The following is a 144,179-nucleotide window of genomic DNA, read 5'->3' on the forward strand; positions in this document are numbered from 1 at the left end:
TCCCTCCCTTCCATTTCCTGATTTACAGCTATTTCCTGTATGTTAATTGTTTCCTCTTTAGTGAAGATGGAAGCAAAATTCCTGTTTAATTCACCTGCCATTTCCTTACTTTTCATTAACAATTCCCCAGAAGCACTCTCCATAGGACCAACGCTCACTTTGTTAACTCTTTTCTTATTTAAATATCTATAGAAACTCTTACTATCCATCTTTATATTATTAGCTAGCTTTCTCTCAAACTCTAATTGTTCCTTGTTAATTTTTTTTGTCATTCTTTGCTGTTCTTTACGTTCTTTCCAACCTTCTGGTCTGCTACCCGTCTTTGTGTAATTATATGCATTTTCTATAAGTCTGATACGGTCTGTAACTTTTTTAGTTAAACACAGGTGGGCCCTCTCCTTGGAATTTTTGTTTCTCATTGGAATGTATCTATTCTGTGTATTCTGAAATATCCATTTAAATTTTAGCCACTGAACCTCGATTGACCTATCGCTTAACCTCATCTGCCAGTTCACTTTAGCTAGCTCTAGTTTCATGCACTTATAATTGCCCTTATTTAAAATTAAAATACTAGCCTCAGATGCAATCGTTTCTTCCTCAAAATGAATGTAGAATTCAATTATATTATGATCGTTGCTACCTAGGGGTGCCTTCACTATGAGGTTATCAATTCTCCTATCATGTTGCTCAATACCAGGTCTAGTATAGCCTGCTCTCTGGTTGGCTCCAGAATGTGCCATTCTAAGAAACTATCCCAAAAACATTCTATGAACACCTCATCTACACTACCTTTGCCCATCTGATTTTTCCAGTCTATATGTAGGTTAAAATGCGCTGTGATTATTGCTGTACCTTTCTGGCAAGCTCCCATTATCTCTTCTTTTATACTCTGTCCTACAGTTAGGGGGCCTGCACACCAATCCTACAAGTGACTTCTTGCCTTTATCATTCCTCATCTCAAACCAAACTGCCTCTGCATCCTGGTTTCCTGAACTTAACTCTCTAATGTGTCTCTGTAATTGCTATCAGATCGTACTCATTTATTTCTATCTGCACTATCGGTTCGTCTGTTTTGCTTTGAATGCTACAGACGTTAAGATACAAAGCCTTTAACCTTGTCCTTTTATTATTTTTGTAGCATCTGCTGATTTTCTCTTAGATTTGTACTCTCTGTTCATTCCTGTCATGGTCTGTTTATCATATTTATTAATACCTTCCTCTCTGCCTTGTCTCTACTCTTTGGTTCACCACATCTTCCCAAATTTGATCCCTTGCCCCCACTATTCCATTTAAAACCCTCTCTAGTTCCCTTGTTATGCAGCTCGCGAAGACACTAGCACAATTAAGGTGTAGACTGTCCCGACAGCACAAATCTCACTTTCCCCAATACTGGTACCAGTGCCCCATGAACCAGAACCCACTTCTCCCACACCAGTCTTTGAGCCACACATTCATCTCTCTAATCTTATTTGCCCTATATGCCAATTTGCATGTGGCTCATGTAATAACCCAGGCATTATTACTTTTGAGGTTCTGGTCGTAATTTGTTGCCTAGCTCATCATACTGACTATGGAGGGTCTCCTTCCTCATCTTGCCTATGTCATTGGTACCTACATGGCCCATGAATTCTGGATCCTCCCACTGCAGGTTCATCCACTGCTCTGAGCAAATGTCCCAAACCATGGCACCGAGCAGACAATATAGCCATTTGGACCTTTGCTCCTTGCTACAGAGAACAATGTCAATTCCCCTCACTATAGTATCATTACATTCCTTTGTGCTCCCCCACTTGAATGGTTTCCTGTACCACGGTGCCATGGGCAGTCAGCACATTCACCCTGCAGCCCCCACTGTCATCCAAACAAGCTGAGAGAACCTCAAACCTGTTGGACAACTGCAGAGGCTCTCATACCTGCCCTCTGTGTCCCCTTACCTGCCTCAGCTACTGTCACACCCTCCTGTCCCTGAACTACCTTCACATCAGAAGATCCTATCCTAACAGATGTCACTGCCACCTGGTACAAAGTGTCCAGGTAACTTTCTCCCTCCCTGATGTGTCGCAGAGTCTTCAGCTCAGCCTCCAGCTCAATTACTCTGAGCCAAAGCTCCTCAAGCCATTGGCACTTACTGCAGATGTGCCTGCCCTGGATAACATTGGTAACCAGGAGCTCCCACATGCTGCAGCTGTGACATATCACCTGTGCTGTCATACTTATGTGCTTTAATCTGAATTATTTTATTCAATTATTTATTTTCTTTTATATATTTATTAGTCTTATCACAAATTTCTGTACTATTTTAAACCTTAGGAATAGAATAGACCTTGACCATTTACCAGACACTTACCAAACAGCTAGCTTCGTCTCTTGTTGTAGAGGAAGAACCATTTCTTACAGGGGAAAGGGTTAGAAAAAACAAAGGGAGCACCTCCCTCCGCTCCTCTCCGAATTCCTTCAGCTCACCAAACTCCCACACTCAGTTGAGGCAGCACACTCATTGCTGGAGGTACTGAGAATGCCTGAATTTATATGTTCTAAGAAAGGAGTCTCTGTGTCTCCAGGTCTTCTTTCCACTTGCTCTTCTAGGTAGTGGTTATTGTCTTTGGGTCCTCTCACTCTTCTAGGTGATGATTACTGTCTCTGGATCCTCTCTTCACATACTCTTCTAGGTGATGATTACTGTCTCTGGGTCCTCTCTTCACATACTCTTCTAGGTGGTGGTTACTGTCTTTGGGTCCTCTCACTCTTCCACATTGTGGTTACTGTCTCTGGGTCCTCTTTTCACCTGCTCTCAAATTTAACTATTCCAAAGGGCACCTTACCTTCCCAAAAAGGTACCTGACCCACACCAAAGGACACATTACCTGCCATAAAGGTGTCTCAGGACCATATCCAAAGAGGTACGAGGTACTCTGGCTATCCAAATAAACCCACAAAGCTTAGACCTGCTCTAACCTGCACACTCCGAGTTTCACACTCCTGGCCTACCAAAATCCCACTTCAGTGGAGGCAATGGATGATTTAAGTGGCCTGCTGCCTCCGCAAAACACACAAGCACAAAATGTGCAAAAACTATTCCCATCCCCACCCCTGCGAAAATGGGAGGTGCCATGTTGGAGATGGGACTTGTGATCTTCGGGCAGTTCCGCCATTTTATCTTTGATGGAGAGGCTCGCTGTTGTGGCAAAAATCTGGGCCTGCATGTTTCCCATGCCTGCCGATTGAAAATCTGAAACTGGCCTGGTGAGGCCTTTTAATTAGTTCCACAATTAGTTTAACAGGCAGTTAACAGGAGGCATGGAGGGTTCAAAACACACCCCCCTCCGCCCACCCTCCCAGTGAAAGTTGCACTGTGTTCTAGAGGTGACGAAATCCAGTGCTGCCCTCCAGGAGCAGAATTATCAAATCACAACTGCACCAGCTTCTGCCCCACCAGCGATTGAAAATCCAGCCCGAAGTTCAAAAATACAGATACACTACTCCCTTCACAGAGAAGCAACTAATACATTTAGTGATCCATCGAACATTCAAAATTAGTTTATGAAAATACATATTTCTCTGAGTCTTCAGTTGTATTTATTCTGAATTTTATTCAATTTCAACTCCATCTGCTTCCCCATTTATTGATTGTTTTGACCACTGCTTCAGTTATATCTTTTAAAAGTGTTTTTAAATTGCTTTGTTATGACTTATAACCAATCCATCATTGTAATTTCTTGGTGGACGCTTTTCTTAAATATTTACAAGAAACTGTACTTTAAGTAATATGCTGTAATTGTATTTCTCGCTATATTTGTAAGTCTGACATACTGGGCATTCTGACACACATCAAGGTGTCACAAATGCAAGGGGCGGAATCATCCCAGATTTGCATTAAGTGCGGTAGCGGGCAGGAAAAAGAATGTTTTACCCACCAGCCGCAGTGGTGGGTTTTCATGCATTATCATCCCAAGCCAGCCTCATTAAGCACGCATTCCCGGGAAACACACCGTTTTGACAGTGGGCAGGCTCTCATTCACTCACCACTCCATCAACTCGCCGCTTTATCACCATATTTAAAGTGCAGCCATGCACACACCTCTTAGTGCTTCCAGCCCAGGATTGCTGCACGGTGCAGCAACATCACCAATCCAGCTTGGGAGACGGTGGCAGTGGTGGTCAGTGCCAACACCCTGCAAAAGAGGGCAGCCACCCAATGCAGCAAGGGGATGAATGATCTCCTTCATTCTGACAGGCTAAGCAACTCTTCTCATCAGTTGCAACTCACACACTGAACAAACCCATCACACATCCACAGGGTTCTCACTCACTGCCAGTTCAAGAACATCGCCATTCACTCTCTTTCACACACACCTTCATTGTCCTCATCTTGCCCATGGGACCAGTCACCATCCACACATGCCAGGAACACTTATCATCTGGCCTGACAGGTGTCCTGTTTACACTCTCCCCATCACAAGCTGGCACACAAAAAGAGGGAGAGGTTGTAGACTGATGGAGGAGTTCCTGAAATCAAGGTCCTCATGGACTTTGAAAACAGAGCCAATCAGCTGGCTGGTGATGTTCTGGACCATTCCTGCACTGATGGTGAGATTGGTGGTGCTCAACCAAGTGAGGATCCAGCAGTGCAACATCCATCAGACAACCATGCTATGAGTCATTGCCCTTGTTCCGTAATCCCCTGCCATGCACTAATTATCTCTCCTTGCTTTCGCAGGCACACCTGGGAAACAGCCAATGGAGTCCATGATCCAGGGCCTCCAATCAAGCCCCGAAGAAACCTCTGAAGTGGAATCAAAAGGCACTTTCATTGAAGTCCCACCACAGTGCTCACCCATGTCCTCCACTAGCCTAGAGACACACACCTCAGTGGGACCCAACTGTACAGTAGCCTTGGGATCACACTCTGGTGAGCACATAGCACTGTCTGATCCCCAGCAGGCGGTGGCAGGGACTTCCCAGGCCTCCAGCCCTCGGAGGACGTCTGGAGGCCAGAAATCTCCTGAGTCTGAGTCAGATGACAAGCCTCTGGACTCGGTAATATGACAGTTGCTGGAGCTGCAAAGGCAAGCTCGGGAACATCAGGAAGGGATGTCCGCTGCACTCCTCAGATTGCAAGGCACAATGGAGGAGTCCGTCCACCTTTAGGCTGAGGTGATAGCACTGACATACCAATGCACCATGGTCAACACTGATAGGATGGCGGCTGCCATGGAGACCTTGGTCCAGGACATCAGTCCTGCACTGCTGTGCGGGGCGAACTCCATTGTCGACATCATAGATAGCCTCAAACAATGTGTATAGGGTGCAGAGCAGCTCGATCTCACTCCAGCTTCCCCTCCTCCGCAAGAAGTCAGCCAGGGGCTTTCGGACACCCACAGGGAGGAGGACCAACAGCTTGACACCCCAGGACCATCCACCCAGGTGGTGTCCAGCCCATCTGAATTCCCCCTTCCTGTGACCCCCGCAGCTCCAGCTCTCAGATCGAGGAGGGTGCCACTGCCACACAGCAGGGCCCTGAAAGGAAGCCGGGGCCCTCCACAACTCGGCCCTCCAGAGGACACCCACTAAAGTCATCAGAGACTGGGCATACCATTCAGCAGGCTGCCTCCACCTCTGCTGTGGATGTCGGGGGAGCACCAAGATGTAGCAGCAGGGTTAGGAAGGTTAAGAAGATGTCGTTGCCCAGCGTGGGCACGGGTGTTAATCACTTGTACATAATGTTCACTATTTGTAAATAAACTCCCAAGAATGTCTCCCTGCCTATGATTCCTTGTTCTGAAGAGCAGTGTTCTTGTCACTCAGATGTGAACTCTTGGTTTCTGCACAAGATAAAGGCAGGTGTCTTATTCCAGGGCCTCTTCCCTGTGCTCTGTGCAGCCTTAAGACCAAAGTGATGGTCCGGCCTCACACTCACAGGACACATTACTGATGCCTGCACCTCGATGGTGCTCATCATTGCCAGAATGTAGTGGGCAGGCATCACAGAGTTCCGTCATTCTCTGTGTGTGCTCTCAGCACCTTTATGGTGGGGCTGGCCCCCCCTTGTCAGCATCTGTGTCCTTGATGCTGTGTCCCTGAAGGGGTTAGGCGCTGAAAGCTGAAAAAGGATCAGGTGCATTTAAAGTTTCACGACTGTATTTCCGCGATATGACCTTGATCACAAAGCGCAATGAGCTGCCCTCAGTCCGACAGAATTCAGACATTCTCAGAGGCTATGTGAAAATCTATGGAGTGTCCTCACTGCATGTTGTCATCATTCTCCTGGAATTGACCGACTATTAGAGCCTCCGCTGCGTCTCCATAACAGGAGCCTTATCATAGAACGTATGTGCGCTGCTGTCAGCCAGACTGGAGTCAAACATTCACAGATGCAATGAGAGGGTCTATGGTGTCTCCTCACTACATGTCACCATCATCCTCCCCAAATCTAGCAGCTATGAGGGCCTCCCGAGCCCACCTGCCTCGTCTGGCAAGTGCAATGGCCTCATCACCTTCATTGCCGCCCTCGAGGACCCCCTCACCCCCATCCCCATTGATAACCTCCTCATCGGAGGAGACGTGCAGCTCCACCATCCCCTCCTCAGTCAGCTCCTCTCCCCATTGCAGCACCAGGTTGTAATGGGCGCAGCAGGTGATGATGCATGGCACCCTCTGTGGACTATATTGCAAGGCTCCACCAGACCGATACAGGCACTGGAACCTCATTTTCAGCATCATGATGGTCTGCTCCACTAAGTTGCGAGTTGCAGAATAAGCCTCATTAAACCTTTGCTCAGCTGCACGGGTGTCATCAGCTATAGCCTCTGTGGGTAGCCCTTGTCCCCGAGGTGCCAATCCTGCAGCCTCTGTGGATCCTGGAAGACATCAGGATCTGTGACCTGCTAAGGGTGTAGAAGTCATGGACAATCCCTGGGAACTGTGCACACACCTGCAGGATGCATTGTGCTGGCTGTACAGCAGCTAGTAGAAGCCCATGAGGTTGACATAGTTGATTGCTTATTGCCCCGAAGACCTGAGCACCATGCGAGTGCAGTCAAAGGCACCCTGCACCTGTGGGAAACCTGAGATCTGGGCAAATCCCAGCGCTCTTGCATCCTGGCTCTCCTAGTCCTGCACGAAATGCACAAAGTTGTGTGCCTTCGCAAAGATAGCATCCGTGACCTCGGATGCATTTGTGAGTGGAAGCTTGTGATATCCCACAGAGGTCACCTGTGGAGCCCTAAAGGAGTCACTGGTGTAAAAATTGAGCGCCACTGTCACTTTCATGGTCACGGGCAATGGATGCCCTCCACGACCCTTTATTTTTAAACAGTGACCCCTAGTTCTAGACTCTCCCAAAAGAGGTATCATACTCTCCACATCCACCCTGTCAAGTCCTCTCAGGACCTCATATGTTTCAATCGAGTCACCTCTTACTCTTCTAAACTCCAATGGATACAAGCCCAGCCTGTCCAATCTTTACTCATAAGACAACCTGCCCATTCGAGGCATTAGACTGATAAACCTTCTCTGAACTGCTTCCAATGCATTTATATCCCTCCTTAAATAGGGTGGCCAGTACTGTACACAGTACTCCAGATGTGGTCTTACTAGTGCCTTCTATAACTGAAGTATAACTTTCCCTACTTTTGTATTCAAGTCCCCTCACAAATGATGACATTCTATGAGTTTTCCTGATTACTTACTGTACCTGCATACTAGCCTTTTGGAATTCATGCATTAAGACACCTAGATCTATCTGCATCTCAGAGATTTGCAATCTCTCACCATTTAGATAATATGCATCTCTACCCCATCCACTGCTTCATCCAAGTCATTTATATGAAGTCCTGGCACTGATCCCTGTGGCACAACATTCACTACACCTTACCAACCTGAAAAAGACCCATTTAGGCATACTCTCTGCTTCCTGTTAGCCACCCAATCTTCTATCCATGCCAATATGTTATAAGGAGGGAAAAATTATAGTATGAGAGAAAGCTTGCCAGAAATCTAAAAACAGATAGTAAGAGTTTCTATAAATATTTTAAAAAGAAATTAGTTAACAAAGCGACGTTGGTTCTATAGAAAGTAAGCCTGGAGAATTGATAATAGAAAACAAGGAAATGGCAGATGAATTGAACAGGTATTTTGCATCAGCCTTCACTATAGAATAGTGAATATCTATAGAATAGATAGAAGTAACATCTCAGAAGCAGTTATAAATCAGTAAATGGAAGAGAGGGAGGAACTCAGGAAGATTACAATCACCAGAGGAGTGGTACTGAGTAAAGTTTTGGAGCTGTGGGCTGACAAGTTGCCTGGGCCCTGATGGACTTCATCCTAGGGTCCTAAAGAAGTGTGTAGTGAGATAGTTGATGCAATGGTTTTAACTTCCCGAAACTCCCTTGATCTGGGGAAGGTCCTATTAGATTGGAAAATAGCAAATGTAACTTCATTAATCAAAAAAGGAGGGAGACAGAAAGTGGAAAACTACAGGCTAATTAGCTTAATATCTGTCATTGGGAAAATGTTGGAAGCTATTATTAAAGAAGCTATAGCAGGACACTCGGATAAGTTCAAGGCAACCGGGCAGAGTCAGCATGGTTTTGTGAAAGGAAAATCATGTTTAACCAACTTATTGGAGTTATTTGAAGAAGTAACATGTGCTGTGGATAAAGGGATGCACTCTACTTAGATTTCCAGGAGGCATTTGATAAAGTGCCACATCAAAGGTCACTGCGGAAAATAGAAGATCATGATATAAGTGATAACATATTGCAGAGCTCTGTTCCTTTGCTGTTCTGTCCAATCTCCTGACCATCTATCTAGCTTTGCATAATTTTCTTTAAAAACACCTTTTCTTTAAGTTTGATACTATCTTTAACTTTTCTAGTTAACCACAGATGGTGTGTCCGTCCCTTGGACTTTTTCTTACTAGTTGCAATATTCTGAAATATTTCCTTAAATGTTTGCCAATGCACCTATATTGACCTACCCCTTAACCTAATTTGCCAATTCACTTTAGCCAGCTGGGTTTTCATGCCCTCACAATTGCCCTTATTTAAGTTTAAAAACATAGTCTCAGACCCAGTCTTCTCTCCCTCAAACTGAATGTAAAATTTAAGCATATTATGGTCACTGCTACCTAGGGGTGCCTTCACTATGAGATCATTAATTAATCCCATCTCATTGCGCAATACCAGATTTAGTATAGCCTGCTCTCTGGCTGGCTCCAGAACATGCTGCTCTAAGAAACTATCCCAGAAACATCCTATGAACTCCTCATCTAGCCTACCTTTGCCCATCTAACTTTTCCTTACTATATGTTGATTAAAATCTCCCTGATTGTTGCTGTGCTTTTCTGACAAGCTCCCTTTATTTCTTCCTTTATGCTCCATTCTACCACTATTAGTGGGCCTGGACACGACTCCCACAAGTGACTTCATGCTCTTACCATTTCTCATCCCTACCAAAACTGTTTCCACATCATGGTTTCCTGAACTTAGGTCCTCCCTCTCCATTGTTCTAATACCATCATTAACTAATAGAGCCAACCCTCCACCTTTTACTTGCTTCCTGCCCTTCCTGAATATCGTATACCCTTTAATATTTAGGTCTCGATCCAGGTCTTCCTGCAGCCATGTCTCTGTAATGGCTATAAAATTGTATTTATTTATTTCTATGTGCGCTCTCAGTTTAATCTGTTTTGTTTTGAATGCTTCATGTATTCAGATACAGAGCCTTTAGGTTTACCCTTTTATTCTTTTTAAAATCTCTAGTCTCATCTGTTGATTTACTGTTAGATTTGTACCCTCTATTCCTTCCTGAGGACTCTGGGTCTATACTCGATGGAGTTTAGAAGAATAAGGGGGGATCTGATTGAAACTTACAGAATACTGAAAGGCCTGGATAGAGTAGATGTGGGGAAGATGTTTTCATTAGTAGGAAAGACTAGGACTCGAGGGCACAGCCTCAGAATAAAGGGAAGACATTTTAGAACAGAGATGAGGAGAAACTTCTTTAGCCAGAGAGTGGTGAATCTATGGAATTCATTGCTACAGAAGGCTGTGGAGCCCAGGTTATTGAATGTATTTAAGACCGAGATAGATAGGTTCTTGATTGGTAAGGGGATCAAAGGTTACGGGGAGAAGGCGGGAGAATGGGGTTGAGAAACTTATCAGCTACGATTGAATGGCGGAGCAGACTCGATGGGTAGAATGGCCTAATTTCTGCTCCTATGTCTTATGGTCTGTCACTGTCTTTTCCCATATTAGCACCTTCCTCTTTTGCTTTGTCTCTGCTCTTTAATTTACCGCATCTTCCCAAGTTTGTACCTTGCCCCCATTACTTAGTTTTAAACCCTCTCTACTTCTTTAGCTATGCAGCTTGCAAGAACACTGGTCCCAGCACAGTTCAGGTGCAGACCATCCCAACAGTATAGATCCCACTTTCCCCAATACTGGTGCTAGTGCCTTACGAGCTGGAACCCACTTCTCCCACACCAGTCTTTGAGCCACACATTCATCTCCCTAATCTGATTTGTCCTTTGCAAATTTGCACATGGCTCAGCTAATAATCCAGACACTATGACCTTTGAGGTTCTACTTCTTAATTTAGTGCCAAGCTCCTCATACTGACTCTGCAGAACCTCCTCCTTTGTCCTGCCTATGTTGTTGGTACCTACATGGCCCATGATAACTGGGTCCTCCCTCTCCCACTGTAAGCCCCAAGCAGATGTCCCAAACATTGTGGATGCAGAAGATTATGCCAGGAGTACCTGAAAATGAGTCACCAACCTGATGAAGCTAACACAGAACTATATGCATGGTAAATGGCATGAAGGAACTGAGATGTTTTTCCAAGTTAGGATGATGTGTGATTTGGAAAGAATCATGGAACCTGTGGTGACACCAGGCACGAGGCTACTTGTCCTTCTAGGTCATAGAGATCGGAGGTTTGGCAGGTGATGTTGAAGACGTCTTGGGAAGCTGCTAAAATGCATCTTGTAGATGGTACACACTATAGCCTCAGTCGGCTGGTGGTGGGGAAGAGGTGAACATTTAAGATGGTGGATGGGGTGCCAATAAAATGGGCTGCTTTGTCCAAGATGGAGTCGAGCATCATGTGTGTTGTTGGAGCTGCACTCATCCAGGTAAGTGGAGAATTTTCCATCACACTCCTCACTTGTGCCTTGTATATGATGGACAGAGTCAGGATGGGAATCACTTGCCACAAAATATCCTACTTCTGAAAGGCTCTAATAGACACAGTATTTATGCGGGTGGTCCAGTTAAGTTTCTGGTCAATGGTGACCCCCGGGATGTGGACGGTTGGGGACTGAGGATCATAATGCCATTGAATGTCAAGGGGAAGTAGTTAGACTCTATCTTCTTGGAAGTTTTCTGCACAGCTGGAGGTCATCTGCCCCCTGTGCCTCAGTTTGGCCATGCCAAGGTTTCTCTGCATGTGCTTGTATCTTCCACTGCTTCAAATATTTAAACAATTTTCACTGAATTGTAATTGCGATTTTCATCATCTCAGGCACTCTCTGTGACATAGCACTCAAAACTCCAAAACCCTTTGTATAAACAGATTCCTCCGAATCTTCTCATTTTATGTATGGCAATTAGAAATCGATGACCCTTCATTTCTGACCAAGTCAAAGCCTCCATTATTTTCTCCTCTGAGTCCTCTTCACTCCAGTAGGAGTAGCCCCAGTATCTTAAGTTGCTTTTCATAACTAGAATATTTTTCAAATATCTACACCATTGCTAAGGTCACTGATTTCCACCTCCATAACTACCCAACCCCATCCTGACTCAGCTCATCTGCTGCTGAAACCCTCATCCATGCTTTTGTTATCTCTAGGCTTGACTAATCTAACATATTCCTGGCCAACCTCCCACATGCTACCCTCTGAAAACTTGAGATCATCCAAAATTCTGCTGTGTGTCCTTACTTGCACTTAATCCCATTCACCCATGTGTACGTTGACCTATTATTAGCTCCCAGTTAAGCAACAGCTCAATTTTAAAATTCTCAGTTTTATTTTCAGATTGTTCCAAGGCCTTGCCCTCCCTATCTCTACAATCTCCTCCAGACCCACAAGCCTCCAAGATACCTGCACTCATATAATTCTGGCTTCATAAGCATCCCCAATTTGAATTTCTTCACCATTGGTGTATGATCCTTCAAATGCCAAGGTTTAAAGTCTGGAATCCCCTCCCTACGCCTCTCCTTTACCTGGCTTTAAGACACACATGAAAACCTAGCTCTGACCAAACTTTTGGACATTTGCCCTTATAACGTCTCATGCAACTTAGTGTCACATTTCGCTACATAACCTTGGTGCATTAAAGGCACTATGTAAATGCAGGTTATTGTTATTGACCCTCCTCATGTTAATGGCATTTACCCACCTGCAACCAGAGACTATTACCATTCTTAGCTAGAGGAAAGCGGGTGGTAAGTGACCAAAAAGAATGAATGTTTAGTTTGTTTTGCATGTATTATATGCCTATTTTAGCATAATGAGTGTTTGTATATTGTATTATCAAAAATGATCAATTATCAACTTCCTATATGAGCCTGTGTGATTAAATTCACCAACTCCAATGTACAGGCAAAACTATTACATTTTTGAAAATCATGCTACTTTTAGTTTACAAATAATCTAAAATCTTCCAAGCTCTGTATAAGTGAGTAAACCTAGATGTTCGTTGGTGATTTGCAGATAATCCCATCTTAAGGTTTAGCTTCATTCTTCTTGTTTATAAGAAGCCTTTAATATGATCATTCCACTAAATAATACATCAGGGTTTAATAGGTATAAAACAAATGCTTACTAAACAGCAAACAATTTGACAAGCACGCAGTTTTATTTATGATTTATCTACATGCGCCAACTCACAGAAAACATTACAAAGAGATTTTTTTTGTTCTTTCACGGATATGAGCATCACTGGCTAAGCCAACATTTATTGCTCATCCCTAATTATCCCAGAGAAGTTGGTGGTGAGCTGCCTTCTTGAACCGTTGCAGTCCATGTGGTGAAAGTCCATGTACTATTAGGGAGGGAGTTCCAGAATTTTGACCCAGTGACAGTGCAGGAATGGCGATATATTTCCAAGTCACAATAGTGAGTGGCTTCCAGATGGTGGTGTTCCCATAGGCCTGCTGACCTTATCTTTCTAGATGGTGGTGGTCGTGGGTGTGGAAAGTGCTGTCTAAGGAGACTTGGTGAGTTCCTGCAGTGCATCTTGTAGATGGTACACACTGCTGCCAGAGTCCATCAATGGTGGAGGGAGTGAATGTTTATGGATGGGGAGACAATCAAGCAGGCTACTTTGTCTCGGACTGTGTCAAGTTACTTGAGTGTTGTGGGAGCTGTACTCACTCAGGCAAGTGGGGAGTATTCCATCACACTCCTGACTTGTGCCTTGTAGATGGTGGACAGGCTTTGGAGAGTCAGGAGGTGAGATACTCGCCGCAGGATTCCTAGCCTCTAACCTGCTCTTGTAGCCATAACATTTACATGGCTAGCACAGTTCAGTTTCTGGTCAATGGTTGCCCCAGGATGTTGATAGTGGGGGTTTCAGTGATGGTAATGCCATCGAATGTCAAGGGCGCTATGGTTAGATTCTCTTTTGTTGGAGATGGTCATTGCCCGGCACTTGTGTGGCGCGAATGTTACTTGCCACTTGTTAGCCCAAGCCTGGATATTTGTCGGGTCTTGCTGCATTTGGATATAGACCGCTTCAGTATCTGAGGAGTCATTGATGAAGCAGCTGAAGACGGTTAGGCCAAGGACACTACCCTGAGGAACTCCTGCAGTGATGTCCTGGAGCTGAGATGACTGACCTCCAACAACCACAAACATCTTCCTTTGTGCTAGGTATGACCCCAACCAACGGAGAGTTTTCCCCCTGATTCCCATTGACTCCAGTTTTGCTAGGGCTCCTTGATGCCACACTTGGTCAAATGCTGCCTTTATGTCAAGGGCAGTCGCTCTCACCTCACCTCAGGTGTTAAGCCCCTTCGTTTATGTTTGACCTAAGGCTGTAATGAGGCAGCAGCTGAGGCACCCTGGCAGAACCCAAAGTGAGCATCAGCGAGCAGGTTATTTCTAAGCAAGTGTCGCTTGTTGGCTCTGTTGATGATCCCTTCCATCATTTTACTGATGGTTGAGAGTAGACTGATGGCATGGTAATTGGTCGGGTTGGATTTGTCCTGCTTTTTGTAAAAAGGGCATATCTGGGCAATTTTCCACATTTCTGGGTAGATGCCAGTGTTCTAGCTGTGCTGGAACAGCTTGGCTAGGAGCGCGGCAAGTTCTGGAGCACAAGTCTTTAGTATTATTGCCGGAATATTGTCAGGGCCCATAGACTTTGCACTGTCCAATGCCTTCAGCCATTTCATGATATCACATGGAGTGAATTGAATTGGCCGAAGACTGGCATCTGTGTTGCTGGGGATCTCCAGAGAAGGCCAAGATGGCTCATCCACTCGGCACTTCTGGCTGAAGATTTTTGTGAATGCTTCAGCCTTAACCATTGCACTGATGCGCTGGGCTTCCCCATCATTGAGGTTTGGGAAACTTGTGGAACCTCCTCCTCCAGTGAGTTGTTTAATTGTCCACCACCATTAATGGATGGATGTGGCAGAACTGTGGAGCTAAGATCTGATCCATTGATCATGGAATCACTTCACTATCACTCGCTACTTTTGCTGTTTGGTATGCAAGTAGTCCTGTGTTATAGCTTCACCAGGTTAACACCTCATTTTTAGGTAGGCTTGGTGCTGCTCCTGGCTTGCTCTCCTGCACTCTTCATTGAACCAGTGCTGATCCCCTGGCTTGGTGATAATGGTAGAGGGGGGAATATGCCAGACCATGAGGTTACAGATTGCAGATGAGTGCAATTTTGCTGCTGCTGGTGGCCCACAGCGCCTCATGGTTGCCCAGTCTTGAGCTGCTAGATCTTTTCGAACACTATCCCATTTAGCACGGTAGCCATGCCACACAATGCGATGGACGGTATCCTCAATGTGAAGACGGGACTTTGTCTCCACAAGGACTGTGTGGTGGTCACTGCTACCGATATTGTCATGGACAGATGCATCTGCGGCAGCAGGTTGGTGAGGATGAGGCCAAGTATGCTTTTCCCTTTTGTTGCGTCTCTCACCACTTGACGGAGACCTAGTCTAGTAATCATGTCATTTAGGACTCAGCCAGCTCGGTCAGTAGTGGTGCCATCAGGCCACCTTTGGTGATGGACATTAAAGTCCCCCACCCAGAGTACATTCTGTGCCCTTCCCACCCTCAGTGATGTTCAACATGGAGAATTACTGATTCATCAGCCGAGTTGGGGTGGGCAATATATGATAACCAGCAGAAGGATTCCTTGCCCATGTTTGAACTGATGCCGTGAGACTTCATGGGGTCCAGAGTCAATATTGAGTACTCAAAGGGCAACTCCCTCCCAACTGTACACCTCTGAGCTGCCACTTCTGCTGCGTCTGTTGGGCCAGTGGGACAGGACATTTCTAGAGATGGTGATGATGGTGTCTGGGACATTGCCTGTAAGATATGATTCCATGAGGATGACTATATCAGCAACAGCTTGACTAGCAACTGTGAGACAGCTCCCCCAATTTTGACACCACCACCCAAATTTTAGTGAGGAGGACTTTGCAGGATCAACAGGGCTGAATTTTCTGTTGTCGTTTCCAGTGCCTAGGTCAAAGCCAGGTGCTCCATCCGATTCCATTCCTTTTAGGCTTTTTAGTGGATGTATACAACTGGCCATTTCAGAGGGCAGTTCAGAGTCAGCCACATTGTTGTGGGCCTGGAGTCACATGTAGGCCAGACCAGGTAAGGATGGCAGATTTCCTTCCCTAAAGGGCATTAATGCACCAGAAGGGTCTCTACAACAATTGACAATAGTTTCTTGGCCATCATTAGATATTTAATTCCAAAATTTTATTGAATTCAAATTTCACCATCTGCATTACCCTGGGTCTCTGAATTACTAGTCCAGTGTGAATACCACTGCGCCACCACCTCTCCCTCTAGAACTGTAGAGTACATCAGCACGTTCCATTCCATTTAGCAGTAACAATGGTATTACTGAAACATGGTTAAAGGCAACAAAGAGTCATATTGCATCAATTCTCTAAGATAGTGAATGTAGGAACTGGTTTTATAGCTTCAATTTCTCACATCTTTAGCCTGTCTCCAGTGGATGGAAAATGGAAAAGCTCAGGTGGTGTGTAGCTTCAAGGTGTTCTCATGCACCTCCAACAGCTTCTCAAGATTGGCATGACAGGCAGCTCACACAAATTTGCCAAACCTGTTCCTCAGTCAATAGTATAATTTTTCAAGCATAACAAGTATTTTAGTTATGGTAAAAACTATTAGGTCTAACTGGCAGGTCCCTTTCTATAGATCACTGCACCATTGGAGGTCACTTCGACCCATCTCTATCCCAATTTTTTATAGATACTACCATATTCACAACTGCTCAGAACTCCCCTTTCTTGTTCTTTTGAATTTCCAATCTGTGCTCTTTCTCTCCCTTATATCCCCAAGTTGAAATCAAGATTTATCATACCTTCTCCAAATCTAACACATTCTCTAGCAGGATCTCAAAAACTGCAGAATCTTCACCAGGCCTCGCTGTCTCTTGCAATTCACCAGCTTTTAAAACTTAAGCTTAACTTCACCGAATCACTACTTCTTGATTTAAGAGGAGACAATGGCGTAGTGGTAATTTCACTGGACTAGTTACCTAGAGACCCAGACTGATGCTTTGGGAACAGGAGTGATTGCCGTAAAAACCCATCTGGTTAACTAATGTCCTTTAGGGAAGGAAGTCTGCCATCCTTGCCCATTCTGGCCTGCATGTAACACCAGATCCATAGCAATGTGATTGACTCTTAACTGCCCTCTGAAATGGCCTAGCAAGCCACTCAATTCAAGGATAAGTAGGAATGGACAACAAATGCTGGCTTTGCCAGCGACACCCACATTCCATGAAAGAATAAATTAAAAAATTACCTCAACTTCTGTTATTCTCCATCTTGATAATTTTCTGCACAATAGACCTTAATCCTTCACCTAGCTTCTCAATATATATGAAATTGCATGTTCCGTGATGCTTCCAGTCCACAAACTGCACTACCTGTTGTTATAATTTTTGTTCATGATTTTCTGTTATCATTTACCAACAAAGCAGCTGACTGGCAGACCGGCATGAACTGGATGGGCCAAATGGCCACCTTCTGTACAATAATGATTTTGAATCTATGAATACGACCATTGTAATTTGGTATGTGATGTTATGATGTGGTAGATGATGTGTGCCAGGCGGACCAAATCCATAAGGGAAACTTGGCCATGCTATTACAACAGTTTTGCAATTTGTATTAATTACGAGAAGATGTGTGCACTGAATTCAGAAGTAACGAATCCACCAAGACCTTAGAGATTTTAAAAATCAAATTAAAATATTTATTAACAAAAAAAATTTCAAGCACATACATAACACTACAATTATTTACTGCTGTAACAAATCCTAAAATTCCTAATTAACCAGTTACACACCCCCTTTAAGGCAACAATCCAAAATAGATTTTAAATTTATTTTAAAAAACCCAGCAAGTTAACACAGTACCCACTTGACAGTGGAATTCCAAGTGGCTTTGTCCAACTTTAGTTATTGGGCACAACAGACTTATGCACAAATGGCTGGAGGATTATTCAAGGCTGTTTCACGCACTCCTGTTAGATCTTACATGGCCCTCAACATAGCCTTTCATTCTCCTTTATATATGTTTCTCTCTCTTTAGTATGTAAATTCCATTGTTCCATATGTCTTTGGAACTATACCTTTCCCACAATATATAAAAACTTTCATGTTGCCAATATTGTCAGTAACCTTTAAGAAATATAAACACACTCCTTAACCTTGCTTATCTGTCTAGTTGTAAACAGATTAATATCCCTTTGAAGTATAAACAATCCCTTCACTTATCTAAAAATGCAAATTCCCTTCACACCCTACATGCTAAGACAGTGCCCATGTTTACTCATTAGCATTTCAAGTACATTTCAACACCTATCTTCTTTCAATAATTTCAAGCTTGCAGTTTACCTAACTCCAAATGTAGTTAAATCACAATGACAGAAATATCTATGCTCACACTCATAAACCTACTTTACAATAAACCAGAAAAATAGTATGAAAATTATTATACTTTCGCAACAGTCAGCATTTCCCGTTACCTTTTGCAGTGTCCTGTCACAGTGCAATTGCAAGTTCTGGTCATTAGATGGCCCTGCTTACAAAATCTCCTTCCTAAATTCATTAATTTCTTCAACGTACCTTGGAGAACTCGATGGAAATTTTATGAGCTATAAAAAACTATATCAAATCAAAATGAATTTTTAAGCAAGTAATTTTCAGGGTGTGTAGCTAATTGTCTTTTATTTCAGGTTGTTAATGTATGTAGGATTTAGAATATTTTTTCCTTATTTGGCTGTTCTAAGACCCTTATTAAACATTGATCAAAAAATTATATTCCATCAAATCTCCAAGCATCAACATTTCTTTAATGTATAGGGGGTCAATTAATATGTAAAAATGTGATAGAATTTAACATCTAGATTTTATTATGGTTTATTAATCATCAAATCCCTCAAATGCAAAGATATTATGTGGGTTAAATTCAACTTCAGTGGAAGCACAAAATTGGTCAGTGGATCACCTGCCCATTATTCACTCCATTCAATTTTTCTTGCCTTCTTTTAGAGCCACGGTTTTCCTTCCCATTGACTTCAATGAAAAGTAAAACTGAGTGAGATGTATAATGGGCAACCAATCTGCTACTATAATAATAATAATAATAATATAAAAACAAAAAAACTGCGGATGCTGGAAATCCAAAACAAAAACAGAATTACCTGGAAAAACTCAGCAGGTCTGGCAGCATCAGTGGAGAAGAAAAGAGTTGACGTTTCAAGTCCTCATGACCCTTCGACCGAACTGCTACTGCCCATTTTGTGCCCACACTGATGTTGAATTTAACCCTATGTGCCCATACAGTGAGATAGCATGACTGCCTCAAATGCCCAGTGACTGATAAGTTAATCTTGCTTAAATATCCAATTGATTAAGTGAAAACCTAAGGTAAAGCAGTTCTAAAGTCATTAAATGTCACATCTGATTCTTGAATTTGTCCCTCAAAGGGATAATACCTTATAACACAACAGAAGGATACTAATATAGGAAAGATTTATCTCACAATGATAGCTGCTCAGATATTAGCATAGCCACTATAACACTGAAAATGATAAACTCCAGTTTTGCAGTACACGACTCTTGACTCAAATCAAAAGTGGATCTTAATTCCCTTTACTAGTCTCCCAACAAGGGCTGGGCTGAGACAGGGGTACTGCGTACATTTGTTACTTGCACTCGAAGATTTTCACTATTTGCGTGTGCATAGAATTCAAAAGAATTTGGGGAATTGTTCGACAAATTTAGGAAAATTACAATTGTCAGAAAGAAATTCTGCATTCAATTGGCAAATGCTGACAAGGCTCGGAAAATCCCAACACTGTTGATGTGACTGTATGTAAGATTTTCATTGTGCTGTATCTTATATCTCTTTCAGTTTCTCTTTATGGCTGTCACCATGTTCATTTCTACATTAGGTGCAGGTGAGAGTGACTGCCTTTGACATCAAGGCAGCATTTGACAAGAATGTGGCATCAAGGAGACCTAGCAAAACTGGAGTTAATGGGAACAGGGGCAAAACTCCCCACTGGCTGGAGTCATACCTAGCTCAAAGGAAGATGCTTGCGGTTGTCAGAGGTCAGTAATCTCAGTTCCAGGGCATCACTGCCAGCATTCCTCAGGGTAGTGCCCTAGGCCCAACCATCTTCAGCTGCTTCATCAATGACCTCCCTTCCATCATAAGGTCAGGAGTGGGGATGTCTGCTAACAATTGCACAATGTTCAGTACCATTCGCAACTCTTCAGGTACTGAAGCAAGCCATGTCCAAATGCAGCAAGACCTGAACAATATCCACCTTTGGGCTAACAAGTGGCAAGTAACATTCGTGCCATGCAAGTGCCAGGCATTGACCATTTCCAACAAGAGAAAATCTAACCATCGCTTGCTTGACATTCAATGGCATTACCATTGCTGAATCCCCCACTATCAACATCCTTGGGGGTTACCATTGACCAGAAATTGAACTGGACTAGCCATATAAATACTGTGGCTACAAGAGCAGGTCAGAGGCTAGGAATCCCTCAGCGATTATCATACCTCCTGACTCCCCAAAGCCTGTCCACCATCTACAAGGAACAAGTCAAGAGTGTCAAGAGTCCACCGATGCTGCCAGACCCGCTGAGTTTTTCCAGGTAATTCTGTTTTTGTTTTGGATTTCCAGCATCCGCAGTTTTTTTGTTTTTAAGTCAAGAGTGTGATGGAATACCCTCCACTTGCCTGGATGAGTGCAGCTCCAACAACATTCAAGAAGCTTGACACCATTGATAACAAAGCAGCCTGCTTGATTGGCACCCCATCTACAAACATTCACCCCCTCTACCACCAACGCACAGTAACATCGGTGTGTACCATCTACAAGGTGCAATGCAGGAATTCACCAAAGCTCCTTAGATAGTACCTTCCAAACCACAACTGCTACCATCTAGAAGGACGAGGACAACAGATAGATGGGATCACCACCACCTGGAAGTTCCCCCCCAAGTCACTCACCATCCTGACTTGGAAATATATCACCGTTCCTTCACTGTCGCTGGGTCAGAATCCTGGAACTCCCTCCCCAACAGCATTGTGGGTGTACCTATACCACATGGACTGCAGCAGTTCAAGAAGGTGGCTCACCACAAACTACTCAAGGGCAATTAGGGGTAAGTAATAAATGCTGGCCCAGCCAGCAATGCCCAGATCCCTTGAATGAATTTTTAAAAAACTACATATGAGAAAGTAGTGGCTCAGTGGCTATAAATGATTGGCAATGCCATGAACTGGTGAAGGGCGCTATATAAAAGCAAATTCTTTAAATATTTTAACCTCCTTTTGTCATTTATTCATGGGACATGAGCATTGCTAGCAAGGTCAGCATTTGTTGCCCATCACTGCCCTTGATAAGATAATGGTTAATTGTCTTCTTGAATCACTGGAGTCCACGTGGTGCAGGTGTTCTCATAGTGCTATTATGGAGGATGTTCCAGATTTTAGATGCAGAGACAGTGAAGGAGCAGCAATATAATTCCAAATCAGGATAGTGTGTGGCTTGAATAGATACTTACAACTGATGGTGTTCCAAGGCGCCTACTCTTCTTGTTCTTCTAGGCAGTGGAAGTCGCCAGTTTGGAAGATGATATCAAGGGACACTTGGTGTCTTGCTGTAGTCCATCTCATGGATGATATACACTGCTGCCACTGAGTGTGGTGTTGGAGCAAGTGAATGTTTAAGGTGGTGGATGGAGTGCTGATCAAGCCGGTTGCTTTGTCCTGGGTGACGTTGAGCTACTCCAGGTAAGTAGGAGTTTTCCATCACCTTCCTGACTTGTGCCTTGTCAATAGTGGACAGGTTTTGGTGAGCTCTTTAGCCTTATCTTTTTGGACCTACATGCTGGATTCCCCCATCATTGAGGATGGTGATGTTTGTGGAGATTCCTCCTCCAGGTAGTTGTTTAATTATCCACCACCATTCACATGTGGATGTGGCAAAGATCTAATTTGATTTGATTTGATCTGTTGGTTGTGGGATCATGTAGCTCTGTTCAGCATGTAATCTTACATTGTCAGTACACCAGCATGAACATATTGGAGGTGTGAACTGTGGTTCAGGGAGAATCAGTCCCTCTGAGGGATGTTGGGGTAGATTATCCCTTAGCTGGTGTGCCAGCTGGAAGAAGCTGGATCCGGAGAAGCTCTGCGCTTGGGACCAGGGAGAAGTTCCCAATGCACCAGGAGCTTTGGCCTCTTACCCTCTCTTGATATTTTCATTGAGAACTGCTGGTGTGAAATGACCATCTCAATTTCTCTGCTCCTCCCTCTCACTATAATCTAACTTCCTCTGAACTTGCAGCATTCCGTTCTCTCGAACAACTTTAACAGTTTCCAGTGTCTCGACCCACACAGAGTCCTTCCCACCGTGGACGTCTGATACCTCCAGCCCCCACCAGGACAGTCAGAGACTTCTCCACTTCTTCCTTATTCTATGTGATGTTGTAATCATAGTGTGCAACTGTAAGGAAAATAGGTACCTTATAAACAAGACTTTGGTGGTTATCAAGAGCATGGAATGATAGTACTGGAGCAATATTGGGGAAGTTAGATTTTTCATGGTGTAATATACACTGATTCAGCCAGTGCTGTTTCAGCCTGAACTTATAGTTTAGCATGTGTGACTCCAAATTACAGTCTCTGAAAGTTATGGAAACAAAAAAGTAAGAGCATCTTATGCAAAAGGCTCTTTAAATAATTTTTATATCCAGGGTCCCATTAAAAAAACAGGCTGAATTCATATATTGCTTTTTAGTAAAAAACTTGAATTTTGTTGAAAAGAGAGACATGTTGCCGAAACATTTTGTCTTGCACTCGTCAGGACAAATGCAAGAATGGCAATTTTCAAAAAATCACAACAATTTATGCTATAGGAGAAAAGGTTCGTTGGTTGGCAAGTCAAACTCTGATTTGCCACGACATTACCGCAGACAATAAAATGGGAAAGAACAGATTCCCCACGCTTCTAGGTAATTCAAAAATGTGCAGGGCTTTTTTTAAATTCATTCATGGGATGTGGGCATTGCTAGCTAGGCCAGCATTTATTGCCCATCCCTAACTGCCCTTGAGAAGGTGGTGGTGAGCTGCCTTCTTGAACTGCTGCAGTCCATGTGATGTAGTACACCCAGAGTGTTGTTAGGGAGTTCCAAGATTTTGACCCAGTGACTGTGAAGGAATGATGATATATTTCCAAGTCAGGATTGTAAGTGGCTTGGATGGGAAATACAAGTTGGTGGGATCCCATGTATCTGCTGCCCTTGTTCTTCTAGGTGGTAGCAGTCATGGATTTGGAAGGTACCATCTAAGTAGCCTTGGTGAGTTTCTGCAGTGCATCTTGTAGATGGTACACACTGCTGCCACTGTTTGTTAGTGGTGGAGGGAGTGAATGTTTGTGGATGTGGTGCCAATCAAGTGGGCTGCTTTGTCCTGAATGGTGTCAAGCTTCTTGAGTGTTGTTGGAGCTACACTCATCCAGGCAAGTGGAGAGCATTCCATCACACTCCTACTTGTGCCTTGTAGATGGTGGACAGGCTTTGGGGAGTCAGGAGATGGGTTACTTGCCACAGGATTCCTAGCCTCTGACCTGCTCTTGTAGCCGCAGAATTTACGTGGCTAGTCCAGTTTATTTTCTGGTCAATGGTAATCCCCACGATGTTGATAGTGGGGGATTCAGCGATGGTAATGACATTGAATTTCAAGGGGCGATGATTGCATTCCCTATTGTTGGAGATGGTCATTGCCTGGTACTCATGTGGCGCAAATGTTGCCTGCCAATTGTCAGCCCAAGTGTGGATATTGTCAGGGTCTTGCTGCATTTGGACATGGACTGCTTCAGTAACTGAGGTGTTGCAAATGGTGCTGCACATTGTGCAATCATCAGTGAACATCCCCACTTCTGACCTTATGATGGAAGGAAGGTCATGGATGAAGTAGCTGAAGATGTTAGGACCTAGGACACTGCCCTGAGGATCTCATTGAACATATTCCTTTTCCTTGCAGAAAGTAATTCCCTATGGATGAATGTATGTCATTCTTAGAAAGCATATATGAGCTATGTTACAAGCTCGACTGATTATCTTGAATTGGTTGTTAGCAACTATTAATGCACTCATTATTGCTCAGCAATTGCGGGCCAATCATGGAATCACATTTAATATTCCCCTGGCCGTTCATAGTAGGCAGAGTACAGACCATAATCAACCAGCCCATGCTTGCAAAATCCAAAGCAAAATGGCTAGCTATTCCACACCTCAGCTAATCAGAGTCAACTTGCCAACCAATCAGCAACCTTTCATTCTGTAGTATAAACTGTTATGATCGTTTGAAATTTGGCATTCTTGCATTTATCCTGATGAGTGCAAGACATAAAAACTTCAGCAACACGTCTCTCTTTTCAACGAAATTCAAGTTCAGTACTACCAAGTGACATATTGTGCAGGATTTTCCAGCCCTGCCACTGGAGGGCATCATCACAGTTGGGACGGGAAAATTTGGAGAGCCATTAAATGGCTCTCCAAATTTTCCCATCCCATCTGCAACATATAAAATTCTGATGTGGCTGGATAGACTGGATGCAGGAATGATGTTTCCTCTGGCTGGGATGGTGTTGGGGGGTGACTAGAACAAAGGGGTCACAGTCTAAAGATACTGGGTAGACGATTTAGGACTAAGATGAGGAGAAACTTCTTCACTCGGAGGGTGGTGAACCTATGGAATTCCCTACCACAGAAGGCTGTGGAGACCAAGTCACTGAATATAATTAAGAAGGAAATAGATTTCTAGGCTCGAAAGGCATCAAGGAGTATGGGGAGAAAGTCGGAATATGGCATTGCGATAGAGGATCAGCTATTGAATGGCAGAGCAGACTCGAAGTGTCACATGACCTAAACCTGCTCCTATTTTCTATATTTGTAATTCTCTGTGCCCAACAGTTTCAGGGCTGCAAATCCCGGCCATTGTCTTATATTGAAAACTTGTTTTCAAAATATGATGAACATTGACAAAGTTGACTTTTATTCCCCATCCTTAATTAGCCTGAGAAGAAGCTTTCTCCTGGAAACATAATAGTCCCTTTGACAGTCCCACAATGATGTTAGGTAGGGAGTCAGTTCGTCTGCCCTTTGTAATAATAGTAACAGAGCTAACATTTTGTGCCTAATTTTGCTAACCACGTATTCCTGCATTCCCAGTAGATCCGGCTATATAGCTTTAGTTATTTCCTATGCTTACATCTTCATGACTGTCCCTTTTTATTTTATGAATGCGCTAATTAGATACTGCACATGTTTTATGTTCTAAATTAGAACAATCACTTGAAATGAAGACATTTTCATATTCAATCTTTCATTTGACTACTGCAATAATATTTGCACCACTTTGTTTTTTACCATATCCCTTTTTTAATGGAACTGGTGTAGATCAATTGTTTGTTTTCTCTTTTTCAACTTGTTTTTTCCTCAAGGACCATTTCTTTATTGATTTGGCCTGGTTAAGATGGTTTTGAAAGCAGTATTGCTGTTAAATATAGTTGTTTCATTCTGTATATTTTTGTGACATGTTAATATTAAAGGTATTTATGGTTTTTGTTACCCCTTTTATCACAGAGAGAGAGACATAAACAAGTGAGAACACAATATTGTCAAAAATGTTTTATGTGCAGAAGGGAATGCCGCAGGACAGGCTGAAGAGGCTGGGGCTCTTTGGAAGAGAGAAGGTTGAGGAGTGACAGGACAGAAGTTTTCAGTATAAAATCATTAAATCATAGAATGGCTACAGCACAGAAGTGGCATACTGTCAGTAGGAAGCGGCGCTGGGAATCCTCAACATTGGGCAGAATTTTGCCCTCAGATGGCGTGCGGGCCCCACTGGTTTGGCAGCAGGCGGACAGCCGAACCCCGCGACCGAAAGGGGCCCACCGCCATTTTGAGTGGGAGGGCCAATTAAGGCCCACCCAGTGGCCTGCCCGACAGGAAGTGCACTGCTCCCTGAGGCAAAGTCCTGTCTCAGGGAGATTAGTGACAGGTAAGTAAAGTCTAAAAATAGACAAATATTAAAATTATTAACATGTCCCCCTCATGTGACAATGTCACATGAGATGGGACATGTTAATAATAAATACTTAAAATTTATTACCTTTTTAAAAAACCGACATAAAACTTCAGCCCTCCAGTGGCCTGCCTTAAGCTTGGACGGACAGGTCTTTAATTATCTTAATTAGCCTGTCAATGGCCAATTGAGGCCATTGACAGGTCAGCGGGCAGACAGATGATTTTGCTGTCTGCCCACCTTCCTGAAAATTTAAATGGCCTGGGATGACATCAGGGATTCCTCCCGACGTCATCCAGCGTCATTTTCCCCTCGGCAAGCAGGGCCCGCCCCCAAATCACCGAGGGGAAAATCCTGGGCATTGTCTCTGCACCTCATGAAGTCGCAAGGCATCAAGCCATAACCTGCTCACTGATATAAAAGCAAATCTTTTCACAGATGCTGTCAGACCTGTTGAGTTTTTCCAGAATTTTTTGCTTTTATTACCTGCTCACTGATGCTCAGTTTGGGTTCTACCAGTGTCACCCAGCTTCTGACCTCTTTACAGCCTTGGTTCAAACATGGACAAAAGAGCTGAACTCCAGAGGTGAGGTGAGAGTGACTGCCGTTGACATCAAGGCTGCATTTGGCCAAATGTGGCATTAAGGAGCTCTTGCAAAACTGGGGTCAATGGAATTCAGGGGGAAAACACTCTACTGGTTGGAGTCATACCGACCACAAGGGAAGATGGTTGTGGTTGCTGGAGGTTAGTCATCTGAGCTCCAGGACCTCACTGCAGGAGTTCCTCAGGGTGGTGTCCTAGGCCCAACCATCTTCAGCTGCTTCATCAATGACCTTCCTTCCATCATAAGGTAAGAAGTGGGGGTGTTCACTGAAGATTGCACAATGTTCAGCACCATGCGCAACTCCCCAGATACTGAAGCAGTCCATGTCCAAATGCAAAAAGACCTGGACAATATCCAAGCTTGGGCTGACAAGTGGTACCTAACATTTGCACCACACAAGCACCAGGCAATGACCATCACCAACAAGAGAGAATCAAACCACCGCCCCCTTTACATTCAATGACGTTACGATCACTGAATCCCCTACTATCAATATCTTGAAGGTTACCATTGACCAGAAGCTGAACTGAACTAGTCATATAAATACTGTGGCTACAAGAGCAGCTTAGAGGCTAGGAATCCTGCAATCAGTAACTCACCTCCTGACTCCCCAAATCTGTCCACAATCTACAAGGCACAAGGCAGGAGCGTGATGGTATACTCTCCTCTTGCCTGGATGAGTACAGCTCCCACAACACTCAAGAAGCTTGACACTATCCAGGTCAAAGCAGCTCACTTGATTGACACCACATCCACAAGCATTCAATCCCTCCACTGTTGATGCACACGAGCAGCAGTGTGTACCTTCTACAAGATGGTAGAAACACACCCAGGCTCCTTAGACAGCACCTTCCAATCCTGCCACTACCATCTAGATGGAAAAGGCCAACATATATATGGGAACATCACCACCTGGAATTTCCCCTCCAAGCCACTCACCTTCCTGACTTGGAAATATATCACAGTTCCTTCACTGTCGCTGGGTCAAAATTCTAGAACTCCCATCCCTAACAGCACTGTGGATTTACCTACACCACAGGGACAGCAGAAGTTCAAGAAGGCAGCTCACCATCACCTTCTCATGGGCAATTAGGGATAAATGCTGCCCTAGCCTGCGAAGCCCACATCTTTTGAATGAGTAAAAAAATAAATAAAATGGGCAAGGAAGCCTCCTGCTGATTACCACTAAGTGCCCTCCTTCAACTGATGAGTCAGTACTTGTCCATGTTGAACACCGCTTAGAAGAAGTGCTGAGGATATCAAGGCCATAGAATGGGGACTGCATTGCCTTCAATGGCTAAGCAGCATCGCTACTGACTGAGCTGGTCGAATCCTGAAGGCCAATAGCTGCCATACTGGACCTGCAGCAGGTGGTGAGAGAAACAATATGAGGGAAAAGCCTACTTTCACCAATCTACTTGTGGCAGATGCACTGTAGATCAGTATCAGTAGGAGTGACGACTGGGCAGTCTTTATGGAAACAAAGTCCTATCTTTACACTAAGGAAATCCTCCATCATGTTATGCTGCACTACCAACGTACTAAGTGGCATATATTCAGAACAGACCTAGCAGCTCAAAGCTGGGCATCCATAAGATACAGTAGGCCATCAGCAATAGCAGAATTGTATACAATACAACTATAACCTCGTAGTTTAGCATATCCCACACTCTACCATTAAAATCAAGCCAGGGGAACACCAGGGTTCAGGGGGAAGTGTATGAGAGCATGCCAGGAGGAGCATCAGGCAAAGCTAAAATGAACTGCCAACCCAGTGAAGCAATGACACAGGACCAAAAACGTGCCAAACACTGGAGGCACAATGCAAAGTGATCCCACAGCCAAGAAATATTCTTTATTCTTTCAATAACACACATTTCCAAATGTAGACCTTTCACTGCCACTGGCCTCCCCACCACCATCCCCTGAACTCACCCATCCAACTAGGTGCCACAGCTAGTGAATAAGTTTTAAGAACTAATGCAAAGTTCTGGTTACAACAGGTGGTGTCCTTAATGGTTTGACAGCTACCATTTTGTAATCTCACGAGAAAGAACAGGGATTCCTTTTACTAATGCAATGAGATGCTAGCCTCCAAATAGCATCAATCGTTATAATCCAAAGTACAAAAGGGCCTGCCAGAAGACAAACTAAAAAAGTAAAGCTATACACAAGAATTCCTAGTAAAAGCCAGCCAGCTTGTTGCCTGAAGGGGTTCAGCTTGCCTCCATTCTCAGTTTCTTTCTGGCCTGGGGTTCTTCTGTTTCTGACTCTGAAATTTTTGAGTTCAAAGCTTTGCAGTCCTACCACAACCAGTGAATGGTCAATGACAATTGAACAAATAACCAGAGGAGGAGGAGCCTCCATGAACATTCCCGTTCTCAGTGATGTGGAGCCAGCACTTAAATGCGCAAGACAAGGCTGATTCATTGCAACCATCTCAGCCTCCTTCCGACGTCCCCAGCATTTCAGATGCCAGTCTTCAGCCAATTTGATTCACTCCACATGATATCATGTAACAGCTGATGGCACTGGATACAGCAAGGGCTTTGGGCCTCAATAATATCCTGGCTGTAATGTTGAAGGTTAATGCTCTAACACTAGTTACGCCCCTTGCCTAGCTGTTCCAGAACAGCTACAACACTGGCATTTACCCTAAAGAGTGGAAAACTGCCCAGGTATGTCCTGTCCACAAAAAGGAGGACAAATCCAATCCAGCCGATCACCTCCCCATCAGTCAACTCTCGGTCATCAGCAGGGTGATGGAAGGCGTTGCCAACAATGCTATCAAGCTGCATTTACTCAGCAATAACCTGCTTACCAATGCTCAGTTTGGGTTCCACCAGGACTAATTGACTCCCAGGGCAGGAATTTTCGTTTGGCAGGCGGGCCGTCTGCCGAGAGTGACAACGAAAATGCGCAGTTGTGCGATAGTTCGGTAGGCGGGCAGGCAAAAGGCCAAGCGGTCTTTGCATTTTTCTGGAGACCTCATCCACGAGCAGGATGAGATTTCCAAAAGCAAATAAAAATAAAAACTTAAATTTTTCATTAATAACATATCCCTGCTAATGTGACAGAGTCACATGAGGGGACATGTTTCATTACCTTTTTAAAATTATTTTTTATATATCTCTTCATCTCCATGAGACAGCTCTGTGCCTCAGAGAGATTATACTGTGCTCACTCGTACGCATGTGCAAAGTTCACTCTCAGCCTGCACACTCTCCTCCCCCCACCCCCACCAACCACACAGGGAGCCCTAATTGGCCCACCAGCATGAAGTCGCGGTCCGGTGCAGGCACAGCAGTCGGCTTCCCGACCTCCCCTCCTCCCCACCACTGCTGTCTGCCACCGCCAAGCACCCCTGCCAAGGGCAAAATTCTACTCTTAATTTCATTAAAGAACATTCATGTGAACATACGAACATATGAATTAGGAGCAGTAATAGGCTATTTGGCCCCTTGAGCCTGCTCCGCCATTTGAAAAGTTCATCAAATGACCTGATTGTGGCCTCAACCCCCGTTTCCTGCCTACCCTGAAACCCTTTGACTCCCTTGTTAGTCAAGAACCTATCTACTTCTGCCTTAAAAATATTCATTGACCCCGCCTCCAATGCTCTCTACAGAAGAGAGTTTCACAGACTCATTAACCTCTGAGAGAAAAAAAATTATTCTCATCTCAGTCTTAAATGGGAGACCCCTTATTTTTAAAGTGTGCCCCTGTTTCTAGTCTCTCTCACAAGGGGAAACATCCTTTCAGCATCCACACTGTCAAGTCCCCACAGGCTCTTCTCATCCTTCTCAATTCCAATGGCCAAAGAGCCAACCTGTCCAACTTTTCCTCATTTGGGTGAGCCTTCTCTGAACTTCTTCTAATGCAATTGGAGCTTCTCAGTGTAATGTCCTAGGCCCAAACATCATCAGCTGCTTCATCAAATATCTTCCTTCCATCATAAGGTCAGAAGTAGGGTTGTGCACTGCTGATTGAACAATATTCAGTTCAGTTCCAGCCACAACACCTTAGATACTGAAGCAGTCTGTGTTTAATGTGCAGCAAAACCTGGACAACATTCAGGCTTGGGACGATAAATGAATAGCAAATAATATTTGTGCCACACTAGTACCAGACAATAAACATCTTCAACAAGAGAGAAACTAACTGTCTCACCTTGACATTCAATAGCAGCACCGTTGCTGAACCCCCCATCATCAACATTCTGGGGTCATCGTTGACCAGAAACTTAACTGTGCCAGCCACAAATCTACTGTAACTACAAGTACAAGTTAGCGATTGGGAGACTCAACACTCAAGAAGCTCAACACCATCAAGACAAAGCAGTTGGCTTGATAGACATCCGAGTTCACGTCCAAAAGCAGCAAATCCAGGCTTGAGCTGACGAGTGGCACACAGGTGCCAGGCAATGACCATCTCCAGCAAGAGAGAATCTAACCATCGTTCCTTGACATCCAATGCCATTACCATCGCTGAATCCCCCACTATCAACATCCTGGGTTACTATTGACCAGAAACTGAACTGGACTACCCATAGAAATACTATGGCTACAATAGCAGGTCAGAGGCTAGGCATCCTGTGATGAGTAACTCACTTCCTGACTCCCCAAAGCCTGTTCACCATCTACAAGGCAGAAGTCAGGAGTGCGATGGAATACTCTCCATTTGCCTTGATGAGTGCAGCTCTAACAGTCAAGAAGCTTGACACCATCCAGGACAAAGCAGCCCACTAGATTGGTGTCCTTTCCACAAACATTCACTCCATCCACCACCGATGTACAGTAGCCACAGTGTGTACCATCTACAAGATGCACTGCAAGAACTCACCAAGGTTCTTTAAACAGCACCTTCCAAACCCACATTTGCTACCATCTAGAAGGACAAGGGCAGCAGATACATTGGAACACCACTTTGAAGTCCCCCTCCAAGCCACTCACCATCCTGACTTGGAAATATATCGCCATTCCTTCACTGTCGCTAGATCAAAATCCTGGAACTCCATCCTTAATAGCAGCTGCAGCAGTTCAAGAAGGCAGCTCACCACCATCTTCTCAAGGGCAATTAGGAATGGGCAATAAATGTTGGCTTAACCAGTGATGCTCACATCCCATGAATGAATTTTTAAAAAATCAACAACTTTAATCATTCACTCCCTCCACCACTTTTGCACCATGGCTGCAGTGTGTACCATCTACAAGATGCAGTGCAGCAACTCGCCCAGGCCTCTTTGAGATGACTTTCCAGACCAACGACCTCTGCCAGCTAGAAGGACAAGGGCATCAGATGCATTTGAACACCACCATTTGCAAGTTCCCCTCCAAGCCATACACCATCCTGACTTGAAATATATTGCCATTGCTTCACCTTTGCTGGATCAAAATCCTGGAACTCCCTCCTTAACAGCCCTCTACATATGGCACATGGACTACAGTGGTTCAAGAAGGTGGCTCATTATCACCTTCTCAAAGGCAATTAGGGATGGACAATAACAAATGCGATGCTTGCCAATGACACTCACATGCAATGAATGATTTAAAAAATAATGGTCACTAAGTAATCCAGTGGGAATTCAGGCACAAAGTCTTTATCCAAAGTGCAATAAGAATGTGGATCTCACTACTCCAAGGAGTAGTTGAGGTGAGCAGCATCTACTTTTTAAGAGCTGGTTTCCTAAGCATGAGGGAGAAGTATGCTAATAGGGATGGAGGAAGTAGAAAGGGAGGAGGCACATGTGTAGCATAAACACTGTTATGGACCAGTTGGGCTGAATGGACTGTTTCTGTGCCACAGATGCAAGTACAAAAGCAGCAGCTCATCACTGAGTGCATTGTGTGAACTTGGGAATTTGGTGAGTGAGGGAATTTGGCATATTGAAAGAGGAGGGAAACAGGTAAGTGATTGGTTGGTGAGTATTTTGCTCATTTATCTTTCAGAACTCATGCAATTTATTAGGCATTGTAAGGTTTCATTAGTAGTAGTAAGGTTAATTGCAGCGGTAAAGCTCACTGGGAGTTCTAGGGTTTATTAATTATAAACTAATTCAGAAAAAAACGATGAATTAGTTATCATGTAATAAAGATGGCTGGGCAGGTGATGTGTTGCAACTGTAGAATGCGAGTCCTTCTGGACTCCAGTGTGACCCAGGGCAAACACGTCTGTTAGGAAGTGTCAGAGGCTTGGAGGAGCTGTGGCTCAGAATCATTGAGCTGGAGGCTCAGCTGCAGACACTGGGATGCATCAGGGGGTGGAAAGGTTACCTGGGCACTTTATTCCAGAAGTCAGTCACACTCCTTAAGTTAGGGTTTTCTGATTTGGATAATGTTCAGGGACAGAAGGGTGTGACTGCAAGTGAGGCAGGTAAGGGGATTGAGAACTATAAGTGGAGGAACCTCAGCCCTTGCAATTCTCCAAAAAGGCTCAAGGTTCTTGCAGCTTGTGGGATGAAAGCAGTGGCTGCAGGGTGGATGAGCAAACTGCTATGGCACCGTGTTACAGGATGTCATTCAAATGGGGGGAGTTAATAGGGATGAAGTGTTAGCAGGTGACTATATAGCCAGGGGAATTGTCACAGTCCTTTGCAGTCAAGAATGTGAGTCTAGGCATCTGCATTGCTTGCCTGATGCCAGGGTTTGGGACATCTGCTTGGAGCTGGAGAGGAACTTGCAGTGGTGGGGCGGAGGATCCAGTTATTGTGGTCCACATTGGTGACAACAACATAGATAGAACTAGGAAAGAGGTTCTGATTAAGGATTACAAGCTACTTGGGGTTAAATGAAAAAAGCAGAACCTCAAAGGTAATAACCTCTGGATTTTTAACTGAGCCATGAGCAAATTAGCAAGGGGTAAATAAGTTTGGAGAGATGAATGCGTGGCCGAAAGTCTGGTGTGGAAGAAATGGGTTTTGATTCTTGGGGCACTGGCACAAATACTGGGGAAAGTCGGAGCTATACCACTGGGACGAGCTTCATCTAAACCATGCTGGGACCAGTGTTCTCGCTCATTGCATAACTAGCATGGTAGACAGGCTTTAAACTAAATTGTGAGTGGAAAGGATTGTGTGAAAAGAGATGTAGTAAATCAAAGGGTAACAATGAGGTACTACAGCAGGGTAGTGATTTGGGTGAAGACAACCAGAATGTGGAAGGAAAGGACAGAGAGTACAGCATATAAGGCCAGAGATTGTAAAAATGATAAAAAAGACAGAGTTAAAGGCTCTCTATCTGAATGCATGCAGCATTTGTAATGAAATGAATGAATGGTTAATACAGATAGAAATAAATATTTGTGACCTGATAACCATCATGGAGATGTGGTTGCAGAGTGACCAAGGCTGGGACCTAAATATTGATGGATAATTGACATTTTGAAAAGACAGGAAGCTAGGAACAGGTGGTGGGGTAGCTCTGTTCATTAAGGATATAATTAATTTAGTAGTGAGAGATGACCTTAGCTCAAAAGAGCAAGATGTAGAATCTGTTTGGGTGGAGATGAGAAATAGGAAAGGTAAGGGGTCACTTGTGGGAGTAGTTATAGGCCCTCCAACAGTAGTTATACTGTAGGGCAGAGTACGCAGCAAAAAATAAATGGGATGTGTAAAAAAGGTACCACGATAATCATGGATGACTTTAATTTACTTGTAGATTGGATGAATCTGATTGGCAAAGATAGCCTGGAAAATGAGTTCATAGAGTGTATTAAGGACAATTTCTCAGAGCAGTACATTCTAGATCCAACCAGGCAACAGGCTATTCTAGACCTTGTAATGAGCAATGACATAGGATTAATCAACAACCTCCTGGCAAAGGAGCCTTTAGGTGACAGTGTTCATAACATGATAGAATTTCATTTTCAGTTTGGAGGGGTAAAGTGTGGGTCTGAAGGTAATTATAAGGATATGGAGGAGATGGTGGCATAGTAGACTAATACTCCAGACCCAGGGTAATGCTCTAGGGAGCCAAGTTTGAATCCCACCATGCCAGATAGTGAAATTTGAATCCAAAAAAAATCTAGAATTAAAAGACTATGACGACCATGTAACCATTGCTGATTGTTGTAAAAACCCATCTCGCCCAACAATGCCCCTTCACCTTCCCTTTAGGGAAGCGAATCTGCCGTCCTTGCCTGGTCTGACCTAAGTTTGCCTCCAGACCCACAGCAATGTGGTTGACTCTTAAATGCCCTCTGAATTGGTTTGGTAAGCCACTCAGTTGTACCAAACTACTAAAAATTAAAAGAAATAAAATGAATGAATCACCCAGCACCGGAAATGACAACAGCAAACTCAGCCCTGTTGACCTTGTAAAGTCCTCCTCACTAACATCTGGGGGCTAATGCCAAAATTGGGAGAGCTGTCTCACAGGCTAGTCAAGCAACAGCCTGACATAGTCATCCTCATGGAATCAGACCTTATAGACAAATGTTCCAGACGCACCATGCCTGGGTATGTCCTGTCCCACCGGCAGAACAGATACAGCAGAGGTATGGCACCACAGTGGTATACTGTTGGGAGGGAGTTGCCCTGGGAGTCCTCAATATTGCCTCTGGACCCCATGAAGTCTCATGGAATCAGGTCAAGCATGGGCAAGGAAACCTGCTGATTACCACACACAGCAGCACCCCCACCACCCCTCACCACCACCACCCCTTCCCCTACAGCTGATGAATCACTACCCCTCAGTGTTGAACATCACCTGGAGGAAGCACTGAGGATACTAAGGGTGCAGAGTGTACTCTGGGTGGGAGCCTTCAATGTCCATCATCAAGAGTGGCTCGTTAGCAGCAATACAGACCAAGCTTGCCGAGACCTAAAGGACATAGATTGTAAAAAACAACAGATCGCAAGAGTTTCTACAAGCACTTAAATAGAAAAAGAGTGACTAAAGCTGGTGTTGATCCTCTAGAGAGTGATAATGGCAGAGCATTGAACAAATATTTTTGTGTCTGCCTTCACTGTGAAAGACTTAGAAAACTTCCCAAAGATACTAGAAAATCTAAAGGTGAACGGGAGGGAGGAACTCAAAACAAGCACCATCACTTGGAAACAATACTGGAAAAACTATTAGACCCAAAGGCTGACAAGTCCCAGGACCAGATGACCTACATCCTAGCATCTTAAAAAAAGTGGCTGCAGAGATACTAGATGCATTGGTTCTAACCTTCCAAATATCTTAGATTCTGCAATGATACCAGTAGCTTAGAAAATGGCAAAAGTAACACCTTTATTCAAAAAAGGAAGGAGACAGAAAGCAAGAAACTGCAGGCCAGTTAGCATAACATCTGTCATAGGGAAATAGCTAGAATCCATTATTAAGGAGATTATAACAGGATACTTAGAAAATCATAATGGGATCAGGCAGAGTCAATATGGCTTTGTGAAAGTGAAAGTGAAATCATGTTTAACTAATTTATTAAGGTTTTTTGAGGAGGGAGACATGAGAGATGTAGAATAAGTGGGAGGCCTCGGCCGCCAGTGAAATACCACTTCTCTTATCATTTTTTCACTTACCCAGTGAGACGGGGAGGCTGGTTGGAAGCACCCGGGAAAAAAAAACGCTAAATTTAAAAAAAAGAAAAAAAAATTTTTAAAAATAATTCACCAGGATGTTGCATGGGATGAATCATTTAGGTTATGAAGAGAGCTTGGATAGACTTGAGTTGTTTTCGTTGGAGCAGAGAAGACTGAGGGGCGACCTGATTGAGGTACACAAGATTATGAGGGGCATGGACAGGGTGGATAGGGAGCAGCTGTTCCCCTTAGTTGAAGGGTCAGTCACGAGGGGACATAAGTTCAAGGTGAGGGGCAGGAGGTTTAGGGGGGATGTGAGGAAAACCTTTTACCCAGAGGGTGTTGACGGTCTGGAATGCACTGCCTGGGAGGGTGGTGGAAGCGGGTTGCCTCACATCTTTTAAAAAGTACCTGGATGAGCAGTTGGCATGTCATAACATTCAAGGCTATGGACCAAATGCTGGTAAATGGGATTAGGTAGGTAGGTCAGGTGTTTCTCACGTGTCAGTGCAGACTCGAGGGGCCGAAGGGCCTCTTCTGCACTGTGATTCTGTGATTCTGTGAGGGGAACCTGTAGGTGTGGCATATTTGGATTTTCAAAAGGTATTTGATAAGATGCCACATCAAAGGCACACAAGATAAGTGTATGGGGTACCATATTAGTATGGGTAAAGGATTTGTTAGCTAACAGGAAGTACAGCTTAGGAATAGATGGGTCTTTTTTCAGTTGCCATAACTAGTGGAGTGCCACAGGGATCAGTGCTGGGGCCTCAACTATTTCCAATCTGTATCAATGATTTGGATGAAGGGACCGAATGTATGGTAGCTAAATTTGCTGATGACACCAAGAAAGGTAGAAAAGCAATTTGTCAAGAGGAGGTAGAGAGTCTGTAAAAGGAAATAAACAGGTTAAACGAGCGGGCAAAAATTGGCAGATGAGATGAAATTTTTTCTCTGAGATGGTCATTAGTCTGTGGAATTCTCTTCTCCAGAAACCAATGGAGGCTGGGTCATTGAGTTCATTCAAGGCAGAGTTAGATAGATTTGACAAAGGATTCGAGGGTTACGGAGGGCAGGCAGGAAAGTGGAACTGAGGCCACAACCAGATCAGGCAAGATCTTATTGAATGGCAGAACAGGCTCAAAGGGTCAAATGGTCTACTTCGCTCCTGAGTCCTATGTTCCTACGTTCCTATGTAGATTCAAATTAACTTGTTGTCGGATGTTAACATCCTAGTCAGAATTTGCTGCAGGCATGAAAATCAATGGTATTTCCTTTGGAGTGATTCATTTATAAATATATATCCTCATTACAAGGCAAACTAACATACAGGAAAATGCAAAACAAACAGTGAATGGTCTCATAATAGATGCCTTTATAAATGAGATTTGCTGTATCTAGTTCAGGGTTTTCTTATAAATTTGGCATCTGTTTCTACTTAGCTGAAATTCTTACTGAACATTATTTTTCTCTGTGCCAGTAGATGTCAAGTGATCATTGCCAACAGATGCCAAAGAGAATTCACAGAAATTGCAACAGAATCTTTGGGCTGGATTTGTACGTGCCCCTGCTGGGTGTGTTTCTGGCAGAGGGGCACGTAAAATAGGGAGGGTGCCCAGCCCACCAGCTTCCGGCCTGCCTGAGCTCACCCCCATAACATGGTAGGTGGACGGGCACTGAAATCAGAAGCCCACTCGCCATATCTAAATAAATAATTAAGGATCAATTGAGCTTGTTTTAACAAGCCAATTGGCCCCAGTAATACGCTGCCTGTGCCATAATGCAGTTGGCATGGGCAGTCGGGTGGGGCTGTGCAGGCTGTTATGTAAAAAGGTTTGTAAAACAGAGGAAAGGAGAGGGTTTTCGATCTTTTGAGAGTGCCCTTTGTACATCGACGGCCAACATTCTTAAGATAGTGCCCCCTACTTTCTTCCTTCCCACCTGTTTTCCAAAACCCACCTCCCACACTCCCCCGCCACCCTGTCCCTCCCCCCCACTAAGCTGGCCAAACACTCCCTGCCCAATACCCCGGACTTATCAGCTCACTCCAGGAAACATTGGGCCTTCTCGGGACTGGCTGTGGTCCCAGCAGAGCCCACTACTGAGCTCTTGGTGGGCAGCTCCTGAGAATGGGACTTCCGCCCACTGTTAGCCAATTTAGACACCCCCACACCTGACACCCCCCCCACCCCCACCCCCTGCAACCCCCAGGGGCAAGGTGGCCTGGAGCGAGTCAGCTTCAAGTCGACTTTCCTTCTGGGTGATGGGGTGTGGGGTGTGGGGGGTAGCATGAGCAGTCCACCCCCCATAATATGCAACCCTATGTATCAGGTGAGAACTGCATTACTACCTTCTGCAACATAAATGTCATTTGATGGAATAAAAAATTTCCTCAAAGTGACATTTTCAGCATGCATATACAGTTATATAGCATCAGAAGCAATGATTTGGTCTCGTCTCAATCACTGAGACCTTTGATAATGATTATTTAGGCTTAGATTGGCTGTCTGGCAGGAGGCAGAGAGTGGGGATAAGGATGGCGGCCGGTGACTAGTGGAGCTCCGCATGGGTCAGTGTTGGGACCACAACTTTTCACTTTATACATTAATGATCTAGATGAAGGAACTGAGGGCATCTTGGCTAAGCCTGCAGATGATACAAAGATAGATGGAGGGACAGGTAGTATTGAGGAGGCGGGGAGGCTGCAGAAGGATTTGGACAGGTTAGGAGAATGGGCAAAGATGTGATAGATGGAATACAATGTGGGCAAATGTGAGGTCATGCGCTTTGGTAGGAAGAATAGAGGCATAGACTATTTTCAAAATGGGGAGAGAATTCAGAAATCTGGAGTGCAAAGGGACTTGGGGGTTCTAGTCCAGGATTCTCTTAAGGTTAACTTGCAGGTTGAGTTGGTAGTTAGGAAGGCAAATGCAATGTTGGCATTTATTTCGAGAGGACTAGAATATAAAAGCAGGGATGTGCTGCTGAGGCTTTATAAAGCTCTGGTCAGACCACATTTAGAATATTGTGAGCAATTTTGGGCCCCGTATCTCAGGAAGGATGTGCTGGCCCTGGAGAGGGTCCAGAGGAGGTTCACGAGAATGATCCCTGGAATGAAAGACTTAACATATGAGGAACGTTTGAGGACTCTGGGTCTATACTCGATGGAGTTTAGAAGGATGAGGGGGGATCTGATTGAAACTTACAGAATACTGAAAGGCCTGGATGGAGTGGACGTGGGGAAGATGTTTCCATTAGTAGGAGAGACTAGGACCTGAGGGCACAGCCTGAAAGTAAAGGGAAGACCTATTAGTACAGAGTTGAGGAGAAGCTTCTTTAGCCAGAGAGTGGTGAATCTATGTAATTCATTGCCACAGAAGGCTGTGGAGGCCAGGTCATTGAGTGTATTTAAGACGGAGATAGATAGGTTCTTGATTAGTAAGTGGATCAAAGGTTACAGGGAGAAGGCGAGAGAATGGGGTTGAGAAACTTATCAGCCATGAGTGAATGGCGGAGCAGACGCGATGGACCAAATGGCCTAATTTCTGCTCCTATGTCTTATGGTCTTATGATCTTAGGGCAATCCTAAGGCAGCTGGTGGAATTCAACTAATAAATCTGAAATTAAAAGCTTGAACCCCATCTGGTTCACTAACGCCTTTTAGGGGAGAAAATTGCCATCCTTACCTGGTCTGACCCACCAGAGGAGGTGAGGCAGTTTCCCAGCGAGTCTGCAACACCGACTCTGGACCCCACAAAGTCTCATGGCATCAGGCTAAACATAGGCAAACTGGTTACCACCTACTATTCCACCTTAGCTGATGAATTCATCCTCCATGTTGTGTTCAAGCATGGAGGGTGGCAAGGGTACTCTAGATGGGGGACTTCAATGTACCCAAGAGTGGCTTGGCAGTACCATTGCTGACTGAGCTGGCCAAGTCCTAAAGGACATAATTGCTAGGCTGAATCTTCAGCAGGTGGTGAGGGAAAAGTCTACTTAACCTTGTCATCAACTATCTACCTGTTGCAGATGTATCTGCCCAAGATAGTATTCTTAGGAGTGACCACTGCACAGTCCTTGTGGAGAAGAAGCCTCACATTCACATTGAGGATACCCTCCATTGTGTTGTTTGGCACTACCACTGTGCTAAATGGGATAGATTTCGAACAGATCTAGCAACTCAAAACTGGGCATCCATGAGGCACTCTGGGCCAGCAGCAGCAGATGAATTGTACTCAGCCACTGTCTGTAATCTCATGGCCCGGCATATGCCCCGCTCTACCATTACCATCAAGCTAGGACATCAGCCCTAGTTCAATGAAGAGTGCAGGAGGGCATGCCAGGAGCAGCATCAGGCATACCTAAAAATGAAGTGGCAACCTGGTGAAGCTACAACACAAGACTACTTGCATGCCAAAGAGCATAAGCAGTAAGCAATAGACAGAGCCAAGTGATCCCACAAACAATGGATCAGAATTGTGGTGGGCAATAAGACAACTAACAGGAGGAAGAGACTCCACAAATATCATCATATTCAATAATTTGGGAGCCCTGCACATCAATGCTAAAGATAAGGCTGAAGCATTTGCAGCCACCTTCAGCTAGAAGTGCCAACTGGATGATCTATCAAGCCTCCTCCTGAGGCCCCCAGCATCACAGAATCCTGTCTTCAGCCAATTTGATTCACTCCACATGATATCAAGAAACAGCTGAAGGCACTAGATACTGCAAAGGCTATGGGCCTTGACAATATTCCGGCAATAGTGCTCAAGACTTGTGCTTCAAAACTAGCTGCACCCCTGGGCAAGTAGTTCGACTTCAGCTACAACACTGGTATCTACCCAGCAATGTAGAATCTTGTCCTGACATAGTTCTGTCAACATAAAACAGGATAAATCCAACCCAGCCAATAACTGCCCTATTAGTCTACTCTCTGTCATCAGCAAAATGATGGGCAGTGTTGTCAACAGTGCTATCAAGCAGTGCTTACTCGGCAATAACCTGCTCACTGATGCTCAGTTTGGGTTCCGCCAGGGCTACTCAGCATGTGACTTCATTACAGCCTTGGTCCAAAAAAGTAAATTCAAGAGTGACTGCCCTTGACATCAAGGCAGTATTTGACCGAGTGTGACATCAAGGAGCTCTAGCAAAACTGGAGTCGATGGGAATTAGGTGGAAAACTCTCCATTGGTTTTTGGAGTCATACCTAGCACAAAGGAAGATGGTTATGCTTATTGGAGGTCAATCATCTCAATCCAGGGCATCACTGCAGCAGTTCCTCAGGGTAGTATCCTAGGCCCGACCATCTTCAGCTGCTTCATCAATGACCATCCTTCCACCACAAGGTCAGAAGTAGTCGATGTTCGTAGATGATTGCACAATGTTCAACATTTGCGACTCCTCAGATACTGAAGCAGTTCATGTCTAGGCAAGACCTGGATAATATTCAGATTGGCTGATACATGCCAATAAGAGAGAATTTAACCATCTCCCATTGACATTCAATGGCATTACCATCGCCAAATCCCCCACTATCAACATCCTGGGGGTTACCATTGATCAGAAACTGAACTGGACTAGCCATAGCAATACTGTGGCTACAACAGCAGGTCAGGGACTAGGAATCCTGTGAAGGGTAAGTCACCTCCTGACTCTCCAAAGCCTGTCCACCATCTACAAGGTACAAGTCAGGAGTGTGATGGAGTACTCCCCACTGGCCTGGATGAGTGCAGCTCCATCAACACTCAAGAAGCTTGACACCTTCCAGGACAGTCCAGCCCGCTTGATTGGCACCATATCCACAAACATTCACTCCCTCCACCACCGACGCACAGTGACAGCATCTACAAGATGCACTGCAGGAATTCACCAAGCTCCTTAGACAGCACCTTCCAAACCTGTGAACACCACCATCTAGAAGGACAAGGGCTGCAGTTAGATGGGAACACCACCACCTGGAAGTTCCTCTCCAAGCCACTCACCATCCTGACTTGTAAATATATCACCATTCCATCACTGTTGCTGCGTCAAAATCCTGGAACTCCCTTCCTAACAGCACTCTGGATATACCTACACCACATGGACTGCAGCAGTTCAAGAAGGCAGCTCACCACTACCTCCTCAAGGGCAACTAGGGATGGGCAATAAATGCTGGCCTAGCCCCGATGCACACATCCCATGAACAATTATAAAAAAAAAAATTTCCCATTCCTAATTTCCCTTAAGAAGGTAGTGGTAGGCCACTTTCTAGAACTAAACTCAGTACTGAACACTGTAATCATCAGCGAATATCCCCACTTCTGACCCTATGATGGAGAATAAGTTATTGATGATGCAGATTAAGATGGTTGGGTCTAAGGTATTACCTTGAGGAACTCCTGCAATTATGCTCTAGGGCTGTTTGATTGCCATCTGACAACCACAGCCATCTTTTTGTATACTAGCTACAAGATCAACCAGTAGAGAGCTTTCGCTCTGATTCCCATTGACTTCAATTTTTCTAGGGCTCCTTCCTTGCCACACTTGGTCAAATGCTGCCTTATGTCAAGGGCACTGTTACCTCACCTCTTAAGATCAGCTCTTTGGACCAAGGCCGTAATGAAGTCTGGAGCTGAGTGGCCCTGGCGGAACCCAAACTGAGCATTGGTGAACAAGTTATTGCTGAGTAATACATAGAAACATAGAAAATAGGAGCAGGAGTAGGCCATTTGGCCCTTTGAGTCTGCTCCACCATTCATTATAATCATGGCTGATCATCCAACTCAATAGCCTGCTCCTGCTTTCTCCCCATATCATTTGATCCCTTTTGCCCCAAGAGCTATATAGAAACATAGAAAATAGGAGCAGGAGTAGGCCATTCGGCCCTTCGAGCCTGCTCTGCCATTCATTATGATCATGGCTGATCAACTAACTCAATAGCCTGCTCCCACTTTCTCCTCATACCTTTTGACCTCTTTAGCCCCAAGAGCTATATCTAACTCATTCTTGAAAACATACAATGTTTTGGTCACAACTACTTTCTGTGGTAATGAATTCCACAGGCTCACCACTATCTGGGTGAAGAAATTTCTCCTCATCCTAAATGGTCTACCCCGTATCCCCAGACAGTGACCCCGGCTCTGGACTCCCCCATCACCAGGAACATCCTTCCTGCATCTACCTTGTCTAATCCTGTTGGAATTTTATAGGTTTCTATGAGATCCCCCCTCATTCTTCTGAATATAATTGAATATAATCCTAACCAACTCAATGTCTCCTCATATGACAGTCCCACCATCCCAGGAATCAGTCTGGTAAACCTTCGCCACACTCCCTCTTTAGTAAGAACATCCTTCCTCAGGTAAGGAGATCAAAACTGCACACAATATTCCAAGGGTGGCCTCACCAAGGCCCTGTGTAATTGCAGCAAGACATTCCTGCTCCTGTTCTCAAATCCTCTCGCTATGAAGGCCAACATTCCATTTTGATAGCACTGTCAAAGACAACTTCTATGACTTTTCTGATGATTGAGAGTAGATTGATGGGTTGGAAATTGGCCAGATTGGATTTGTCTCGCTTCTTATAGACCAGACATACCTGTCAATTTTCCACAATATCGGCTGGATGCTAGTATCAAAGCTGTACTACTTGTTCTGGAGGACAAGTCTTCTGTACTGGGGCTGAGATGTTTTCAGGGCCCATAACATTTACTATGCTACATTCCTTCAACCATTCCCTAATATCACATTGAGTGAATCAAATTGACTGAAGACTGGCATCTAAGATGCTTTGGGCCTCAGGATGAGGCCAAGATGGATTACCCACTCAGCACTTCTGGCTGAAGATGCTTGCAGCAGCTCCAGCTTTGTCTTTTTGATGTGTTGAGCTCTCTCATCATTGAGGATGGGAATATTTGGGCAGCCTTCTCCTCCTGCTAGTTGTTAACTGTCCACTATCATTCACGACTGTTTGTGGCAGAACTGCAAAGATTTAATCTGATACATTGGCTTTGGGATCACTTTCCTCTGTCCATAAATTGCTCCAGCTGTTTAGCATGTACGTAGTCCTTTGTTGTAGCTTCATCAAGTTGGCACCTTGTTTTTAGGTATACCTGTTGCTCCTAAGTCCATGTAGGTGGCCAATTTAGGACTGCCATCCAATTAAGGATGGCAGTCCGCTTTCCCAAGCTGCTGGCCCAAACAGAGGACCAACAGTTTGGCAGCCTCACAGCACTACTGATGGATGTTCTGATGGTGCAGGGAGAAGAAGAAGGTGCTTTCATGTTGAGATACTCTCAAAGGGCCAGTAACAATTTTTTAAATTTGGCAGGGCCAGGCAGGCAGGTCCTGGAGACTGGGTGTCATAAGCATCATGAATGTGGTCATTGCTGGCAAGAGGCTTGTTCATGGCCCCCTTCCAGAAACCCACTGGGAGGCTACCTCAATATATATGATGATCTCCACATGCAGCAGGATCTTGTCCCAGTGCTGGTAAAGGTGAAATTCAATCATGTACTAAAGGTCCTACCTGGCTTTCTGTAGTCATGTGACTTCTGTCATGAGGCACATGCTGGGGACAACCATGTTACATTCAGCTCTAATAAAGACATTGTACTAGAAGCAATGTATTCTTTGAGCACGTAACAATAGTCATTGCTGTTATTGTTGTGTAGATTTCTTTGGACATTGCGGTCAAGGACAAATATTGTCTAGGGAATCAGGGGAATCCCTGCTGTTCTTTAACTGGTCTCATGTGTCTATTGTGTCACTGAAGCATACAAATGAAGCCTTGGTTTCATGTCCCATCTGAAGTATGACAGTGTTCCCTCAGTGATGCCCTGAAGTGTCACCATGTGCTGTAAAGCTCTGCATGGCGCTTCAACCCACAGCTTTCAAACACAGATTCAAAAGCACTGTCAATTCAGCCAAGCTTTCACTATCCAGTTGGGTCTACCGGACATTAATCCAGAGTAACAACTCTGGATGATTCAAGTCCATGACGAAGTAGATAAGTGTGACTCATGGAGAACATGGCACAAGGTAAGCAACCTTCCAAATGCATACCCTGAAGAAGGTTAAAAAGTATAAAGTACAGGATACAGGGTCAATTTACAATACTGTCATAAAACATTCAAAGCTGTTTTGTTCCAAATAACAGCCTAGTTTCTGCATTAAACAAAAACGTCTGAGCACAAACTGATATATAAAAAAATGCTTTTAACATTTTATTAAAAATAGTCTCCTTAGTTTTACATGTTATAGCAGTAGGCCTGCCAGCATTGAAGAAAGTAGGTAACATGAATGACAAAGATGTGGCAGCTAGATCAAAGAATCACAAGCTTCAGGTAACTGGAGATACTTGTCCTTTTAAGGGAGATATGGAGCAAGATGAATGTTCTGTTTAGGACTGAGAACTAGAGATCCATTAAGAGTAGGCATTGTTTCCCTGATCCTTCACTGTAATCTTTTCATATGTCTTTTAAGGCTTTCATTCAGTATTTCCCTGCCTGTAGGGTGTGTTTACCTTCAGGTTGGCACAAAACTGGATCACAATATCAATAATAATTAGGTGAAAACATCAAACTTTAATACAATCACAAAATCGAACCTTACAATCAGCAGTACAAAATGGCAACGCCCAAAGCGCAAGAGGGTGATAACATATAATGGCGTAACTTCTTTCTTTTTTCTAATTCCTGTACATCAAATTTCTTCTTGCGTTCACTAACAAGCCTCAAAAAAACTAAACTGAATATATGCAAGCAGCTTCTTCACATCAAAATGAAATCTCAAGTGAACATAGGTGCCCAAAGAATGCAATATCATAAACATAAGAAACAAAAATGTCTTTGCAAAAGGCAATATAAACATATGCAAAACTGATCAAGTCGAAAAATGAAATAAATTTGCGCACCCCGATCCAAGGACATGGCGTAAATTAGCAACCCTACTATCAATCTGTTCAAACTCATAGGTGTGCAAATTTCTTTCATTTTTCGATTTGATCTGTTTGTGCCACTATATTGCTTCAATAGGTGACCAATGCTATAAACTGTTATCCCCTTTACAACTGGTATTCTTGCGAATCTGTCCTAATTCCTAAAGATTAAAAGCTTTGACAGCATGTCTCTTTTCTCGACAATATATATTACAGTAAATTTTACATGATGTGGAACAATAGCATTGGTTTTGAGTAACAAAGGAACAGAAAAATCACTTTCTTGATGTCCAAGTTTCTACATAAAAGTTGCACTTTTATTTACCAGTGTTTTCCAGAAAGGGAGATTTCAATTGCTTATGAAATAAGTTTTCATGCAACAAGCTTTAACAAAAATTATCATCTAACCATACTCATAATTAAAATTTAACCTTGAATATTGTTTAGTATTACATTACCAGTGCATGTGGCATACTCCTCAAAAAGAATGCTTGTAGGATAATAAGACTAGGACAGCTCAAATATAGACTGAGGTATGAATCTTGCACTGAATGGATTTTGTTTACCACATTTTCTGAAACAGTCTCTAAGAGTACAGAGGCGTAATAATCCTCTTTGCTAACGCCATCAAAGAATGAGATGCCATTTGAACCAGCAGGCCATATTCTTGGAGCGTAAAGAGTCAATTCAGTTTATTATATTCATGAAGAAGAAATCAAAATGTTGGATCCTCAAGGGAGGATATATTGAAGGTTTTATTTGAGCTCTTCTGGAATTAGATCATAAGAATTATTTCCTTAACGTTTGAATAGGAATTTCAATGAGTATGCATAGAGCAAATCCAAGAATGTGTGCCAAAACTGTATGACCTATGAAGAGGTAAAACTAGGAAAAGGAAAGAAGAGAAAATTAGTATCGTTCATCAAGTTGAAATAATTAAACACATCTTATGAAAAAAACTACTTTGAAATAGTTAAGCTCATCTTTTGAAGAAAAGAGACTTTCCCAGGACATTGGTGATTGTGTAATGTATCTCGCACGTAAGCTGGAAATTTCCTCAGGGCTGCTCAAATTCTGCCATTGTAATTTTACCAGGGGAGCAGTGGAAATCCCATATGCAAACATAATGGCAATGAAGGAGGAGCAGCTCTGAGGATATTCATGGTATATAAGGAATGAGGAAAATTGTACTGAAAGGCATAGAACTATATTTCATCCAGTCATTACAATGTATTATAACACCGAAGATCATAGATCTAGGATGCTTCTTCTCATATTTTCAAGTTTCCGGTAATACACAATTCAAAAAAAATCCAGGGCCTGCAGGCCAAGATTCATGTGGATCCGGAAGCAACCTCTCGGTTCATGAAGGCAAGACCAGTGCCATATGCCCAATGAGAAAAAGTCAGCATTGAACTCAACAGACTAGAGAAACTGAATGTTATACAACTTGTTCAGTTCTCAGAATGGGCAGCACCCATAGTCCCCGTCCTTAAGCTCGACCAAAGTGTCCAAATTTGTGGAGACTCCAAACTGATGGCTAATAAAGTAACTAAGCTAGACAGGCACGCCTTCCAAATATCAAAGACCTGTATGCCAAGCTGGCAGGATAGACAACCTACACAAAGCTTGACATAAATCATGCCAATCAATGACTAGAGTTGGATAATGCCTCCCGGGAATTTGTCACAAGTAATACCCACAAAGGGTTGTACCAATATACATGATTGCCTTTCGGTGTCTCCTCCATTTGTGCCATCTTTCAGAGAGCAATGGAAAGCTTATTGCAGGGACTGCCCCAGGTTGTAGTCTATTTAGATGATGCATTGGTGACAGGATTCACTGAAAAAGAGCATTTTGCAAACTTAGAAGAAGCCTTAAAATGTTTTTTGCAAGCTAGAGTGCATTTAAAAACATAAAAATGCACAATCCAAGTGAGGGAGGTAATATATTTGGGTCATTGGGTAGATTCACAGGGCCTCCATCCAGTTGAGGAGAAAATGAGACCCATAAGGGAGGCACTTACACCAACGGACAGCTTAGGGCTCAAATCATTCCTAGGAATGATCAACTATTATGGGTGTTTCTTACTCAATTTGTCTACAGTGCTGGCTCCCCTGTATTCTCTACTCAAAAAGAACCAAAGTTGGTCTTGGGAGGCGCCCCAGAAAGAAGCTTTTGCACTTGTCCAATCTATTAGTGAATTACGACCAGATGAAAGAATTGGTGCTGACATGTGACACATCTCCATATGGAGTGGGAGCAGTGCTCCCTCATCAGAAGGGTGACGGCATGGAACAACCAATAGGTTACGTATCAAGAACGCTTACCGCAGCGGAAAAGGGATACTCGCAGATAGAAAAAGAAGACCTGTCCATCAACTTTGGTGTCAAGAAATCTCACCTGTGCGTACACAGCCACCATTTTACAATTGTTTCAGACCATAAACCACTGTTAGGATTGTTTAGTGAGGACAAAGCTATACCACTGATAGCCTCAGCAAGATTACAACAATTGGCTTTAATTTTGGCAGCAAATAAATACACTTTCATACATAGGCCAGTCAATCAAATCACAAATGCCGATGCCCTTCATCATTTGCCTTAGCAAGAAAATGATGAGCACGCCCCAGTTCCACAGGAACATGTTTTACGGTTAAATGTCTTAGATTCCTCGCCATTATGTGTTCAACAGATCAGAGGCTGGACAAGTCGGGACCCAGTCCTATCTCAAGTACAAGAACAAGTGCTACATGGTGGATCAAAGGAGTCCGTATCTGATGAAATGAAGCCATACTTCTAGAGAAGACTTTAAATAACCAGCCAGGATGGCATCTTATTGTGGGGAGCATGAGTGATAGTTCCTCCAAAGGGAAGGGAGCCTCTTTTAATTGAACAGTGCCCACCCAGGAATTTCCCGAATGAAGATCATAGCATGCAATCATCTATGGTGGCCTGGGATGTATGATGAAATAGAGAGTTTAGTAAAGCACTGTGTGCTATGTCAGCAACTGCAAAAGTTGCCAGTGACAGCTCCGTTACACCCATGGGAGTGGCCAGGTCGACCCTGGGTGCAGATACACATTGATTAAGTTGGATCTTTCCTGGGAACAATGTTTCTGCTTATTGTTGATGCCCATTCAAAATGGTTGGACGTATATGAGATGAAGTCACCAATGTCGGCCGCTGCAATTGAGAAACTACATCAGAGTTTTGCGATTCACGGCCTACCAGAAGTAATCGTTTCCGATAATGGCACAGCATTTGCGAGTGCTGAGTTTCAATGGTTTATCAACCTCAAAGGTATCACTCATGTGAAAACTGCACTGCACCACCCTTCCTCAAATCGACTGGCTGAAAGGGCTGTTCAAACGTTTAAGGCAGGCACGAGAAAGCTAACTGATGATTCCTTGGCAACTAAGCTAGCATGCTTTCTTTTTCATTACAAGACTACCCCTCACAAAACAACAGGTGTCGCATCTGTGGAGTTAGTGTTGAAACGCCGTCTCAGGATGAGATTGAACTTCATAATGCCGAACTTAGAAGGGAGGGTGGAAAGGAAGGCAATAAACTGAACACGACTGGCATAGTCGTGAGAAGAAATTTACCGTGGGAGAGCCGATATATGTGAAAAATTTCGGGAAAGGACCAAAGTGGTTACCAGGTGAAATAAGTGCTCTGGCTGGACTTCTATCTTACCACATGGAGGTGGAAGGCTGGATCATCCGTAAACATGTGGACCGTGTTAGGAAGAGAGAGACAAATCATCAAGATTTGCTTCTACCAGTGACCATGACCGGGTCTGCGATTCCTGATGAGGACACTCAACCCAGGACTGATGTTCCTATAAGAGTTGAGGATACAGAACTCCAAGTGCCCACTGAAGCACCTGATGTTCATGCAACTCTGGAATAAGAGGTTCCTTACAAAGTACCTGAAGTTGCGGAGCTGCGATGTTTCACACGTACCAGGAAACCACCTGAAAGACGGAACTTGTAAATTCTTTCCCAGTGTAAATATTATGTTGTTTTGAAAAATATGTACATATATATATGTATATATAGCCAAGTTAAAGTGGAAGGAATGTAGTAATTATGGTTTTATTTAGTGTCTAATGTACCTTTAAGAAAAATACTTGTTAAGGAAGATCACATGATCTGTAGTAACCAATAGGAGAGCAGCACATGCTACCTCAGCAGTCAGTGTAGAGATGGGGCAGCATTTTCCCTCGGCGAGTAGGGGCGTGGGGCCCGCTCACCGACACGTAAAATGACATGCGATGACATCAGGCCGGTGTCCCGATGTCACCATCTGTCAGTCATATATTCAGTTCGGTGGGCGGGCAGCTGACTCAGCTGTGTGCCTGCCAAATTGTCAAAGGACTGTTAAAAAGTAATAAGTAATTAACTGAACTGCCCGTCCAACCTTAAGGTTGGCGGGCAGGCGAAGAGCCCAGGCAGCCTTCATATTTTTCATGAAACCTCATCCACAGGCGGGATGAGGTTTCATGAAGGGTTTATTATTTAAATTTAAAATTTTGAAATGAATAATGGACATGTCCCAGCTCATGTGACAGTTTCACATGAGGGGACATGCCCTTAAATATTTTCCCCACTTTAATTCAAATTTCCATAACTTAAACAAATCTCCATGAGGCACCTATAAAACTATTTCCTATTTAGATTGGGGTACTACAGTTTCTTCATATCTTTTTTAAAAAAATCATTCAAAACTTTCAAAAGATACCCATTATTGTCCTTGTGCCTAAATGTTCCAGCTTTAATTTTTGCAGACTCCTTGAAGGCTTGCAAATGAGCACAGTTAGCAAAAATTCTCAATGGTGATTAATTCACCTAGGGGCACGGCCAGTTTTGTGGATGTGGCCTGGTCCTAGCACAAGGATTTTAAAACTAGTGAAAAGGATCATGGAAAGGGAAGTTGCACTGAACAAAATTCACATTGAAAAATTCCATGATCCCCTGTGCCAGTTATGCCGACATTCAGGGGAATTGTATCAAAAAACTAACAATTCCAGGCCAAAAAGACCCAGATTTATCAAAAATGTAATATGTACTCTGATTTGCTTTTCTTTAATTCCTTAGAAATAAATATTTTTAAAAATCAAAAGGATGACATTTGATCTAATTGATATTATTGTGGGACAAGACTTGGTAAGTGTTAGGCTATTTTACATTGAGTGGATCACAGGTAATCCATTGTCACCCAATGTCCACAGACTAACAACTTGCAATTGGGATTATTGGATAGACAGAAAGAACTTGCATTTATGCAGCACACTTCACAACAATAAATGCTTCCAGCCACTGAAGCACTTTTGAAATATAGTGAATGCAATAACTGCAACATCTAATTTATGCACAAGGGCCCACAAACAGCAATAAGATATATCCATTTTTAGTTACATTGGTCGAGTGATAATTGTTGGCCAGGACACCAAAAATCTCCCCTGTTGTTCTTCAAATAGTTCTTTGGGATCTTTGAAATCTAATGGAGCCTTAGTTTAATGAAGGCAGCACCTCTATCAAAGTGTCAGCTAAAGTGTCAGTATAGATTATGCGCTCAAGTCTCTGGAATGGAGCTTGAACCCAAAACCTTCTGATTCCGTGGCAAAAGTGCTCCCACTAAGTCTGGACTGACAAATTAGGATTGGGATCAAGAACATGAACCTTGATTCATATTCTCCTTTGCAACCCAGAGTCACTGAGGCTAGTTGAAGCAGCCACACAATTAGGTGAGATTGATTAACTTTGAATACTCTAGGTGAATAAAACTTGGAAGCTTCTTGTTTTTTTTTATGGCTCATTGTGCAGTAATTGTATGTGATCATTGGATGAAAACTTGAGCATTGTCAGCAGTGATACCACCAATACTCATTGTTTAGGCTTGCAATTTGATGAGAAATTAAAGAACAGTTAGTTCTCATAACATTATACCCTTGCACGGGTCAGTGCTTTGGGAAGAGAAGAAAAGAGAAATCAAATGAAAAGGAGTGTTCCTGATGCCACTGATGTTTCCTCAGCCCTTGGAAATCCTGATGCTGCCCCTATCTCACCTCCAATGCTGCCCCTCGGTGACATCTGAAATCACAACATCAGGTTCTATATTTACTCTGGGGAGGTGATGGTGTTGCTGATTATATTGTGGCTGGCCAAGTAATCCAGGGACCCAGGGTAATGCTCTGGGGACCCGGGTTCAAATCTCACCACAGCAGATGGTCAAATTTGAATCCTATAAAAACCTGGAATTAAAAGTTTGATGATGACCATGAAACCATTGTCAACTGTTGTAAAAACCCATCTGCTTCAGTAATGTCCTCTAGAGAAGGAAATCTGTTGTCGTTACCTGGCCTACATGTGACCCAGACCCACAGCAATGTGGTTGACTCTTAAAAGCCCTCTGAACAAGGGTAATTAGGAAAAGACAATAAATGCTGCCCTAGCCAGCGATGCCACATCCACGAACAAATGAGAAAAATCATTCAGCTCTATCTCGTCACCAGATCTCTCAGCCCCTCCACTGCCTCTAAATTGTTAGACTCCTTGTCTGACATCCAGTACTGGATGAGCAGAAATTTCCCCCAACAAATTTTGCGAAGAGCAAAGTCATTGTCTCCAGTCATTGCAACAAACTACGTTTCCTAGCCACCAACTCCATCCCTCTAACTGGCAACCATTTGAGGCTGAATCAGACTGTTCTCAATCTTGGCAATGTATTTGAGCCCAGGATGAGCTTCTGACCAATATCTGCATTATAACTAAGACAGCTTCCACCTCTGTAAGAGCATCCAATGCTTCAGCTCTTCAGTTGCTGAAACCTTCATCCATGCCTTTGTTACCTCTAGACTTGACTGTTCCAACACATTCGTAGATGGTCTCTCATCTTCTACCCCACCTAAACTTGAGCTCATCCAAAACTCTGCTTGCGCCAAGTTCCATTTACTCTTGTACTCACTGATCTACACGATACCCCATTCTCTTAAATCTTGTGTTGAAATCTTTCCATCGTCTGTCCTTCTCTCTCTCTCTCTCTCTGGTGTAAATTCCTCAAGCATTACAACCCTTCGAAATCCTCTGTCCTCCTCAAATTCTGGCATTCCCTATTTTAATTGCTCCAGTTTCAGCTACCTCGATCCTAACATCTGAAATTTCCCCCCAAACCACTGTTTCTTCCTCCTCCTCTATGACACTCCTTAAGCCTACCTCATTGACCAAGCTTTTGATCATCTGCTTTGATATCTCCTATTGTTGCTCAGTATCAAATTTTGTTTGATAGCACTCCTGTGAAACAGCTTGGGATGTTTTACTATGCTAACGGGGCTCCATAAATGCAAGTTGTTGTTACTGTTGTTGAAAATGCTTAAATATTCCCAGAATTAAATCAAGGGAAATTTTGGGATAACTCACCATGTTGATGTCTGTATAATGAAAGAGTGTCTCCTGTAGCCCATTATACACACCTATTACAGCAGGATGTATTAGAAAACAAGCGTAGCTGAGGTTGGCTGGTGGGATCCATAACCTGCTGGATAGTAAACCTCTAACAAAACCTAAGAGGAAAATTAATCGAAAATGAAATGAGAAAGCAGTTTAGAATTTAGCCCAGGGTTTCAGTGGATATTAGATTAATAAATATACATACTAAAAACAAAGATAAACCTGATTTACATCCCTTATTGAAATACTGATACACTGTCTTCCCAAATTCAAGGTAGACTGAATGATTGAAGATGAGATCCAAATTAAACCTTTCAGAATATTTGATGAGATATCCCTATCCCAAGGCTTTATTCCACCTTAAATTTTCTCCCCTCCTCTTCTGTTACATTGATTCCTGTTGGGATCCAATTTTCCAATGCTAGCTCACCCAAATAGCCAGGACAATGATTGCTGTCCTATTATTCCGCATGGTGATGTCTATAGATATACTATATTTTCCAGGTGATGTCATTGGATGGCAGTCAGAAGCAGAAACCCTTGTTGATATTGTTTCCCTTTGCATGGTGAGGCTGTGGTTTTTTCGGCTGATTTTTTCTCTTAACATCTTGTCTTTGTCAGCACCAGGGATCCCAGCAAGATAGAATGAGAGGGCCTAGAACCGACCATCTTTCCCTTGGGAATGGTTCTAAATATCCAGTTTTTTATTCCTTCATCTCGATTGACTATCTAAAAGTCACTTCTGTTCTTCTTTAGGGATTTTCTACTCCTTTCAATTTGACAGAGCCTCCTTTAATAATGCAGCTACAGACCTGCTTTGAGAAAGACATGTGCCCTCTTTGTGGCAGAAATCCACACAGGAACCCAACATGTCCCAGCAGTACTCTCGTGAGATAAGTAAGAATTTTCTGATTCTTCCTGCTGTTATAGGTGGGCTACAGGAGACACTCTTTCACTATATAGACATCAACATGGTGAGTTATCCCAAAATTCTCCAGGTAGATGATGCTGCTTTTGGGAATTTTGTGCCCCAAATTTATTTTTTAGAGATTTTACCTCAGGGTCTAGATATCTTCTCCAAGGCCTGAATTTTTTGCATATTGGGGGTGTTTGAAGCAGAAGCACAAAAGCAGCCGCAATTTGCACTTGCGGCCGCGATTGGATCCCAATTAAGGGTCGGCCGGCATGAAACACACCCAGACGTTGCTGATGCGCTGGCAACAGGGGCAGGAGCATGGAAGGCACCAGATCCAAAGGGGACGCAGCGGGGCAGGGCATTTAAAAACAGCAGAGGCAGCTCCCTGAATGTTGCTAGGAGATTTTTGAGGAGCCTCAGGGAGCTCTCTTGGAGAGACTTTTGAAATTTGCTGGGGCAGGAGGTCAAAGCCCCCCGGTTCTCGGACGAGTGCCTGTGCCCTCTAGTGGAGGCAGTGAGTGCCAGGCAGGACATTCTAATGCTGTGGGATGGCAAGATGAGGCCACCACACCAAACAAAGAAGGCCTGATCATAGGTGGCAGCCCAGTCAGTGGACATGATATAGTGCGTCACTCATGGATCCAGTGCTGCAAATGGTTTAATGATCTTCTGCACTTGGCAAGGGTGAGTACTGTGTGGTGATGTCATGAAGGGTGACTGTCCTTTGTGGCACTTTGTGGGTGTAAGAATCAGAGTGACAAAAGGTACATATACCTGTGCCAGCCAAAGCTGGAAGATGTGGCCCCTAGCCTTGGCAGCATAGAAGGGCGGGACATGCAAATCTGATGGATTCCTCAACGTGGTCCTCCGGGGACAGGGTGGGTAGGGAGTGGGGTGGTGTTGAAGATAGAGGGTTGACTTGTGAATACACTATGTTCTGAACAGGGAAAGAGAAGCCATAATGCTGTGGAGTGCAGATGAACGTGTGGTGAGGTGGCCAACCTGCTCATATTGACCAAATTTGAGATGGACACCCTCGAGCTGGAATGCCAGTGAGGAGCAAGGTCCTCAGGCTGCGGAGAGACAGGGGTCCAGTGGTCAAATGAGAGACTGAAGGAGAGTGCAAACAATGTAGTGCCATCTCATCTAGCAAATGAGGACTTCCAGGCAAGAGTCCCCGGTGATCCAACAATCACAATGCACCGTGATGCAGTTGTCCATAGTCTCACCTGCTCGCCTAGCATACACATTGACAACGTGATGATTGATAATACTGACATATTGTTTTCCTCCCACAGATGAGCCATCCTCCAGAGGCTGCTAGGACCTCGAGGACCCTCCCTTGACACCTGAGAAGGGGCCACAGACAAATCCACCAGCATCATAACCTCTCTCTCTACCAGGCACCAGCATGCACGTTGGTGGGCATTAGTTTGCTGGCTCAGGTGGTAGTGGCCAGTGGGGAGGGCACAGCACAGTCACTTGAAGAGCTCGCAGAGGCAGAAGTGCCCAGGGCACCAGCTGTTGGAGGATTACTGGACACCAGGATGATGCTGAGTCCGAGGCAGATGATGAGCCTTTGGAGTTGTCCATCATGCAGTGGATATTGGATGTCCAGCAAGATGCACAGGCAATTCTGGTAGAGATTCCCAAGGGTCTGCGTACTATGGTCTCTGTCATGGAGAGGTTAATGAGGAGCATGCGCAATGTGTTGAGCCTCAGCACCGAGCGCACAGCCTCCTCTCATGGAGAGGCAGCTCCAGGGACAGAATCAGGAGTTCCTGGGGTCGCGCTTGGACCTGTATTCCCCCCCACCAGCAGTGACCTCAGGAGGTAACTGCCACTGTGAAGGATGGATGAGGCACCTAGTCTCTCTACTAGGTGCTGTCCATCAATGGTGAGCAGGGAGGCCCAGTCACACCTCACACTGGCGGGTGAGGTGCCTGTCGTCTCTCCCTGGGCTCCTTTTACAGTTGTCTGGACAAGGGCAGCAGCTCCTTCAACCCTCTGCCAGTGACCGTGGCATCTTCTGGGGCCATGGGCACTGAGGAGTGCCTGCCATGTCACTGGTCACACTCTCCCAGATGGAGCCTGCTCAGCCTTCGCCCAGAGGACAACCGCCAAGTTCACCAGGGCCAACACAACAGCAGAGTCAGAAATCTGCCTTCAATGCCACCGCCAGCGGGGATGGGATGGGAAGGGATGCGCCAAGAAATAGCACTCGCAAGCATAAGTTTAAGGCACCATGAGTAAAGGATGAGGTTATCACAAGTGACATTCTTTCATTTCATCGGTGCTATGTATTGTTTTTGTGTGACAGTAGCATCCATATTATTTTATGTTCCTATTCCTTTTTGCAATTCTGATAAAGATACAAATCTAGATTTTGTTTCAATGCCCTGAGTGTCCTTCATGTTTTCCATAGGTGTAGGGTTCATCAATGCTTATGATAGACGGCAGGGGCACCAAACTTTATTATGGAGATGGGGGGCGGTATTGGGGTAATGGCATTGCCTCCTCAGAAATGTGTGTGACGTAGGTGACGCCCTTGCACTGAGATGTAAGCCAAAGCTGGGCAGCCCAGTTGAAGGAACATTGAATCAAGGCCTCCCTGGTGACCCTGCCTCCCTGAAGTTTCCTTAAGTCTGCCTCCCCATCCTCACCCTGTGCCTGCCTGGGCTCCTCATCAGATCCATCAGCAGAGTCTTCCTCTGAGGCCTGTGGAGCTGCCTCGCCATCTTCATCCTCCAGTGGGACCCCCTTGTCAGTGCCAGATGGTGCAGAGTGCAGCAGATCATGACGAAAGTGACATGCACTCTGGAGGATGTTGCAGGGAACCCCTGGTCCAGCCAGTGGAACCTCATCTTCAGTAGCCAGGTTGTCTTCTCAACCACAACCCTTGCGGTGGCATGACTCCGATTGTATGTCTCTTCTGCCTCTGTCCTAGGATGCCAGAGTGGCATCATTAGCCACCTTTTCAAAGGATACCCTTTGTCACTCAGCAGCCAACCATCCAGCCGAACAGCTTTGGCATCTGGAGTGTCACAGTATGTATACATCATGGGAGCTGCCAGGATATATTGCACAGACTTGCAGAATCTATGTCTTGTGGTCACATACTACCTCCACATTCATGGAGTGGAACCCCTTTCTGTTCACAAAAGCACCTGGCTGACCTGCTGGCCCCTGGATGACCACATGTGTGCAATCTATGGCACCCTGGGACCCAACAATTGTTGAGAAGCCTCTGGCTCACTCAGCCTCATTTACTTCATCTGTCTGGTAATGAATAAATGTCATGACCCATCTGAAGAGGTGCACATGCGCAAAAGAGCGCACTCTCGATTTTAGGCTTTGCCCCCCCGCCCGCACAGGGAGCACATAGCGCTTCCCTGCGGGAATTAATTGGCCTGCCCACGTAAAATAGCGCCGTGCCTCCGATCAGGGGTGCCAATCGGAAGCGTGCCCGCACCGCCTACCCATCAACTCTCCCCCCCCCGCCCCGATGAGGGGAAAATTCTGCCCATTGTTTCTAAACAACCTTCACTCCAACTAAAATATCAAATCAATAAAGAAGACAACAGGCCAGCATCGATATAAAGATTGGGCTATAAATTCCATTTTTATAATTCTGGCTTTAACTCGATCTGTATATAATTTTTGTGTGAGTGAGACGAGTGATTGAGACATTACATTCAAACATGCTGGGCAAGTGCCTGATAATAAATAAACTTCTTTACATTTAAAAATCACCAGAAACCTGCTGCTGGAGTTGATTTTAAATGAAGAAGAATCACTCTGAAGGTAAGAAAATACATGCACCTTACACACAAACATCTTGATCAGAGTCTGGAAGGGACCTCACAGATTTTGCCCATACCACTCTCTACAGAACTGAAGTCTGTCCAAAGTTTGAAAACTGCTCTTGTATCTGGGGAGACTTTTGATGCACCTCTCTTTGACAAGGTACAAAAAAAATTGCCATTTGATAAACACTCTTTCTCTCACCTCCCTCTCTCTCATGTGAATCTCTATTTATACTACAATAGCTATTGCTCATCTAACTTTTCCTTCCCTTTTGTACCCAAATTTCAAATGTGCCAGCCTACGCACTCTTCTTCCTCCTTCTATCCTTACCGAAGACATTGACTTAATTTATTTGCAGGATTTCAGAGCGGTTCAACTTTCTTCCTTCAGCCTCCTCCTTCCTTAACAAGTTACAGGCTTTTAAAACTTTGGCATCCTTATTTCTCAGTTTGCTGCATTTTCCCTCCTCATCTCCTCAGCTTTGTTGTTGTCCCATGCTCGGGGCCTTGGCTGTTCACCTTGATTTCTCAATTTTAAAAAATAGTTACAATAGTTTGATGTAAAATAAGTGGCTTGCTTTTTTTTTAGTTAGAGGTACAATTAAATAATAGTGTTCATAATTTAGGTAAAAAATTAAGGGGTTGCAGAATATAACTGTTTCTGCAGTACTCATGTTCCTGCAGATGACCAACTACTGGAATTTCCCACCCACAGTATGTAAATCCTAATGTGTGCACATCCTGGTGAAGTAAAAATGTGACTAAATGTTCCCTGCTCAGTGATGAACTCACCAGCCATTTTCTTTTAGCCTTTGTATTGTACAGCTGGTTTTTTGAGTGCACCCAATTTCCTTTCTTTAACATCACAAAAGGCTCTAAACAGAATTTGACCATAATAGCTATGAATATGCTGCAGGCATTCCATAGTTGTTCATATATACATGGAGTTCTTCAGGTATTGCCTAGATTCCAGGAGTAATCTGATCATGATGGGTACCACATCGGTACTCATAGTTCAGCGTCCATTTAAACAATGTAAAATAGTTTGTCTTTAAAGGTCAGCTGACAGGAACATTTCTTACTGCTACAGATTTTTCTTTACAATGTGTTAAAATTGTATTTTCTAAGAAAACTATGAATATGACAGCTTTAAATAAAATAAATTTGCTTGAAAACTATTCTGTAACCTTTCGCTGACCTGTTGATTGATGTCAGTGCATAGAACATTACTGATGGTCAGAGCTTCACTACAGTGAAGAATAACATAGCTGCAACAGTTCCAACCTCTATCTGGTGATAGTAGATTGATTTCAGATTCTGGTGTAAACTGTGCAACCTGACAGGCTTTTTGAAATATCATGTTAACACATTTCAATGCCTTCTTTAATTCTATTTGATACAAAATTTAAGACAAAATAAAACAGACACTACTGGTTCAGTTACTAAATGTTCCACCTAGCATGAAGACAATCCACATAGCCCAGATTGGCAGATCTAGGTCAAGAATTAAAGACAGCAAGGTCGATAAGATTGACCTCAGCACATCTGAACTAGGGAAGTGTGAGGTCTCAAGGTTCTCACTCTTGAATACTATCCAGTAATTCCTGGAAAGTGCATATAAATGTGCCACAACCTATGAATGAATAATGCCTTGACATTGTTGAGGATCAAGTGGGTAGCCACAATTGTCAACCAAAACCCATGGAAATGGCTACAACTTAAATGGTTTTGATCTTTCCAGTTGTTAGGTGGAGGAAATTGTGGCTCATCCAAGATTGAATGTTGGACAAGCAACTTTGTTTTTAACTCCCTTCATGGTGTTGCCCTTCCTTAGGTCTGTAACTTCTTCCCAAACCCACCACCAACTCCCTGAACTTTTTGCTCCTATGACACTAGTTCTATGCTCTGAAATTTCTTCCCCAATCCCCTTGTGTTTTTACAACTCACGCTTTAAAACCTGATTGTTTCACCAATTTTTTAATCACTTCTTCTAATGTATCCTTTTTGGCATTGCATTTGTTTCTTGTGGCATTTTTCTAGACTAGCACTATATAAATACAAACTGGAATATGCCAATTTGGAACATTCTCTATCCTGAATCACTCTTCCCTATTCTGCCAACCCTGCTCTTGAAGTACCTGTCAGGAAGTGCACCAGAGTAGAGCAGATTAACTAGCTCTTGCTCCTCTGGAGTTAAAACCCCTTCTAGATGTCCTGGCTGAGAATCACAGCTTGCTGTCAGTGAATCATAAGAGAAAGCCTGAATGCATCAGTGAAAAATCTAGTTTAAAGTTTAACAAGTGAAAATTTCCAAGGGCTGTCTATATTTCACAATAATAGTATTGTACCTGCATATCCTTCTTCACATGCAAGTATGATCCAGCCAACTGCAGCAGCCCATACAGTTCTATGCAATGCTTGATACAGCACAGGAAGGACAGAGTAGGACTCAACTGAGTCGTCTAGTGCATATCCCAATGCTATCACGGCAGCCATGGTGCTCAGAGAACACAGCCAACCAGTAAGAGCCTGAGTCTAGAAAGTAAAACATTTTGGTGCTGTTAACCCGCAGCAACAACAATTTCCATTTAACTTTTTTTTAATTCATTCGTGGGAAGTGGCGCCACTGGCTAGGCTAGCATTTATTGCCATACCTAAAACAATGTTCACTGGAACTTTGAGAACAGGAAAGGGAACTGAACATTTATGAGAATAATAGGACAGGTGGCTGACGGCTTGGTCAGAAGGAAGGTCTAAAAGAAATTGCAGACGCAGAGAGAGTCAAGGCCATAGGATGATTTATAGATGAGTCATTCCACAAATGAGGGCTTTAAATTCAATACATTATGAGACAGAGTCATCGCAGGTCAGAAGGGAGTGGGTAATTGTTAAATTGGGCAATGTGTTAAAGTATATGGAATTATGAATGGTGACAATCGGGATTCTAAATGGGTCCTGCTATCAGCATAAGTTGCAAATGTTCATTCAGTGAAGTGAGTGGGTGGAAAACTATGGTCTAGCATGTGCAGAAACTGAATATCAATACCTAAATGTTTGCCAGCAACTAACACTAAATTCCCTGGTATAGAGTTATCTACCTATCCTTTTCTCCCTTCTTGAGAAGAGATGTTGGGTGAAATTTTCCAGCCCCCGCCCCATGGTGGGTTTCCCCATGGCAGGGCCGACGAGCCATTGAAATCCCCATTCACATCGATGGGACCAGAAGATCCCACCAGCGTGAAGGGATGGGAGAATTCCACCTGTTATGTTGGCTATTCCCTAGCACTATTTGTATACCTAAGGAGGGTTGAACATTATTATGACCAAGGCCTCTGCTATCTCCTCTCAGACTTGCATTAGTAGCTGGGGTGCATGTCATCTTGCCCATTGACTTACCCACTTTGATTTCTGTTACTTTATTTTTTAAGAAAACAGGTAGGTGCGTAACCATGAAATGACAGTCTCACAGAAGTGGACAATAGAGGGAAGGTGAATGACTGTTGAGCACAGACGGAAAGTTGAGGAGATAAGCAAGGACTGACTTCCAAGTTTATGGTCACAGAGGATATTGTTGGTGAATTTAGCAATCTTGATGCTGTGACCAGTGGAAACTAAATGGATTTATATGGGGCTGAGTAATACATGGGCCGGGGTGGCGAAACAGTCAGTACACCAAACATTTTATGGCATGGCCAGTGTATTATCAGGGTCAACTTGCTTGATAACAAACCTAATTGATCCTTAATTGTTCATTTAAATATGGCTGGCATGCTGTCAATTTTGGTAAGTATTATGGGGCTGAGTTTGTGGTTGGGTAGGAAGGTAATGGGATGGGAGCCCACCCCATTTTACAGGCCACCCCGCCCCCCCCTCACCATTTTATGTGCCCCACCCTGCTGGAAACATGTCCGCCAGGGGCACGTAAAATTCAGCCCATGGAGTGGGGGAAGAACATGTAATATTTGGAGCTAAATCAAGTTCAAAGAAGCAATGACCAGAGTATTTATAAAATAACGACTGTGGGCAAGATTGAAGAGCTGAGTCTATCCAATGACAAGAACTAGTGATTTGACGTTCATTGACTACATGACTTTTTATGCAAAATTGTGATATTCAGGCAGCAAACTTACTGCTTGCAGTAAGTGTCAAAATTTAGGGATTTTTCACAGGATGTCATGGTGCATCCAGTTATTGTCAAGTAAAGGGCTAACTCTAATGATAGCTACCGAGCATGTACATAAGCAGCTGTGTCATGGTGATATCACTCACTGAGGGAAGATGAGTGAAAAACACCTCAGAGAGGGGCTGCAGCTGTGTCCTCATGCTCTATAAACTTGTAAATAGTGATGTGGATAAAAATGTTTTGAAAGAAAGACCATTACCTCCAGAAAGATCCCTTTTAGAGTGAATCCTGAAACAAACCCACAATAACAGTAATATGGTAAATTGTGGGAAGGGTGTTGGGGACTCTAATATAGGTCAACATTAAGTAATCTGCATACAAAGAATGTCCATAATTCTTTACAGATAGACTTATGACAAGTTTTTACCGCTGCACAAACACAATATAAATGTCTATTGTTGATTTATTCCACCTCATTCTTTGTCTTGTAGTAAGTACCTTGGTTGTCAGCAAAGATGTTTTTCTTTAATGCATTAAAATGCCCAGCATAATTCCAACCAAAAATGGACCATAACGGCAATAAGGCTTTGTATAGTATTGTATATTGTACACCTCATGTGTAAGCAGTCTGAAGACAAATGTAACATGTTTAATGACAGAAAATGAATGAATATTAAAAGATGTTATCTAATAAATTCATAGTGGGAATGTCCAGACTCACATTGTTCAAAAACTCTAACATTTTCATATATGTGTGACTTCATAATCAATCCTGAGTTCTCTTGTTTTCAAGATTTACCAATTCCATAACATTTTGTTTCTTATTTACCCTATGAAGTCATCTCTCAGCATCTCCTTTCAAGACTAAACAGCCCAAGTTTTTTCTAGCCATTCTTCATATCTCAGGCTTATGACACAAGATCTTCTCATCGATCTTCTCTGAATCACATCCAAGGCTTAACTCAGGATGACAACTTTGGTAATTCAAGGCCTTATAGTTTAAGCATGACTTCCACTGACTTGTACTCTGTTTTTTTGGCTATAATATTTATTTACATTGCCAATTCCTGTTCTGCAAAATATTTGTGCATTGAGCTTTGATTCTACTAAACCACTAGGTATTGTTCAAGTTCATCTTTAGCTATCTTTCATTCACCAAGTACTTATGTAGCCCATGGGCAGGAAATTTTGGATGGTGGGGTTTCCTGATGTTGGCTGCCCAGCAACCATTTAACGCTTGGTGGAGAGGAAGAAGTCCCACCTTAGAGTTACAGAAGCGCCACCAGGAGCAAAGGCCATTGCTGGGACTACAAACAGCCTCCATATTTTAAGTGCTGGGAGCCCAGGACAAAAGTAAGCACGGTACAGAAGGGGAGGGAAAACTTGGGAGGGGGAGGGGGCGAGTGGTGTGGGTGTGTCCCCATCAGAAAAAGGAGCCAGTGATGGGAGGGCCCTCCTTCCCACCCAAGGGCCCCACCCCTCCTTCCCACCCAAGGACCCCACCCCTCCTTCCCACCCAAGGACCCCACCCCTCCTTCCCACCCAAGGGCCCCACTCTTCCTTCCCAATCAAGGCCCAATCAGCCTAAGCTGCTCCTGATCTCTTCCCGCCAGCCTTAAAATTCCGACCAACTGCAAGCAAATGACCAATGACCACTTCAGGACCTCAACTAGGGCAAGAACAGGCGAGCTGACCTAGGCCTCACCCCCACAACCCCCTGGGCCCCTCCCATAAAATTTCTGACAGGTCAAGGGCGGGTGGCCAGGCAGCAAGAAAGAATCCGGTGAAATTTACAGGCCCCCCACCACCTGCAAATCTGTCATTGGGGAGCAGTAAAATTATGTTTCTCCTTTGTAAAGTGCTTTGTACTTCATATTAAATTTGGTCTAATTCTTTTTGTAGTTCCCAAACTGCCTTCTCGTGTCTCCCTGTGTCCCTCTTATTTATCTTTCATTTGCAAATTTGACCAGTTTACATTGAGCTTCTCAATCGCAATTATTCATATAAAATAAATTAAAAACAATGGTGGTTGCAACATCATTCACTGGGGGGTCCACTCAGCGTATTACCCTCACCTCAACATAACTCCTTTCCTGTAAATATAACTCAAACGAATCTTCAAAGCATAAAGATATATTCTGTAAGAAATGGGATAGGACTTTTCTGTGGGCTTCAGCACCCTGACTCCAGTCTCAAATGGGTGTCAGAAGCCCGCACTGTGTAGGGAACAATCACTCACTTGCTATTTTCACTGAATTGGCTAATTAAAGGCCAGAGGACAGGCTCCCCATCCAATTAAGGATGGCAGGTGGACTCTTGAAGTTGTAAGACCAGGAAGCGGTCCCCCAGCTTGAAAGCAACAGCAGGATGCCATGGCAGGTAAGTGAAAGAGAGGGTGCCCCAAGATGGAGGCGCCTTCTCTCTGATTTTTAAAATTGTAAATTAAGAAGGAACTCAGCACTCTGATCACTACTGTAGGACTGCACCCTCCAGCTGCAGCTGAAGCCAGTCAGGCAGGGATGGCCTCTCAGACTGCCTTGAGCCCTGGTCCCCCGGTCTGCTGCAGGGGACCACCTCCAGGGGCTGCCCTCTTCCCCACGTTAAGTGGTCATTAGGTGCCTGATTTGGCAACCCACTGTAGTCCTGAAAATGGCCCGGTGCAGGATGGTGCGGGGAACCAACCAGCCAATGGCACTAAATGTGCACACCTGTGCACATCCATGCCCACCCCCATAGGGGCTTAAAAATTCAGCCCATGGTTTACTTAAACTATACAATAAAAATCTATGGCTTAAATCATATTTTACAACTCCTCATTATGTTTACCCCTGCCTCATGTTGACTATGACCAGAAATTATCACCTGGAAATTACTGTTGCTGATATCAGTGGGTGAATATTTCATGTACTTGTATGACATTCAACTGTCCATTACTTTGTTGGAGACATTAGCCAGGAATTTTCTCAGACTCACTCCTAATTCCCTGGAGGAGCAGCGGGAACCCCATTTATGTACGTAAACATCGTATCTGCAGCATTTCCAATGAAGTTCAAACAGCGGAGCAGTTCTAAGGAATTTTTGAATCAGTTTAAGAAAGAAATGGGCTGACTCTCCTGTTAAAATAGCAAATGGGGGAATGTCGTGTAAAGGCATCAAGTATTTATCTGTTAATACCTTGACAGTAATTTCTAGGTGTATACATATCCAGAGTTAACTCCAAAGACCTGTAGCCACGTACCAAATCCAACACTTACCTGGAATCAAAGTGAAGTCCTACTGGTAGTTTGAAGAACCAGGAGATCAAAGCAGTGACAATGAAACAAGCCAACAGCAGAAATCCTGCCAGGACAATCATTAACAATCTATTCCTGAACACAGATAGAAAGGTTAGTATGTCTGCTCTTTAATATAAAAGGATGTCTGCTCATCCTGATGGCTGATGGCAAAGGCATTCATTTCCATCTCCAGTCAAAGGCAGTCACTCTCACCTCTTAATTGACAAGAGTGTCAAAGGTTATCATGAGTAGACAGGAAAATATAGAGTTGAGATCACAATTAGATCAGCCATGATCTTATCAAATGACAGAAAAGGCTGAAGGGGCTGAATGGTCTAATCCAGCTCCTGATTCATATGTTCGTATGAGCAACTCTGTAAGGGCTGCTTCTGCTTGTACTTTCTGCCTCCCGCTGAGAAGTTACCCATGTAGGCTTGACATGAGCATGGAGGCCGCCAACATTAAGTAAAAGAAGTGAACCACTGTAAAGATTAACACTCCAGTATTTGAGTGGCTGAGTATTTGAATGCACCAATTTACCAATGCCAGACCAGAGACTCAATTAGAAAATCAGAGAATGCCAGTGTAACAACTACTGAACAACTGGGCATCCAATAATCACTTTTTAATACAGAAACAACTTGGTACTACTAAATAGTGAAGCTTACCTGTGCAGCAGAAAGATGAAAAGAGGTGTTGTGAAGTAAAACTGGAAGTCATTTGCAAGATACCATGTCCAACCCATGCACTGCAAACAAATTTTTTTTTTTGGTAAGCTATTTCATAATAAATGTACCGCAGTCTGTTTCTTTCAGCTCTTAGAATATCCTAGTGAAGAAATCCTGCTCCCTTTTGGAGTGGAATTTGAGCACAACTGATCAAGGCAGAGGGACCAGAATTAGGGATGGGGATTGACTCCTCCAAGTTGGCAACCCATCACAACTGACACCCAAATTCCCCCAGAGGGGAGGGCATGCACTTCTTCTGCCCCTCTCCACATCTTATAGCAGCTTGAGGTAGTCGCACTAGGGGTTCCCAGGCAATGCTGGAAATCCTGTCAGTTAGGCCTTCTTAGGCCCAATACCATGTCTGCAACAGGCACCATCAGGGGTGTTATTCAATTTCAATGTAGACCAAAGAAAGTTGAGCAGCACTAAAATCTACCAATGTGGGAAGCTCTTGGAAATAGTTTGCAACTCTTCAGGTCTTTAGCCTGACCATACTATGGATGATCCCCTTGGGGTGGTAGAATACTATTTCATGATTTCTCTGGTCATGCTAGGTAAACACCCTGCTGCACCATAAGAGGTGAAGATATGCCCCCAGCCCTTCCTGACAGGGTTCTGACGGGACCAATGAACCAGACAGAAATTCTGCTGCATAAACCCAACAGAGCCCCTGGGAAAAGAAGCCAAGGTTGGATTGAAGGAAGTCTTTATTTTAGTGTCTGCGAAAACTTTGTGGGCAACTTTCTTGAGGTGAAGAGTGAGTGACGTTCCTTCGTTATTGGCTGTAAAATTGGGACATTATTACACTACCTAGGCAGCCTGGTGGCAGGGGGGAAGCTGGAGACTGGTGCATGAGGTGTGCTAGGGTGGGGGGGTGCAGTGGTTGGTCTCCTCAATCACGGCGGGGGAAGGGGAGAGAAGCTGTGATCAGCTGGGCGGTGGGGGCGGGGGGTGGGGGGGTGCATGCTAAAGGCTTCCTTGAGTAGCCAGTGGGTAGCACATCTGCTCCTCCTGACCCACAAGGGATGCTATAAAACCTGCTGCAGTTGGCAGATGCCAGCTCCCTTTTGCTGCCAGATTTCCTGAGCCCTAGGAAACCTGCATGGTAATTGTTGATTTAAATCAGTGCCTCAGTTGAAATATGGAAGCTTAATTTAAAGATGTTAATGAAATGTCCCACATTTCCATGGAAAACTCACAACATCATGAAACCAGCTGCTCTGAAAACAGCAGCATTTGCGTACGTGATTGCTTAAGGTTGCATACCCTATTTTTTAATTTTAACCACCCCACAGTCTGCTGCCCAGTGCAGGGACATAAACTGAGGCCATTATTTTTTCCTAAAACCACAGCTGTGGTTCTGTTTACCGTCACACAATCAATAACAATGGTCACCTAGCCTTTATAATAGTGGAAATCCAAAAGCACCAGTTATACACATCTTAAGTACCATAAATGATCTGTAAGTAATGAACTGTCATGACTTTCTATTAAAAAGAAACCTACACGTTGGTCAATCATTATAAAGTTATTAAGAAACAACAGATTTGTCCACCAGGACCTCTTGCAATTATCCAAACGGTACTTTGCATTTTCTCCCAAGGACCTCCAGGGAATAAGCGAATACATCCCAATAAATAAGCACATTGTGTATATATAAAGTGGAAGAATTCTGAAAATAAAGGAAAAGAATGCTTAACCATTTAGTTTCATTGTGTTTCAGATAGACAGACAAATAGATTCTATAAAATATCCATGATTATTCATTCAATATAACAGTAAAACTACAGAAAGTAGATGGAGCAGATAATTAGATCCATCTCTTATGGTGTGTCATTGCAAATATAAGAAATGGTGTATAAACTTCTACAAAGAAATTTCTATTTTGCAGTTGGGTAATCAGATACCTAAATGTCAAAACAGAGAATTCAGCTCCCAGGACAGAGGCAGAATACAAATGACAGATTAATGACAAATTTTACATGGCGTCACATATTTCACAATTTTATCTGACAAATTTTTCCCATCTCACAGCTTACAAACAAGCAAATGATCCCTTCACAGCTTTGAAAAAAGTAATTTTACCAGTACTACTAGTAACCATTCTGACAAAATAGCACACTGCAGAGAAACCCTAGCCCTGTGGCAACAGTTTATACTTCAGACCTGACATTGCGTTCACTCCAATTATAAAATCTTCAGTAAGACAACCACAAACGCAATAGCTCCATGAGGCATATTGATTAAGGCTGACAGTTGTACTTACTCCTGTCATTGCTTGTTGTTATAATGTATCATTATTATAATTTTTTTAATTAATAGCACTAATTTTAGGTTACATTGCTTTTCTTTTTCTGACTCACTTAGGGGCACATTTTCGATTATTCGCTAATTTTAGCAAAAACATAGATATGAGTAGCAACCAGTGCTTCTTGTTTTGTATTCGCTGCTACTTTTTCCACAGAACTTAGCAAATGAAAGGAAATATAAACTTTAGATGTTAAAGGAAAATCAGAAATAAAGGTATTTAACATCTGTTAGGTTTTTTTTGAAAGCTCTGGAATGGATGTGAAAATTACATTTTCTCTCCAAAGTCTGGTGGGATGATGATAACCAAGTTTGAAAAGTGTGAAAAAGAAGACAAAGTAAATCAGTTCTGCTTAGATATGGGAGAGGACTGGAAGATAGCAAAACAAAGTGGAAACAGAATGAAACCCGGTAACTGCAGGCCCATCAGCCTAATGTTGGTGGCAAGGGAAACCTTCAATGACAATAATCTGGGACAAGACTTATTGTCTCTTGGGAAAATATGTTAATAAATGACAGCCAGGATTTGTTAAAAACAAATTGTGTTTGACTAACTTGATTGAGTTCTTTGATGAAGTAATAGAAAAGGATGGTTAAGTACTATTAATGTGTGTATGGATGGCCAAACAGCATTTGATAAAGTACCAAATAAATAGACTATTGGCGAAATTGAAGCCCATGGAACGAAAGGGGCAGAAACTGGTTATGAAATTGGCTGAGGGACAGAAAGCAGAGAGGACTGGTGAAAGGTTGTAATGCAGATTGGAGGAAGTGCTGTCCCCCAAGGGTCAGTGTTAGGGCCACTGCTCACTTTGATATATATTAACGACCTGAATTTGAGTAGGAGGTCATAATTTCAAAGTTTGCAGATAACACAGAACTCATAAATATAGCACACAGTGAGGAGGATAGTAACAGCCTTCAGGAATACATTGACTGGTGAAATGGGCAGGCAAATGTGGTTGAATTTACGCCATGGAGGCAAGAAACAGGAGCCAGGACTGTTTCCAGGGGTAGAATTTTCCCCCATCGGAGTGGGGTGGGGTGGGGGGTAGGTGTATGCAGGGGCAGAGGCGGGTGGGTGTGGACCCGACTGGTACCCCCGATTGGGGCCGTGCCGCGACCTTACATGGGAAAGCCAATTAAGGCCTGCCCAGCGTGACGTGCGCCTGGAAACACTGGGTGCTCCCTGTGCGGGCAGGGGGGGTGTTCCCTGACTTGGGGCCTGAGCTCTTTCACGCACATGCAGGCGAAAGAGTGCAGAAATCTTCCTGAGGCAGCTCTGTGCCTCAGGGAGATTAGTTTAAGTTTCAAATGAGCTGGGACATGTCAATGAACAGTTAGTGAAAAAATTTATTTAATTTATAAGCCCTTCCTGAAATCTCATCCCGCCCATGGATGAGGTTCCATGAAAAATGCAAAGGCCGCCTGGGCTCTTCGCTGTGTGCCTGCCGAACTGAAAATCTAAATGCCGCACAGTGATGTTGGGACACACGCCCAACATCACCCCATTTTACGCGTCGGCAAGCGGGTCCCGCCCCCACTCGCCGAGCCGAAGATTCAGCCCCAGGTCAAGAATCTGCTTCTGGGGAAACTGATTAAAGTTCAGATTTTTGCAGGGGTGAGCCTTTAATTGATATGGAGATGGGTTTCCTGTCCACTTAGAGGCAATGGGGATGGGAATGGAGGTGGGTCAGATGAAGGATGGAATGATCCCAGGTTTGCAAAAGTGCGGTAGTGGGTGGGAAAAAATGATGTTTTACCTGCCAGACGCAATGGCGGCTTTTCCATGTCGTCCCAATCCCACCTCATTAATTATGCATTCCTAGGAAACAGGCCATTTTGATGTAGGGTGAGCTCTCATTCACCCACCACACCATCACCTTGCTGCTCCCTTGAGGTTGACATAGTTGACCGTGGGAAAAAGCGACTTGATGTGCTCTCAACTGAATGCATGGCATCTCAACTTTGAAGTCCAACAGTAATGCGCAACAATGCTGTGCACTCACTTTCGAGGTCCCCACGAAGTGCAGCCCACCAAGTGCATGCCTTATGTACGTTGTTGTGAAACATGCCAGCAAGCAAACACGCCAACATGTTTGGATAATCCAGCGGGGGAGGGGGGCGGGTGCTGATTCCAGCTGGCTGAGCTTGTAATGATATGCAATTGTATTACAATGAAGTTCCCGAAGTCCAACAGTGGGAAACGCGGCCCACTATTGATGGGCATTGTGGACGATTGCAAACTGGTTTCACAACGTTGTGAAACCAATTTTTGGCCTTCTCGCCAGATTGCCCGCTTACACTGCCAAATACACCCGATGCCAGCGGGCACAGAAAATTCTATCCAAAGTGCTGGACTGATTTAGACTCCCAGGTTAGTCATCACTGAGGCTGCTGAAAGATCTGTAGGTTGTGCCAAAGCCTTCCATTGCACAAGAGGAAAGCAAGATGTCACAGGGGAGCCAGGGGCCTGGTACCCAGGGCAGACCCTTGTTTCATCAATGCCAACCTCTATCAAATGCTCAAAGAGAGAGGAGGGATGTTTTCTTCCTGGAGGGTGGCAGGAGGAAGCAAGCTTGCCACGCATCAGGGACACTCTCCCTGTATAGCATCATCTCGTTCTACCTTATCTTCCTTCCCCTCTCTCAACTCCACTCCTCCCTGATGAACTGTCTCTTTCCAGGCTTTACAGTCCTCCAAATCCACACTTCCCTGGAAAGCCATGTTATGGATAACACAGCAAACCATCACAATGAATGAGACCCTTGCAGAAGGGTACTTGAGGGCATCAACCAATCGGTCCAGGCAACGGTATCACATCTTTATAAGCCTGATGCCCAGTTCAATGATTTTCCTGCTGGTTGGGTGGCAATGGTATGTTGGCTCTGTACTTCTATCTACGCTCCTGTGAAGGGGTCAGTAGCCATCTCTTCAATAGATTTTCCTTGTCCTCTAGGAACTATCCACACTCTTTGGAGGGTGGAGTGCAGTTCTGAGGCAACCTGGGCTGATAGAGGATGAAGAAGTCATGGCAGCTGGCAGAAAAGGGAGCGCACATGTGGGGAAATCATTTTTTGTGATGGTAGGCCAGTCGGTTTTGAGGGAGTGTAAGCCCTCCCTGTTGATGAATGCCACTATCTGGTCACTAGATGCCTGGATGGCCAAATGACTGCCAATTGATGATGCCACTGGGCAGAATCTAGTGATGGAGGCAAAACCCAATGCCCACTGGCCCTGTGAGGGCACCTCTGCCATTAAATAAATGTCATCTTACAGCTCTGGCAAAGAGGGTATCAGTGACCTGTGAGATGCACTGGTGTGCAGCTGGTTTTGAATTGCCACTGAGGTCTGCAACTGTTTCTTGGAAGGAGCCAGTAGCGAAGAAGTTCAAGGCCACGGTGATTTTGACAGCTACTGCCAGGGCATAGAGCATCAATGCTGTGAGGTGCAAAGTCTTTGGTGATGAGGACACAGATGCCTGTGGCCATCTTCCTGGAGAATCACAGTCTCTTGCGGCACTGGGTCTCGGTCATCTCCAGGTAGCTCCGTCCTGGGGTTTGGCCTCCGTTGTCTTCATGTCCTTCTTTGCTCTCATATGCCCTTCTGATGCTTGGGGTTCTTCCCTTCCTGCTGAGGTTGTCGTAATATGCCTTTAAGGGATAGCAGCATGCCATCATGAGAAGGGAAGTGTGTCATGGGATCCAGTCTCTGTTTCTCTTTGGCAGCACACAAAGCTCTGCTGTTGATGTCAAGTTTTCTACCTTTATATAAATGTTCTTATGTGCCTAGTCTAAATAAATGAACCCACAATGTTTTTACCCATCCTTTATGAGTGATTGGTGCTCACATCATTATAAAAACATGACATGGTGTTCAGCAATGATCAGACAGTGAGGCAACAAGACTAAGTACAGGTATGACATGGTGAACAGCCTTAGGTTGTGCTACATGGCATTAGATGACCCTTGACATTCTGGTCAGACTGTAATGAGTTTGCAGCATCTGAAAGCGTTGAAATCACAGCATGGTGAGTGCTCAAAAAAGCTTTGAAGACACAGGCTGGATTGTGCTCAAATAAAGAGATGGGAAACAGACAGGTCACTTCACAGTGAGTAGGTCAGTGTGTCGAGAAGACCAGCCGCGGGTTAGCTCAGTTGGGCAAGGTGAGTAACCAGGCTGTGGACCAATTGATAACGAGCAAAGGGAGAGTAAAAAAAAGAACAAAAGCATCATAAAAATCAGGCCAGAGAAGTTTGTGATTATAATGGGCAGTGCTTTCAAAAAGCATGTGAAAACGGCTACAGCAACACTCATCCCAAGTGCAATCACTATTAGGGAAGGAAGGTCAAAGGGGTATTGTCAAAACGTCCACAAAATTTCCCAGTTTGAATTGGCATACAGCTGATTTACTATCCAAATTGGGAGTGTTTAAACAGCATACAGATCCCTTGATTCAGGTGTGTCTGAACCAGACAAAATAAGCCATAAAAATTCACCTAGCCATTGGGAATGAAAGTGTACACAGGCTGAATATGTCAGGATTAACAGAAGGAGAGCTAAAGGATCCGCAAAAGTTATAGGCTACATTGGAAGGCAGGTTCAAAGTCAGGTTAAACTTTAGTTTTCATTGACTAGAGCTCATGTCATTTCAACAACAGCCCAAAGAATCTATCGGCCACTTTGTCATCAGATGCAGAGAAAAGGATATGCACTGTGACCTTTCAAATGCAGAGCTAGCAGACAGAATTGTTGAATTGGTGATCAACTCCATTCCCATGAAAGCATTCCAAAATGATCTGCTAGACAAGTCCAAAACGTATAGCATCGATGAGCTACACAAAGATGGATGTAAGTGAGAAGCTATCCTCTCATGTTGACAAAGCTTACAGGTCCTAAACACAACCCTGATTGTTGATCACTAGAACACCCAAACCTAGCAAGACACCTGGAAAATGAGGTTTTCTGTATGCACCAAGGTAATGCCCAGCTTTCCAGCAATTCTGTAAAGCACGTGGCAAAAAGGGCCATTGGGAGTGGCAGTGCACTAGAGCAAAGGCTGGTGTAGCTACAAAGAGCCATACACTAATTCAAACAGACCATGCACAAGAGGTACATTCAAGCAATAAGAATGAGCATCTGGTATCCTGTCAAAAACATATATATGAGGTGACTAACAAACCAGAAAATGACGATAATGTGCACAACAAGATGAAGAGCAGTGAACACATGTTTCACACCGTCAATGTCTTGGAAAACATATATGCTTGTCAATCCAGTCAAAGTGTTGGCCAAGATTCAAATTTTCTGCCCTAAGAAAGTTGGTAACTACTTGTTATTGGCCAAGATTGAAACAGGGGCAAATGCCAACATACTACCCCTGCGAATTCTCCGTTGTCCAAGAACTGAGGCCAAGGAGAGATACAACAGGAGTCATGCCTCCACTAAGGCGGTGGTGGAGAGGATCATCGGGCTGCTGAAGATATGCTTCAGCTTCCTGGACCAGTCGGGGGAGCATTGCAGTATCTTCCAAACCGTGTCTCCCTCATAGTCGTCACATGCTGCGCCCTGCACAACCTGGCAAGGGGGGACCTACTAAAGGCTGAGGAAAGCGAGGCAACTCCATAGGCCACAGAGGATGACTCATGTGATGGCTCAGAGGAAGAGCCTGGGGGAGAGCAGGGTGAGAACCTTGAGGCATAGGACAGGAACCCTCATGGAGGCAGGGACACCAGGAATGCATTGATGCAGTAAATCTTCTGCTAGGCATCCAAGGCATTGACGCCTCGTCAAGCAAATGGCACTGTCTCCTTTGCTAACAATCAATAAATGAGAACTCAACCCAGTACGCCAGCACCACACAATGCCATTCTTTTACAAGCCTGTGCTGCATCTGGCACCTATTCAAGCCATCCAGCCAACTCAGCCCCTTTAAGTCAAATAAATGTTTATATTAATTCACATGAACAAACAAAGTGTCCATCACTAACCCAAGAGTCAAAATAATTAGCAGAAATAATGTCACCCATGACATGCCCCTGCTATGCTCAAGGTACATTCAACTTACATCTGCAGGTCCGCCACCCCCTTGCTGACAGTGGCGTTGGCAGCAGCCTGCTGGCTCTGCTGTCCTGGTTGCCATGATTACCTTGGTCATCCTCTGGCTGCTAGAGCCTGAGCAGGCTCCGGCTGGGAGGGTGCATCCAGCCCCAGAGCTGGGCACTCCTCAGTCATCACGGCACCATCAGATGCAGCGGCCACTGGCAGAGGGGCAGAGAAGTTCATTCCGTCATACAGAGCACCCTGGTCAGTAAATCTCCCAGAGACATCCCAAGAGGTTACTACATTTCGTACCCCATTTGGATGATACTCTTTTCAACAACTAGGATCTCTTTCAAGCTCACATGCACTGGATTACATTCACTATGCCAGAATGCATCTGTACCACAGATGACATAGCTGTTGTGGGGCGAAGAAAGCAAGAACATGACCATGATATGCTTTTGTTGATGCAAGTGGCACATAATGAAGGGTTGGTGTTCAATAGTCTGAAATGTGCCATCAACATGTGGTAGATCAATTTATTCGGTTCCATTTATTCCACTGCTGGCATATGTCCCGATCCAAGTAAAATAGAGGATATTAAAACCTTGCCAACTCCTCAAGATCAAGGCAATCTTTGAAGATGTCTAGATCTCTTTAATTTCTGCTTCCATACATTCCCCAATTTCACTCAAAAATCCTTATCGCTAAGAGAATTATTGAGAAAGCTTGTGCCTTCCCTGTGGCATGAAGACTACCAATACATCTTTGAAGCATTTAGTAGATACCTATCTATTTAGCAAAATATTTGTGGTAGAAGGCAACCACGAGCCACTGGAGATAATTTGGCAAAAACCATTGACCAGTGCACCACCAAGATTGCAACATCTCTTGATAAAGATTCAAGGCTACGAATGTGAGATTAGTTACGAGTCAGGTAACTTGATGGTCACATCGGATACACTGACCACATTGCCTAATCTAGCAAAAACAGAAGATATACGCCTAAATCTACAAGTTGACTTCATTGAGATCGAACTTGAAGATGTTCTCCAAATTGATCCGTTACATTTGTGCAATACAAATGCCAGCAGTTACAAGAAGAAACAGCAAAAGATGCGAAGCTGTGGAAAACCATCACTGAAGGATGGCTTGATTCCACGAACATGAGACACCATTTTGGCCATATTGGGATGACCTAGGCACCTTCCGGGGAGCCACTTTTAAAGGCAGGCAGGTCATCATAATGGAATCTTGGTCACCTGATATTCTTCAACAGCTTCATGACTCACACATGGTCATAGATCAGACAAGAGGACTCACAAGAAAGACAATGTATTGGCTGGATATGAACAAAGATATTGAAGTTGTCATCAAGGTGTGTGAGCCATGTCAAGAGCATATGCCAAGTCAGCACAAAGAACCACTGATTTCATATGAAGTTCCTACCCATCCTCAGTCCAAAATTTCATCCGATATGTCTGAGAAGTGGAATATCGATCACCTTATTTGTTTTCCTCATTACGCTAGATCTAACGGCCTAACTGAATGAATGATTCAAATGGTGAAATCCCTCATTCTCAAATGTATACAAACCAAGCAAGATCTACACGTTGCATAATTACAGCTGAGAGTGACACCTTTATGTGAGACTATTCCATCACTGACAGAGCTCATGTTTGACAGACCAGTGCATACCAATTTACATACCCGTACCCATTCTACTCTCTCAGAAACTAGACACCATTTTTTAAAACTGCAAGAGAAGATGACCAACATGCATGTTAAAAATGCAGGTATAGAATTGCCAAGTTTACAGTTGGGGTGACAAGTTCACATCCAGGATTCCACAGAAGGTAGGTGGCAACCAACCAAAGTGACAAGGATTTATTCAGTACCAAGGTCCTATGAAGTCATTACACATAAATTCCTAACCGAGGACAAATCAGATCCATGCCAGCTCTTCAACCACCATATAGTCCTATTGCATCTTGGACAAGTTCCCGAATGAAACCAGGAACAACATCCAAGAATAACAATCCCGCAAATCACTGTGAGCAATTAAAGGAACTTCCAGAGAAGGTTACCATTACAAGACCTGGCATATCAGCAGATTACCTCTATACTTTGGAGGCTCATAAATTCATCAGTCCAATATATTTATGTGATGGTACCTAAACATGAACATGTATAAGACCATAAGACCATAAGACATGGGAGCAGAAATTAGGCCATTCAGCCCATCGAGTCTGCTCAGCCATTCAATCATGGCTGATAGGTTTCTCAACCCTATTCTCCCGCCTTCTCCCCATAACCTTTGATCCCCTTACCAATCAAGAACCTATCTATCTCAGTCTTAAATACACTCAATGACCTGGCCTCCACAGCCTTCTGTGGCAATGAATTCCTTAGATTTACCACTCTCTGGCTAAAGAAGTTTCTCCTCATCTCTGTTCTAAAAGGTCTTCCCTTTACTCTGAGGCTGTGCCCTCGGGTCCTAGTCTCTCCTACTAATGGAAACATCTTCCCCATGTCCACTCCATCCAGGCCTTTCAGTATTCTGTAAGTTTCAATCAAATTCCACCCTCATCCTGCTAAACTCTATCGAGTATGGACCCAGAGTCCTCAAAGGCTCCTCATATGTTAAGCCTTTCATTCCTGGAATCATTCTCGTGAATCTCCTCTGGAAATCATAAATAGTTCTACTTCTTTGGAAGGGGGAAGCATCTTTAAAAAGAAAGGGTGTTGTAATGTGCCTTTAAGGGATAACAGTGTGCCATCACTAGAAAGGAAGTGTGTCATGTGATCTGATCTCTGTTACACTTTGGCCTGTGAGCAGAACACAGCACACACAGCTCTGCTGCTGATGTGTCTTCAAGCTTTTTACCTTTATATAAATGTTATGTGCCAAGCCTAAATAACTGAACTCACATTGTGTTTACACAATCCCTTATAAGTGGTTGGTGCTATTATATCATTATAAAAACACAGACAAAGGTGTTTCCCTCTATCACCATGGGGCCCATAATCTGATATTCATGCCCCCATTACCAGCTGGAGACTTCCTTCTGGGCAGTTGGCAGTCCAATTGCCTTTGGAAGTTCTGCCTCCTGCTCTTCTGCCCCTGCAATGCTGGGGGATGCTGACACCATTCAAAGCCTGGGCCCACTGTCCCTGCCACCTGTGCAGTGTCAAGAGATTGCCCCTTACCAAGCGTTCAGTCCTCCTTTGACCCTCTGACCCTCTTAAGGGGCTGGATTGATGCCCTGGTGCAACCATGGTTTTCTCCTCACTCTTTAGAGACAGTCTGCTTTGGGCCTGTCAGCTTCTGAAGGTGTGGGTAAATTGTCTGGCACTTTAAAAATTGGAACATTGGCCCCTGACAAGCACTAAATGAGATTTTTAACACATTAATTTTCCTTGATGAGGATGAGAGCAGGTTCCCTGTCCTGCCTGCCCATTGCACTGGTGACCATTATCAGCTCCTGGATCAGTGCTTTGAAATTGACATACTTTTTTCTGAAGTTCTACTGTTAATGTTTAAATTATCAGGAAAGCTATTGACATGTACTTTAATATCAAGCAGGTATGTGCTGTGCACACTCTAACTTTTTAAATTAAATAAAACTATCTTATCATCTTTATGAGACCATTAAGAACAAATTATTTGTAGACAGCTTATCTAATTGCCAGAGAGATTTCCAAGGCAAATATAGTTTCAGGATATTCTCCTATCCAGTCAGTCTCCAGCTGAGATAAGCTCTAGGATGTAACATTCCTCCTTGCAACAGGAGCACATAGATTTAATCTTGGCATCTGTGTGTCATCTAATAATTTACACTTATTGTGACAGCTGATCATCCTAATTAAGATGGACAAGTTTTGCATTGATATTGAAGAGATTCATAAGATATAGGATTTACCTTTGTAAACAAGTTTGAACAAAAATATCTTATTGCCTGTGGCCTTCTTAACGTACTGATCAGCTAATACATGAGCAGATATCAGATACTGCAGATAAAAGACAAAATATGGATATGCTGGAAATCTGAAGTAAAAATAAAATTCTGGGAATAGGTAGCAAGTTAATCAAAATTTATTAAGTGGGGAGACTGCCTGTGGACCCTTTATCAGAATTGAAAATTGGTAGATGTAAAGTCCCTTTGAAGGATTGAGGGAAAAGAGAGTTAGGAAGAATCAATGGGTACTCTAATCACAGAAAGGAAGACAATGGATTAAGTACCCTGTAAACTGCTTAATAGAAAATAAAGAAGATGCTAGATGATGTCAAAGAGGGCATTTAAAAGTCCTGTGGGTCTGAAGTCACATGTAGGCCAGACCAGGTAAGGATAGCAGACTTCCTTCTCTTAAGGATATTGGTGAACCAGGTGGGTTTTTACAATGACCTGCAATGGTTTCATGGTCACCATCACACTTTTAATTCCAGATTTTTCTTGAATTCAAATTTCATCATCTGCCTTGATGGGATTCAAACCCAGGTCCCCAGAGCATTACCCTGGGTCTCTGGAATAATAGTCCAATGACAATACCTCTGTGCCACCACCACTTCCCCAGGAAAACTGAAGGATATACAGAAAAACAAACTTACTAATGAAGCAGTTTGAAATGGAAAAAGAAAATTCTTGAAACACACAGCTGGTTCACAGTCATGTACAGAGAAGAGGTCAAACATAGATCCTTTCCCAATATTGGAAAATTGTTCTGATGAAGGCTCTAACCTGAAATTATCAATGCATTTTTCATCACAACCATCTCATGCAGTAAGGAAAAAGGGAGATACAGCTAAGATCTAAAGTTGCGAAAGCCAATGTTCAGACTACAGGCTACCAAGTGCCTAGGAGGAGGATATGATATGAGCGTAGATTTCTTGATTCACAACACCTGATTTTGAGGCATTTAGTGGCATTCCCATGCCAAAACTTGAGATCTGTGATGCCATTTTTCTCTATTTTAATCCATCAATTGTGTTTTCAAACGGTAAAGGCAGCATTCATTTCTTCCCAGGTAGTGGCATACAAATTAATGCTTGATGACATCCTGCACTCACCCACATAACGTTCTGTAACTTGTTTATCCATGGTCATTCAGGATTACTTAATGCTGTGCTGAGAATAGAAATCTGTTCAAAGATACCAGTGGTGGCACTGCCAGAGAGTCAGTCTTTTAATTAAAATAGAGTTATTACAGAATGCAACAATATAAGTGCCTGCCTCCTCACTAAACAACACCCAGTGTCCCAGAAACCTGTCTTTATACATCTTTTTGCCACCAATAACCTATTAAATGCTCCATATGTAAGGAGCACTATTAACGAAAACAAATAAAAACTTAAAGGAAACTTCAAATTAAATGTGGTTTTCAATTTCAGTGAAGCACTCCTGCCTCCCCCTGTGCCCACTGGTCATGGAAGCTCTCAAGCATAACAGTGGACAATGCATGCTCCCCCTCCAGGGACACCTGGGGGTCAGGGATGGGTGGGGCTAATGTGACTATGCAAGAGAGGCAGCCAGTTAGGCTGAAAGCCCTTCTCAACTGCCCGCTGCCTGGACCTGATAACGGCCACCTTAGTCAGGAATCAAGGAGGAGGTCCTCTGATCCGCACCACACCCCTCTCCCATCCTTAGTGAGTGGCCAAAGATCAGGACGTGAGACTGAAGGGCAACCAAAAATTGAGAAGCAGCCCCTCAGGTAATGGAAGAGAGGCTGCAACTTCTCGCACTGTGCATAGATGTGAGACACTGGCTCCTCGAGGCTGCAGAAATTATAGGTCTGTCATTGATAAGAAATTCCATCCAAACAGGTCAGGAGTGCTTTACACGCTTGACTTTGATCTGCCTCAACACCACAAGTACAGTCTGGGCCAAGCACCGCATTTTCAAGGTTCTCAATTGCTATGGCCACAAGCTGTACATTATAAGTTTCACTTTATACTCATTTAAAGAATTGTGGGAAAGGTCTCTCTTTATGTGTGCTCAATCAACACCTTCTACCTGTACGTCCTTAAACTTAATAATACACTTAACCTATCTTAACAACATGAACCTCTACACCATGCTTGTTGACTTGACCAAGACCTTTGACACTGTCAGCCATGAGGGCTTTTGGAAGGTTATCAAGAAATGCAGCTGCCCTGAGAAATTCATCACAGCGGTTTGACAGTACCATGACATCGTGCTCATGCGTGTCCTGGATGATGGTGAGTCTTCTCACCCATTCCCAGTCACTAATGGAGTTAAACAGTTCTGCATTTTAGCACCAACCCTCTTCAATGTGTTATTCTCTGCCATGCTCTCCAATGTTTTCCATGATGGTCATCCTGGCATCAAAATCATTTACTACAGTGGAAGGCTGCTCAGTCTGAGACAACTCCAGGCAAAGACCAAGGTTTCCAAGGATATACTTTGCAATTCCATATTTGCCATTGTCTGTGCACTGGCTGCCGGTTGAGAGATGAATGTTCAATATATAGTGGACTTGTTCTCCAATGCATGAGACAACCTCCCTGCCTTATAATCAGTATGGAGAAAACTGAAGTAATGTATCAGCCTGCTCCAGGAAAGCTCTATCTCAAGCCCAAGGTTTCAGTCCATGTTCAGACATATCAGCAGTGCATAAGTTCACTTATCTCAACAGTATGCTCTTTCAAGCTTTCTATATCAATGACAAGGCACGTGCAATTTTTCCCAGAGCAAGTACAGCCTTCAGCAGACTTTGAAGTCTGGGAATGAAGGGGAATAAATCTGCCTATCAAACCTTAGGTCTATAGAGGATTGGTCCTGCCCACTCAGCTCTACACATGTGAGACTTTGACTATGTACCAGAGTCATGCCAAGAAGCTCAACCACTTTCACTTGAGCTGCCTTTGGAAGCTTCTGAAGATCAGATGGCAGGACAAAATACCTGACACTGAGGTACTCAATTGAGCTGTGGCATGCCAAGATTCCACAACACATTGAGGCAGTCACAATTGAGTTTGGCTGATCATGTAGCCAGAATGACACTCATTTACCAAAGCAACTCTTCAATAGAGAACTTGAATCTGTGGTGCAAGTTCATGGCGGTCAAAGGAAGCACTACAAAGGCACTCTGAAGGCTTCACTTCAGAATTTTGATATCAACTTTGTGTCCTGGGAGAAGAGTGCCCAGGATCACTGCAGCTGAGACAACCAAATAAAAAACAGTGCAGCCTCCTTTGAAAGCAAGAGCATATCAGAGGCAAAGGAAAAACGCATGGAGAGGAAATCCCAAGCCAGCAACTCATCCAAAACCAAATTGTCTGTGGTATCCTGTCCTGTTTGCAACAGAGCCTTCAGGCTGCTGCCACCTATGTACCCACCGGAACCCTACCAAACACCCCAGAAGATTAATGTGGTCATCTTGAAAAGAACAAGACTGTAATTTTCAAGCCCACGTTGATTTTGGTCCAGTTGCAATTCTTTATTTCTTTGGTTAATGAAGAGGAGGATTCCTAGTAGGTCAGACAGCACCTACCCACCAGTACCCCTACCGGAGATTATACAACACAAGATCCATACAACTTCACTTCTCTGAAGAGTACCTACAAATTTGCTAGGGGTGGCATCACAGAGTTATGCCACCACAGAGTTATGTCATTACAAAGCTATGCTATGTGCTGTGAGGAGATTTGCAGTGGCTGTTGAAGTAGCAACTGCTCATAACTTTTATGCTTCTGAGTGATTTTAAATTGCTACTGGAGATATTGTGAACATCTATCAATTAGCTGTCCATAATTGTGCAAAGCAGAAGTTAGGAAAGAATGTGCATTTACATTGCACTTTCTATGTTATTATGAACTCCAATAGTGCTCCACAGCCAATTAATTACTTTTGAAGTGTAATCACTGTTCTTTTATAGGGGAATGCAGCAGCCAATTTGCACATAGCAAGGTTCCACAAATAACAATAAGATAAATAACCAGTTAATCTGTTTTAGTGCTGTTGTTTGAATGGTAAGTATTGGCTGGGACATTAGGAAAACTACCCTGACCTTTGTTGAGTAATGACACTGCATCTTTTACATTTACCTTTGTGGATAACGCCTCACTTTACTGTCTCACCTGAAAGATGGCACTTCCAACAGTGCATCACTCCCACACTACTGAACTGAAGTGTCAGCCTAGATTTTGTGTTTGGGGTTTGAACACATAACCTGTTGCTCAGATGCAAGCTGACTTACTGCACTGAACTGACACTCAATACTATAGCTCTTAAGGTAAAAGCAAAATACTATACTACCGATGCTGGAAATCTGAAATAAAAACAGAAAATGCTGGAAAAACTCAATAAGCCTGACAGCATCTGTGGACAGAGAAACAGAGTCAACTTTTCAAGTCCATATGATTGAAAGATGCTCTGAAGAAGATTCATATGGACTCAAAACGCTAACTCTGTTTCTCTGTCCACAGATGTTGTCAGGCCTGCTGAGTTTACCGGCATTTTTTATATTTATCTCAATAATCTAAGTGGTGAAACAAAGCCAAAAATACAGAGAAACTGGCAAGTTTAATGAAACAGTGGAGCAGGAAAGAAGTAAGTGTTGTAAGGGTCACCGAGTTGCTACGATTAATAGATCTGAAGACACTTTTTGGGTGGGAACATTAAGTTTATTTGCAATGTGCTCAGCAGTTACTACACGTGTGCCTTCAACTCCAATTCTAACTCTACATTGACTGCTGAGGTAGCCCACACTAATCTCTTCTTTTCAAAATTCATTTGTGAGATGTGGGCTTCGCTAGGCCAGCATTTATTGTCTAATTGCCCTTGCACAGAGGGCATTTTTAAAGAGTTAACCATGGAGTCATATAAGGACAGCTGATTTCCTTTCCTAAAGAACATTAGTGAGTCAGGTTCAATGATTTCATGGTCATCATTAGACTTTTAATTCCAGATATTTATTGAATTCAAATTCCACCATGGTGGGATTTGAACTTGGGCCCCCAGAGAATTACCCTGGGTCTCTAGATTACCAGTCCAGTGACAATACTACTATGCCACCACTTCCCTTTGGCTACTAAAGATCTTCCTTAACATGTAATCTTGCCTGAACATCAAGCGCTTCAGTGGGCACTTGCAGTCCAGTATCCTCAACACTTACAGGAACATCAGGCATGTCAGTCCTGGGTTGATTATCTTCAACAGGAATCGCAGAACTGGTCATGATCACTGGTGGAACCAAATCTTGGTGATTTGTCTCTTCCTTAAATGGTCTGGATGTTTATGGATGATCCAGCCTTCCCCCTCCATGTGGTAAGGTAAAGGTCCAGTCACAGCACTTACTTCACCCAGTAACCACTTTGGTACTTTTCCGAAGATCTTCACGTATACCGGCCCTCCCACAGTAAACTTCCTCTCACGTCTATGCCAGCCATGTCTAGTTTTCTGACTTCCCTGACTCCTTTCCACCTTCCCCTCTAAATTCGGCATTATTAAGCTCAATCTTGTCCTGACTTGGCATTTCAACAATAACTCTTCAGGTGGGATACCTGTTGTTGTGTGAAGAGTAATTCTGTAACGAAAAAGAAAGCGTGCTAGCTTGGTTGCCAAGGATTCACCAGTTAGCTTTTTTATGCCTGCCTTGAACGTTTGAACCACCCTTTTAGACAGTCCATTTGAGGAAGGGTGGTACGATGAAGTTTTTACATGAGCAATAACATTGAGGCTAATAAATCGTTGAAACTCAGCACTCGCAAATGTCGTGCCGTTATCGGAAACGACTACTTCTGCTAGTCCGTGAATGGAAAAACTTTAACATAGTTTCTCAATTGTAGTGGCCGACATTGGTGACTTCACCTCATATACGTCCAACCATTTTGAATGGGTATCAACAATGAGCAGAAACATTGTTCCCAGGAAAAGTCCAACGTAGTCAATGTGTAACCACACCCAGGGCCTACCTGGCCACTCCCATGGGTGTAACGGAGCTGTCACTGGCAAGTTTTGCAGTTGCTGACATTGCACACAGTGCTTTACTAAAATCTCTATTCCACCATCCATCCCAGGCCACCATAGATAGCTGCATGCTATAGTTTTCATTTGGAAAATTCCTTGATGGGCAATGTGTAGTTCAATTAAAAGTGGCTCCATTCCCTTTGGAGGAACTACCACTCATGCTCCCCACAATAAGATGCCATCCCGGCTGGTTATTTCATGTCTTCTGTTGAAGTACGGTTTCATTTCATCAAATACGGGCTCCTGTGACCAAACATGTAGCACTTGTTCTCATACTTGAGATAGGACTGGGTCCCAACTTGTCCAGTCTCTGATCTGTCGAGCACATACCGGTGAGGAACCTAAGAAATTTAACAGTAAAAGAAGTTCCTGTGGAACAGGGATGTGCTCATCATTCTCTTGTAAAGGAAAACAACTAAGGACACCAGCATTTGTGATTTGATTGCCAGGCCGATGTACAAAAGTGTATTCATATGCTGCCAGAATTAAAGCCCATTGTTGTATTCTTGCTGAGGCTAAGGGTGGTATCGCCTTGTCCTCACTGAACAATCCTAACAGTGGTTTGTGGTCTGAAACGACTGTAAAATGGCATCCGTGAGATTTTTTGACACCAAAGATGATGGACAGGTCTTCTTTTTCTATCTGTGAATATCCCTTTTCTGCTGTGGTGAGCGTTCTTGATACGTAATCTATTGGCCGCTCAGTGCCATCGTCCATCCGATGATATAGCACTGCTCCCACTCCTTAGGGAGATGCGTTCATGTCAGCACCAAATCTTTCGTCTGGTCGTAATGCACTAATAGATTGGGCGAGTGCATCAATTGTCTCACCTTTATGAAAGCTTCTTTCTGGAGCACCTCCCAAGACCAACGTTGGTCCTTTTTGAATAGAGAATGCAGGGGGTCCAGCACTGTCGACAAATTGGGTGAGAACCACCCATAATAGTTGATCATTCCTAGGAATGATTTGATCTCTGGGGCATTCTTTGGTGCAGGTGCCTCTCTTATGGCTCTCACTTTCTCCTTAGCCAGCTGGAAGTCCTGTGAATCTACCCAATGACCCACATAGATTACCTCCCTCGCTTGGACCGTGCACTTTTCTTTTTTTTAGACGCACTCCAGTTTGCAAGAAACATTTTAAGACTTCCTCTAAGTTTGCCAAATGCTCCTTTTCAGTGAATCCTGGCACCAATACATCATCTAAATAGATTATGACCTGAAGCAATCCCTGCAGTAAGCTTTCCATTGTTCACTGAAAGATGACACAAGTTGAGGAGACACCGAAAGGCAATCGTGTATATTTGTACAATCCTTTGTGGGTATTAATTGTGACAAACTCACGGGAGGCATTATCCAATTCTAGTTGTTGATAAGCATTACTCATGTCAAGCTTTATGTACATTGTCCCTCCTGCCAGCTTGGCATACAGGTCTTCGATTTTTGGAATGGGGTGCCTGTCCAGCTTAGCTACCTTATTAACCATCAGTTTGTAGTCTTCCCAAATTCAATGCTTCGGTCGGGTTCAAGGATGGGGACTATGGGTGCTGTCCATTCCTAGAACTGCACAGGTTGTATAATGCCCAGTTTATCTAGTCTGTTCAGTTCAGTGTCAACTTTGCCTCAAGTACATATGACACCGGCTTCACATTCGTGAAGCGAGAGATTGTTCCCGAATCCACATGAATCTTTGCCTGTGGGCCCTGGATTTTCCCCTGTCCGTCCTTGAAGACGGGGACGTACTTTCTAAGTAGCTCTGGTAGCCCATTTTCCCTCAACTGGAAAATTTCAGCCCATTCTAACTTAATCTCCTTAAACCAATTATGCTGCAGGAGACTTAGCCCTCCACCTGCTATCACCATCAAGGATAGCTTTGCTGATTGGCTTCCATAATGGATGGTTACTCTGCTTATGCCTTTTACTTGAATGTCTTCATCCATGTTTTGAGCTTAGCAGCTGTTTCTTCTAAACTTAATTAACTTTCACCATTATTTAGATATCTGAAGGTATGTTCCCCAATTACTTTAGTGGAAGTTCCCACATCCACTTCCATTCTAATAGGCTTGCCTTTTAGTTTCCTGTAACAAATATTGGTTCTGTCTTTCTAACATTCAGATTAAACAATGAGTAAATGTCTGAACTTGTTGTTTTCAGGCCCATCTACATTGTAGATTTCATTAGGCTTTTTCTTTTGTTCACAAGCCTGTGTGAATCTTTCCTTGCATTGCCTCATCATATATCCATTTCTGTGACAATAGTAGCATTCAACTTTTTAAATTGCCAATCACTAAAAGACTGCTGTTTCCACCTCTATTAAAATTATTCTTTGATTTTGCTTATTTTTCTTTATTCTTCAGCTAGCAAGAGCTGTTTCCACTTCTTGGCAGAGTCTTGCATTTTTGCACCCTTTTTGGCAGTGTTTTCCAGCCTGATGTGGAGGATGGCACCATTTTGCACATCCTTTATGGCTTTTGAATTTCTTACTGTGCTTTCCACGGCCATTGCCATGTGCTTTCCTAGCGCCTTCCTGAAATCCAGATTCACTTCGGACAATAACCTTTTCTGAATAGTGTCCACTTTCACACCACACACTAAAGGATCTCTGAGCATGTCATTCAGAGTCGCATCAAACTCACAATGTTCCATTAACGGCTTCAGATTTGCCACGTAGCATGCAATTGTCTCACCTGGGGCTCTATTTCATGGATTAAACCTGAACCTCTGCATCGTGACTGAGGGCTTTAGTTGAAAATTACCCTTCACGCGGTCCACCAATTCAGTGGAATTCTTCGAATCTGGGGCACTGGGCATTGTCAAACTTCAAATCAGAGTGTAGGTTTTACTCCCACAAGTACTCAAGAGGATTGCATGCCTCTTCTCATCCCCCGTAATCTCATTCACTTGAAAAGAGAACATGAGGCATTCTATGTAATGAGGCCAATCTTCTGTGGCTAGTTCAAAACGATCAACTCTCTCAAATTGTGGCATTTTAGGAGAGGATAGCTTCTTCAAGTCTAACAGAGCTTGGTACTTACAATCACTGGGCGAGGTACAGTGCTGATTTCTTTCTAATTTGATTTCTTCTGCTCAGTCCTGTTTTGTCCTCACTAGTTTGTTGTAAGGGTGGCCGAGTTGCTATTATTAACAGAGTTGATTTGCAGACTTTTCTTGAGTGGAAATATTATGTTTATTTACAATGTACTCAGCAGCAACAACACATGTGCTTTCGATTCCAACTCTAACTCTATACTGTCTGCTGAGGTAGCCCCCTGCTACTCTCCTATTGGTTACTACAGATCATGTGATCTTCATAAACACGTATTATTCTTAAAGGTATATTACACACTAAATAAAATCACAATTACTACAGTAAGAAAGGAAAACTTGAATTTTCATAATCTCAGATGTACTTTTTAGTCACTGTTATAATATAGAAAATGTGGCAATCCATTTGTACATGAAGCTCCCACAAACAGCAATGTGTGAAGCACATAATCTGTTTCAGTGATGTTGGTTCCGTGATTAATATTGGCCAGGACATCAGAGAAAATTCTCCTGCATTTATTTGAATAGGGGCAGGCGATCTACTATACCCATTTGAAATGGCAGACAGGGCCTCAGTTTAATGTTTCATCTGAAAGGCAGCAACTCCAAGTATCAACCTAGATTTTGTGGTTAAAAAATTTTAGCTGACAAATGACATTAAGCAACAACTTACCTTTGCAATCTCCTAATCACATAATCCTTTAGAATTTTGAAGGTCAGACCTTCCTCAGCATGCATGTTTAATAGTGTTCTTGCACTCAACAAACTACTGAAAAAGATCACAATAAAAATTGGTTCCTGGTCTGCCTTTTATATTGAACCATATAGAATTATTCATGATTATTAAAATTACCAATTCCTAATGATTTAGTAACTGATTTAAAAGGATGTCACAACATTTTTCTCATTTTTCATTGTAATATACTTGTGTAGAAGGGATTTATTATTTACAGAAAAAATAAAATTTAGCAAGATACAAACACTGTACAACTATTGAAGGGTGTCCTTAGTGTGAAGGCAGGATATTGTCTGCATAAGGACTGTGCGGTGGTCACTCCTACCAATGTTATAGGCAAGGACCCTGATACATTTAGCTGTGGCCTCCATTGCTTGTCTCAATTTGGTCTAAACAATATCAGCTGTGTCAGCAAGGAGGTGCCCAGGAGAGGATCCTTCAGGGTTTTTTTTATTCTTTCACAAGCTGTGGGCATCACTGGCTAAGCCAGCATATAGTGCCCATCCCTAATTTTTTTAAAATTACATTTATGGATGTGGGCATCACTGGCTAGGTCAGCATTTATTACCCATCCCTAATTGCCCTTGAGAAGGTGGTGGTGAGCTGCAGTCCACGTGGTGTAGGTACACCCACAGTGCTGTTAGGAAGGGAGTTCCAGGATTTTAACCCAGCGACAGTGAAGGAACGGCGATATATTTCCAAGTCAGGATGGTGAGTGACTTGGAGGGGAATTTCCAGCTGGGGGTGTTCCCATCTATCTGCTGCCCTTGTCCTTTTAGATGCTAGTGGTTGTGGGTTTGGAAGGTGCTGAACAAGGAGCCTTGGTAAGTTCCTGCAGTGCATCTTGTAGATGGCACACACTGCTGCTACTGTTTGGTTTGTCGGTGATGGAGGGAGTGAATGTTTGTGGAAGGGGTACCAGTCAAGCGGGCTGCTTTGTTCTGGATGGTGTCAAGCTTCTTGAGTGTTGTAGGAGCTGCAATCATCCAGGCAAGTGGGGAGTATTCCATCACACTCCTGACTTGTGCTTTGTGGATGGCGGACAGGCTTTGTGGAGTCAGGAGGTCTAACGGAATCCAGAGGACGTGACGCAGGCTTTGCCAATGGAATTTCTCCAGTGCATTTTTATGCCACTGATACACTGTCCAGGTTTCAATAGAGTACAGGAGCGTGGTGACAATTTCTGCTCTGTAACTAGGACTTATGTTGACTTGCAGACATCTTTGTTGTCATAGTTTGCAGCAAGTTGAGCTGGCACAGCTGATCTGGTGTTGGATCTCCTTGTGTGGCAGGCTGTACGCCAAGTGAGAGGCAGCTTCTCAGTCACTGGAAGTGGAAACCATCTGGGGATCCAAATCTGTGATATGACCCCAATCCTGAAGGTTTTAGAATTTACATTGTAACTTCTGACACCGAGTGAAATCCTTCAATTTAATGAAGTATTCAAAATCATGAGGGGTCTGTGCAGTGTAGATAGGGAGAAACTGTTCTCATTGGTGGAAGGATCTAGAACAGGAGGACACATATTTAAGTTAATTGGCAAAAGAAGCAATGGAGACAAGAGGGGAAACTTTTTCATGCAATGGGTGGCTAAGATCTGGAATGTACTGCCTAAGGGTAGTGTAGTAGAGGCAAAGTCAAACGAGGTATTTAAAAAGGAATTGCATTATTATCTGAAAAGAAAGAATGTGCGGGGCTATGGGGACAATGCTGGAAGTATGGCATAGATAGACTGCTCAGTTAGATTGCCGGCACAGACACAACAGGCTGAATTACCTCCTCCTGTGCTGTAACAATTCTGTGGTTCTTGTTTGCATATGTGAAAACTGTGGACATTCGCAAAGAAGGTGGTGTAGTCACCAAAGCCACTATTATATAACTACTAATAACACACTATTATATAACTATTAATAAAATGAAGAAACATATGATGCAATCACACCAGAAGATGCCAAAAGAAGTAACATGGTTCCCATTAGTTATGTTGGGACTGTGCCAACTAAATCAGAACGTTAGCAGTGTCTTTGGCCAGGATTTTCTGGGTCCACCCACCACTGGGATCTTCCAGTCCTGCTGAAAGTCAATGGACTTTTGGCTGGCCCGCCACATGCCCTGCGGAGGGACCCACCATGGCAAGGCGGAAAAGCCCAGCCTTCAAGTCAGTCAACTGTGTCTTGGCACCAAAGGCTGTTAGTGTAGCAGTGGCCATTGTGTGTGCCCCCTCCAAGATCACCCTGGCATCTGCCTGAGTGAGAGTTCTGGAGGTAAACTCCAAAATCAGAAGGGGGATTTGACTGTCTTCAAGTTGCTCTTGCCTCATTGCAGGAAAAAATAATGCATTTGTGATTTGCTGGTGTGTTTGCTTGCAAGAGAGTGGGGAAATAATAAGACGTGTGGGAAATACACTCACAGTGTTATGGTGTCAATAGATGGAGCCTAGAATTTAAAAGGTTGTAAGAAGCCAATGGGCCACATACACAATGTTTCTTGGGGGGGCTGGGTGCTGCCCATTATGTATTCTCCCCTGTCTGGTGTATCTTAGGATCTAATCCTCGTGATGAGAGCACCCACTAAATTAGCTGACCTGTCTGTGACCTCACATGCTTTAATGTAATAAAGCACAGAGTTCACTGGCAAGTACATCCTGGCCTTTACATCTTGGATCATTCCTCATGGATGTTTGTTGCCCTGTGTGAAGTTTCTGGTCTCTTTTCCTTTATATTGCACTTTGGTTGAAATGACCCTGTCCCACCAGCAATTGGGTAAATTTGATTCTTTCCTTATTCCCACCACACTCTTCAGAATCTCCAATGAGCAGAGAACCTATGCTTTCCCAAAGTAAAAGGGAAATTTTGAAGAGACACTCATCCTTGGACTAGTCTTGTGCATCTCCTAGGGACTGGCAGAGGGCTTGTCCTTGGATTACATCATTCATCCAGCTTCTTAGCCGTGGTATTGTACTCAGAGAAAAAATGTAATCAATTCCCATCACTCTCAAAAAATATATAAATTTGCCAGTCTGAAGCCACAGCCATTCTGAATCACCATCAGATTGCCAGGGACTAATACATTGCTGCACAATGTCACTAAAATTTCAGGCATCAGGCACAACCTCCGAATATAGAAACAGAATGCAGCTGCAGTGTAGTCTTTTCTAGGAATGTATCACAAATTTCATGTCAAGTTCAAATTATGTCTTCACCAGTGATCTATACAATGTTAAAACAATTTCTTGCAGCTTAGAGTCAAACACTATTGAGGATCCCAGTACTTGATTAGTTTGTTGATAGCACGCTGGCAGGAAATGTTTGAACCACCAATAATTGTATCCAGATTCTTTTTCTTTTCATGAATATCTCCCATTGGTTGCTTAGCGATTGCTTTTGGGGCAAAGGGATATGAAAGCAATAAAAGTTATAACACACTTTAGCTGTTACTATGAAGCTTTTTAACTCACCTAATCAGAAAAAAACTATCCACTGCCAAATAGAAAGGACCACCAAGAGAAAAAATATAAAGGACATTGTTTGGGACTGATACCAACCACTTCATTGGATTATCTAAAAGAAATGAAAAAATGCTTTTGATATTTTGAAACTGAATATGTTAAATGTGTTAACTGTACAATACTATATTAATGTGTCTTGCAAACATACAGAGTTCATTATTTGTTTATAGTACAAAGCTAAGCAAATATTTAATATGGCCCTTTGACTTGCATGACCTAGTATATTTTGCCCTGTCAAGGATTATACCCAACTTACTCAGTCTGCTGAGAAAAGCAGCAAATACAGCTTACAAGAATATAAATCTCTAGGACTTTTTCCTCCAATCCCCAAAGGTATTGAACAATGCCAGCTTGATGAAACATGTTGCTTAGCTCTGCTAGTCCTATTCCAAAAGTGAAAAATTCTAGTAGCACATGCACATCATGGAACTAATTTTCTGCTTCTGTGCTCTGGGCATAGAGCAGCAACTTTCAAAAATATTGCATTAATGGACAGAAAATTGAGTTGGCTGCATATGGACTAACCATTTTCCATGCCTGATAATCATACACTGCTCCACATCAGAATCACAAATGCAGAAAATTATCCCTGATATTCCTTAGAATGGATGATAATCTGTTTCTGTCTTCATTTTTGTAACCTCCAGTGTCTGAAACAGATATTTATCTGAGCTACCTTTAAAGGATTTATCAAGATCAATTAATTGCTTTTTTTGGAATTCAATTACAGATATGAATTAATTTCCAGGGAAAAATATTCCTCCTAAGCATGGAACTATTAACTTTGTACTTGCATCCTCACTTTGCTTATATCAATACATGCAATACTGTATAAGAAAAGCTTGTAAACAGAGGTACACCCTGACAACACAAGTTCTTTAAAATAAAATGTTCTATTAAAATTTTTCTAGAAAACTTTCCCTTTCACCTAAATGAATCTTGCAAGACAAACAAAAAACATTGTTAAAAAGATGCACACATGCACAGAAAATATTTAATATAGTCTGTACCTAAATTATTGAACAAAATAAAATGGCAGACATGTCCTGAAATTATCCACAGTAAACTCAGGACTCGGATCCCATTTATTACTGAATAGGTTCCTGTAGTGTTCTCAGTGGATAACACAGCAGGGACACTCTTTTGTATGGCAAAGCTTGTTAGTATCCTATTGAAGAATCCTGCAAAGACTAAAAAACAGGAAAAAACATAGTTATTTTTTTTTAAGTACCCTGATGAATATCAGCATCAACTGGCATCAACTGCAAAATCCTCCTGATTAACATCTAGGAACTAGTGCCAAAATTGTGAGAGCTGTCCCAAAAGGTAGTCAAGCAGCAGCTCAACATAGCCATACTCACCGCATCATAGCCTACATCCAATGTCCCATTCCCCCATCACCATCCAGAAGTGGCAGCACAGTGGTAACAGTTGGGAAGGAGTGGCCCAGGGAGTCCTCAGCATTGACTCTGGGCATCATGAAGTCTCCTGGCAACAGGATAAACATGGGCAGGGAAAACGCTTTATGATTACCACTTACCACACTCTCTTAATTGAGGACTTAGTACTCCACCAAGTTAAAATCCACTTGAAAGGAAAACAAGGGTGACAAGAGCACAAAATGTATTCTGGGTGGGGGACTTCAATGTCCACCTCCACAGGTGGCTCGATAGCACCACTGCTGGCCGAGGGATATATCTACCAGACTTGGGCCTGCAGCATGTGGTGCGAGAATCAACACAAGAGAAAAAACTACTTGATCCCATCCACACCAATCTACATGTTGCAGATACATATTTTCATGGCAGTATTGTTAGGACTTACTGCTGCACAGTCCTTGTGGATGCACATTGAAGTCACCCTCCATTGTGTTATGTGGCACTAACTCCATGCAAAATGGAATAGTTTTAGATTAGATCCAGCAGCTCAAAACTGAGCATCCTTGAGATGCTGTGGGTCATCAATAGCAGAATTGTATTCAAACGCAATTTGTTATCTCATTGCACAGAATTTACCTCACTTTATCATTATCATCAAGCCAGGGTTTCAATGAAGAATGCAACAAAGCATGCCAGGGGCAGCACCAGGCTACCTAAAAATGAGGTATCAACCTCCTGAAACTACATAGCAGGACTACATGCATGCCAAACAGCAGAAGCAACATGCTATTATGTTATAGACAGAACTAACCAATCCCACAAATTATGGATCAGATCAAAGCTCCACAGTCCTGTCACATCCTGTTCACAGCCATGAATGGTGGTGGAGCATTAAATGACTAACGGGGGGAGAAGGTCCAATGAAAAGTCCGCCCTTAATGATGGCGAGTTGATCATGTCAGTGTAAAAGACAAGGTTGAAGTGTCTGCAACCATCTTTAACCAGAAGTGCCAAGTGGATGATCCATCTTGGTCTCCTCTTGAGGTCCCCAAAATCCACCAAACCAGTTTTCAGCTAATTTGATTCACTTCATGTTATATCAAGAGGCAGCTGAATGTGTAGTGTTAGGGTTTTTGGGACTGGGGAAACAATATCGCCTACATGTAGAGAGTCACATGGGAGTAGTAGAGCGTGGGAGTGAGTCTGGTAGAAGTGAGCATGAGATCGCCTAAGAAGCTTCATTACAGGCCTGGATCCATTGTGCAGCATAAGAGCTCGTGGAGGCTCGTTGTGAGATCCGATCGAAAGAAGAGTCAAAGAATCTATCCAGATTGCAAAAGGGTGAGCAAACTCCAAAAAGGGGTGAAATAAGCTTTTAAATTCACTGCAATAATCAGGCAGCACTGGGAAACTAATTATTTTAATGAGCGCAGCTTGAAGAACGCTGAAGCTCAGATCCAGACTCGATGCCATAACTTGTGAACACTGAGCACAAATGGAAAAATAAAATTAAGGAGAAGTCTGATCAAAAAATTGGCTCCAATTCGATTCTCCAAGCTTAGGAAAGCAACTAGCTGGCCAAAATGATTAGTTCAAAAGATTTTCTGCAGAATCACTAAAGTTTAAAATGGCTCTGAGAGGAGCCCATCAAATCCCAACAAGTGCAGGAAGAGGAAAAAAAAGATTACTGCAGTGCCATTTAAAGAAAAAAAAAATCCATATTCCCCTGTGCTGAAAGCAGCCATGGATAGTAAATTAACACTGCCAGATCAATTAAGGCAGCTGGAAGGACCAGATGGGGTGCAAAATTGGGCATTATGGAGATGTAGATTTTTAAGATATGTGACAGCTTCAAGCCTGAATTAGAAAATAGAGGCTAAACCTGTGAATACACTATTATATTCAGTAGGTCCAATAGCCGATGACGTAATTGCCAGACAAGGAATAAGTTAATCTTGTGATAACTTTGACAGGGTCATGAAGTCCCTTGACACCTATTTAACTAAAGAAGAAGCAATAACATTTTGGAGCAAAATTTAATAAGAGAGAACAAAAGCCCAGGGAACCCGTAGACTCTCTGATATATGAGTTATACAGGTTGGCTGAAAGCTGTGACCATGATGACCTTAAGTCAGAGCTCATTAGAGACTGAATCATAGTGGGAGTGGCCAATGATGCTCTTTTGATATACTCCAAACTAAAGGAGACCTGTCTTTGGAAAAAGCCATCAAACTCATCAGAAAATCAGCAGTCTGCCAGCAAAACCAATCCATGTTAAGTTAAGTTAAATCATGGCACAAAGCAACCCCAACATTCAGCTCCTAAAGCAACAGAAGGACAAGGAGATTCCGGGGCAAGGAAAGTAATACCCAAGCAAAAAAATAAGATGGTGGCAGACCATGTCAGTGCTATAGCACAAAAAAAGCCACAGGTGCGAGCAGAATCCAGCAATCACTGTGCAGTGCTTACACTGCCACTGCCTGGGACACTTTCCAAAAGTTTCCAAGTCCAAAACCTCGAGATGTCCGTCGGATTCCAAAAAAGCCCAGGAGATAAATGAGCCACACCAAGAAGAAGTCCAAAAGGCATCTTGGGAGACATTAAGGATTTCAGATTAACCTTTTGGAAAGCTGACATATCTGTAAATGGTCACCTCATGAAATTCAAATGTAGACTCAGGAACCAGTGTGACAATCCTGACAGATAATAAATCTTGGCTAGTGAAACAATGTCTAAAGCCACCTACAGCACACTTATATGGACCAGGAGGCATCAAGCTCCATGTCAAAGGTACATTGCAAGCAATGCTCCAATGTAAAAAACAAATACAGGAGATGTTATATATGAATACACACATGAACATACGAAATAGAAGCAGAAGTAGGCCATTCAGCCACTCAAACCTGCTCTGCCATTCAAAAAGGTCACGGCTGATCTGTTTGTGTTTTGAGTTCCACATTCCTATGTACCCCAGGTAACGTTTGATTCCCTTGCCTAACAAGAATCTATCTACCTCCGCCTTAAAAATATTCAATGACCCCACCTCCACCACCTTCTTTTGGCAGAGTTCCAAAATTGCACAACCCTCTGACAGATAAAAATTCTCCTCACCTATGTCCTAAAATGGCAACCCCTAATTTTAAAATAGTGCCCCCTTGTTCGGGACTCACCCATAACAGGAAACATCCTTTCCATGTCAACCTTGTCAACATAGTTCAGGGTCTTATATACTTCAATTAAGTCACCCCTCACTCTTCTGAACTCCAGTGGAAACAAGCCCAGTCTGTTTCACCTTTCCTCATAAGACAACCCACTCATTCCAGGTATCAATCTAGTAAATCTCCTTCAAACTGCTTCCAACACATTTATGTCCTTCCTTAAATAAAGAGACCAAAACTGCATATGGGGAAGGCGATGGGATAGTGGTATTGTTGCTGGACTAGTAATCCAGAGATGCAGGGTAATGCTCTGGGGACCTGGGTTTGAATCCTACCAAAGCAGATGGTGGAATTTGAATTCAATAAGAATCTGGAATTAAAAGTCTGATGATGACCATGAAACCAATGTCGATTGTTGTAAAAACACATCTGTTTCACTAACGTCCTTTTGGGGAGGAAATCTGCCATACTTACCTGGTCTGGTCTATATGTGACTCCAGACCCACAGCAATATCATTGACTCTTAAATGCTCCCTGAACTAGGGATGGGTAATAAATGCTGGCCAGGCTAGTGATGCCCACATCCCATGAATGAATAAAAAAAATTGGGATGTGGTCTCACCAATCCCTGTATAACTGTAGGATAACATTATTACTTTTATGTTCAATTCCTCTCATACCAATGGGTGACATTTCATTAGCCTTCTTAATTACTTGCTGTACCTGCATACTAACTTTTTGTGACACATGCACTAGAACACCTAATCCCTCTGCACTTCAGAATTCTGCAGTTGTTCTCTGTTTAATTATAGACCAATCAGCCTGAAGTCGGTAGTGGGGAAAATTCTAGATTCCATGATAAAAGATTTAATAGCTGAGCATGTGGAAAACAGTGGCAGAATCAGACAGAGTCAGCATGGATTTATGAAAGGGAAATCGTGCTTGACAAATCTACTGGAATTTTTTGAGGATGTAACTAGTAGAGTTGATGAGAAGGAGCCAGTGGATGTGGTTTATTTGGACTTTCAGAAGGCTTTCCACAAAGCCCCACATAAGAGATTGGCATGTAAAATTAAAGCGCATGGGATTGGGGGTAGTTTATTGAGATGGATAGAAAACTGTTGGCAGACATGAAATAAAGAGTCGGAATAAACGGGTCTTTTTCCAAATGGCAGGCAGTGACTAAAGGGATACCACAGGGATCGGTGCTGGGACCCTAGTTATTCACAATATATATTAATGATTTAGATGAGGGAATTAAATGTAATATCTCCAAATTTGCAAATGACACAAAGCTGGGTGGGAGGGTGAGCTGTGAGGAGGATGCTTCTGACTTTAAAACAAATTTTCCAGAACTTTTCACTGGGTTGGGGGCTACTGAAGACTGTAAACAGCATAACACTGAGAACAATGCCAAACCAATTGTATTTGTTTACACCACGAAAAATACGGCACCCGCTTATGAAGTGAGTACAACAGCAACTTGATGAGACGACCAAAATTGGGGTCTTCTCCTCATCACTCAGCTGACAGAATGGTGTTCTGGGATGGTCCCAGTTCCGAAGGCAAATGGGTGCATCCACGTCTGTATCAAACTGACACAATGGAGGGCAGTGGTGAGGGAAATCCACCCAATGTCCTTGGTGGATGACAACTTGACCAAAATTTCCAAGAGCACAATGTTTACAAAAGTTTGATGCCAACAGCGACTTCTGGCAGGTTCATTAGATGAGAAATCGAAGTTGAAACAGCTGCACCTGAGGAAAAATATTGCTTGATTGCCAGTTTTTTCTCTTAGATCTATTTCTCAATTGCTCAACGTTTATTTACACAAGGTAAAGAGGTGTCAATTGCTCGTAGTTCCTGCTATTGGTACTTTAAAGGTCTGGTTGATTGACACATTTATAGAGCTGTAGTAAAAGCAAATTATGAATGTTTAAAAGAAAATTATGAATAAATGAATGAATGGTCTTTTAAAGCTTTTTCACAAGTTGGCATGGAAGGTATGAAAGGCCATGGGAGTGGATGGAGAGGCATGCATTGGCATGGGGCACATGAGTAAGACCATTTGAGCTTACCTTTCAAAAGGTTCCCTCATCCAGACTATGGTTCACGACACCTCTGTGGGTCAGTGAACCACACCTCCTTGAACATCTGGCCCTACTCCTCCAAAATTGCGAAGGACTAGGAGATGTCTATCCTTGCAATGGAACTAGCCAGGTTGGGAGGGTAGGGTATGGGCTCACGACCTGCACCAGCCTGCACCTTTATCCCATGTTGACAAAAAATTGGGGATGCCAAGAATGGGACTGGGAATCCTGCGGCTGGTGGTCATTTTTAAAGGTCCAAATCCAGCCCTTTTAAGCCAAAAAGCTTCCACTAGGTGGTAGAATGATCCTCTGAAGGAACCTTCAGGGTTTGATTTATTAAATAGCATCACATTATTTTACTAATAATGTTTTGAAGAATCAGTCATCAGCTGCTAAGGAGATGACATCTCCTATAGGTTTGTTTATAATGCTTAGCGAGGTACATTAATGATGTGACCATTTTGGCAAAGCATAATTAAATATCTAGAGCTACGCTTTAACCAAAACTTATTATTGCAGCAACTAAAGTCATTTCGACTTTACAGCATTATGACTTTGAGGCAGATTTTCAACATGCTGATTTGGTGTAAAACTGACATTGTAGATCAGCTGCCCTTTAGAGAAACTGCCCAATTTTCATTTCATTGAAAAGAAAATGTAGGTCTCATGAGTGGGTGATCTGCAATGCCAGTTTTATCTCTGAGCATCAAAATGAAAATGGTTGCTAATCTTATCTCTCTTCAAGTGTGTGTACTTTTTTATTGGCGTATAAAAGACTAGCGAACTTTGTGTCCATAAAGATGAGGAAGTTATTGATAAGAAATTAGGTATTCTAATGCAGGTACATCAAGTCAGGTATAACAAAGTACAGCTTCCTCTGCTGTGCCCAATAACCCACGTCAGCACCAAATTCAACACAGCAACCCTTCCAGCGTCACAGTGATATTTTTCACAGCAGCCATCTATGTGACTCTTCTAAGTTCCATTGCCAACTTCACGCTACCTAGTCTTGTCTTAATTAGGTAGGTTCATGTTGTACGTTTAAGCTCAGTAAGAACTCAGTTGAGACTTATGCCCCAATTTGTTTCACACATAACCGTAATAATTCATCCAGCGAATTCAGCACTTTTTAAATTCCTTGGTCCACTATCATTAGAGAAATATACACAGCACTATGAGTATACCAGCACCAGGTGGACTGCAGAAGTTCAAAAAGGTGTCTCAAGGGCAGTTAGGGATGGCCCTTACCTGATACGCTCACATCCCATGAGAAAGCTTTTAAAATTGCATTATATTATGATACAACATATCTTTTTCAATAACTTATCAATAAAAATTAAATATATCGTACCTGCTCCATTGTTATTTTCTGTTGTCTCCATTGCATTATGCTCTGGTGATTCATGTTTGGATTTTGTGATACTTACTTGCAATTGTTGGCCATTTATTTTATTAAATGAAACTACCCCATAGTGCTTGTGAGCTGAACTTAAACCATCTTTCAACTCGTTACCAGGTGATCTGCTCTTCCACTCTTTTATTGTTATAAATATGGACCCAGCTATTGTCATAATAATGAAAAGAGCAACAACAAACCTGTTTTAGAAAAAAAGATTGTAAGAAACATACCTCATATAAATATGAAAGTGTAATGCTAAGTCATAAGATACTGTATATGTGTAATACGTACATACAAATGCCAACAATTGCATCAATGTAAGGAACATTATTTTGGCAATGGACACTTTTCACTCTGTACGTATTGTTAGTCACAAGGAACGAGAGTATTAGTGAAGGAGCTATGAAAGATGTGTTGTGGTACTTGAAAAAACCTGAAAGTAGAAAAAAACTAAAGGTACATATTGAGTAATAGAAATTTTGTATTTGACTCTATGAGATTTAACAAAAATCATAAACTAATCCCAACTCCTACTGTTCACATTTGTACTTAAAAGCAGGAAATTAGACAGTAGAAACATTGACAGCATGCTAGAGTGCTGCATAAATCTGCAAGTTTAGAACATAGCTTCTGTAGATGTCCCATTTGGTAGTTCCACTGGCTAATGTAAAGCTTGAGCTATACAGACCAATAACGTTCCAGGTTTGATCCCATGTCTGTGTTACAATTAACTCAGCACACCTGGGATGGGACAATGTTGTTGGAGGTAACAGGGCACAGATCTCCTTTTGTGATTGCTGTCCAGTGACTTCTAATGGAACTTGTGCAGCTCTCACATTTCACGGTGGGTTGTATCCTTGTAGTACATTCTGTCCATCTAGTTAAGCTTCCAGACCTCCTTTGTCGGTTGTTCAATGATAACTAGCGACCACCCCCTCTTTGGATGAGGCAGGGATAGATGTGGTCTTTTTGGCTTCAACCCTCTGTTACAGACTCAGGAATCCAATATATGCATTACCTCCTCCCTTCCTTCTCCTCTTTCTCTGCTCATCATATAGCTGGTGGGCATTGGGTATGCCCTCATGACAAGGGAGTGTTTACCTTTGTCTCAGTTACATAGGATGTAATTTGTGCCTTTGATAAGAGCTGTTTCAGTGCTGTGGCAGGAGCAGAAACCTGATTTGAGAGATTCAAACATCAGGCTCTGGGAAAGAAATGCGTGAATTTGGGAGGTGACAACATTTTCAAGGAATTTGGAGAGGAAATGGAGGTTGGAGACAGGGTGGTAATTTGCTAGGAAAGAGGGGTTCAGGAGGAGAGGAATGATTACAGCAGATTTGATGAAGTGGGGACAGCACCTGAGGAGAGAGATCCCTTAATCATATTGTTTGACATAGGAACCAAGAAGGGAAAATCAAAACACTGGAGATGCTGGAAATTTGAAATAAGGACAGAAAATGTTACATACTCTGCAGGCCAGGCAGCAGGAGTGGAGGGAAAAACAGAGTTAATGGGAGGAACATTTTGGAGGCCAGGGGGTTTCAGTCATCAGATGGAGAGCCGGCAAGAGCCCCACATTGCCTCTTTTAGGCAAATACCACCCCATCAAGTGCATTCAGGCATTTGGCAGGCCAGCAGCAGGCCTTGCCCCAGGATCAAGGACTCGCTCTCAGTTGCTCCCCATCCCCTATTCCTGATGCCAGGTCCCTTGATCAGGCACTGAGTGCCTCTTAACAGGGACCCTTCCAGGAGCCTGCAAGCAACCCCGCATGGATTTATGCCAGCGGAATGATGTCCTTAAGTGGGCATTCATTGGCAGCTAGGCGGGAAGTCCATCCACGGGATCTAATCAGGGTTGAGGCAGGAAGGTGGCAGGGTTCCCATCCAGCACCCTCTTGCCTAATTAAATGCCCCCACTGCCAAACTCACTGCAGGGGAGAGGACAAGATTCCGCCCAACATTTCAGGACTCTGACCTTTCATCAGAGCTGTTGTGATGATAGGTCACAGACCTGAAACATTAACTCTTGTTTCCCTCTCTGCGGATGCTGCCAAACCTGCTGAGCGTTTTCAGCATTTTCTGTTTAAAACCAGGAAGGGAAGGTGGGTGGTCAGCGGTTTACTGGAAATAGGGTGGAGAGAGCAGGATGATCCCTTTACTGAAAATGGAATCTGTTTAGATCTACATTTATTGTAAAAATTGCAACAGCTTATGGTGCTTTCAGTGCAGCTCTCTAGCTAGCTAGCAAAGACTATACATTTATAGGACATATCTGGTCCTGCCTGCTCACCCCATAAATGAGTTTGCCCCTGATGTATGTCCAGGAGCCAAGCTAAGACCTGACAAAACATCTCCATTGAGAGCAGGTGACACTGAATGCTATACACATATATTATAAGATACATTCACCCTTACCAAGCCATTCAAGCATCATTATATCTTCATCCTTACAAGAATCAGGTACACAAATAGCGACATTATAGTCAATCTTGCCCTATTCAGAACAAAGAAATGTTATTGCAAGATCAGTCCTATAAGGCAAGCAACGAATATATTTGACTAAAGGGCTACAATATACCTGTTGAATTGTCAGTTTACAATATTGTCCACTAAACTTTCCAGAAGGAGTTTGAACTGAGGTACATTCGCTGTAGGACCCCAATTGATCAATATTTCCATGTAGAACATTGCTGCCTTCTTTTCCAATGGCATCATACACTGAATTTTGCAAGAGAAAAAATACCTTTATTAAATATTGATGACTGTCTTTAAGCTAATTGCTACACTCTGAATTAGTTCTGTAAAAAAAAATGTCCTTATCAATATAGATGGATATAATAGATAGGAAACCATATCTTTCTAAAGAAGGACTGATCTGCTGAGTGAATCTTCATAAAACATCACTGTGGTTGGCCTCAGGAGCTAGATAATAATTTGCACAAGTTAGTACTTCTCCTTGGGGCTACGTTTCATGTGAACAATCCATACTCTTTTCCACTCAAGCTTCATAATAAAAGCAGAAATAAAGCACTTGAAAGATTACTATCACAGCTAATCAGGGAAGTACAGAAAAAAAATCAGACAAGTTTTTGGAATGTCGTGTACAATTTTGGTCACTGTACACCAGCAAAGATATCCAGGCAAAGGTGACAGTGCAAAAAGGAACAACCAAATTGATATCTATCTTAAGACATCTGAGCAATGAGGAAATGTTGAAGAGAGACTGGAACTGTTTATTCTGGAGAAGACTCAGGAGGAAGAAAAATAAAGACTTTCATTCATATAGCACTTTTCATGGCCACTGGACATCTCAACGTATTTTACAGCCAATTAAGTACGTTTTAAGCGTAGTCACTGTTGCAATGCAGAAAACTTAGCAGCCAATATATGCACAGCAAGCTCCCACAAACAGCAATGTGATAGTGCTCAGATAATCATTTTTTTTTTGTGATGTTGATTGAAGAATAAATATTGGCCAGGACACTGAGAGTAACTCTCCTTCTCTTCTTTGAAATAGTGCCGGGGGATATTTTACATCCACCCAAGGTGGCAGATGTGACCTCAGTTTAACATCTCATCCAAAAGACAGCACTTCCAACAATGAGCAGTTTGGTTTAACTACTTAATGCAGAGAATGATAAAGATGTGAAACAGATTGCCTGGGGAAGTTGATGGTGCGGCAAAACTTCAGAGAGGATTGCCTAAGCTATGTGAGTGAATGGGTCATTGGGTGATAATAGTATTCAGGATCAGCCTGAAGGGCTGCTTCATCTTTTCTAGTCCTGCATTTCCAACATACCCGTGTAATGTGATTTCCATGCACAAACTTGATAGAGGAAAGAAACAAATAGGTACTAGACACTTCATCCCAAAGAGGAAAGGAAAATAAAAGATTCAGCTATATATTGCTACCTGTAAAACCCCTTCTCGTGCAGCTCTGAACAGCTGTCAGAAAGAACCCTATCACATTCTGACCCTTTTAGCTAAGTTAGGCTACAGTAGATAAATTCTCTGGTGTAGATTACTGGGAGCCTGAAACATGGTGTATCATGTGCATTGCACTTGTCAGAGGGGAGGTACCCTTATTCCACCCCTTCTGAAGGACAACTGCTAGAAAGGCTACCATCAGAAACATATAATACTACATACATTAGAGGTGGGATTAAGTACTGAACTTACCACATCTACCTACTCCACATTATGGCTTGGCCTAAATAGCCAAGTGCTTATGGTACTGGGTTTGTAACCCCAAAATCAAGAGTTCAAATCTCACAATGGCAAACAATGAAACAATGTAACTTCATCTGAAACAGATGGAAATGGGTTTGTACTCAAAAGAGTTACTCCACATTATGACACCCATAAACAAATACAAAAATATTTTGGCTGTGCTTTGCTATTCAGCCATTATGGTTAACGGTCCAGAAAGCCACAGGCAATATGATAGGACTCTCAGTTTCTGAAAACCTATTGGTTCTACTTTTTCATTCTTTTCATTCCATTCTGTTCCTTCCTTCCTTTCTATTTTCTGTTTCCTTGAGTTCCCGTCTTTCACTCCACTCAATATTCAATACACTTTCCTCTTTTTACTTCCCATTCATTCCCATGAGGTTGTAGTTATACTACATGCAGTGGTTTGATGTGGAATTTCTAATTTGAACTCTTGCGCATATATGCAATCTTAGCTTTTCTATTAAACATTACATAGTACTTCACAGGTTTACAAAATATGTCTTCAGTACTTACTTAATAAGGCGTACATTTGGGGGTTTTCAGACTGAAGGTTCTCAAGGAACTCATTGCTGTCTTCCAGGCATTTTGAAGAGGAATTTCTCTCACAAGTTCTAAATTGGGGCAGGGACAGCACCAGCAACATCCAAGTCACTAGCATTTTGCTAGTATGTTAAACCTTCCTATTGCTGTCCTTTGGACATACATATATACTCAAACTTTTATGATGTCATTTGGCCTCAGGCCCTTATGCAACCATCGAAATGGCTCATCAAAAGATCTATAATTACACCATGAAAATTAAAGGCATGAAATTGGTTACATTCAAGACAGAGTATGAAACAAATTTAAATCTTTGTAGCTACTCTGCTGAACAGCTGTTTAATTAACAGATACGTAAGCCCACAGGAACAATTTCCGCTCTGAAAGTACAATAAACAAAGCTATTTTTCAGTTACAGTAGGCATTTGCCACATCACTGACATGGCCATTGCTTCTGAAAGCAAATTTGTCCAAATTAATCCAATGCTTACCACAAACTGATTTCCAGTGACGATTGTCCCCAATAACCAGTCAGCATCTAGGGGTCAAAGGGTTGATGCTCTGATAAACATCAGTTCAGAAATAGATCATCACAAGCAAATAGCTGCTGAAGCACATAAAGGAAAATTATTTGAATGCAATTATGCTAAAGAAAAGTGCTTTATATAGCATTTTATCAATTCTCAATATTCTTCACAGCTAATTAGCACTTTTGAAGAAGAGTGATTGTTACCATATGGGCAAGCCTGCTTGTTTGAGGAATAAGAATTAGAAATTAGGACTAGGATTTTACCAGGCCATTTATTCTAAGCTTGGAGGTGTTGAGGGAGTGTAAAATGGACTACTTTCGGCTGAAAATCCAACGCCTTGATATCATTTTAGGATTTTACCAGAAGTGGGAACCATGGAGGACAGACTTTGGACTTTGAGGCAGGGAGGCACCGATCATGGTACTTGAAAGGCTAGTTAACTGCAATTTTATGGCACATTTCTAATATTATCAATGGTGCATAGGGACAATAAGGCTTTGGAGCCATGACTCATTAAACAAGGTGTCAAGGAAGCAGGGGTTAAGTGCTGGCTCTCGGAAACAGTCATTAGGAAAGCTAATGTGTGGTGACAAGAAGGATGATGCACAGAGGGCACAGGTTGGCAGAAGGGAGGAGAAGATACTAGGGGCCATGTTGCCAGGTTCACAGGGGGACAAGGGCACTTGCTCCAAGTGAAGGACTCAGGGTCAGGTTTGGGGGATGATGTGGGGGGTTGGGGAGGGCATTTTGGTAGAAGGCCTAGGAATCAGAGAGAGACCACTGCCACAGGCCTTATCTGTCTTCGCAGCGGGGCCCGTGTTGAGAAGGAGGAGCAGCTCAGAGGGAAGGAGGTCCAGGCACCAGCGGGAGCATATTAACAACCCCAGGGTGATCAATAGGGCCAGCTCTGGATGGGCATGATGGAGAAGAGTTCACAGGGACACACCAACAGTGTGAGGAGTGGCTATTCCCAGCAGAAAATCAACCGCCCAAGTCTGAACTTTTTCCAAATGTCCAAGCAATAGTGTCAGCAAAGACTGGAGCTCTCCAGGGAGGCTACACCTGATTTCTGTGCCATGCTGCAGGATGAACAGAGACCCTTGAGGTTTGGTGGGCACCCAATTCCAGTGGCACTGAAGATTACCGTGGCTCTCAACTTTGACATCTATGGTCTTTCCAAGGATCACAGGAACATGTGTAGGACCTCCCAGTCTGCAGCCCATCAGAGCATCAAGGAGATGATCAATGTCCTGTTCAAAGGGTTTGATGAATACATGCACTATCGAACACAACAGACAGTCAAGTGCAGAGGTTTGGAATTATCACTGGATTCCCCCAGCTACAGAGTGTCATCAGCTGCATGCCTATCATCATCAAGGCTCCAACAGACCAGCCAGTAGCCTTCATCAATAGGAAAGGTTTCCAATTCATCAATGTCCATCTGATCTGTGACCACCGAAAGCGGATCTTTCCCAAGAAATGCCGCAATACCTAATACTTTGGCAGTCCCAGGTACCACAACTTTTCTAGCTCCTACACACTTTCAGGGATGGATACTTAGAGACAAATACTACCCACTGAGGACATGGCTACTCATGCCTGTGAGGGCCCAGGCATGGATGCAGAGGTGAGGTACAGCACTTGCCATGGGTCAATCTGAGCAACCATCAAGCAGGCCTTTGGGATTCTGAAGATGTGATTCAGTTGTCTGGATCAATTCAATGGAACCCTTCAGTATGTCCCAGAAAGGGTCTCACATATAGTGATGGCCTGCTGTGCACTGCGCAGTCTAGTACTGCAGAGGAGGAAGACTTTGAACAATGAAGATGTCTCCCTGCGAAGAGAGTGTAGTGTGGAGGAGTCAGCTGACCAGGCGATGCAACATGATGGCCACAGGCAAGGTGCAATGAGACACATGTAAGGTAGGCTCAGGCCAACCTAGTACAGAGCCATTTCCTGTCACCCTTTTGCCCTTTCAGAAAAGTTCTAATAAAGCCTTACTTTTAATTACTCCTGCTGTCGCTGCCTTACTTTGGCAATTCATTGACCAGCACCTAGTTGCACAGCACACAGTGGCAAGGCTGTGGAGCTGAATGGATGCACCTTCAAGTCCGCATTGAGGGAACAAGATTGTGGGTTAGATCTCACAGGACAAGGATTAGCATGAAAAGCAGCACCTGTGACTGAAAGATTTACTGAGATGCACAATAGAAACAAGACTTAACATCTACAAGTTGTGATCAGCTGTGCACCCCAAGTAAAGCTGGGTGCTCTACTTAACTCTCTAGTGCTCCTTTGAGATGTTACCCATATGCTTGGGGCTGAGTTGGAAGCTGGCTGTTGATCACGTTGTGGCTTAGGATGACCTTGGTGGCAGTTCTCTGGCTGCCAGAGGCCTGGAGGTGTGTGGCATGCTGAGAGGGTTCTGGCATTGAGCAGACTCAATAGACCATGTGGTCTACTCCTGCTCCTATTTCTTCTGTTCTAATGTTCCATAAATATGGAGACCAAAACTACATACTGTACTCCAGCACTTCTTCCCACAACCATCTTCTTTTGTGTCATACCTTGATTTATACTTGTAAGTATCGTCCATCTACTTCACTTGTTCCGTCCTGTTAGAGGCTAATTTTGTACGAGCTTCCAGTTCTGATGAATGTCTACACCCTGAGGGATAAATTTGGCTGCACCCATTTATGCATGCCTCACCTATAAGGTTAAATCACCTGCATTCGAATGATGAAGTCTGAGGAACCCTGGATTCAGGGCCTCGAATCTCATCATAATGGGAATGGCACTTGGGTGGGGTATGAGCCCACACACGCTGGCGCTCCAATTTCCAGGGAGGTGATCAGGGGTACGGAGGAGGAAAGGGTAAGCTTTGGATTCCGTGATCTGGGTTCATTGGGGAAATCGAGTAAGAAGATGCTTGTTGTATAGTCTCAACATTTCTTTTCGAGATGACCAGGCTGGAATTGATTCCGTAGCTACCAGGCTCGGACCAGTTGCTCCAATTAAAATACACCATATGTGTTGCGACTTATACAACTTCAAATTGTGATTCAATCCTCCCTCTTAGGAGCCCAAAGCATGCAACAAAGAAATGATCATAACAGATTATTAGATATTGTAGCAGAAGTACATTCAGTACTAAAAAGCATTCAAACAAGAGATAATCTGCAAACATTTCCATATTTTAGACCTTTCGTGGCAGTAACTGACTGTATTCACTTTATAATATAAATTTGAAGGCATTTTCAAATAGGGATCTGCACTTTTTATGGTAATCTCTTGTTAAAAAGGCTAGTGTCACTATAGCAACAAATGCTGGAAATCAGTCAACTTCTTTCTTCAGGGTTGAAAAGAGAGTGGCAAGCAAACAATCAAGGAAGAGGAAAAGAAACAGATAGCGACTGCAAGCAAAGAGAAAAAGTCAATGATCGACTGATCTGTGACCTGAGGTGATGTAAAAGGTCATCCCAGTCAGGCAATTAAAAGTAAACAAAGATATGAAAGAAACAAAAGACAATACATGTAACCATACAAATATTGTGGCTACAAAAGCAGGTCAGGGGCTAGGAATCCTGCAATGAGTAACTCACCTCCTGACTCCCCAAAGCCTGTCCACCATCTACAAGGCACAAGTCAGGAGTGTGATGGAATACTCCCCACTTGCCTGGATGAATGCAGCTCCCACAAACTCAAGAAGCTTGACCATCCAGAACAAGGCAGCCCTTCCACAAACATTCAACCCCTCCACCACCGACGCACAGTAGTAGCAGTATGTACCATCTACAAGGTGCACTGCAGGATTTCACCAAGGCTCCTTAGACAGCACCTTCCAAACCCACAACTGTTACCATCTAGAAGGACAAGGGCTGCAAATAGATGGGAACACCACAACCTGGAAGTTCCCCTCCAAGTCACATATCATCCTGACTTGGAAATATATCACCGTTACTTCACTATGGCTGGATTAAAATCCTGCAACTCCCTTCACCCTGGGCATACCTACACTGCATGGACTGCAGTGGTTCAAGTAGGCAGCTCACCACCACCTTCTCAAGGGCAACTAGGGATGGGCAATAAATGCTGGCCCAGTCAGCAAAACCCACATCCCCTGAATGAATAAAAAAAACCATGACCATGAGAGTTCCAGCAAAGAAAATGTTACACATATGGGAATATTTAAGAACAGAGCTGGCTCTTTCCAATTCTTTTTTAAAAGTGAGCTTTATTTCAGCTACTAATTGTTGTTGAATGGCATCATCTTGCACACCGCAGACCAAACAATCCCTGAGCATATCGCTTAGGGTCTCCCCGAAATCACAGATTTCACCCAGTTGTTTCAATTTCACCTCATATGTAGCAATGGTCTCCCCTGGGGCTCTAACCTTTGAATTAAACCTGAACATCTGCATGGTGACTGAGGGTTCAGACTGAAAGTTTCCCTTAATGATTTCTACCAATTCACTGAAGGTCTTTGAATCAGGGGTGTTCGGGGCCATCAAGTTTTGAATTAAATTATAGGCTTTACTCCCGCAAACACTTAGGAGAATTGCTCTCCCTTTTCCTCCCCCATTATTTCATTTGCATGGAAATAGAACGCGAGGCATTCTACACATTGACACCAATCCTCTGTGGATGGTTCAAAGGGGTCAATCCTGCCAAAATGTGGCATTTCTGGTGAGTATATCTTCCTTTTCTTCTGTTTAAACAAGACACTCACAGTCATTGGGTGACGGACAATGCTGGACCTGATTTATCCTCATTGCCAGTTTGTTATGGACTTGATTTTCCAGACAGGTTTCTCATTAGAAACATCAAACTTTATTTACAGCCTGCAGCAGCAGTTACATGTTTCCATCAAGCTCCAGGACTAGACGAAAAACTCCCACTCTAAGGTTCCCCATACTTAGAGCTGATTCATTCACACTGTCACGTGATACTATACAACACAATAAGTCTTAAAGCTACAGTCACAACATTCCTTAAAGCTACAATTACTACAGAGATAGAAGCCTAGGGCCTGATTTTTAGGCCCTGCCAAGGACTAGAATGGATGCAGGTGGGTGACAAAAATATCGATGCTCAGCAATGTGCTTGTTTCCTGTCACTGTTCCCACTGCTGATAAGTTGCACCAGGGTGGAGGAGAGCAGCTCCAAGAACCTGCCTGTCCCACTTATAAATGATTAAAATCCTTAACAAGCTCATTGAGAGTTCATTAAGAAGCATTTTGAGATCTTGGTGAGGGGCACACAGGCTGTAAGCTACAACCAACTGCATGGAGATGGGACACAGTGGGAAGCCAGTCATGGCCTCCCCTTCAAGTTAACTGAGTGCATAAAAGGGAAAACAGCTCAGAAGGTGGCTCAACAATTGGCACACAGTTGCCATCAGGTCAGTGCAGGTTGTGGGGAGAATGGGCAGTAAGCTTTCAGACAGTTCAGGGGGTCATCACCCTGTTAGCATCGCAGGGCCACAAAAGAAAAGGGAAAAGCTTCCAAATACAATAGGGAGGCCAACAAAGCACAAAGAAGGCAGCAGCATATGGGATTATGACCTTCAGATTTTGAGTCCAGTGACAATGAGGGGTAACCTTCTCTGGAGGAAGAGCAGAGCCTCAGGCATGAGAAGGGCAGCAGAGAGGGATGAGGCACAGGAAGGCAACAGAGACCATACTCTCAGCCTCAGCTGTAGTGCCAAAGATGGAGCTACCTTTAGATGACTGAGAAGTAGTGCCACAGGAGACTGTGACTCTCCAAGCTGATAGGCACTGTGATTTGTGCCCTCGTTGCTGAAACCCTCAGGCCTTGCAGCACTTCTCACTGTGCCCTGTCATTAGCTGCCAAACTCATTGCAGCCTTAATTTCTTTGGCTCTTGCTAGTTCCAAGGATCAGCAGCAGATCTTGGGGGTATTCCCCAAGTGGCTGCACACCACTACATCTCAGAGGGCACTGATACCCTATATGTGTGAGCTGGGCAGGACATTCAATTCAAGACAGATGGCACTTCGCAGGCACAGGCCGTCAGTTTTGCCTCCATTGCTGGATCCGCCCAGTTGCAAGTCATTGTCAATTGCACTCATGTGGCCATTGGCACCACAGAGCACACAGTGAGATTCATCAACTGGAAGGGTTTCTGCTTCTTCAACATTCAACTGACCTGCAACCACAAGATATTCTTGCATGTGTGCATTCACTTTCTTGGCCTTGACGCCTTCGTTCTCTTCCAGTCCAGGATGCTGCTGATTTTCATTAAACCCTAGCAAACTACATGGATAGATTCGAGAAGACAGAGGATGAGATGGCTACTCACCCCTTTATAAAGACCTGAGATAGAGGTTCAGAGCCATTGCAGCCAGAACTTTGTGCTCATGAGGGCAGTCATCGAGTAGGCGATCAGGTTTCTGAAGCTGTGGTTCTGATTCCAGGACTCATCGTGGGAGAGGTGGAGGCATAGTGGTATTGTCACTGGACTGGTAATCCAGAGGCCCAGGATAATGTTCTGGATTGATGACCATGAAACCATTATCGTAAAAATCCATCTGGTTCACTAATGCCCTTTAGGGAAGGAAATCTGCTGTCCTTATCTGTTCTGGCCTACATGTGACTCCAAACCTAAAGGACCCTTACAAGGGCAATAAATGCTTGCCCAGTCAGCAATGCCCACATCCCATGAACAAATAAAAAAAACCTGCAGTTGTGGTCTCGCACATTGTGGTTGTCTGCTGCACACTCCATAGCAGCCCTCCAGGCAGCAGACCTTGAGAGGGTGAAGCACTGGATGGACACAGCACATCAGAGGAGGAGGAAAATGCAGAACACAGGTGCCCCAGCTCCATAGGGAGATAGTTGGGGCTGGCATGGGGCTCAAGAGTCTTGTCAGGATGCGATTAAATTGAGCAATTATCTGATTCAGGCTCACTTGAGCTGAGCCCTTCTGATACCAGAGGAATAGCATAGAAATCATTTTGAAATGCCTGTGGGGACACTTTCATTGAAGATACAGCCTGGAACATGTAAACTCTTACCACCAATGAATCGTATCTCCTAATGTCACTGTTGAAGGACCATATCTCTACTTCTTCACTTTATCCCTTTTCTCTTGTCCTCTCATTAAAATATAAGCTTATACTTTTGGCTGCATGTGTCTACATTTACAAGAAGATAAGAAGCTGCGTGTATCAATACTGGCAGGCCCTCAACTGTGCCAAGGCTCTGAGCCTTGCTGAGGGGTCAGTAGGCACCCTGAGTACACATTTCCCTCATGTTCAGGAACAGCATGAGCCCTCAGCTGGAGAGTCTGCTGGAGGTTGAATACCCACCCCATGCCTGTCCTGAGGATTCAGCTTTACACTCACATAGCCAGAGTGAAAAAGGTTATTGAATCTCTTCTGGCAGCAGACCCAGTTCCTCTGGACCACTTTCTGTCTGCTCACTGTCTCCACCACCCTGATCCAGGCCTGCTTAACCTAAGAAGATGCCTTCCCTGTCATCCTCCTGAAAGAGGACGTCCCTCCTCTCTCCCTCTCTCTCACTGCCTCGAAGAAGATCTCCAGCTTAACTTCCACAAAGCCAGGGGCAACCCTGCCCCAGGTAGCAGCTCCCGCTTTTCCTGCTCCATGTTTATTCCAGCAAATAAATCTGTAAAATAGCAGGCGCAGTAATGGCGGCTAACGTGAGTTTAAATCGGGCCCACCTCTGTTCCTGCCCCGCAGCTGTTAAACCCGCCCTCTAGCCAATTAATAACCTCCCTCCATGAAACTCCTTCTCCAAAAACGCAATCTCTTCTATGCCTAAATGTCTGTTCCCTGACTCTCAGTGAAACAGCTTGAAATGTTTTCTCCTTCAGATATAGTATATAAATGCAAGCTGTTTTATTATTGAACCATCCTTAGCAGCACCTTTACCACGTGAATGATCTGCAGCCTATTAGTTTCATTAATCCTTTTCCTCCGTCAGGGTGCAGACCAAGTAACAAGAGGCATGGAACACAGGCTTCCTCCTATTTCTTAACACGGCACATTAGTACATTAGCGATGGCTTTACAATTTGAAATGTGCAAAGCATGGTATTAAAGGCACCTACTTAATGACTTGTACAATTTTCTCTAAATTGATAGAAAATACCCCTATGAAAATTCTCGTGAAGTACAGAACGTTCTTTGTGACAACACTTCACAGAGATTATACACCAATTCATTTCCTGCTTTTAATCTGAAAGAAGCTGTCTCATCATCCATAGCTGTTTTAAAGTCAGTTACAAAGAATTATAATTGGTTTAACATTCTTAATTTATTAGGTGCCTGATTCATCAAATTGTTTTGACTCTTTTTTTGATAGTGATTGCAAAAAGCATGTTTAGGGAGGCAAGCATGACACTTGTGACTTTGGACACTCAACTACAAAGGCATGGGGGTAGAACTGAAACATGTTGACTAGGCAACATTATTTAGTAGCATTGGAGCAAAGAACAAATGAATTCCCATTGAAGGCACACTATAGAAAATAACGATATGACTAATATTTAATAAATTATTCAATAAGACAGAAGTGAAATAAGAGAAAACTTAGCTTCGGATGCTTGCAGGAGATTCATTGGGAAAATTACTGGAAAATTACAAAACAAATCAAGCCGGTGATTAGCAGGAGAAATAGAAGTTTACATAGAGACAAATTCAGCCAACTCTTTGTTAAACTAAATGGAAACTAATCCTACTGCCTCACTGTTTCCAAGCCCTCTATCTTCCTCTGTTTCAAATATTTATCCATTTTTTTCCTTTAAAGACGTAATGGTTTTTGTCTCAACCATTCCCTCTGAGAAAACATTCCTCCAATTACACAGAGTAATTTCAGCTACCCTTTATTCTCAGTAGTTTAGTGACAATTTCAAATCAATGACCCCTTGTCACTGACTTTGCATTGAAAGGAAATAAGTTTCCGCTATTTATTCCATCAAAATTTTTGCTACTCCTATTTCCACCTTTAGTTAAGTAATTTTGTGTTGGTGACCTGCAGCGGGCCTTTTATGGATATTGTTTAGGCCGTGCTTAGACCTGGTTTTCCTGAGCACAGCCAGCGCAGTGCCTTCTGCTCTCAGGGCACAGGGGATCTAAAACCCATTTCAGGTGTCTTATTTTACTGTGTGATCTTATGCCCATTTCAGGTATGCGATCTGGATTTTTTTTTTGCCTATAGAAGTAGGGGAGGTTATTTAGCTCTGGCTTAGAATGTGTGCATGCTTCCTGCTTACTGTATTGGGGGCTGAGGCATCCACTTAACACCCAAAAAATGGGCACTGTGCTACCAAGTGTGTAGGCCATACAGACTCAGCAGTCTATCATCAGTAACTAGCCAAATCCATAAAATATATGAATGTGCAATATAACTGTACAATTGCTTCATAAATATATATGAATGCATTATTGTGACAATTCAATAAAAAAAAGCAAGACCTGTACATCATTGTGAATCATAGTGCAATGTTAATATTGATAGCGCCCATGCTAAGAGAGAGGCAAAAGCTTTAAAGCTCTGTGAATCACTCTTCAAGCGAATGGTTGTGTGAAAAGCTATAAAAAGAAGTCCAATATTTGGCGGAATCGAACAGTCAAAATTTTATAAACAAAAGGTGCCTCAAAAATCTTTAAATTGGAAAAGATCATCAGTAGAAAAGTTGGAGTGCCTAATAAATGGGCACCAATGGGGCTTCATGAGGGGAAGATCTTGTTTGAAGATTCTTTCCTTTTGAGGACAGTGAAAGTATACAGCATGGTTTATCTGGATTTCCAAGAAACCTTCAACTAAGTTCCTCATAAAAGACTGCCACTCAGTATGAATAAAGAATTGGTTGCCGGGAAAAAAGCAGCACATCCTTGCTAGAACAGTGAGTCCTGATTTTAATCCACCTTGTTTACACCAGGAACATCCAGGGGTTCCTTGTACCCCTCCTGAATAAGTCTCAACCTATTCCATTTTAACTGGCAATTCTTGCCTCCTTTGAAAGCTGCCCCGTCCAGATAAGCTGGGGCCAGCAGCACCCATTTTAACTTCTGGTCATTTAAAGCCTACACAGTCTTAGGCTCCAGTAACATCAGGAAGCAGGCAGGAAGATAGTCAGAAGAGGCCTTGTTGTCTTTTTTTTAATCTTGGGACTCCTCCAATACCCCAGCTCATATATCTTACTAGGATTGTTTGAAGCTGCACCTCTACATCATCCCTGCTGGTTTTGTGTGAGAATCTGTGAGGAAACAGTAAACTGAGTCCTGGGATTTAATCACCTGGCCTCAATCTCCAGAGACCTATCAAATCATTGCCCACTTTCATTCTATTCTGCTGCTTTTCACCCCAGGTTAAAATAAGAGAGGAACAAGACTAATGGGTTGAGTGCTCCTGGAGACTCTTATTCTTATAGTCGTTTGGTTGTACAGAACTTGAGTATTGCTGCAAAAAAGATACATGCTATCAAAACGTTCATCTTGCACTCATTAGGACATCTACGCAAGATAAACCAACAGTAAAGGAAACAATAATTTATACTGCATGAGAAGAGAGTGCTGACTGGTTGGCAAGTGGACTCTGATTGGTAGAATCTATTGTTACTTAACTGATCCCACAGCATTAACTTTGTCAATGCATTCCATTTCTGCCTCAAAGAAATTTGTTGAACTTAATTATATTTTGTTGGCTGACCTGCTTCAATCTGTACCTTTGTCCCATTTTATAACAGCAACTTGTATTTATATTTGCCCTTTGATGTAATAAAGCATCACACAGTGCTTCTCAAGAGCATTATAAAGCAAAATTTGATTCAGAACCATAGTAACATAGATACAAAAACAGAAAATGCTGGAAAAACTCAGCAGGTCTAACAGCATCTGCGGAGAGAAAAAAAGCAGAGTAAACATTTTGAATCCTTATGACTCCCTTCAGTCATAAGGACTTGAAACATTAACTCTGTTTTTTTTCTCTCCACAGATGCTGTTAGACCTGCTGAGTTTTTCCAGCATTTTCTGTTTTTGTTTCAGATTTCCAGCATCCACAGTATTTCACTTTTACCATAGTAACATAGAATCGTTACCACTTTCCCAACACTAATTGGGTTAGACATAGTGTTAAGGGTTTGGATGGAGTGGATTTCTTGAAAGGTGTACAGGAGAACTTTTTAGGTCAATATGTAGAGGGTCCAACAAGGAACGGTGCAGTTCTGGACCTAATTATGGGGAATGAAGCCAGACAGGTGGCTGAGGTGGTGGTGGGGGAGCATTTTAGTGATAGCGACCACAACATGGTACAGTTTAAGTTTGTTATGGACAAAGAAATAGACAAGTTGCAAAAAAATGTTGTGGATTGGGGGAGAGTGGATTTTAGTAAAATAAGGCAGGATCTGGACAAGGTGGACTGAGAACAGTTACTTGTGGGGAAATCTACAGAAGAACAGTGGGGGGTGTTCAAAAAGGAAATGGGGAGTGTACAGGCTCAACATGTTCCCTCTAGGGTGATAAGAAGGAGTAAAAAGCCCAGAGACCCATGGATGACCAGAAATATTCAGGTTACGATGAGAAGGAAAAGAGAAGCTTTTAGAAGGTATAAGGGAAGCCAATCAGCAGAGGCATTAGTGGAGTACAGAAAGTGCAGGGTGGAGCTTAAGAAAGCAATTAGGAGAGCAAAGAGGGGATATGAGAAAGCTCTGTCTGGTAAAAGTAGGGAAAATCCCAAGATATTCTACAAATATATCAATGGGAAGAGGATAACCAGGGAAAGAGTAGGGCCCATAAGGGACCAAGGGGGCAATCTATGGAGCCAGCTGACATCGCTAGAGTGTTGAATGAATACTTCACATCCATCTTCACCCAAGAGGTGTGGGCAGGCTTAAAAATGGACAAATCTCCAGGTCTGGATGATTTGTGTCACAGACTGCTGAGGGAGGCAAGGGGCTCTGACCCAAATTTTTAATTCCTCTCTGGGCATGGGGGAGGTGCCAGAGATCTGAAGAACAGCTAATGTGGTTCCGCTATTTAAGAAGGGTTGTAGAGATAAGACCAGTGAATCTTATGTCCATGGTAGGGAAACTATTGGAGAAAATTCTGAAGGAGAGAAGTTATCTCCACTTGGAGAGGCAAGGTTTGTTCAGGGATGCTCAGCATGGCTTTGTCAGAGGGAGGTCATGCCTAACAAATTTGATTGAATTTTTTGAGGAGGTTAGCAGGTGTGTAAATGAGGGTAGCATGGTTGATGTTGTTTATATGGATTTCAGCAAAGCCTTTGACAAGGTCTCACATGGGAGACTGATAAAGAAAGCAAATGCACATGGGATACAGGGTAATTTGGTAAGGTGGATTCAAAATTGGCTTAGCTGTAGGAGACAGAGGATGATAACAGAAGGATGCTTTAGTGACTGGAAGCCAGTATCCAGTGGCATACCACAGGGATCTGTGCTGGGTGCCCTATTATTTGTCATTTATATAAACGACATAGATGACTATGTGGGGGTAGGATTAGTAAGTTTGTGGATGACACAAAAATTGGCCAAGTGATTAACAGTGAGGTTGAGTGTCTTGGGCTACAAGAAGATATAGATGGGATGGTCAAATGGGCAGATAAGTGGTAGATGGAACTTAACCCTGAAAAGTGTAAGGTGATACACTTTAGAATGAGTAATTTGACAAGGAAGTATTCAGTGAATGGCATGACACTAGGAAGTTCTGAGGAACAAAGGGACCTTGGCATGCGTGTCCATAGATCTCTGAAGGCAGAGGGGCATGTTAGTGGGGTAGTGAAAAAGGCACTTGCCTTTATCAATTGAGATATAGATTACAAAAGTAGGGAGGTCATGTTGGAGTTGTATAGAAGCTTGGTGAGGCCACAGCTGGAGTACTGTGTGCAGTTCTGGTCACCACATTGTAGGAAGGATGTGATTGCACTGGAGAGGGTGCAGAGGAGATTCACCAGGATGTTGTCTGGGATGAAACACTTAAGTTATGAAGAGAGGCTGGATAGACTTGGGTTGTCTTCATTGGAGCAGAGAAGACTAAGGGGCAACCTGATCGAAGTGTACGAGATTATGAGGGGCCTGGACAGGATGGATAGGGAGCAGCTGTTCCACTTAGTTGAAGGATCAGCCACAAGGGGACATAAGTTCAAGGTGAGGGGCAGGAAGTTTAGTGGTGATGTGAGGAAAAACTTTTTTACCCAGAGGGTGGTGACGGTCTGAAAAGCACTGCATGGGAGGGTGGTGGAGGCGGGTTGCCTCACATCCTTTAAAAAGTACCTGAATGAGCACTTGGCACTTGGCACATCATAACATTCAAGGCTTTGAGCCAAGTACTGGTAAATGGGATTAGGTAGGTAAGCCAGTTGTTTCTCACGTGTCGGTGCAGACTCGATGGGCTGAAGGGCCTCTTCTGCACTGTGTGATTCTGTGATTCTGAGAAGGAGGTCATTTGGCCCATTGTGTCTTTGTTGGGTCTCTGCAAGAGCAATTCACTGAATTTTTTTCAATATTCATTCATGTGATATGGGCGTCACTGGCTAAGCCAGCACTTATTGCCCATCCCTAACTTCCCTTGAGAAGGTGGTGCGGAGCTGCTTTCTTGAACTGCTGCAGTCCATGTGGTGTAGGTACACCCAGAGTGCTGTTAGGGAGGGAGTTCCAGCATTTTGACACAGCCTATCTGCTGCCCTTGTCCTTCTAAATGGTAGTGGGTGTGGTTTTGGAAGGTGCTGTCGAAGGAGACTTGGCAAGTTTCAGCAATGTATCTTGTATGTGGTGCACACTACTACTACTGTGCGTCGGTGTTGGAGGGATTGAATGTTTGTGGATGTGGTGCCAATCAAGTGGGCTGCTTTGTCCTGAATGGTGTCAAGCTTCTTGAGTGTTGTGGGAGCTGCACTCATCCAGGCAAGTGGGGAGTATTCCAAAACACTCCTGACTTGTGCCTTGTAGATGGTGGACAGAATTTAGCAAGTCAGGAGGTGAGTAACTCATCACACAATTCCTTGCCTCTGACCTGCTCTTGTAGCCGTAGCATTTATATGGCTAGTCCAGTTCTCTCTTGCTGGAGATGGTCATTGCCTGGTACTTGTGTGACGGGAATGTTATTTGCCACTTGTCATGGATATGGTCCAGGTCTTGCTGCATTTGAACATGGACCGCTTCAGTATCTGAGGAGCTGCAAATGGTGCTGAACATTGTGCAATCATCAGCGAACATCCCCAGTTTTGACCTTATGATTGAAAGAAAGTAATTGATGAAGCAGCTGAAGATGGTTGGACCGAGGACGCTACCCTGAGGAACTCCCGCAGTGATGTCCTGGAACTGAGATGACTGACCTCCAACAACCACAACCATCTCTCTTTGTGCTGGGTGTGGCTCCAACCAGTGGAGAGTTACCCCTCGATTCCAATTGACTCCAGTTTTCCTAGGCCTCCTTGCTGCCACACTTGGTCAAATGCTGCCTTGATGTCAAGGTCAGTCACTCTCAGTTCACTTCTGGAGCTCAGCTCTTTTGTCCATGTTTGAATCAAGGCTTTAATGAGGTCAGAAGCCAAGTGGCCCTGGCAGAACCAAAACTGAGTGTCAGGGAGCAGGTTATTGCTAAGTGAGTGCCGCTTGACAGCTGTGTTGATGACCCCTTCCATCAGTTTACTGATGATCGAGAGTTGACTGATGGAATGGTAATTGGTTTGGTTGGATTTGTCCTGCTGTTTGTGTACAGGACATACCATCGTCAGGTAGGTGCCAGTGTTATAGCTGTACTGGAACAGACTTGACTAGAGGCATGGCATGTTCTTGAGCACAAGTCTTCAGACGGAATTGTCCGGTCCTGTTGGCGGCGGGTGTCATGGCAGGTGTGAATGGACAATATGACAAGAAGGCCAAAAATCGGTTTCACGCTGTCATGAAACCAATTTGCGATCGTCCACTCCACCCGTCAATGGCATGCTGCATTTTCCGGCGCCACCTGTCGGGAATCTAATTTCAATGCTTTAGCACCTCATTATAAGCCCACCTCACTGGAATCATCTTGCGCACTGGATCATCCAGGCACATCGACACGATTGCACGCCGACATGTTTCATAACTGTACATGAGTGATGTGCACTTCGAAAGCTGCATTTCGTTCAAGACTTTGAGGTTTGTTTACCTACCTTAGTTTGGACAGCACTTTGCTGTTGTCAGTGCCAGGCTTCGCAGACGGCACCGCATCACATTTAGGGGGGCTCACAGGCAAGTATCTAACTTCCAGACCAGCCGTAAGGCGGAGGTGGCTTTTCAGTGGCTGCAGGACTAGCGCTTGCTTGGGGAAGGGGAAGAAGTGGCTTCAGGCAAGTGAAGAGGCTGGAGGGTGAGTGCTGTGCTGGGGAAGGTGGGTAACCCAGGGTATGTGTGGGGGCACATGTTGATCTTTGCATGTGGCTTCAAGATACTGAGGACTGAGGAGGCAGTCTCCAGAGGAGATGAGGCTAGATGGAAAGGTAAGGGTCTATGTGAGAGAGTGAGTGGTGATGTCCTTTGAGCTGGCAGTGAGGGGGTGTCAGTGAATGTGTGATGGGTTTATGAGCATGTGAGTTTTGAGTGATGAGATGGTTACCTTATCCTGGCGGTACAAATGAGATAATTCATCCTCTATCTGCACTGGATGGCCAACCCCTTCTGTGCAGCACTAGCACTGATCACCACTGCCACTGCCTTCCAAGCCAGAGTGGAGAGATTGCTGGATCTCCTGTGGCCAGAGTGAGGTGGAGGACATCATGGTGGGCCTCTGAAAGGCATTCCAGTGAAGGGTCACTGAACATTTCTTGGCTTTCAAGGCCACATCTTCACTGCAGCAGTCCTTGTCTGTAAGCATTGAGAGCTGTGTGTGCAGCTGCAGTTTAGATATGGCACCCAGAGTGAAGAAACGATGAGGTAACAGTGTGGTGGACAATTCAGAGGCTGCCCACCAGCAAAATAGCGTGTTTCCTGTGGCTGCATTAATCAGGTGGGAAGCAGATAACACGGCACGAAAACTCACCATAGCGACCAGTAGATAAAATGTCTTTTCTCACTCCTTTATTGCATTTAGTGCAAGGCTGGGATGAATCCGCCCTTCAGGATTATTGCTGGAACATTGTCAGGGCCCATAGCCTTTACAGTATCCAGTTCCTTCAGCCATTTCTTGATATCATGCTGAGTGAATCGAATTGGCTGAAGACTGGCACCTGTGATGCTGGAGAGCTCCAGAGGCGGTCGAGATAAATCACCTACTCGGCACTTCTGGCTGAAGGTTGTAGCAAGTGCTTCAGCCTTATCTTTTGCACTGGTGTGCTGGGCTGCCCCATCATTGAGGATGGGGATATTTGTGGAGCTCCCTCCTCCAGTGAGTTAATTATCTGCCACCATTCATGACTGGATGTGGCAGGATTGCAGAGCTTAGATCTGATCCATTGGTTGCGGAATTGTTTAGCTCTGTCTATCACTTGCTGCTTATGCTGTTTGGCATCCAAGTAGTTCTGTGTTGTAGCTTCACTGGGTTGGTACCTCATTTCTAGTGGGCCTGGTACTGTTCTTGTTATGCCCTCCTGCATACTTCATTTAACCAGGGTTGATATCCTGGCTCGGTAGAATTGGTAGAGTGGGGGATATGCAGGGCCATTAGGTCACAGATTGTGGTTGTATGCAATTCTGCTGCTGCTGATGGCCCACAGTGCCTCATGGTTGCCCAGTCTTGAGCTGCTTGATATCTATCACGTTTAGCAAGGTTGTAGTGCCACACAACATGATGGAGGGTATCCTCAATATGAAGAAGAGACTTTGTCTCAACAATGACTATGTGGTGGTCATTCCTACCGATACTGTCATGACAGATGTATCTGCGGCATGTTGGTGAGGATGTGCTCAAATATATTTTTCCCTCTTATTGGTTCCCTCACCACCTGCCGCAGACCCAGTCTGGCAACTATGTCCTTTAGGACTTGGCCAGCGTGGTCAGTATGGTGCTACCACGCCACTCTTGATCGTGAACAGTGAAGTCACCTAACCAGAGTACATTCTGTACCCTTGCCACCCTCACCCAAAGTGAGATTCTGTACCTGGTGATCAGCAGGAGGTTGCCTTGTCCATGTTTGACCTGTGCCATGAAACTTCATGGGGTCCAGAGTTGATGTTGACAGTCCCAGGGCAACTCCCTCCTGACTGTATACCACTGTGCCACCACCTCTGCTGGGTCTCTGCCGGTGAGGCAGGACACACCCAGGGATGGTGAGGGTGGTATCGAGGACATTAACTGTAAAGTATGATTCCATAAATATGACTGTGTCAGGCTATTGCTTGACGAGTCTGTGAGACAGCTCCCCCAGACGTTAGTAAGGAGAACTTTGCAGGATCAGCAGGGCTAAGTATGCAATTATCATTGTCAGTGCCTAGGCTGATGCCAGATGGTCCATCTGGTTCCATTCCTTTTAGACTTTTTAGCTGTTTGGTACAACTGAGTGGCTTGCTAGGCCATTTCAGAGGGAAGTTAAGAGTCAACCACATTGCTGTGGGTCTGGATTCACATGTAGGCCAGACCAGGTAAGGACATTAGTGAACCAGATGGGTTTTTACAACAATTGACAATAGTTTCATGGTCATCATTAATTCCAGATTTTCATTGAATTCAAATTTCAACATCTGCTGTGGTGGGATTTGAACCCAGGTCCCCCGAGGTTTACCCTGGGTCTCTAGATCACTAGTCCAGTGACAATACGGCTATGCCACTGCTGCCACCATCACCACTCCCCCAACTTTTCACAGAATCACAGAATTGTTACAGAACATAAGGAGGCCATTCAACCCATCGTGTCTGCACCAGCTCTTGAATGAGCAATTCACCTAGTGCCATTCCCCTGCCTTCTCCCCAAAATCCTGCACATCCTCCCTTTTCAGATAACAGCCTAATTCCCTTCTGAATGCCTTGATTGAATCTGCCTCCACCACACTGTCTGGCAGTACGTTCCAGACCCTAACCACGTGCTGCATGTAAAAGTTTTTCCTCATGCTACTTTTGCTTCATTTGTCAATTACCTAAAATCTGTGCCATCTGGTTGTTGATCCTTTCATCAATGGGAACAGTTCCCTATCTACTTTGTCCAGCCCCTTCATGATTTTGAATAACTCCAACAAATCTCCTCTCAACCTCCTCTTCTCCAAAGAAAACAGTCCCAGCTTTTCTAACCTATCTACATAGCTGAAGTTCCTCATCCTCAGAATCATTCTCATAAATCTTTTCTGCACTCTCTCTCACGTCTTTGCATCCTTCTTAAAGTGTTGTGCTCAGAACAGGACACAATACTCCAGTTGGGAACCGATGTTTTATGCAGGTTTATCACAACTTCCTTGCTTTTGTATTCCATGCCCTTATTTATAAAGCCCAGGATACCGTACACTTTATTGACCACTCTCTCAGCCTTTCAGCTTCAATGATCTGTGCACATAAAACCCAAGGTCCCTAGGCTCCTGCACCTCCTTTAGAAATGTACCCTTTATTTTATATTGTCTCTCCACGTTCTTCCTACCAAAATGAATAGGAAGGTATTAGGGTGGGTGATCATCAGCTTGGTCAAAGAGGTAGGTTCTAGGGGGTATCTTTAAGGAGAAAAGTGAGTTAGAGAGACAGAGAAGTTTAGGAACAGAATCCTAGAACTTAGGGCATAGGCAGCTGAAGTCATGGGCCCCCAGAGGTGCTACAATCAAAATTGGGGATGGTCAAGTGGCCAGAATTAGATGAGCACAGATATCCCAGAAGGTTATGGGCTGTAGACGACTACAGAGTTAGTGAGAGGCAAGCCCATGGAGAGATTTGAAAACAATTTGAAAACAAGAATTTTAAAATCAAAGGATTGCTTAACCTGGAGACAGTGTAGGTGAGAGAGCACAGGCATGATGAGTGAACGGGATTTGGTGTTAATAAGGACACAGACAGCAGCATTTTGGATGACTTCAAGATTACAGAGTATAGAATGTGGGTGGCCAACAAGGAATGCATTAGAATAGCTGTCATTACCCACTATTGACTTAGGATAATCAATCTATTATTATTTGATTAATCTCTTACTTCCTTGTGCTACATTGACAACCTTACAGCCTTTTGGTATAACTTTCATTTTCAAGGAAATATGAAGATTTGTGTTCAGAACCTCTGTTATTTTCTCTTTGACTGCCCTCAACTGGATATATATAACTAAGGCTTAGTGTCTTTTTTTGACTTTGGGTTCTAGGAATTTTTTTTCAGCATTCTTTCCCTATCCATAACTATCCTATCTAATTGCCCACCTCCTGCTCTTTTACTAGTTCATTGCAATTTTCACACTCTCCTGTGAAACTGTTACTATTTAGTATCGTTGTCATCCCTTAATCTTTCATACGATCTCCATTTTTTGTTTGCTACAATCTTTTTTAAAAAAATCTTAAACCTTATTTTAACTCTTTATAATCTTCTTGGACAATGTAGACAAGGAAAAACTGTTCCCATTAGCTGATGGTACAAGGATTAGGGGACACATATATAAAGTTTTGGGCAAGAAATGCAGAGGGAATGTGAGGGAGACCTTTTTCATGCAGCAAGTGATAATGAGCTGGAACTCACTGGCCAGGAGGGTGGAATTGAAAACAATCAATAATTTCAAAAGGAAATTGGATGTGAACTTGAAGGAAATAAACCTGCAGGGCTTTGGGAATCGAATGGGGGAGTGGGACTGACTGGATTGCTCCGCAGAGAGCTGACATGGACTCAATGGGCCAAATAGCTTCCTTCTGTGCTGTAAATGATTTTATGGCTCCTTTGTTACCCACTCATCTCTTTTCATATTTTATCTCATCTTTTTTTGCTTTCACTCTATATCCAGCTTCTATTATTAGCACTAGAATTTTCATGTGCATGTTTTCTTTTAAGTCTCATTTAAGCCTCTCCACTCATCCAAGGAACTTGGGTTTGTACTTCATGTATCACCTGCTTGAACTTCTCCCGTTATTAGCTCGCTGCCCTTCTTGGTAGCTCTTCGTTCCAATTTATCTAGGTTATTTGTCGTACTCTGCTGAAACTTTCATTTTTTGGTCGTTTGAGGCTTTTTTCTTGAATCGTTCCCTCACGCTTTCAATTTTTTTTAGATTGAACCTAATTATGCTATGATTGGTCTGCTAATGACATCTCTCATCTTTGTCTATATTGTGAACAGTGTTTGTTAAATTGTTAACCTTCAGACTTCACTAAGTCAATTCATTGGAAAACAGTAAACTTTTTAAAAACAGATTTTAAAAAGTCAAAAATTGAGTCATGGCTATTTTTACGTGTTTTGTCTTGTGTTCTGCCAAATTCATGTAACATTAGCTTTCAATTAGAAGGTAGTTTAGAATAAGCTATTAAAACATAATTATTGCTGAAAACACATATTAGAACAGATTGTTGCTCAAAACTGATAGCTGCTCTCAAGGCTTTGAGGCTGTTTAGCTTAACTGTGGGCCCTGGAGATAGTTTTTCTGATTTTAAGAATATTGATTTATGTCAGTTATGATTTACATATTATAATACTTAGCAAGTAGAAATACCCAGAAGTGACCCAGAAAGCACAATGCCCAAGAGGGTCAGTAAATTAGTAGTGGTTAAACCATATGCAATGCTGAGTGTTAGTCAAGGAGTCTTAACAGCTAGGACCTTAAAACCCATACAGTTGCTGATCACATAAGACTCCAACTGAGTTTAATATTTATCAAAAAATGCAGTGCTGTAGAGGTACCATGCAATTACCTCAGCTGGACACTAATCTGCTATCTTCTTTGTGCCTTCATTCTAGAAATGATTGCAGGTTAACATGAAATACATACATAAATTCAAACATGTACATTTAAATTCCAATATTTTAATTAACAGCAGAGTAAATACAGATCTGGAAGTCCACAGTAACAGTTCCCCCATCTCAATAACCTCAAGTGATTTCAACATTTATACTGCCATTATCCTACCATAAGTTTATTCCATGCTCATGCAAAGAACTTCCTGAAATCATTCCAAGGTTTGAATGTCTGCTTCCTTCTCCTTATATCAAGGTTTAACCTGAAGTTAGTGTTCCAGATTTACCCCATCAATTCTCTCTTCAATCATATACATCTATGTCATGTCCTTCTTCAGGCATAAAAGCTCAAATGTGAACATTTCCTTTCTGCAGATCCCCACATTCCTCCTCCCACAAATCAATTGCATGCCCTGAGCAAGCTCCAGCATCAGGTCCAGCTCCTTGGATAGGCCATATGGTTTTTACATTGGTGAGCAAATGGGACTGGATTCACGGGCCTACCTGACGTGCAAAGTCACCAAGATCAAGAGCTCATGTGCCTTGAGTCAGCCAGCATGGCGGAAAGAGCCAAGAAGAGCTAAACTTGCCTTTGTGGCTTCAATCTACCCCTAGGACCTCTGCAAATCCTCTGGTACACGGGGAACCAGAAACAGATTCTTGCACCAAAGGATTTCCAGGCAGCCCTTTGCTGGGGTGTCAAATTTAGGAAAATGAAGCTTCCACCTCATTATAAAACCACCACTGAGTCTGTGGCTGCTATAGGGAGAAGCCACAAAAAATTCCAGTGTACTTAAAAAGAACCTGGTGTGGCAGGTCTCCAGATTTTCATGTCTCAGCCTGTGCCTGGGATTGTGTAGATTCCACACTCTATTGCTTTGCATAAAATGCTTCTTCCAGCCCCTCCTTTTAATTGTTTTTGTGATTATCTTAAATTTGAACCCCCTGTTGATGTCTTGGCAATCAATGAAACAATGTGCCACTACTTACCAGATCATGACCTTTCATAATCTCTAAATGTCATTTACACTTCACTTCTTATTTAAGAGTGTATTATTTATTCAGTTGGTGCATGTAAATTATGTTTCCTTAATCTAGTCATATCTTGAAAGAAAATTTAAGCTGTTTCATGCTGAACAGCCACAATAAACAATTATAGTGTTTAATTTCTATTTACTTGAAGAGACTGTCCTGGGGCTGACACCACACTGTCAGGGGAATATTGAAGAGACTGCCCTGAGGCTGAGGCTATGCTGTTAGGGGAGTATTAAAGAGACTATCCAGGGACTGAGGCCACGCTGTCAGGCGTATTGAAGAGACTGTCCTGAGACTGTACGGGCCATGTTAAAAGGCTCTGCATGGCATGCATCTCTTGGTCCCAGTCTTGGACAGTGGAAGGCCTCTCTGGGCAGTGATGTTCATGTGTAGCATGGTGTGCAGGGTGTGGTCAGTCACCATGGAAGTTTGTCCTTGGGGTTAGAGTCAATACCCTGAGGCAGATGACACAGTCACAGTCAGGGGTGGCATATGCATCCTGTAAGTCGGTAGCTGAAAAGTCATGGTGGGGTATTGGATGGTCCCAACAAGGGGGGGTTGGGGTCCGGTTTGGGGAGCGGTGGACTCCTGGAAAGTCACGGTGCATGTGACCTCGAGAATGGGAGGGGTCAGGCCAACAAAGGGAATGGGGACATCAACATTAAAAGGTTCCGGGGGAGGAGGGCAGGAATATCAACACAGATACTGATGGGTTCAGGAATAATAGGAGGAGGCTGGATAGTGCTAGGAGGTGGGAAGGAAGGGGTGAGGATGGAGGAAGATGGGAGGGGTTTGATGGGTGATAGGGGGACTTTGGAAGCTGGTCTCACAGATGAAGGACAGCAGCTTCAAAAACAAGCTAAAAACAAAAAACATCAGTTGGGAAGGGGGTCTCAGGGTGTGTGAGAGGACAGCAAATCTCAGCTGTTTGAAGGGGTACTGTTGGATCCAGTGCCTTTGGTTTGTTGGGGCTAAAGGATCCGTATTGCACACTTACAATACTTGTCTTAAGGGTATATTACATCTCAGATGACTACGTCCCTCCCCCTTTACCGAAAAATACATTTTACAATTTTTCAATACAACAAGTTACTTACACAGTTCAGTTATTTACAAAGTCAGTCTCTCTGGGGGTTTCCTTATGCTTGTAGAATGTCTCAGCTCTACAGCTTCTTAAGTTTGCTTTGGAGTCTCCCTTACTGAAATCGTCCGAACATCAGGTTCTGCAGCAGGTACCCATAAATTTATTTATTTGACCCTTTCAGGGTACAGTCAGCCCTTCAAATACATTTGAACTTGGTTGAGTTATTTCAACAGGAAATGTTGATTCAATCTTGAGCACTGGTGGAATCACTTCTGGACATTTGGCTTCTCCACTTCTTATCTGATCCACATGTCATCTTATTTGATCTTTGACTTTCACATGGTAAGGAAGCGATTCTATTACAGCACCTATTTAACCAAGCAACCATGCTGGCCCTTCTCTAAAATTTTTCACAAATACCTTCTCTCCAAATTAAATGTTTTGTCCTGACTGTGACAATCATGTCCCATTTTCTGATTTTCCTGCCTCCTTTCTACCATCCCCACCCCCCAAGTTTGGCATAAATAGATTTGTTCTCAATCGGAAACAACGCTTCATTAAGAGTTCAGCAGGTGTGAGACCTTTCTTTGAATTAGGGATGGTTCGATAGTGGGATAGAAATCGTGCTAATTTAGTTGCTATCGAATCTCCAGACAATTTCTTCATACCAGATTTGAACGTCTGAACCGCTCTCTCGGCAACTCCATTGGAAGAAGGATGGCATGGAGATGTTTACACGTGAACAATACAATTGAGGCTTGTGAATTGGTTAAATTCAGCACCTGTGAATGCTGTTCCATTATCTGATACTAGCATTTCAGGTAATCCATTTATCGCGGAGCTTTGTCATAGCTTGTCTATTGTCGCTGAAGTTGTGGGTGACCTTACTTCGTATATATCCATCCATTTTAAATGCACGTCTATGATAAGGAGAAGTATTGTCCCCATAAAAGGTCCCACAGAAGCGATGTGTACACGTACCCCTGGTCTTAGAAGGATGAGGGGAGATCTGATTGAAACTTACAGAATACTGAAAGGCCTGGGTAGAGTGAACATGGGGAAGATGTTTCCATTATTAGGAGAGACTAGAAGCCGAGGGCACAGCCTCAGAGTAAAGGGAAGACCTTTTAGAACAGAGATGAGGAGAAACTTCTTTAGCCAGAGAGTGGTGAATCTATGGAATTCATTGCCACAGAAGGCTGTGGAGGCCAGGTCATTGAGTGTATTTAAGACCGAGATAGATAGGTTCTTGATTGGTAAGGGGATCAAAGGTTACGGGGAGAAGGCGGGAGAATGGGATTGAGAAACTTATCAGCTATGATTGAATGGCGGAGAAGACTCGATGGGCTGAATGGCCTAATTTCTGCTCCTATGTCTTATGGTCTTATGGTCTTATGGTCTTCTCGGCCATTCCTAGGGGTGTAATGGGACTGTTGCAGGTAATTTTTTCACTTGTTGACACTGCATACAACTTCTTACTAGGTTTTCTATTTCTCCATCCATTCCCAGCCACCACATATAGCTACATGATATTGCCTTCATTTTAGAAATTCCAGGATGTGTACTGTGAAGCTCAGATAACAATGGCTTTCTTCCTTTTAGAAGAACGATTGCACGAGCTTCCCACAATAAAATACCTTCTTGGCTAGTTAACTTGTATATTCTCTGGAAATACAATCTCATTTCATCAGACATTTGTGTTTGTGACCAATCGGAAAGAACTTGATTTCTCACTTTGGTAAGACTGGGTCTCGGTTCTTCCAATCTTTAATTTGTTTTGCACACATCGGTGATGCGTACAGGAAGTTCAATAACAAAACATATTCCTGAGGAATTGAAACATCCTCATCTTTAGCCTGCAGGGGTAAACGACTGAGTGCATCTGCATTTGCAATTTGACTTTCGGGTTTATGCACTGCCAAGATCAACGCCCATCTTTGTATTCTTGTTGAGGCTATAGGAGGTATAGCCTTTTCTTCACCGAATAGTCCTAATAATGGCTTGTGGTCCATTATGACAGTAAAGTGAGGACCTTGCACATATTGATGAAAACTTTTAACACCAAAAATTATCACCAGGCCTCCTTTTTCAATTTGTGAGTACTTTTTCTCTGCAGTACTAAGTGTTCTCGACACATAACCTATAGATCATTCAGATCCATCATGCATTTGATGAAAAAGCACCACCCCTACCCCATTATCTGATGCATTACACATTAATATCAACTCTTTCTTTGGATCAAAATGTACTAGAAGTGTAGATGACTGTAACAACTTTTTCACTTTGGTGAAAGCTTCTTCTTTTGGTTGACGTTTCGAGTCCTCATGACCCTTCGACAGAACTTGAGTTCGAGTCCAGGAAAGAGCTGAAATATAAGCTGGTTTAAGGTGTGTGTGTGTGGGGGGCGGAGAGATAGAGAGACAGAGAGGTGGAGGGGGTTGGTGTGGTTGTAGCGACAAACAAGCAGTGATAGAAGCAGAATATCAAAAGATGTCAACAACAATAGTACAATAGAACACATAGGTGTTAAAGATAAAGTTGGTGATATTATCTAAACGAATGTGCTAATTAAGAATGGATGGTAGGGCACTCAAGGTATAGCTCTAGTGGGTTTTTTTTTTTATTTTATATAATGGAAATAGGTGGGAAAAGGAAAATCTTTATAATTTATTGGGAAAAAAAAAAAAAGAGAAGGGGGAAACAGAAAGGGGGTGAGGATGGGGGAGGGGACTCACGACCTAAAGTTGTTGAATTCAATATTCAGTCCGGAAGGCTGTAAAGTCCCTAGTCGGAAGATGAGGTGTTGTTCCTCCAGTTTGCGTTGGGCTTCACTGGAACAATGCAGCAAGCCAAGGACAGACATGTGGGCAAGAGAGCAGGGTGGAGTGTTAAAATGGCAAGCGACAGGGAGGTTTGGGTCATTCTTGCGGACAGACCGCAGGTGTTCTGCAAAGCGGTCGCCCAGTTTACGTTTGGTCTCTCCAATGTAGAGGAGACCACATTGGGAGCAACGAATGCAGTAGACTAAGTTGGGGGAAATGCAAGTGAAATGCTGCTTCACTTGAAAGGAGTGTTTGGGTCCTTGGACGGTGAGGAGAGAGGAAGTGAAGGGGCAGGTGTTGCATCTTTTGCGTGGGCAAGGGGTTGTGCCATAGGAGGGGGTTGAGGAGTAGGGGGTGATGGAGGAGTGGACCAGGGTGTCCCGGAGGGAGCGATCCCTACGGAATGCCGATAAGGGGGGTGAAGGGAAGATGTGTTTGGTAGTGGCATCATGCTGGAGTTGGCGGAAATGGCGGAGGATGATCCTTTGAATGCGGAGGCTGGTGGGGTGATAAGTGAGGACAAGGGGGACCCTATCATGTTTCTGGGAGGGAGGAGAAGGAGTGAGGGCGGATGCGCGGGAGATGGGCCGGACACGGTTGAGGGCCCTGTCAACGACCGTGGGTGGAAAACCTCGGTTAAGGAAGAAGGAGGACATGTCAGAGGAACTGTTTTTGAATGTAGCATCATCGGAACAGATGCGACGGAGGCGAAGGAACTGAGAGAATGGGATGGAGTCCTTACAGGAAGTGGGGTGTGAGGAGCTGTAGTCGAGATAGCTGTGGGTGTCGGTGGGTTTGTAATGGATATTGGTGGACAGTCTATCACCAGAGATTGAGACAGAGAGGTCAAGGAAGGGAAGGGAAGTGTCAGAGATGGACCACGTGAAAATGATGGAGGGGTGGAGATTGGAAGCAAAATTAATAAATTTTTCCAAGTCCTGACGAGAGCATGAAGCAGCACCGAAATAATCATCGATGTACCGGAGAAAGAGTTGTGGAAGGGGGCCGGAGTAGGACTGCAACAAGGAATGTTCCACATACCCCATAAAGAGACAGGCATAGCTGGGGCCCATGCGGGTACCCATAGCCACACCTTTTATTTGGAGGAAGTGAGAGGAGTTGAAGGAGAAATTGTTCAGCGTGAGAACAAGTTCAGCCAGACGGAGGAGAGTAGTGGTGGATGGGGATTGTTCGGGCCTCTGTTCGAGGAAGAAGCTAAGGGCCCTCAGACCATCCTGGTGGGGGATGGAGGTGTAGAGGGATTGGACGTCCATGGTGAAGAGGAAGCGGTAGGGGCCAGGGAACTGGAAATTGTTGATGTGACGTAAGGTGTCAGAGGAATCACGGATGTAGGTGGGAAGGGACTGGACAAGGGGAGAGAGAAGGGAGTCAAGATAACGAGAAATGAGTTCTGTGGGGCAGGAGCAAGCTGAGACGATCGGTCTACCGGGGCAGTTCTGTTTGTGGATTTTGGGTAGGAGATAGAAGCGGGCCGTCCGAGGTTGGGCAACTATCAGGTTGGAAGCTGTGGGAGGGAGATCTCCAGAGGAGATGAGGTCAGTGACAGTCCTGGAAACAATGGCTTGATGTTCAGTGGTGGGGTCATGGTCCAGGGAGAGGTAGGAGGAAGTGTCTGCGAGTTGACGCTCAGCCTCCGCGTGGTAGAGGTCAGTGCGCCAGACAACAACAGCACCACCCTTGTCAGCGGGTTTGATGACAATGTCAGGGTTGGACCTGAGAGAATGGAGTGCAGTAAGTTCAGAGAGAGACAGGTTAGAATGGGTGAGAGGAGCAGAGAAATTGAGACGACTAATGTCGCGCCGATGATGCTGCCAGACCTGCTGAGTTTTTCCAGGTAATTCTGTTTTTGTTTTGGATTTCCAGCATCCGCAGTTTTTTTGTTTTTATCTTCTTCTTTTGGTGTTTGCCATGGCCATCTCTGATTTTTCTTGAGTAAACAATATAATGGTGACAGTTCTGTCGATAAATTAGGCAACAAGTTTCCAAAGTAGTTAATCATCCCCAAAAATGATTTCAATTCAGATATATTCTTTGGTTCTGGGGCTTCTTTAATTGCTTTCACTTTTTCTTCAATTGGATGTAGGCCTTGTGAATCTACCTTGTGACCTAGATAAGTTACCTCTTTTACCTGGAATGTACACTTCTCCTTTCTCAATCTCACGCTAACCTGCGGAAAACATTTCAGAACTTCCTCCAGCTTCATCAAGTATTCCTCTTCTGTAAGTCCAGCCATGAGAAAGTCATCCAAATAAACTACAACATGGGGCAATCCCTGTAACAAACTTTCCTTGGTTCTTTGGCATATCACAAATGGAATATGCCAAAGATATCCAGAGATGCGTCAAATGGTAAACAGTGTATTGATACAATCCCCTATGTGTATTTATGGTGACAAACTTCCGGGATGCCTTCTCTAATTCAAATTGCTGGTAGGCATCACTCAAATCTAACTTTGTGTAAGCCGTTCCCCTGCCAATTTAGTATATAAATCTTCCATTTTAGGTATGAGTATCTATGCAATTTTGCAAATTGATTAACTGTTAATTTATAATCCCCACATATTCTAATGCTTTGGTCAGGTTTGTGAACAGGTACAATCGGAGCTGCCCACTCTGAAAATTGTACTGGGTGTATCACTCCCAGTTTTTCTAATCTGCCCAGTTCTATGTCTACCTTATCCCACGGCCTTTATGAATCTTGATGATGCCTCAGGATCTACATAAATTTTTGCTTGTAGCCCTTCAATTTTTCCAAGTCCTTCCTTGAAAACTGAGACATATTTCTGCAGTAGCTGTGAAAGTCTATTATTTATTTGTTGGAAGATTTCATTCCATTCCAATTTAATTTCTTTCAGCCAGCTTCATCCGTGGAGACTAGGCCCCTCGTCTGCTACTACCATTAAGGGTAATGTCACTGTTTGACCTTCATAGGTTACTGTGACTTTTTATATGCCCTTGACTTGTATGTTTTCTCCTGTGTAAGTCTTTAATTTTTCAACAGTTTCTTCTAAATTCAGTTTACGTTCTCTATAATTCAAGTACTGAAAAGTATGCTCTGCGATCATTGTAGTTGCTGTACCAGCATCCACCTTGTAAGGAACATATCTTTTTATTTTTGTTGGACTGTTGTAAAGAACATATCTTTTTATTTTTTGTTGGACTGTGGAGTAAAATTAAAATGGCTGCAGGTTGAAAGACATGTCCACTGAACAAGATGAGAGATATATACAGTGTTTCAGTCCTGGAACAGAGTGTGCCATGAAAGACAGGATTGTGTTGGAAAGGAGTCCTGGACCAAGGGAGCTGCCTGACAACAGCATTTTAATTGGCTCCTGAACATGTGACCAAGGTTTTGTGTGAAGAGCAGGGCAGCAGAAAGCTTCTGGCCTGCAAAGAGAAAACATCTAAAATCTATTTTCCTCACATCTCTATAACCTGCTCTCTCTCTCTCTCCCTCTCTCTGAGGAAACCCTTTTAAAAAGGAGAAGGGGAAAGCCTCTGCTAGAGGCATTGAAAAGCAAGTTTTCAACCAGTGAACTAAGTACTGAAAGTACTGGAAGATGACCTTGTGTCATCAACAATAACTGAAAGAAGTTTGGAAGACATCGATCAAAATCAACTCATCAAATCCTGTACTCTGAATTAATGCTGTGAATTGTATTATCCCACCCTTAAAATCCATGTTTTGTGTGTCTTATGTGTTTGTGTGTGTTTGTGTGTATAGGGATTTAAGAAGGGGATAGAGTTTAAGTTATAATGTTAGAAGTTAGCAGTTCATATTTCTTTCTTTTGCCACTAGTTAAAGACAATTTGTTCAATAAACAGTTATTTACTGATTAAGTTTACAAATCTGGCACTCATATTCTGTTATCCTAAATTAAACAGGTAGAATTGGGGCAATCTGGTGGTTTGGTCAAACTTTTCATGCTTGTTGTGACTTGGGGAACAGTGGGGCTTGATATTACAGTGCACTATCCCCTGTGAGTCGTGACAAAGTTTGGGGGCTTGGGTCCGGGATATTTTGAAATAAAAGACAATGACAATTTAGGTGTAGTTTTAGTCATTAATAAAAGCTAAAAGGAAACACCAGGTTTGTACTGTTAAAAATAAGATGGCACTAGAAATTGCTAAAGCTTTCCTGCAAGTGGAAGAGATGTCCCTGATGATTTTACAAGGGATCCCAAAAGCCAGGTTAATCAAATTAGCAAGTAAATTAAGATTAGGATTGCCTGCCAAAGCTAGGAAGGCAGAGATAATCGAAGAGATGGCATAGCATTTGAAGTTGGAAGGAATACCCGAGAGACTAAGTTCTCCAAGGGATGGTTCATTGGAATGGACTCAAATTCAGTTGCAAATAAAAAAAATTGGAACTAGCGGCAGCAGAAAAGGAGAGAGAAAGGGCATTCCAAAGGGAACAGACAGAAAGGGAATTCCAAAAGGAACAGGCAGTAAAGGAATGAGAAAGGGCATTTCAAAGGGAGTTAACAATGGCAAAGTTAGAAAAGGAGGAAAGAGAAAAAGAGAGAATTTCAGCTTAAAATGCTGACAGTTAAAAAATAGACACTAGTAAGTGAGGTAGGAATCATTTACAGATCAGAACCCAGTGGGGAGAAATTTAAATTTGTACAAGCTCTTCCAAAATTTGAGGAAGGGGATGTTGAAGCATTCTTTATTTCATTTGAGAAGATAGTTAAACAGATGAACTGGCCAAAGAAAAACTGGATATTGCTCATGCAGAGCAAATTGACAGGTAGAGCACAGGAAATTTGTGTTTCACTGTCAGAGGAGGTTTCTAGGGATTATGATGTGGCGAGAAAAACTATTTTGAGTGCATATGAGCTGGTCCCTAATGCATACAGACAAAAGTTTCAAAATTTAAGAAAACAACCTGGGCAAACTTATGTTGAATTTGAAAGGATTAAGCAAAGCAGTTTTGACAGGTGGATATGAGCATTAGGAGCTGAAACTACATATGAAGCTTTCAGAGAGACCATTCTCTTGGAACAATTTAAAAACTCTCTACCATCTGTAATAAGAAAACCAAAGGGTTGCACGGAGCATTTGCAATAAGGTAGATGAATTAACAGCAAAAAATAGATATAAACGGTTATGATATGGTTGCAGTTACAAAGACAGGCTGCAGGATGACCAAGGATGGTGACTGAACATCTAGGGGTATTCAATATTTAGAAAGGACAGACAAATAGGGAAAGGAGGTGGGGTAGCACTGTTTGTAAAGGAGGAAATCAATGCAGTAGTTAGGAAGGATATTGGCTTGGAAAACCATGATGTGGAATCTGTTTGGATGGAAATAAGAAACACCAAGGGGCAGGAAATGTTGGTGAGTGTTGTCTATAAGCCCCAAAAGAGTAACGGAGATGTAAGGGAAGGCATTAAATAGGGAATTAGAGATGCATGCATAGCTGGTATTCTTTAAAGGGAGTAACTAACAAGCTTAATCTAAAGGGAAGTCATGGCAGCAGAGCTCCTCCTGCGCTATGTGGGAGGTCATGGACACTTCTATTGTCCCTGGTGACCATGTGTGCAGGAAGTGTGTCCAGTTGTAGCTACTGGCCACTTCAGGGCAGCAGCTGCGGGTGGATTCACTGTGGAGCATCCGTGATGTTGAGATTGTCATGGACAGCACATTCAGTGAGGTGGTCACACCGCAGGTAAAGGCTGAACAGGCAGAAAGGGGATGGGTGACCACCAGGCAGTGTAGAGGAAGGCAGGTAGTGCAGGAGTCCCCTGTGGTTGTCCCCCTCTCTAATAGATATGCCATTTTGGATACTGTTGGGGTGATGACTTCTCAGGGGAAAGCAGCAGGAGCCAAGTCCATGGCTCTGCTGCACAAGAGGGGAGGAAGAAGACTGGCAGGGCTACCATGATAGGGGATTCAATAGTAAGGGGAGCAGATAGGCATTTCTGCAAACACAAAAGAGACTCCAGGATGGTAAGTTGCCTCCCTGGTGCCAGGGTCAAGGGTGCCTCGTAGAGGCTGCACGGCATTCTGAAGGGGGAGGGCATACAGCCAGTGGCCGTGGTACATACTGGTACCAACGACATAGGTTAAAAAAAAGGGATGAAGTCCTACAAGCTGAATATAGGGAGTTAGGATGTAAATTTAAAAAGTAGGACCTCGAAGATAGTAATCTCAGGATTACTACCAGTGCCACTTGCTAGCGAGAGTAGAAATGACAGAATATATTGAATGAATACGTGGCTGAAGAAATGGAGCAGAGGGGAGGGATTCAGATTCCTGGGACACTGGGGAAGGTGGGACCAGTACAAACAGGATGGGATGCATCTGGGCAGGACCGGAACCAATGTCCTGGGCTGGGGTGGGGGACGGTGGTTGCTAGTGCTGTCGGGGAACGGTTTAAACTAGAATGGCAGGGGGATGGGAACCTGAGCAGGGAGACAGAGGAGGGGGAAACAAGGGTAGAAACAAAAGACAGAAAAGTAAGAAGCAAAAGTGGAAGGCAGAAAAAACAAGGGCGATAAACAAATGGGGGCATAGTGCAAAATAAAGCTAAGATGACTAACAAGGTTAAAAAGACAAGTCTAAAAGCATTGTATCTTAATGCATGGAGAATTCACAATAAGGTAGATAAATTAACAGCGCAAATGATATGGTTGCAATTATGGCGACATGGCTGCAGTGTGACCAAGGATGGGAACTGAACATCCAGGGGTATTCAATATTTAGGAAGGACAGACAAGTAGGGAAATGAAGTGGGGTAACATTGTTAGTTATAGAGGAAATCAGTGCAATAGTGAGGAAGGATATTGGCTCAGAAAATCATGATGTGGAAGCTGTTTGGGTGGAGATAAGAAACACCAAGGGGCAGAAAACATTGGTGGGGTTTGTCTATAGGCCCCCAAACAGTAATGGAGATTTAAGGGAAGGCATTAAGCAGGAAATTAGAGATGCATGCAGTAAGGGTACAACTGTAATCATGGGTGACCTTAATCTACATATAGATTGGACAAAACAAACTAGCAATAATACTAAGGAGGAGGATTTCCTGGAGTGTGTATGTGATGGTTTTTTAGACCAATATGTTGAGGAACCAACTAGAGAGCAGGCTATCCTAGACTGGGTATTGCGCAATGAGGAAGGATTAATTAGCAATCTTGTTGTGCGAAGTCCCATGGGGAAGTGTGACCATAAGGTGATAGAATTGTTCATTAAGATGGAGAGTGAAGACTTTGAATCCAAAACTAGAGTCCTGAATCTAAATAAAGGGAACTACAAGGGTATGAGGTGCGAGTTGGCAATGATGGATTGGAGAATCTTACTAAAAGGGTTGACGGTGGATAGGCAATGGCTAATATTTAAGCAACATATGCATTAATTACAACAATTATTGATTCCTGTCTGGTGCAAAATAAAACAGGAAAGATGGCTCAATCATGACTTACAAAAGAAATTAGGGATAGTATTATATCCAGAGAGGAGGCATATAAAATTGCCAGAAAAACCAGCAAGCTTGAGGATTGGGAGCATTTAGAATTCAGCAAAAGTGGACAAAAAGATTGACCAAGAAAAGAAAAATGGAGTATGAGAGTAAACTTGCAGGGAACATAAAAACTGACTGTAAAAGTTTTTATAAATATCTGAAGAGAAAAAGATTGGCAAAGAAAAACATAGGTCCCTTACAGTCAGAAATGGGGGAAATCATAATGGGGAACAAAAAACTGACAGAAGAAATGAACACATATTTTGGTCTTGTCTTCACAAAAGAGGACACAAATAATTTCCCAGGAGTGTTAGGGAACCAAGGGTCTAGCGATAGGGAAGAATTTGAAGAAAATCAGTACGTGTAAAAAAATGGTGCTAGAGAAATTAATAGGGTTAAAGGCTGAAAAATTCCCAGATAACCTACATCCCAGAGTACTAAAGGAAATGGCCCTGGAAATATTGGATGCATTGGTGGTCATCTTCCAAAATTCTATAGACTCTGGAGCAGCTCCTACAGATTGGAGGATGGCAAATGTAACCCCACTATTTAAAAAAGGAGGGAGAGAAAAAAAATGGGAATTACAGGCCAGTTAGCTTAACATCAGTAGAGAGATATGCTGGAGTCTAGTATAGAAGATGTGGTAACAGAACACTTGGAAAGCATTAACAGGATTAGACAAAGTCAGCATGGTTTATGAAAGGGAAATCATGCTTAGCTAATCTACTGGAGTTTTCTGAGGATGTAACTAGTAGAATAGATAAGGGAGAACCAATGAGTGTGGTATATTTGAATTTTAAGAAGGCTTTTGATAAAGTCCCATATAAGAGGCCAGTGGGCAAAATTAAAGCACATGGGACTGGGGGGTAATACACTGGCATGGATTGAAATTGGTTGACAGACCAGAAACAGAGAGTGGGAATAAATGGGTGTCTTTCCAGGTGGCAGATGGTGACCAGTGGTGCACCGCAGGAATCAGTGCTTGGGCCCCAGCTATTCACGATATATATAAATGACTTGGATGAGGGAATCAAACATAATATTTCCAAGTTTTCTGGGTGGGATTGTGAGTTGTGAGGAGGATGCAAGGAGGCTTCAGGGTGATTTAGACAAGTTGTGTGTGTGGGAAAACACATGGCAGATGCAATATAGGGTGGATAAATGTGAAGTTATACGCTTCGGTGTGAAAAACAGAAAGGCAGAATATTATTTAAATAGTGATATATTGGGAAACGTGGCTGTACAAAAGGATCTGTGTGTCCTTGGACACCTGTAAACAGGCAGGTGCAGCAAGCAATTAGGAAGGCAAATGGTATGTTGGCCTTCATTGCAAGAGGATTTGAGTTCAGAAGTAGGGGTGTCTTACTGCAGTTATACAGGGCCTTGGTGAGACACACCTGGTGTATTGCATGCAGTTTTTGTCTCCCTACCTAAGAAAATATATACTTGCCATAGAGGGAGTGCAGCGAAGGTTCACTTGGCTGATACCGGGGATGGCAGGACTGTCGTATGAGGAGAGCTTGGTTTGACTGGGCCTGTATTCACTAGAGTTTAAAAGAATGAGAGGGGAATTATTGAAAAGTATAAGATTCTAACAGGGCTAGACAGGCTAGATGCAGGGAGGATGTTTCCCCTGTTTGGGGAGCCTAAAACCATGGGCCACAGTTTCAGGATACAGGGCAGACCATTTAGAACTGAGATGAGGAAAAATCTCTTCACTCAGGGGTGGTCAACCTGTGGAATTCTCTACCATAGTAGGTTGTGAAGGCCGTGTCACTGACTATATTCAAAAAGAAATTGATCATTTTCTGTGTATTACGGGCACCAAGGGGTATGGAGAGAAAGCAGGAATGTGGCATAGAGGATCAGCCATGATCATATTGAATGGCGGAGCAGGTTTGAAGGGTCAAATGGCCTACTCCTGCTCCTATTTCTATTTTTCTATGTAACTGCTAGACAGGTAGCAGTAATAGCTGACAATTGTGAGCTGATCCATAAAACTAAACTTTTTTTCCATCACCCCCATAAGTTTGAAAAGGATAGAAAGTGGGAGAGTGAAAGGAAGGCAAGTAGCCAGGGCAAAGAATGGATAGCTGGGAATACCTTGAGATCAGGAAGGAAGGTACTGAGGGTGGAGGTGAAACTTGAAGGCCTAAGTGTTTCCATTGTAATTAAGTGGGACACATTTGTTCAGAATGTTGGAAGATGCGAGGGATGCTCATGGGACTTATTGGAGTTCATAAGAGTGAGTCTGAAAAGGGAATTCAAAAAGAAAACGCCACAGATCAAATTGTAGCTTTAACTACAAGTAAGGGTCTGGAGGTAAACACAGCTTTGTATGCAAGTAAAATTAATAAGGTAGATGAGAGATATAAAGGGTGTTTGTCCAAAGGAAAGATAACCCCTTGCTCATCAAAAAATGCCGCTAAACCCCTAACTATATTAAGGGACACAGGAGCTACTCAAACTCTTTTGCTGGAGAAGGACCTAGTTTCCCCTCCAGAGAGTTCAATGAAAGCTAAAGTATTGATAAACAGGATAAGTGGAGAGTATATCCCGATTCCATTGTACAAAGTGCAATTGGAATGTGATTTGTTGCCTGGATCGGTGGTTGTAGGAGTGGTTAAGAAATTACCCATGAATGGAGTTGATTTACTCCTGGGGACTGATTTGGAGGAGTGAAGGTATAGCTTCAACAATAGTTATGGAAAGTCCGAGTCAGGCTAAAGAGACAGGGCAGTTACAAGAACAAGTTCCTGGTATTTTTCCATCATGTGTGGTGACCAGAGCAATGGCTAAACAAAGCCCATCACCAGAGGTCAAAATCATACCATGAGCAGATGTTAGAGTAGCCAAAACTTTCTTTAAGGATGAGGATAATTCAAAGGAAGTGTTTGGCATGTCTTCATTAATTGAAGCTCAGAAAGCAGGTCCAAAGCTAAACAAGTTAGCACAGTCAGCTCACATGGAAGCTGAGGCGGATGGAGTTCCAGAGTGCTATTACATTAAAAACGGAGTTCTGATGAGAAACTGGAGACATCCTCACAGATCTGCAGATGAGAAATGGGCGGTTGTTCATCAGATAGTGGTACCGCCCAAATATCGTAAACAGGTATTGCAAGTAGCACATGAAATCCCTATGGCAAGACATGTAGGAATATGGAAAACCCAGGCATCATACCTGGCCACGACTTCATAAGGACATAATGGTAACACTAATGGTTAAATAATCAATTCCAGTTGTGAGAAGGGATGATATACTAAATGGGTCAACAAATGAGGCTTTATGGATTGAGCTTAGAAATAAAAAAGAGGCAGTCACACTACTGGGAGTATACTGCAGACCCCCAAAGAGTGAAAGGGAGATAGAACAAATATGTAGGCAAATTTCTGTGTGTAAGAACAAGAGGGCAATAATAGTAGGATACTTCAACTATCCTAATATCAACTGGAATTCAAACAATATAAGGGGCACTGAGGGAGAAAAATTCATGCAGTATGTCCAGGAAAATTTTTTCAACCAAGTAGTGACAAACCCAAAGAGAGGAGATGCAATTCTAGACCTAGTCTTGGGGAACGAAGAAGGGTAAGTGGGTGAAGTGACAGTTGGCAACCATATCGGAGACAGTGATCACAATTCAGTCAGATTTAGCATTACCATGAAAAAGGACAGAGATAAGGCCGGAGTAAAAGTCTTGAACTGGGGGAAGGCAAATTTTGCAGAAATGAGAAGGGACTTGGCTAAGGTGGACTGGACAGCACTGCTGGAGGATAAAACAGTGGAAAATCAGTGGGAAGCAATAAAAAGTGAGATTCTAATTATACAATGTAGACATGTCCCCTACAAAATAAGAGTGGTACTGCCAAATCTAGATCGCTCTGGTTGTCTAGAGGAATACAGGGGAAGATCAAACAGAAAAAGAAACCGTACGATAGGCACAAAGAACTAAGCACTGCAGATAGCCTAGACAAATATAGGAAGTGCAGGGACGAATTAAAAAGGAAATAAGGAAATCAAAGAGAGGGCATGAAAACAAATTAGCAAGTAAAGTTAAAGATAACCCAAAGATGTTTTACCAATACATTAATGCTAAAAGGTTAGTTAAGGAAAAAGTGGAACCTGTCAGAGATGAAGATGGAAACTTGTGTGTAGATGCAGAGGCTGTGGGAAGGGTTTTGAATGAATATTTTGTCCCTGTGTTTACAAAGGAAAGGGAGGATGTAGATATGGTAGTCCGAGAGGAACACTATGAGATATTGGATGAGACAGTCACAAAGAGAGAGGAAGTACTCGAAGGGTTGAAATCCTTGAAAGTTGATAAGTTGCCAGGGCCAGATGGATTGTTTCCGAGGCTGCTGAAGGAAGTCAGGGAGGAGATAGCAGATGCTCTGAGGATGATTTTCCAATCTTCACCAGATACAGGGGAGGTACTGGAAGACTGAAGAAATGCAAATGTAGTTCCATCGTTTAAAAAGGGATCAAAGGAAATGCCAAACAATTATAGCCAATTAGTCTTACATTGGTGGTGAGCAAATTAGTGGAATCAATCCTGAGAGATAGGATTAACTGTCATGTGGAAAGGCATGGACTAATCAGTGATAGTCAGCATGGATTTGTTAAAGGAAGGTCTTGCCTCACAAATTTGATTGAATTCTTTGAGGAAGTGACAAGAAGGGTTGATGAAGGTAGTGCAGTGGATGTTGTGTACATGGATTTTAGCAAGGCATTTGACAAGGTCCCACATCGCAGATTGGTCAGGAAAGTAAAAGCCCATGGGAATCAGGGTAATGTGGCAAACTGGATAAAAGGTTGGCTTTGTTACAGGAAACAAAGGGTAATGGTTGATGGATGCCCTTGCGAATGGAAAGTTGTCTCAAGTGGTGTTCCACAGGGCTCGGTGTTGGGACCCTTGCTGTTTGCGTTATATATTAACGATTTGGACGTGAACATGGGGGGCACAATTGGGAAATTTGCAGATGACACAAAGATTGGCTGAGTAGTGGATAGTGTAGAGGATAGCCATAATCTCCAAAACGATATAGATGGGTTGGTGGAGTGGGCGGTAAAGTGACAGATGGATTTTAACATAAAGAAGTGTGAGGTCATACATTTAGGGAGGTCAAACAGTTACAGGGATTACAAAATAAATGGGAATATACTAAGAGGGGTAGATGAAATGAGAGATCTTGGCGTTCAAATACACAGGTCCCTGAAGGCAGCAGTTCAAGTAGACAAGGTTGTAAAGAAGGCATATGGAATGCTCTCCTTCACTGGCAGAGGTATAGAATATAAGGATATAATGTTGTAATTGTATAAAACACTGGTGAGGCCACAACTGGAGTATTGTGTGCAGTTCTGGTCACCACATTACAGGAAGGACGTAATAGCTCTGGAGAGAGTGCAGAGGAGGTTTACAAGAATGTTGCCAGGGTTAGAAAAGTGTAGCTACGAGGAGAGATTGGATAGGTTGGGGTTATTTTCCTTGGATCAAAGAAGGCTGAGAGGTGACTTGATTGAGGCGTACAAAATTATGAGGGGAATAGATAGAGTAGACAGGATAAAATTGTTTCCCTTGATGGAGAATTCTAGAACCAGGAGACATAGATTCAAGATATGTGGCAGAAGGTGTAGAGGGGACATGAGGAAGAACTTTTTTACGCAGAGGGTAGTGGGTGTCTGGAATTCGCTGCCCAAGTTGGTGGTAGAGGCAGAAATGTTAAACTCTTTTAAAAAGTACCTGGATCTGCACCTAAAGTGCTGTAAGCTGCAGGGCATTGGGGTGGGTGCAGGAAGGTG

At 43.3% G+C, this 144,179-nt stretch overlaps 1 protein-coding gene across 1 annotated transcript; it reads right to left on the reverse strand.

The window, feature by feature from the left end:
* Positions 1–46,683: 46,683 nt before the first annotated feature.
* oacyl (O-acyltransferase like) lies at positions 46,684–104,735 on the reverse strand. Its single transcript, XM_041183458.1, is given in 14 exon segments — positions 46,684–46,779; positions 53,318–53,460; positions 60,418–60,604; positions 62,691–62,820; positions 65,447–65,560; positions 66,136–66,215; positions 67,702–67,867; positions 91,768–91,870; positions 92,829–93,008; positions 99,797–100,041; positions 100,136–100,277; positions 102,260–102,338; positions 102,423–102,562; positions 104,591–104,735. Coding segments are annotated over 14 exon segments (1,950 nt in total).
* Between the last annotated feature and the right edge of the window lie 39,444 nt (positions 104,736–144,179).

This window comes from Carcharodon carcharias, chromosome 1, assembly GCF_017639515.1.
Source record: "Carcharodon carcharias isolate sCarCar2 chromosome 1, sCarCar2.pri, whole genome shotgun sequence".
Taxonomy (NCBI): Eukaryota; Metazoa; Chordata; class Chondrichthyes; order Lamniformes; family Lamnidae; genus Carcharodon; species Carcharodon carcharias.